The sequence below is a fragment of the Salmo salar genome, chromosome ssa09 (genome assembly GCF_905237065.1).
Source record: "Salmo salar chromosome ssa09, Ssal_v3.1, whole genome shotgun sequence".
Lineage (NCBI taxonomy): Eukaryota > Metazoa > Chordata > Actinopteri > Salmoniformes > Salmonidae > Salmo > Salmo salar.
Window position 1 is genome coordinate 115067606 of NC_059450.1, and position 144179 is coordinate 115211784.

Genomic DNA, 144179 nt, shown 5'->3' on the forward strand with positions numbered 1-144179 from the left:
ATGAGGAAACATATGTGCTAAAGTTCCAAGTGGTGAAAACCTTGCAAAAGCCTCTCCTTTCAGCAGAAACATGTGAAAAGCTTAAGTTGCTAGAGCTCAACCACCAACATGTTGTTCATCATGTCAGCACTAAAGAAAAACAAAAGGTTCCATCAGATTTGAACACCTGAGGCAGTACTGCCAGGTGAGCTCCACCTGGTGGTGGATGAGTCTCTTAGACCAGTTCAATAGCTTCCCCGCTGAATCCCCATTCCACTGAAGGAAATGATACTAAAGCCTGTTGATTCAATGGAGGAACAGGGTGTCATTACGAAGGTCATCAAACCTACTAAGTGGATAAGCAACATGGTTGTGGTGGAACCGCCAGGCAAAATAAGAGTCCGCCTCGATCCAAGTGCCCTGAACAAATGCCTACCATTGAAAACAAACAACAACAAAAAGAATGCCTACCATTGAAGAGGTCCTGCCAAGCCTGGCAAAAGCTAAAATCGTTTTGGTTAGGGATGCAAACAATGGGTACTGGCAGGTACATTTGGATGAAGAGAGTAGTTACCTCACCACATTTTGGACCCCCAATGGCAGATACCGATGGACAAGGTTACCTTTTGGAGTGAAACCAGCTGCAGATTAATATCAGCAAAGGCAACATGATGCACTTCATAGACTGCCAGGAATAAGCGTCATGGCTGATGACATCCTGGTATACGTCTGTGGTGCTACAATGGAAGAAGCAGTGCAGGACCATGACCACAACCTGACTCAGCTCTTACAAAGAGCAAAGGAGATAAATCTTAAGTTGAATAAAGACAAAGTTAAGCTCAGGCTCACAAGTATTACATACATGGGACATCTTTTGACAGCTGAAGGCCTGAAGCCAGACTGAAGAAGGTAGAGGCAGTACAGCAAATGCTGCCACCTACAGACACAAAAGCAGTGCAGCGACTGCTTGGTTTTGTACATTTCTTACCTCATGTATCTGACATATGTGAACCATTGCGTCAGCTGACCAATAAAGATGTGCTGTGGGCATGGCCTCCTCAACATGATGATGCATTGGAGCAAATCAAGAAATTGGCAAGCAACCAACAAATACTGAGGTACTATGACCTCTCTGAAGAAGTGACCCTACAATGTGATGCAGGTTACAAAGGCCTAGGGGCAGGGATCCTGCAGAAGGTGCAGCCCATTGCATTTGCTTCAAGGACATTGACACCCACGGATCAAGGATATGCCCAAACTGAAAAGGAGTGCCTAGCCATAGTGTTCGCCTGTGACCGTTTTGATCAATACCTTCATGGTAGGGACTTTATCACGGTGTTCACTGATCACAAGCCGCTTGAGGTTATCTTCAAAAACCCTCTTCTGTCTTCCATGAATCGACTTCAAAGGATGATGCTAAAGCTTCAGCGTTGTCAACTACAGGTAGTACACAAGAAAGGAACAGAGCTTCACGTTGCAGATTTCTTGTCTAGAGCAGCACTATCAACAACTAGTCACCCGGAATATCGGACAAATGAGACAATATATGCTCTACAGGCTGAGGTTGAAGATGTGAACCATGCTACTGATCAAAACATCTCCCCGCAGACACGGGATGCTATCAAAGCTCATTCAGCAGAGGACAAGACTTCTCAAATGCTTCAGCCTTTTATCCTAAGATGCTGCCCATCTTGTTGAGGGACTACTGGACATACAGAGACAATCTCACAATGCAGGAAGAGTTCGTCTGCAAAGGCGACAGGGTGGTAGTGCCAGAAACTACGACCAAGGATTCTCTCTTGTATCCTTGCAGGGTACTCAGAGATCAAAGCCAGTCTCAGGAAAGCCAGAGACTCAATATTCCTGTGGTTGTGTCCAGCATATGTAATGCTAATCTACCTAAGCAGCAAAAGGAAACGCTGCACCCACATGACGTACTAGCACATGTAACAGTGTAGGTTCCGTCCCTCTCTTCGCCCCAACCCGGGCTCGAACCAGGGACCCTTGCACACATCAACAACTGACACCCCACGAAGCATCGTTACCCATCGCTCCACAAAAGCCGCGGCCCTTGCAACGCAAGGGGAAATCCTACTTCAAGTCTCAGAGCGAGTGACGTCACTGATTGAAACGCTATTAGTGCGCACCACCGCTAACTAACTAGCCCTTTCACATCGGTTACACTCACCCCCCCTTTGACCTCCTCCTTTTCCGCAGCAACCAATGATCCAGGTCACGGCACCAATGTAACAGTGTAGGTTCCGTCCCTCTCTTCGACCCAACCCGGGCTCGAACCAGGGACCCTTGCACACATCAACAACTGACACCCCACGAAGCATCGTTACCCATCGCGCCACAAAAGCCACGGCCCCTGCAACGCAAAGGGAAACCCTACTTCAAGTCTCAGAGCGAGTGCCGTCGCCGATTGAAACGCTATTAGCGCGCACCACCGCTAACTAACTAGCCCTTTCACATCGGTTACACACATCCTTGGTCTAAAGTGGGAATGGATCTGTTCACAGTAAAGTTTATAGTGGACTACTATACAGATTTTTTGGGGGTGGAGAAAGTGATTGACACAACAGCCGCTTGCATCGTCGACTGTTGTAAGCAGCAGTTTAGCAGATATGGCATACCTGACAGTGGTGTAGTACCAGATAATGGGCCCCAGTTCACGAGTCAAGACTTTGCTTTGTTTGCAAAAACCTGGGAGTTCCATCATGTGACCTCCTCACTCTACCAGAGTCAGAGTAATGGTAAGGCGGAGTCAGCAGTGAAAATAGCAAAGACTCTCATCACAAAGGCTATGCAGGAAGACACAGATGTGTGGCAAGCCATTTTGGCATGGAGAAATACTCCCACAGAGGGCTTCAGCAGCAGCCCTGTACAGCGCTTAATGTCTAGACGCACTCGCTCTCTGTTGCCAACAACTTCCAAGCTCCTCGCACCAAAAGTCATTAGGGATGTTCAGGCACACAAACGTGCAAGTCAAAACATTACTATGACCAGCATGCAAAAATCTGCCGGTAATAAAACAAAGCCAAGCTGTCAGAGTGCTCCTGTCATGCCAGTGATGCCACATGGAGTCTTGGCACATGCATAGGGCACATCAGCGCAAGTTCATATGAAGTGGAAGTAAAGGGCCGAAAGTATCGAACGAACCGGAAGGACATACGCTCAGTTCAGGAGAGCATAGAGCACAGGATCGCCCACATAGGTAGACTGTGAATATCCTCTGGATGGTGGTTAGGACACATAATGAGGAGACGGTGAAGACCCCACCAGGGCAGTTATCTCTGCCGACCGTGCCTCCACAATTTCAGGAGGCTGTGGAAGAGGAAGGAGAGGCCCTGAGACTCCCATAGGTGCCCAACATCCCAGAGGTGCCAGGAGAGGACCTGAGGATCCCAGAGGTGCCCAATATGCTACCGGTGCAATAAACTAGGACAAGGGCTAACATAATAACGCCCCTGCAGTACGGGGACCATGTCCCTTAAGAGATGGACAATTCATTTTTGTATCTTATATATATATAAAAAACTGTGATCATGTAAATAGGTATTTTCACTGTGGTATTAAAATGGTATGAAGTGCTCGAAATATAAACAGGTGCATTATGAGTGTCTGAAGAGGATGTAGTGACCGGTAATATGTAATACCTGAGTAAAGGATTATGCTTGCATTTTACCAAACTCTTCGCCATGAGTTATTCACATACACAAAATATCAATTATCGTGAGACAGAACAATATGTCCTTGTGAATAGCATGTATAGCGTGTATCTGCATAGCATGTATGTGCACCTCGGCCCTCACAGCTAACGTCCATTTGGAGAGCGTAAAAAAGTCCGTCCTGCTCCTCTCCTCTCTACCCAACTTCCCCTCACAGTCTCTTCAGCTTCCCTTAAGTCCCGTTAGTTTTGCTGCTCAGCCTACCTAAGTTATTCCCCACCCATTATAGCCCTGCCATTACCGACCAATCAGAGCAGTTGGAAATGTGCATCTGGACACTGCACCCGCCCACTCAGGTCAGAGTGTTATTGCCATCCAAAGGGAGAAGTCGCATGTTTCTGAGGACTTTTTATTGTCGACAGTAACCTGAATGTCTGAATGTGGTGCGTGTATCTAAATAACCACAACAATAAGATTCCAAGTAATTCGGATGACCAAAATCAACTTCAAAGGAAACTGTGTGGTGGTGACTATCAAGGGCACAGTGATGGGCCTCAACATCATCTTCTAACCAGACAGCACTATAGAGGACAGAACCAAACCAATCAGTTATAAGTATACAGCGGACGTCAAGTACAGCCCAGACGTTTAGGCCTCTCCAGTCACAGCCTGGAGCCCCACCTGCAAGAGCCGTGCTATTTCCGGTCCGAGGGTCCTGCAACCTCCAGACCCTGTCTCAGGGGACCTGCCAGAAGTCACCCCTGATGTGTCCCCTGACCTAGTTGTCCATTTCCCTTCTTTCCTGGTAGGGTCAGAGCTCCCTTCCTTCCCAGTAGGGTTTTAAAGCTCTGTTCTTTGTATCTATAGAGCCAGTTATTTTTCCCAATAGTCATTTCCTATAGTCGTTTAGAATGCATAGAACTATATTCACAAGTATGTGATACATTTCACAACTCTTAGTACAAAACTCAAAACAGATCATCAAAAAGGCTGTTTTTTTCCAAAAATGTAATCACAATCTCAAGTACAACACACAAAATCACACAGTAGCTTTTTCACCAAACCTAATCAGTTTCATCTTGAAATACCTTTCATATAAAGTAACTGCCTTTCACAGTGCAATGCTCACAATACTTTTCATGTGATTTTCTTCTCATTTCCTTAAATACATTTGACCATCATTTAATCCAACTGCGCTTAACGGATTTTAAGAACTACAGAAATTAAATGTGTTAAAAGTATAAACATCTAAATGACATGTAAGATACATGATAACCATGTATAATGACTAGTTGTTATTGCTAATTGATTTCAATACGGAAATCAAAGAGCTTGTGGACAAGGGGTCTGTGAGAGAGGTAGGCATGGGCCCCGTCAAAGAGAGAGGCAGAAGTCTGGGCCGTTGTTGTTGACCATGTGGTAAACAACCATGTGGTAAACAACAGCCTTACAATGGCAGAGGCTGCCAGATAAATGTGCACAATTATCTCTTAAGACAGGGTAGGACATTACTTGTATCCTACAACACCACACAAAGAATTTCAGTAGGCCTGTCAAGGGTCACATTGTGTGGGACTCCGTTAATTTCCACCATGGTTTCAGGCCCATCCACAATTTGTGACACAATTACGTTTTTTTTGCGTCGTATATAAATCAGCAAATTCGTATGAACATTAAAGTCCATATATTGGAGCGTTTATAAATTACGCCCGAAAGGTGGAATTGAACCACTCTGCCGCTAAGCAGCTACAGGTTTGAAGCCTGCACCCCGGACCACCGAGGATCATCCGGGCATTTGAAAGAGAGTTCCCAGTGCTTATTTATACCCAACCGTGTACATAAGTGTTTCAGTACCGGTGACAAAATGTTGTGGTAAAAGCAATCGTACTATTTAGTATAAGGAATGTACGTTTTCCTACAATGAAAATCGCAAGCATTTTAGTGACTTTATAATGAAAGAAACACAGAAATTAAACGAAGTTTCTTGTTAAGGGAGGGCTTTTTGAAATAATGCAAAATAGCTAAGATTTGATTGGCTGGTTGATAACAAAAGGGGTGGAGTTTTTATAATGTGCATCCAGGGTCACCATAAAATAATTGCTGGTCTCTGGCTCTGACCCCATTCTCCGAGGGTGTCTGAGGCACAGGAGGCTGCTGAGGGGAGTACAGCTCATAATAATGTATGGAACGGAGTAAATTGAATATTATCAAATACATGGAAACCAGCTCATCGGCCAACAGGCAACCCTCCAAGTGCCTGTACAATGTGGGGGAAACATTTCTGTGTGCGCAGCTATCTCTTAAGATGGTTTGGTAGGACGTAGTCCATTATTTGGATCCTACAGCATTGCACACTTCACTGTGTTTCTCAATGAAATTCAGCAGGCCTGTGAAGGGAAAGGGGTCACCTATGTCATTGTGTAGGACAATGTTAAGTTCCACCATGCAGAGGTGATTCCGGCATGGTTTCGGGCCCATCCCCGATTCGTGACCCTATACCTGCCCCATACTCTCCTTCACTCAACCCTTTTGAGGAATGTTTTTAAGCATGGAGGTGGAAGGTGTACGATCGCCATCCCTATGAGTGTGCCACCCTCCTTCTGGCCATGGATGAAGCATGCGACAACATCAATGCAGACCAATGTCCAGCTTGGATTCGTCATGCCAAAAGGCTTTTCCGACGGTCCATGAACAATGAGGACATTCACTGTGATGTGGATGAGAATTTATGGCCAAATGCTCAAGACAGGCTTGATGCAAATTAATGTGTGCTAAACGTTGTTTGTTTTTTATTTATTCATTAATTTTAGTTTAATTTCTTACATTTGATTACAGATAGTATACCTATTTTGTAGAGGATGTCTTCATTGATCACACCTTTGACTACACATTGGATATATACAGTACTGTATTATGGAAATTATAGATTTTCTGTCAATTTTGTTGGGTAATATAAGTGTAATATAAGCCTAATGTGAAAACTGTACTGTAATTTATAGTACTGTACCATATTACTTTCAGCACTTGATTTGAAACACATATCTTACATTTGCTATTGGATTAACTGGTAGTTAAAACGACTACATTGAAAATATATCATTATGTTGTGTTTTGGAGACTTAGGGATAGCCCCCTTTTTTTCAAATTTTGCCTAAAATGACATACACAAATATAACTGCCTGTAGCTCAGGCCCTGAAGCAAGGATATGCATATTCTTGGTACCATTTGAAAGGAAACACTTAGAAGTTTGTGGAAATGTGAATTGATTGTAGGAGAATATATCACAATACATCACCATCTTTGAAATGCAACAGAAAGGTCCCACATCGAGCCATCATTCTGGTTGTAATTCCGATAGTGTCCAGAAGATGGCAGCAGTGTATGTGCAAAGTTGAAGTATAAGCCATCTACGTACCATTTAGTGTGAAGTCACCCAGGTATATTTGGGCAAATCGTGAAGAAGATATTCACATTCACATTTCTCTGCAAGAATATCGTCAAATCTGTATACTTGGACTTTGATTTAGCTTTCCAGTATTAGTAGCCATATTATAAGTTCAACATTTGCAAAACACCCAGTTTTCATAACTTCATAACTCTCCATATTCTTAGGATTTTTGCCCCAAAAGAAAAGGCTTGCTGTCGCACAAGGTTAGCAGCAAAATTCTGCAACAGATACGGCCGCGTCATCAAGGCGTCGCTCTCTGACCAAATTTGGTGTCCTATAGGATATACTATACCCCTAAAGATATAGTGAATTCTGGTTACGTTCTATGATCTCAGAGGAATATATACAAACATTATTTATATTTGAGTCATTTAGCAGACGCTCTTATCCAGAGCAACTTACAGTAGCGAATGCATACATTTCATACAATTTTCCCCCGTACTGGTCCCCCATGGGAAACGAACCCACAACCCAGGTGTTGCAAACACCATGCTCTACCAACTGAGCCACACGGGACCATGTATTTGACTGGTTGAAACAACATTTAGGGTTAGATTTTCAGATTCCTTTCTTTGCAAATTGAACAAGTGGAAATACAAAATCGATCGTGCATGCTATATGGACCTTTTTAGAATATGAAAAAGGATTTTATCTAACAAAAACGACACTTCATGTTATCTCTGGGACCCTTTGGATGATAAACCAGAGCAAGATTTCAGAATTTAAGTACACATTTCACCTTCAGAGGTGAATTTATCAAACCTATCGCGGTGAAAAAAGTGTTTTGTTGTTAGGAGCTCTCCTCAAACAAAAGCATGGCATTATTTCGCAGTAATAGCTACTGTAAATTGGATAGTGCAGTTATATTAACAAGAATGTAAGCTTTCAGCTGATATAAGACACTTATATGTACCGACATTTGGTGTTTCTAAAATCTGCGATCATGACGCATGATTTACAACTGTCCCGTTAACGGGACGCCTATCTTAAACCAATGTTCTCAATACATTTCCAAAGCGATTAAAAAACCTGTAACACTACTTAAAGTCGTGTGTGTGAAAGAGAGAGCAGAGCATATGTGTGTTTGTCTGCTGTGCGCAAGTGTTAAACTTCAAGAACATTGATAAGAGGGAGTAGACCTACTTAAACATTGGGAGCATTAATAGCTATACGTTAGTGACATTTGTGCTGTTTATGGTGAAAATTCTGTTGTAGATAATGTTGTGTTTCCGTCCCTTACAATCAAAGCATAGTATGCCTGTACCTCAATGCACTGCCTTTTAAATGTAAAAATCTTTATTTTGCAATCAATTCCATTAATTACTGTGATTGTTTGACAGCCCTAAATATTTTACACATTCAATGTACACAAAAAGTGAATGATTAGACATACAACTTTGTCATTAATGTGCAATAATGGCAGTGAAAATACACTACCGTTCAAATGTTCGGGGTCACTTAGAAATGTCCATGTTTTTGAAAGAAAAGCACATTTTTTGTCCATTAAAATAACATCAAATTGATCAGAAATACAGTGTAGACATTGTTAATGTTAGTACCCACAAAACACCAGTCTCAACGACAACATTGAAGAGGTGACTCCGGGATGCTGGTCTTCTAGGCAGAGTTCCTCTGTCCAGTGTCTTTGTTCTTTTGCACATTTTAATATTTTATTTTTATTGGACAGTCTGAGATACGTCTTTTTCTTTGCAACGCTGCCTAGAAGGCCAGCATCCCGGAGTCGCCTCTTCAATGTTGACGTTGTGACTGGTGTTTTGCGGGTATTATTTAATGAAGCTGCCAGTTGAGGACTTGAGGCGTCTGTTTCTCAAACTAGACACTAATGTACTCGTCCTCTTGCTCAGTTGTGCACCGGGGCCTCCCACTCCTCTTTCTATTCTGGTTAGAGCCAGTCTGTGCTGTTCTGTGAAGGAGTAGTACACAGTATTGTATGAGATCTTCAGTTTCTTGGCAATTTCTCGCATGGAATAGCCTTCATTTCTCAGAACAAGAATAGACTGACGAGTTTCAGAAGAAAGTCCTTTGTTTCTGGTCATTTTGAGCTTGTAGTCGAACCCACAAATGCTGATGCTCCAGATACTCAACTAGTCTAAAGGCCAGTTTTATTGCTTCTTTAATCAGAACAACAGTTTCAGCTGTGCTAACCCTTTGCAAAAGGATTTTCTAATGATCAATTAGCCTTTTAAAATAATAAACTTGAATTAGCTAACACAACGTGCCATTGGAACACAGGAGTGATGGTTGCTGATAATGGGCATCTGTACGCCTATGTAGAAATTCCATTAAAAATCAGCCGTTTCCAGCTACAATAGTCATTTACAACATTAACCATGTCTACACTGTATTTCTGATCAATTTGATGTTATTTTAATGGACTTTTTTTTTTTGTGCTTTTCTTTCAAAATCAAGGACATTTCTAAGTGACCCCAAACTTTTGAACGGTAATGTATGTTGAAATGGCATTATTGAATGAACACTTAATTAGGTGAGTGACTTGGCTTACAATCTACTGTTTCTTTGGTATGGCACCGTGTTAATACAATGAAATACAATCCCAACATAACGATGTAGTACATGCATACATACATAATACAATACATACAGTACACATACAGGCCCTTTCTGAGTACCCATAGGAATACTGTTTATTATCCCACCCCATCCCAAAATACACACACACACACGATGACTACTGGGACTTTTACTCTTTACCTGAGCCTAATTCTTACATTAGGCTATCTAGCTCTCTAAAATGACCTCAATGACACGGGGACAGAAGTCTTTAAGAATATTCTGACAATAATAATGTATTCTATTCAATCCCCAAGCTGAATCTTAATTGCCAAAAGTGGTTTGCTCCACTTCAGTCCTCTCACATCAGTTCCATATGAAGGAAAGGATGCAAGGAGCCCACTCTATTGAGATACATCCTAGAGGTCCTTCCCTCAAAGAAAGGTGTTCTCTATGATCAGCGTGTGAGGCTCCTCCTCAGTTTCCCCAACAGGGGGTGCCAGTGGCTCTGCAGACCCTTCCTCCAAAGGAGCACAGCACATCTTCCCAGCACAGCCCTTCCCACAGGCCAGGCTGCAGGCCAGGTGTGAGGGCAGTGGGGGTATCTCCCTATGGATGATGGTGGGGTTGGTGGTGTTGTTATCCAGGTTGCCATTGGCTGTGGGAGTGGAGAGGAGGAACTCTGGTTGTATGGTGCAGCAGCTCACACCTACACTCTGCAGCACCTTGGTGACCCCCGACAACAGATCACCACACCTGTGGGAATAGATGCATATTGAGTATATTTACTGTCCATCCAACACCATTTCCCCATCATCATCAACATGCATTGTATTGTACTATAAAAACAGACACAAACCTGTGTATCTGGAACCCAGCGTGGCAGTGGACATGTACAGATGCCACCAGGCAGCTCTCTGTCAGCTGCCACACGTGGAGGTCGTGCACCGCCTGCACCCCTGGCACACTAGCGATCCGCCGGCCCAGATCAGACACACACACCTGGGGCGGGACGGCCTGGAGCAGCAGCCAACCGTAGCGGCACACCTGGGGCAGAGTGGTGGCCAGCAGCAGCACCACAGCCACCATGGAGAAGCCAGGGTCCAGGTAGACGAAGGGGCCACAGGCCCCAGAGCCATGCAGGCAGTCTGGGCCCAGGAGTAGCAGGGTAAGTCCATTGGTGAGTGCCAGGATGGAGCCTAGCAGTGCCTGAGTGAGGGAGATGACGGATGGGAGATAGGCGGGAAGTTGGACCCTGAGGCTTGTAGGGCTTTCTGACTTTAGGGCTGAGGCTGTGGTGGGGTCTGTCTGATTTTCTGAGGAGGAGACAGGTTAAAAAGAGGGTAAGGTAGGAAGAAATAAACAAAACTGAAATAATGTAATAATTAGTCTGTCTGCCACCCATGAAATGGCTTAACTTGATTAGTATTAACATTGAAAAACACCTCGATTTCACTTAGAGAGATTCTCCGGTACTTTTGTTTACTTTTTACCCAGTAGTTCTGAAAGTAGTGTTAATGAGTCAAAAGTGGTCCCTGAAAATGTGCAGATAAGTGCACCATGTCATTATTCTCTCTGTCGTGCTGCTGTGTGTGTGCATCTTGTTAGCTGTCACTCATATAGCAAGGGGCTGAAGCTCATTGGTTGAAATCGAATTGCTGGGGGGCTGGCCCAGATGGGGGGAAATGGCGCAGTACAGGTTCCAGAAAAACAGTTGCTTTCAAACTAGTGATTTTGTGCCTAATTGAGGTAAGTAATTTTGATCATAGATTATGCATTTATGAAGTAGACATTGACACTTCCAGCCCACTACAAAAAAAGTAGTGGCCAAAGTTCTGGAGCATGTCTTTAAAGTCAAAAGGTTTGACAGCAATGCTGCATAAAATTCAAGTCAGTTCGGAACAGGTATTTGATGTCCAATACCTTGGCATCGGGTCTATGAACTGATATATAAAACAACAATTGACACATCAATCCGCTCGTTTCAATTTAAGCTATTATATAAAATACTTGCTATAAAAAGAATGCTCAATATATAGGGCATTGAACAGTCTGACCGGGTCAGCCATCTTTTCTAGTACTCTCCATCGGTGGCTCACTTCTGTGATGGTTTTGTCATAAAATCAGGGTTCAGATGGACCTGCAAAATATTGTTGGGGGGGATCTGAAAAATCATGATCAGTCAATGGGAAATATCATTATAGTCTTGGGTAAAGTATTTATTTTATAGGGAAATATCGGTAAACATTTTCAAAATAGGGAGGTTCAAGACCCTCGTAAGACATCACAGTAAAATGGGGAGATGCTATTTCCTTTTGCAACACAAAATGGTATCATACTGGGAAAGATGGGTTGATCTGTGGACATCGGAGGGTTGGAGTTAAAATCAGAATGAATGGTGGATTGGCTGCTGTGAGTGAAAATCCAGCATTTGCAGAAAAAGGAAATTAGGGATATACAGGTGTGTATAATTATTTAACTACATGTACATGAGTGAAAATAGCTGTATGTAGCAGTACAAGTATTGTTGTCTGATAGTTTACTCCAATCAGGGGATGGGGTGTAGCCCACCCACCCCAAAAAAGAACTGGATAGTCTTTGACCATGTCTCGACTCCCTAGTCCTCCTTTTGATTTGTTGTTTAAATTCCAGACTAGGACAGATAAGACCATAAAATGCAACATGGTCCCCAAGCATAGTACTGCCAAGGCCAAAGACAGGAAGATACCATTTCTCACCTCTGTGTCCCATGCAGGCACTATACTTAGACACTTCAGAGTGGGGGTCCTTTGGATGACAGACACTGGCCTCTGGATGTGAGAAGCTGTTTGGTGTCTCTGAAGTTCTGCAGTCTGCAGGGAGTGTGTGTGCTCCATGGCAGTGGTCTGAAAGGGGACCCTGAGGGACCATGGTATGGAGTGGGGATGTCTGGGTTGGGTGCTGTGAGTCACTGTCAGGGCTCAGGACACTGGATGTCCCAGGGTTACAGAGTACAAGTGTTCCATCTTGGAAGGCACCATCTAGAGATGTAGGGAGGTTACTGACGTAATTCTCTCCCCCCACTGCCGTGCTGTCTTTGGTCTGGACCTTGGCCTTGACTGTGGTGTGTTGGAGAGAAGGAATGAAAAACAAACAACAGATGTTCATTGTTTATATTCTAGTGAACTTGTACACAATTCCCACCCTCCCACACATACATTAATATTAAAAGCAAAGAATTCACTGTACCTTTTTCATTCCCACCAAGGACAGAGCTCTCCTCCCCCTCCCAGGCAGCTCTAGTCTTGGTCTCTAGCAAGCTGCCCCAGCTGAGCCCCAGCACCAGGAGGTTGTAGAGCAGACTGACAGCCCCCATCACCGTGGCCAAAAGAGGGCGCTGTATAGGGTGGGGCTGCAGGGTGTGGCTGAGGATCTCTAGAGAGACAGAGACACACAAGGCAGACAGCAGGAGAGCTGAGATCAGAGCCCCCAGGGGCTGGACCCTCGCCCCACTGTAGGACAGGCCACACAGGGAGGCCAGAGGGGTGAGGGGTCTGGGGAAAGGGTTGGCTGGAATAGACAGGGTGGAGGTGGGGTGGTTGGAACCAGAGTGGTGAGAGGAGAAACAATGGGTGGTTGTAGGGGTGAGAGGTTTGGAGGGAAACTGGGAAGTGATGGTGGGAACAGGGGTTGAGAGCGGAAGAGAAGGACAGGGAGTTGAGCTGGAGGGGATGGGGGACACACAGGAGGTGGCTGGGGCATATGGGGGAGATTTGACAGGTGACTGAGTGGGGGTGGAGGTGTTGGGGGTGGAGAGAGGGGAGGCAGGTGGGTTTTTTGGGGAACCTCTGCCCAGGGTGGGTTGAGGAAGAGCCATGTGCATGAGGATGAAGAGGGTGTGGAAGACATCCACCATGGTGATGAGGGAGTTACAGAGGCGGCTGACAACGATCTCACACAGTAGGAGCAGGAAGGTCAGGACCAGCATGCATCTGTGCAGGGAACTGCCGTGGGGGAGCCCCAACCTGCTCGCCATCTCACCTGTCAGAGGATACAGGCACACGAAAAAGTCACATTTCATGCTCGATATTGATGGAGCAGCCCATCAGATGCAAGTTAATGTAAAAAATGACAGAATGGTCTGTAAAAGCCAGGACTTTCTATCAATGACCACTGCTGCAAAGGTTATTTGGTTACCCAAAGAACAACATACACTCTTAAAAACAAGGGTTCCAAAAGGGTTCTTCGGCTGTCCCCATAGATCCCTTTTGTGGTTCCAGGTTGAAGCCTTTGGGCCTCCATGTAGAACACTCTGTGAAAAGGGTTCTACATGGAACCCAAAAGCATTCTACCTGGAACCAAAAGGGTTCTACCTGGAACCAAAAGGGTTCTCCAATTCTCCTATGGGGTCAACCCTTTTAGGTTCTAGATAGCACCTTTTTTCTAAGAGTGCACCGATAGAAACAAACAAACCAGGCACATTCTTTAACCTTTAGTATTAGCCTGTCTGCCCAGTGCCATAAATTGACAAATTTGATTTGAAATGTATCAAAGGAGCTTTAGCATGTCTCTTGTTCAGTGGAATGTGTTACCTTGCAATGGTCCCAACCAAACTCACTAATACTCTAGCCTAGCTGATCCTAAAAAGTCACATAGGAATTAATGTTTCACAGCATGAATAACCTGCTTGGCACGCATGCACGCATGCACACACACACACTACCACATGAATTTACCACATGAAATACATGAAAAATCAGTGTCAATGTGCTCTAAATTCAGAGCATTTAAATGTATGCTAGTCTGACGACAAACAAAACTCCTTGGCAAATGGTTTGCCACCATCACTTTTAAATGGTAGGAATTAATATATTATTGTTTTAGAGTTTCTTTACCTTTGATGAACGGTAGATCACAAGCGTCAAATAATCACCCGGTAAATGGTGGTGAGATAATACATGCACATTTGCGCGCCGAATTAAGACATTTCTTGATGTGTTCTGTGCTCCGTTATTCTCTCTCTCTCTCTCTCTCTCTTTCGCTCGCTCTCTCTTTCTCTCTCTCGTTCTCTTTCTCTCTCTCGTTCTCTTTCTCTCCCACGCCCACCAGACTCCCAGGTTATAATCGTTGTCATGTGAGGTGATTCGCTCTCATCATCCTCCTCATTTATCCGCAGTCCGCTGTCCCATTCCGTTGTGGGGGTCAAGAGGAAAGCCCACCCACCCATTTAACCCTTTACTGACCACACCTCAAGAAAAGGTGATGCTGAGTGAAAATCATTTAAACCTGAGCAAAGATTATACTATACTGAACAAAAATATAAACGCAACATGCTAAAATGTTAGCGATTTCATTCAGTTACAGTTCATATAAGGAAATCAGTCAATTTAAATAAATTGATTAGGGCCAAATCTATGGATTTCCCATGACTGGTCAGGGGCGCAGCCATGTGTGGGCCTGGGAGGGCATAGGCACACCCGCTTGGGAGCCAGGCCCACCCACAAAAGGGCTTTATTACAGACAGAAATACTCTTCAGTTTCATCAGCTGTCTGGGTGGCTGGTCTCTGGCAACAGCTCTGGTGGACATTCCTGTAGTCAGCATGCCAATTGCAGCATTGTGTTGTGTGACAAAACTGCACATTTTAGAGTGGCCTTTAATTGTTCCCAGCACAAGTTGCTCCTGTGTAATGGTTATGATGTTTAATCAGCTACTTGATATGCCAAACCTGTCAAGTGGATTGATTGCCTTGGCAAAGAAGAAATGCTCACTAACAGGGATGTGAACAAAGTTGTGCACACAATTTGAGAGAAATAAGCTTTTTGTGCGTATGGGAAATTGCTGGGCTCTTTTATTTCAGCTCATGAAACATGGGACCAACACTTTACATGTTGCGTTTCATATTTTTGTTCAGTACATACACATAGTATCAATAAGAATAAATATGTGTTATAAGGTCAAGGGGAAAGTTCCTAATAATGTCATATTTATCATGAAAACTCATTGTTATACTTAACCATAGTTGAGTGACCACGTCTTGCTCTTCAAGACCCAAATAGAGCCCGAGCAGAGGGATTCCATGTCTTGAAGGTTGTGATGACAGAGAACAAACTATAGACACTTGAGTCCAACTCAAGCTTTATTGACGACTGGTCAGCAAGAGCAGCGTATGAATAGCATACAATCTTCAAAATACATGTACAGAGCATTCGGAAAGTATTCAGACCCCTTTACTTTTACCACCGTTTGTTACGTTAAAGCCTTATTCTAAAATGTATTCAATTGTCCCCCCCCAATCTACACACAATACCCCATAATGACTAAGCAAAGACATTTTTTTTTAAACCTGTTTGCAAATTTATAAAAAGAATATACTGAAATGTCAAATGACATAAGACCCTTTACTCAGTACTTTGTTGAAGCACTTTTGGCAGCGATTACAGCCTCGAGTCTTCTTGTGTATGACGCTACAAGCTTGGCACACCTGTATTTGGGGAGTTTCTCCCATTCTACTCTGCAGATCTTCTCAAGCTCTGTCATGTTGAATGGGGAGCATCGCTGCAAAGCTATTTTCAAGTCTCTCCAGAGATGTTCGGTCAGGTTCAAGTCCAGGCTCTGGCTGGGTCATTCAAGGACATTCAGAGACTTGTCCCGAAGCCACTCCTGCATTCTCTTGGCTGTGTGCTTAGAGTCATTGTCCTGTTGGAAGGTGAACCTTCACCCTAGTCTGAGGTCCTGAGCGCTCTGGAGCATCAAGGATCTCTCTATACTTTGCTCCATTCATCTTTCCCTTGATCCTGACTAGTCTCCCTGCCGCTGAAAAACATCCCCACAGCATGATGCAGCTGTTGGGTGGTCCTTTGCATGTGGTGACGTAAGTTTCCTTCAACAATCAGTCTTCCAGATAGATGACACAGACACAGGAACGTTGGTATAAAACTCTTTCGTAATAAAGATTCACATACAGAGTACCTCAGTAGTCTATAGTAAAGATCTGTGTGGCGAAACAACCCTCATACTAGTTGGTGTGGACAACCTACCGTCAATCATATTGTTGCATTGGATTAGATAAAGTATCTAAGATGAGAAAAACATGTCTAGACTGTGGTTTCTCACTCTGCTATCTCGGCCTTGAGGCTGCGTGACTATCAGCAGGTGCAGACAATTCTCAGCCTGAGAACTAAAGCAGTACATCTCCATTTACCCAGTACTTTTCCATCATTGCAAGCATACAAAGGTTATCCCATATATACAGTAATCATGGCACCAATTGCTCAGTTTGGCTGGGCAGACCAGCTCCAGGAAGAGTCTTGGTAGTTCCTAACTTCCATTTAAGAATGAGGGAAGCCACTGTGTTCTTCATTTTAGCATACATTTTTTGGTACCCTTCCCCAGATCTGTGCCTCAACACAATCCTTTTCCGGAGCTCTATTGACAATTCCTTCGACCTCATGACTTAGTTTTTGCTCTGACAATGCACATGATACACAAATAGAAGGCTTAGCCGGGCCCTGGGAATATTAAGCTATTACATACGAAGGAGTACCTGTAGATCAACTCAGCATCCCATGAGCGAACCATACTGGATACCAAACCATATGAGCACCACATACTGAAACACACAAACCCGTCCCTCTGTAACAGAGTGGAAATTCCAACTCAACCTGGGTGCGAACTCACAACCCTCTACTACCCCTCCATCCACGTGTAGATGCAGAGCCCCATCTCTGACAGCTCCTCCCTGTCTACGTGCAGAAGGTTGGTCAGTCCAGTGGACAGTGAGCCAACAGGCTAGATGAGGGTTGACACCACGGAAAAGTCCCTTTCTCTCTTATACCAACACGCCTGCACATTCCTCAGGCCCTGCTAAGCCCAAGGAAAGGCCCGGCAAGGAAACATTTGATCACGTGCCACTATCCTTTGAAAAAAAAAAGAACACTCCTTTAAAAAGGGTAAATAGCTGGTTCCTACAGATTTTGTGATCCTTTGATGAACGAGAATAAAAGGTATGAGTGACGTCAGCCAGAGTAGGAGATAATCAGTAAAGTTTTTCCTCATATACATTCTCCGGTTACAGCTGCTCTTTCAGCATCACAGGCACACTCAAACCAATCTTTGCAAAATGCAAACCGAATCGCTCTCCAGTGGTTGATTGAGAACTCGCGTAATATTACAAGACATAACATCAACAACAAAATGTGGAGTATTTGTTCATCTATCAGCCTACACAGTATATTACCTCACAAAGAATCAACAGGTGCTGGGAAGTCTACGGGACATTTGTGGATGTGAATAATTTCCCTCTATGAGCATAAGATGTTGAAAAGACATCTTGTGCTCACTGGGTTTGTTATCAGAGTTATGACAGTGATGTTTGGGTATGTTGTCCGGTTGCCAAAGGGAATCACTAGCCAGAACGGACACACTGTCCACTGACTCCCAAATAGTTTAATAGCTAACACTGCTGACCCGTAACTTTCCAAGACATCCACATTGGTTTATTTACTAGACACCAGATTGTTGACCTGTTAATGTTTATGGTACATCTTCTCTTGTCCCACCTCCGGTTTCACTCAGTCTGCTGGAACAGAAAACTACAGCTGAGAAACTTGGGTTTCTGTCTTACAAATGCTACACTATTTCACCAAAACAACAACTGGGGAAAATACAGTAAATAAATGTAATTTGTAAAGCACTTTTCATTACAAACACTCTAACAGAGAAAATAAATATAGATACAATAAAAACAGTGGGCCAGCAATCTAGGCTTTGAAAAAGAGCCTGTAAGAAGTCGGTTTTAAGGCCCTTTTTTTCCCCGGGGACAGAGCAGCTCTCAGATGGTTAAGGAGAATATTCTATAGGTGAGGGGCACGGGAGCATGAAGGCTTTTGTCCCCCATAGTTTGGAGACGTGTATATGAACCCAGCATTAAATAAGAGTCAGGCAAGGTAACAAACATGAAACCAAGAGACACGGGAAATTAGGAAACCCTTTATTTCAACCAAGATTATACACAAAACCCATAAAAACTTTAACACAAATAAACAAAAACAAGAGACACTTTACCTTCATAGATAGTTTAGAAGAGTACATTATGAGACGTAGGCGAAGCTACAAAACACTACAGGTCACAATGTTGCACAGCCATTGCTTATGATTCACCTCAGTAGTCTGCCTGTGCGCTAAAGACAACACTAATGTATTTCAGGTGAGGTGTACTGGGAGCTAAAACCCACTGCATTACTTCTAGGTTTACTGAAATGAAAAGGTAAAACGGGGAAGCTGAGAAAAGCAGACTTAGAACTGAAGGTCACGTTTTAATTAGTTTTCAGTGTTGCTTTCATTGTGGATTTAAGCCAATTCATGGGTGGCAGTTTGGGCTGGGGAAAAGTAGAACAAAGGAAATACTTGCATAGATACACTAGAAAAAGGAAAAACATGAAAGAAAAAGTTCTTAAATGTTAACGTTAGCATGGGGTATTGCGTTTTTCATTCCAGGTCCTGCCCTTAGTCTCTCGATCCAATCAAGTCACACGTGTCTACTGTACAGAAAGAGAATGGTCCTTCATTCCATTTTTGTCCTCTATAGTTCCACTTCTGAAGTTAATGTTTAAGGCTTTCTCTAGCCCCCTCTCCTTTCCCCTCTCTAGCTCATGATCATTCTTCATATAAGCAGCTGGGGGGGAGGGTGGGGATGGATTAGTATTGGCTGGAATTCCTTCAGAACAGAATTAGTAATATAAAGAGAACAGATCCCCCCCACATACACACAATGCCCTCGCCCCATGAGCCTGTCTCAGGGGGGCCGGTGAACCGCCTCACCCCTCAACGTCCCATCTTAACGTTTGGTCACATTCTGGAAAGTTAAGACTGAACCTGCCATCCCCTGAAATCTGATTTAAAAGACAAACCTTTTGAGTCTTGACATAACAGAGAATCAAAATATCCATACCAGAATAGTACTGGATGCTTGGCCAAGATGCCACTTCATACTTCAAGTATGCCATGTCGTTGTAGTATGCAATCGCTGATCCGAGTGGTCTCACTGTTGTTTTTAGAGCCATCTCTATCAGTACAAAAAAAATGAAATTCATTGAGTAAACTGAAATTAGATTGTTTTTTTTTTTAATGGCAAGCAACCAAAACAGCATAGACAGTGACAGTTCTCTCAACACTTCTCTTGAAAGGTGAAAGGTCACATATTACACAGTGGGATCACTAGTCTGACCGAACTATCTCCGTCAGCTCTTGTACTGGGCCTTGGACTGTTCTGAGAATCAGATTTCCACTATTGTTATTGTAGTTCCACATTGTGTAATAATGGCCCCGGAGGGGATGGCTGCCATTTTACGGGCTACTAACCCGTTGTTTTTTTTTCTTCACATTGTTTAACTCATTTGGTACATAATGTTACTGCTACTGTCTCTTATGACCGAAAAGAGCTTCTGGACATCAGAACAGCGATTCCTCACCTCGAACTGGACAAAGATTTTTTTTTTCTTTAGTGAGTCTGACGCGAAGGATATACTGCTTTGTCAAGACAAGGCCCAAATCCACATCATCAGCGTGAAGAAAAGACTGAGGAAAAGGGGGATGGGTGCTTTGTAAGAATTTACCGACGAGTAGGTAAACCACCACTACCCTACTGGTCAACGTGCAATCATTGGAAAACAAACTGGACGATCTACGATTAAGACTATCCTACTAACGGGACATTAGTATGAAGTGCTTTGAAAGGCTGGTCATGGCTCACAACACCATCATGCCGGAAACCCTAGACTCACTCCAACTTGCATAACGCGCAAACAGCTCCACAGATGATGCAATCTCAATCTAACTTCACACTGCCATTTACCACCTGGACAAAAGGAACACCTACGTGAGAATGCTGTTCATTGACTACAGCTCAGCGTTCAACACCATAGTGCCACAAAGCTCATCACTAAGCTAAGGACCCTGGGACTAAACACCTTCCCTGTTCATTTAAGACTGCGTGGCAAAGCACGACTCCAAAACCATCATTAAGTTTGCTGACGACACAAGTGGTAGGCCTGATCACCGACAAGACATCCTATAGGGAGGTGGTCAGAGATCTGGCAGTGTGGTACCAGGACAAAAACCTCTCCCTCATTGTGAGCAAGACAAAGGAGCTGATTGTGGACTATAGGAAAAAGAGGGCCGAACAGGCCCCCATTAACATCGACAGGGCTGAAGTGGAGCGGGTCGTTAGTTTCAAGTTCCTTGGTGTCCACATCACATAAGAACATTCATGGTCCAAACACACCAGGACAGTTGTGAAGAGCATGCCCCATTAAAAAAATGTAGAACCAGGAACAGATATAGCCCTTGGTTCTCTCCAGGCCCGACTGCCCTTGACCAGCACAAAAACATCCTGTGGCGTTCTGCATTAGCATCGAACAGCCCCCGTGATATGCAACTTTTCAGGGAAGTTAGGAACAAATACACACAGGCAGTTAGGAAAGCTAAGGCTAGCTTTTTCAAGCAGAAATTTGAATCCTGTAGCACAAACTCAAAGTTCTGGGACACTGTAAAGTCCATGGAGAATAAGAGCACCTCCTCCCAGCTGCCCACTGCACTGAGGCTAGGAAACACTGTCACCACCGATAAATCCACTAAAATTGAGAATTTCAATAAGCATTTTTCTACGGCTGGCCATGCTTTCTACCTGGCTACCCCTACCCCGATCAACAGCCCTCCACCCCCAAGAGCAACTCGCCCAAACCTCCCCCACTTCTCCTTCACCCAAATCCAGATAGCTGATGTTCTGAAAGAGCGGCAAAATCTGGACCCCTACAAATCAGCCGGGCTAGACAACCTGGACCCTCTTTCTAAAATGATCTGCTGAAATTGTTGCAACCCCTATTACTAGCCTGTTCAACCTCTTTTGTATCGTCTGAGATTCTCATAGATTGAAGAGGGGGATGACCGCGGCAGCTTTCCAAAAGGGGGAGACACTCTAGACCCAAACTGCTACAGAACTATATCTATCTATTCTACCCTGCCTTTCTAAGGTCTTCGAAAGCCAAGTTAACAAACAGATTACCGACCATTTCGAATCCCACCGTACCTTCTCCGCTATACAATCTGGTTTCAGAGCTGGTCATGGGTGCACCTCAGCCACGCTCAAGGTCCTAAACGCCATCGATAAAAGACATTACTGTGCAGCCGTATTCATCGACCTGGCTAAGGCTTTCGACTCTGTCAATCACAACAGTCTTATTGGCAGACTCAACAGCATTTGTTTCTGAAACGATTGCCTCGCCTGGTTCACCAACTACTTCTCTGGTAGAGTTCAGTGTGTCAAATCGGAGGGCCTGTTGTCCAGACCTCTGGTAGTCTCTATGGGGGTGCCACAGGGTTCAATTCTCGAGCTGACTCTCTTCTCTGTATACATCAATGATGTCGCTCTTGCTGCTGGTAATTATTTGATCCACCTCTACACAGACGACACCATTCTGTATACCTCTGGCCCTTCTTTGGAAACTGTTTTAACTAACCTCCAGACGAGCTTCAATGCCATACAACTCTCCTTCCGTGGCCTCCAACTGCTTAAATGCAAGTAAAACTAAATGCATGCTCTTCAACCGATCGCATCACTACTCTGGACGGTTCTGACTTACAATATGTGGACAACTACAAATACCTAGGTGTCTGGTTAGACTGTAAACTCTCCTTCCAGACTCACATTAAACATCTCCAATCCAAAATTAAATCTAGAATCGGCTTCCTATTTCGCAACAAAGCATCCTTCACTCATGCTGCCAAACATACCCTTGTAAAACTGACCATTCTACCGATCCTTGACTTCGGCGATGTCATCTACAAAATAGCCTCAACACTCTACTCAACAAATTGGATGCAGTCTATCACATCCGTTTTGTCACCAAAGCTCCATATACGACCCACCACTGCGACCTGTACGCTTTCGTTGGCTGGCCCTCGCTTCATCCTCGTCGCCAAACCCACAGGCTCCAGGTCATCTACAAGTCTCTGCTAGGTAAAGCCCCACCTTATCTCAGCTCACTGGTCACCATAGCAGCACCCACCCGTAGCACGCGCTCCAGCAGGTATATCTCACTGGTCACCCCCAAAGTAAATTCTTAATTTGGCCGCCTCACTTTCCAGTTCTCTGCTGCCAATGACTGGAACGAACTGCAAAAATCACTAAAGCTGGAGACTCTTACCTCCCTCACTAGCTTTAAGCACCAGCTGTCAGAGCAGCTCACAGATCACTGCACCTGTACATAGCTCATCTGTAAATAGCCCATCCAAAAATACATGTATTTATCTTGCTCCTTTGCACCCCAGTATCTCAACTTGCACATTCATCTTCTGCACATCTACCATTCCAGTGTTTAATTGCCATATTGTAATTACTTCGCCACCATGGCCTATTTATTGCCTTACCTCTCTTATCCTACCTCATTTGCACATGATGTATATAGATTTTTCTACTGTATTATTGACTGTATGTTTTGTTTATTCCATGTGTAACTCTGTGTTGTTGTATGTGTCGAAATGCTTTGCTTTATCTTGGCCAGGTCGCAGTTGCAAATGAGAACTTGTTCTCAACTAGCCTACCTGGTTAAATAAAGGTAACATTTTTTTTTTTTTAAAGGGCAATGACAACACATTTTCCCCCTCAGGAGACTGAAAAGATTTGGCATAGGTCCCCAGATTCTCAAAAAGTTATACAGCTGCACCAGAGAGCATCCTGACCGGTTGCATCACCGCTTGGTATGGTAACTGCTCAGCATCTGACTACGGCCCAGTACATCACTGGTGCCAAGCTTCCTGACATCCAGGACCTTTATACTAGGTACGTCAGAGGAAGGCCCCAAAAATTGTCTGACTCCAGTCACCCAAGTCATAGACTGTTCTCTCTGCTACTGCATGGCAAGCCGTACCGCAGCGCCACGTCTAGTACCTAAAGGCTCCTTAACAGCTTCTACCCCCAAGCCATAAGACTGCTGAACAAACCCCCTCTGTTTTTACACTGCTGCTACTCTGTTTATCATCTATGCATAGTCACTTTACAAATGACCTCAACTAACCTGTATCCCCGCACATTGACTTGGTACCGGTACCACCTGTATACAGCTTTGTTATTGTTATGTCATTTTCTTGTGTTACTTTCAGATTTTTTTTTTTACTATAGTTTATTTAGTAAATATTTTCTTATCCATTTCTTGAACTGCATAGTTGGTTAAGGGCTTGTAAGTAAGCATTTCACAGTAAGGTCCACACCTGTTGTATTCTGCGCATGCGACAAATACAATTTGATTTGATTGTGTCCGTGGTTCTAAGTGAAGTGGATTACTACATGTAACCCTCTTACATTAACCGTCTTAATTCCTTCCATACAAAGCAGTATCACCTTGCCTCATACACCTCAGACCAGGTCACATCCCCTACCTCAAAACATAAGACAGTGCAACACTCATTGAGATGCAGGGTATTCTAATTCTATATCGCCACCTTAGAACATCATACCAACCTGAAACCAACAAAGGTGATTGTCATTTTGCATAGGCATCTCACTCCATCCATCCCTTCCGTCTCTCTCTAGTCTGGTTCTAATGTCTCAAAGCTCCAGAATTTGTACAATGTAGGTTAGAAACAGCTTGGATCAGGCCTAGGAAACACTACCAAAGGCCTCCTACAAATACCAATTTTATTAACTTGAGAGTCTCTATAAAACTGTTGTGCTGTGACATTGTCAGTTAAACCCATCCCATTTCCTTCCTCTTATAGAAAGCCTTTTTAGGTCCATGCCATGTTGACCAATAAATTCCTCTTTTCTACATCGGAATAAATTAGCCATTGGCTAATTTGCTTAAACAAACAAAAAGTATTACCGTTGAGCAACATTATGGAAACACTAGCAGCATTTACTTTGCTTGGTGATTGAATAGTACTTACCAGCGGAATAGCAGTGCAGAACAGATTTTCAGACCTGCAGTACTTTGTACTAAATATGATGGTCCGTCAAATGAAGTACTTTCAGAAAACTCCCAATCACTTCCATGCAGAATATCCAATAAATCAATGCAGTTCCCAAAGAGTATTTTAAGTGAAACACTCCCAGTCACTTCATTAGTCATTACATGCATTTATTTGAGAGAGAGAGAGGAACAAAAAGAGTTGCCATACATATGTGATTACCAGCACATTTCAATTAATTTAACAAATAATTAAAAATGACAAAAGAAATTAAGCATTACAAATAGTGAGGGCTGCACAGCAATGACGATTTGGGTTGAAAAACAACCTGGTTGACCAGGGGAGACGGAACAGAGGGATTGAAACAAGGGGCTCTATTCAACCAAAACCTATATCCAGAGGATCCCGCAGTTGAGAAAAACCTGTATTCTTCTTGCACTGTAAGAAAGCACCTTTTTGCCTTACCCTGGAATCTTTTGGATACCAGTTGAATAGGGCCCTTGGTAGCTGGCCCATAGGTTCACAGTGTTGGGCATTCAGGGCTTACGTGTCCTCAGTGTTGTTGGGAAGTTCACTCAAACTTTCACCCACCTGTTTGTGTTCAAATCAATGTCCTCCTGGCCTACAAGAGTCTTAAGCAGTAGCTGCTGTTGAGTAATACAGTATATCTATATCTAGAAAGGAAAACACCAGCAGCCCCAGGTGGCCATAGCTTAACCGAGCACAGTAGTGTTTAAGATGTGAAGTCTCAAAACAGGGATAGTCTCTCAGTCGATGTGTTATCAGAGTGATGTCAACCACCATTCACACTGCCCCTCCTTAGGAAAATGTCCTTTTCCTTTATTTTCATAACTTCACTCTCCCTCCCTATTGCCATAACCGTTGATCCTTCCACCCAGCAGTCTCATTTACCGCAGACCCCCCCCCGCAAAAAAAAACAACTCTACGGAATAATTGCTCTAATTTGAATCTGAAATATACACCAAAGGGGGGAAATCTTTAAAAGCAAACCCCATGGAAAATAACTAATAAAAAGAGGGAGAGAAGGGGAGAACAATAAATCACAAAGTTAAAGGCTCATATAAAATAAATACAAAACGACTGATTTCTCCAAGCAGCAAAACAAAAGGAGATGAAATTTAAACCTAGTCGAGTCAAAGGCAACATTAATCCTGTGTTGAGATGGCACAGTGTTGTACCAGCAGAAGACTGAAAGAAAGAGGGGAGGACACGAAAGACAAAGTCAGAACTACTTTTTCTTTATACTCCTATTGAGTGTCACACTACATTTAATCACTCTGGTCAGACAAACATGAAAATCCATCTGGAAAATAATGTCTGATAACTGTCCGGTGGAGGAAAAAAAGAAGGGTAGACTTACTCTGTAATGAACAGCATTACTCCATCAAGGCAGATATTTTGTCATCCAACATTTACAGAGGTTTCCAGAAGGCTTTAGATTAGAGTAACTCTGCTATCTGATCCCAAAATAAATTTTGACCGAGACAGCGCGTTTTTGGCAGATGACAGATGGTTTGGGTGTTCCAGAGCGTTGCTGGAGAGACTGGAGGAGAAGATTCCTGAGGGGACCAAAGCGAACGGAGAGGAAGGAACAGAAAAGAAAGCGGTCACTTTGGCAGAGATCCCTTACGAGGTGGGGGGGACAAATAAAACTAACAAGACAAATACCTTCTCCTGTCACGCCCTCCTTGGTTATAAAACCCTCTGTGCCTAACTGTCATTGTCAGAGAATGACACACTAAAAAGCCAGTGGGTCCTCTTGGCTGGGTCCCACACTGTCACACACAGCTGTGCACATTCTCTTTCCTCCAGCAGAGGGCAATAGTAAGGTTTTGTCTCAGTGTGCACGCTCACAACACTTTCAAGAACACAGGTCGGGGTGGAGCAGGGGGTGAGCAGTGTGTGTCCTGTGTCTTGGGTTAGAGCAGTGATTAAGCCCCTCCTTCCCTCTCTACCCCCCCAGCTCCCTGGTACCTGCATGAGTGTGGTTCCTGATTGACGGAATGTAGTGATAGGCAAAAGGTTAGTGTGATTCTCTTCCTTTCTTCTTGTTTTTTTATTACTTTCTTTAAAATATGTGTGTGCGTTTCGAGTGAAGACGTAGTTAATTCCTTATGTGCTGTGATGAAGCTCAATGATTATTGTTTTGTGTCTTTTTTCTATTTTGTTGGTGTTTTACTTAGATGACAACTGGTCCTCTGTTGTCATAGAGGTGGTGGTGGTGAGTTGTGGGATTATGACAATGGAAGAAAAAAAATTGTAGGAGCAACAAGAGTCACCGAGACACAGACGATACGAGTCCTGTGTTCCTCTCTCCTACAGAACCACTGCAGAAAAAACAGAAAGGACCAACATTAGAGAACACATTGGCCAACCTACACTATATCAAATAACGACGTCTCATTTTGTGCGTTATCGCAAATGTGTCGTTGTAGTTAGTGTAGGCGTACCATGACAGGGCTATGGTGCGTCTCTCCCAGTCTCCAGGCTGGCCTCCAGCAACAGCTCCTCCAGGTCCTGACCACAGCTCAGCTCTGCTGTCACACTCACTGCAGAATGACACACACACACACACACACACACACACACACACACACACACACACACTTTGTCAGACTTTGTGTGTGTCTGCAGGTGTACTATGTGTGTGTGTGTACTGTATCATGTGTCGGTCACAACCCTGTTGTCACACTACAGACAGGGTGTTCCCTCAGAGCCTGTGACTCACCGTGCTCCATCACACAGCTGCCAGGCCCAGGCTTGGGGCCTTCGGGGTCCAGCAGGTGAAGGACAAACTCTGGCTTCAGGCCGTTGGGCAGGGCCGAGCCCACCACCTCCTCCACGCTCTCCCCCTCGTCTGTGGAGCTCTCGTCTGGGGACTCCTCTGCCTTGGGAGGGGAGCTACGGTCCTCCACCTCCAGAGAAGTGTCTGTCTCGGCTGGAACAGGTGAGGGCTCGGTGGGAAGGGTGGTCTGTGATTGCCCCTCTGGTTGGAGAGGCTGCTGCTGTAGTTGCTCTAGAACAGGATGTTGTTGTTGCTGCTGTTCCACCTGCACAGGAAGTGCCTGTTGTGCTAGTTGCTGCTGCTCCTCCTCTGACAGATATAGTCCCTGTTCTGCTACACTCTCCGTGGCTCCCTGCTCAGAGGGATTCTCTGTCACCATCTGTCGGTGTGCCTGTGGAAGTGTCTCTGCCGGTTCCTGTTCTGGGGGCAGAAGCTCAGAGTCCGGCTGCACTGTTTCAGGCTGTGACTGGAGTGGTGCTGTTAGAAGCAGACCCCCCAGGGGCTTAGTGTTAGTCTGCATCGCTAGCTGAGGCGCTAACGGTTGCTGAACTGTGTCACTAGCCTGTCCCGAACTCTGTTCCTGCTGTGGAAGCCGTTCTGACTGCATCTCATCTTCCTCCTCTGTGTTGGTTTGAGACTCTGCCTGTTCACAAAGTGTCTCTTCTACTGGGTCCTGACTCTCCTCCTCCTCTCCTTCCAGCACAGCTTCAGTGAACTGCTGCTCAACAGCAGACTGTTCTAGCTGGGGCTCTGTAGTCGTCTCTACCATCTGCTCTGTCTGTTGGGGTGATGCTAGGAATTGAATTGCTACATCTTCTGTAGGAAGGGACGGTGTGTGTGATAGCTGGGCTGCTGTTCTTGGGCTCTGCTCCGCCAGTACAGGTTGCGAACTGTCTAGAACGCCCTCGACTTCCTCCTCTGTGGGTTGGGTTAGGAGGTTGGATGGTAGTTCTAGCGTCTCAGACGGGTCATTAGGAGTCTCTACCACGGCCTCCTCTGAAGAAGGTTCCTCTGGCGCAACAGGACTCTGCTCCGTCTGTTTAGGATCTATTGTCTGTGGTTCATCTAAACTCTGTCTCACCTCCTGTATCAGTGGCGTGGGCGTTGTCTGGGGTTGTGTCTGTTCTGTCAGGCTCTGTCTCACCTCCTGTGTCAGTGGCGTGGCGTTGTCTGGGGTTGTGTCTGTTCTGTCAGGCTCTGTCTCACCTCCTGTGTCAGTGGCGTGGGTCTGGGGTTGTGTCTGTTCTGTCAGGCTCTGTGTCACCTCCTGTGTCAGTGGCGTTGTCTGGGGTTGTGTCTGTTCTGTCAGGCTCTGTCTCACCTCCTGTGTCAGTGGCGTGGTCTGGGGTTGTGTCTGTTCTGTCAGGCTCTGTCTCACCTCCTGTGTCAGTGGCGTGGTCTGGGGTTGTGTCTGTTCTGTCAGGCTCTGTGTCACCTCCTGTGTCAGTGGCGTTGTCTGGGGTTGTGTCTGTTCTGTCAGGCTCTGTGTCACCTCCTGTGTCAGTGGCGTTGTCTGGGGTTGTGTCTGTTCTGTCAGGCTCTGTCTCACCTCCTGTGTCAGTGGCGTGGTCTGGGGTTGTGCCTGTTCTGTTCTCACCTCCTCCTGTGAGGGTTGTGAAGGGGGCTGTGGTCGATGTGTGGTTTGCTTCACTAGTGACACCACTGGCTCCTTTGAGGCCTGGGGGTTGGACAGGCCAATCTTCCCCAGAACCTGCTGCTGGTCAGAGGGGCTCTCTACTCTGGTCACCATGAAGATCTTGTGGCCCCTCCCGGGGCTCGACACAGAGATACAGCGGCCCGGCGAAGGGGGCGTACCGGGGGAGCCCGTGGACTCCGTGACGGTGATCCCTGAAATGAAAGCCCCCGTAGCTGGTGGGGTAGAGGGGGCGGTTGGCATCTGTGAGGCACTGAGGGGGTGCTGGGTTGTCGCTGCCCGGAGTGAAGGGCTAGTGTGTTTGGGGACAGGGGAGACGGAGGGAGCTTTAGAGAGAACCACCTCTTCCTCCTCATCGTCGTCTGTGTCCGAGTCTGACTCCAACAGCAAAGGCAACACTATTCCCTCAGAGCGCACTGCCGATTGGCTGTCAGTCAGGCTCTCAGTGTCTTTTACTCCTTCCTCTCCTCCCTCACACTCACTGTCTTTCCCATCTTTTTCAACATGCTCGCCGGAATCAGCTCCATCCTCCTCTTCCTCTACGGTTCTGTCCTCGGTGGCGATCTCGGCCATGGAGGCCGAATGCATCTGCTGCTCGGTCTCCTCCTTCTCCTTAGCTAGGATGAAGTTCCGCTTGCAGCCGTTCTGGATCTCAGCCAGCAGGGAACGCTGTGTATCGATGAAGCTCTTCACCTGGGAGACAGAAGGAAAAAAGAGAGGGATGAGCACTAGGAGAGATCGGGGGTTTATACGTTGATGTTCCCCCATCTACGTCAACCCTACTCCCCCCCCATTCCTAAAAAATATTTTTCCCTGGACAACACAATTCATCTTGACAATGTATTACAAAAAGGGCAAAATGCATACAGTTCCCCCTCCACTCTGTACTTCTCCCCATCACCCCCCCACCTTCCCCCATCTCTCACAGTCTCTTTCTTGGGCTCTCGGTCCAGATCGAGGCGTAGGAGGGAGGTGTTGACTTTGAGGGCCAGAGAGAGGGCCATGAGACCCCCCGTCTTGATCTCGTTCTCCCTCAGGTCCAGACGCAGCAGCCGGGGACTCTCGGCGATGAACTCTGCCACCGCCACGGCACCTGACATACAGTACAGGGGGAGAGATGGTGGTACAGGGCTCAGCTCAATGCCTTTTCACACGCCAACAGCTCCGTTTACATGCACAATGAGTTTTATTTTCAATCAAAATGATTGTAATAGCTGTAAATAGCAAAATAAGGACATATACCACATGCGCACATGCGCACACACAAACACACACACCCTCGCAGGACAGCTTGGTGGACGCCAGGCCCAGCCGGAGCACCGAGCGGTTGGAGATCAGCCCGTCCTTGAGCTTGTGGACCCCCTCGTTCCCCACAGAGTTATGGCCCAGATTTAGGGTCTCCAAACTCTGGGTACAGGGCTAGAGCGAGAGAGAGGAACAGGGTTTACACATAGCATAGGACAGTGGGCAGAAAATATACTGTGACATACGAAGGAAAGTACAACACAGTACCACCAGATGACTGTATCGATCACTTTGAAGATGTAGGTACAGTTGAAGTCGGAAGTTTACATACACTTAGGTTGGAGTCATTAAAACTCGTTTTTCAACCACTCCACACATTTCTCGTTAACAAACTATAGTTTTGGCAAGTCAGTTAGGACATCTACTTTGTGCATGACACAAGTCATTTTTCCAACAATTGTTTACAGACAGATTATTTCACTTATAATTCACTGTATCACAATTCCAGTGGGTCAGAAGTTTACAAACACAAAGTTCACTGCCTTTAAACAGCTTGGAAAGTACCAGAAAATGATGTCATGGCTTTAGAAGCTTCAGATAGACTAATTGACATCATTTGAGTCAATTGGAGGTGTACCTGTGGATGTATTTCAAGGCCTACCTTCAAACTCAGTGCCTCTTTGCTTGACATCATGGGAAAATCAAAAGAAATCAGCCAAGAACTCAGAAAAAAATTGTAGACCTCCACAAGTCTGGTTTGTCCTTAGGAGCAATTTACAAATGCCTGAAGGTACCACGTTCATCTGTACAAACAATAGTACGCAAGTATAAAAGCCATGGGAACACACAGCCGTCATAGTGCTCAGGAAGGAGACGCGTTCTGTCTCCTAGAAATGAACGTACTTCGGTGCGAAAAGTGCAAATCAATCCCAGAACAGCAAAGCACCTTGTGAAGATGCTGGAGGAAACAGGTACAAAAGTATCTATATCCACAGTAAAACGAGTCCTATAACCTGAAAGGCCGCTCAGCAAGGAAGAAGCCACTGCTCCAAAACCACCATAAAAAAGCCAGACTACGGTTTGCAACTGCACATGGGCACAAAGATCGTACTTCTTGGAGAAAGGTCCTCTGGTCTGATGAAACAAAAATAGAACTGTTTGGCCAAAATGACCATCGTTATGTTTGGAGGAAAAAGGGGGAGGCTTGCAAGCCGAAGAACACCATCCCAACCGTGAAGCACGGGGGTGGCAGCATCATGTGGTGGGGGTGCATTTCTGCAGGAGGGACTGGTGCACTTCACAAAATAGATGGCATCATGAGGGAGGAAAATTATGTGGATATATTGAAGCAACGTCTCAAGACATCAGTCAGGAAGTTAAAGCTTGGTCGCAAATGGGTCTTTCAAATGGACAATGACCCTAAGCATACTTCCAAAGTTGTGGCAAAATGGCTCAAGGACAACAATGTCAAGGTACTGGAGTGGCCATCACAAAGCCCTGACCTCAATCCTATAGAGAATTTGTGGGCAGAACTGAAAAAGCGTGTGTGAGCAAGGAGGCCTACAAACCTGACTCAGTTACACCACCTCTGTCAGGAGGAATGGGCTAAAATTCACCCAACTTATTGTGGGAAGCTTGTGGAAGGCTACCCGAAACATTTGACCCAAGTTACACAATTTAAAGGCAATGCTACCAAATACTAATTGAGTGTATGTAAACTTCTGACCCACTGGGAATGTGACGAAAGAAATAATGGCTGAAATAAATCACTTTATTATTCTGACATTTCACATTCTTAAAATAAAGTGGTGATCCTAACTGACCTAAGACAGGGAATTTTTACTAAGATTAAATGTCAGGAATTGTGAAAAATTGAGTTTAAATGTATTTGGCTAAGGTGTATGTGTATGTAAACTAGAGTCACATAGTTCAAGTAACAGACATCTCAACATCAAACTGTTCAGAGGAGACTGCGTGAATCAGGCATTCATGGCCGAATTTCTGCAAAGAAACCACTACTAAAGGACATAAATAAGAAGAAGAGACTTGCTTGGGCATAGAAACATGAGCAATGGACATTAGACCGATGGAAATCTGTCCTTTGGTCTGATGAGTCCAAATTTGAGATTTTTGGTTCCAACCGGTGTGTCTTTGTGAGAGGAAGAGTAGATGAACGGATGATCTCCGCATGTGTGGTTCCCACCGTGAAGCATGGAAGAGGTGTGATGGTGCTTTGCTGGTGACACTGTCAGTGATTTATTTAGAATTCAAGGCACCCTTAACCTGCATTGGCTACCACAGCATTATGCAGCGATACGCCATCCCATCTGGTTTGTGCTTAGTGGGACTATAATTTATTTTTCAACAGGACAATAACCCAACACACCTCCAGAATGTGTAAGGGCTATTTGACCGACAAGGAGAGTGATGAGTGCTGCATCAGATGACCTGGCTTGCACAAATCACCCGACCTCAACCCAATTGAGATGGGATGAGTTGGACTGCAGGGTGAAAGAAAAGCAGCCAACAAGTGCTCAGCATGTGTGGGAACTCATCCAAGACTGTTGGAAAAGCATTCCAGGTGAAGCTGGTTGAGAGAATGCCAAGAGTGTGCAAAGCCGTCATCAAGACGAGGGTGGCTACTTTGAAGAAGCTAAAATATAAAATATTTTGATTTGTTTAATACTTTTTTGGTTACTACATGATTCCATATGTGTTATTTCATAATTTTGATGTCTTCACTATTATTCTACAATGTAGAAAACAGTAAAAATAAAGAAAATCCCTTGAATGTGTAGGTGGGTCAAAACTGTTGACTGGTACAGTATAGTAAAAACAATGTATTGTACGTGGTGCCTACATGTGCATGTCTCTCTCCCATTATGAGAGTGCAGTGGAGGCAGTCACAGACCTGCCAACTCTGTCCAACTTCTTAGAGTACCAGACGAATCTCCAATTTGGCGCGCGCAACTCGCAAGTCTAGTGCAAAGACATTTTAGAAGCATTGCCTCTATAGCTAATCCCGGACACCCACTCATTCTTCATCGGGCAGTCTTGTAAACCCCTGACTCCATTTAATGCCAAGACGTTTATATTTATTTTGGATTATACTTTTGTAATGCTTTTTGTGACCTGGATCATAATTACAGTACCAGTCTATCAGGTTGCGTGATCCTCGTAACATTACGTGGAAAATATAACTAATGGGACGCAGAATTATATGTATATCATACTCGCACAAATGCGACCAGTTATTTTTCATATTTGCATTTAATTTCTTTCACTAGCAAATGCGAGTGAACTGCTGTCACTTTAGAGCCCACTGAATGTCCATCTTATGTTCGAAAAGGGATTTGTTCATGCGTTTACGTACAGCTGACAGTTGGCAAACTCAGCATCACAACAAACAGGAGGAGGGGCAGACACAGGGTAGCAACGTCAAATAATGATGTATTCATCTCAATGTCCATTGACACAAACTCCGTACATGTCTGTGTGTTGCAGCTCGAGAATCAGGATGTTAGATTTACTCAGTGGATTTATTTTTATTAAAATGTTTAAAAAACTACAAATAAATCAAGCCCTATTCATTTCTGCGTACTTTTAAATTGGATCTCGTACCTGCGTACATGGACAGAGAATTGCATAGTTGGTACGCAAAATGCGTGCATGCTGGCAGGTCTGCAGTCATGGGATCTTTTGCATGAGTGTTAGAGGAATGTCCAGAGCGTGTCTTCTGCACCACTGGACCCAGTCCCTGATGGGAATGCTAGCTGACAGGCCTCTCCGAAGACCCGGAATCTCGTGTCTACGTGCCAACATTCCCAGAAGGCCTCAGTATTCCCAACACCCCCCACACTCCTCAATCTAAAGGGACATCATTCTAGTAGCTGCTGCCTTTCATTTCTATATTTTGATATGGTGAGGTAGGAAGTATCAGTCATACCAAACCTGTCCATCTGGGGGTCCGACTAGGCTTCATGCCAACTGGATGATATACAGTATAAATCACAATGATTTATACTGCTGCACCAATATGACATTTTTGGCCGATACCGATATCCAATATTTTCCTTGCCAAAAAAAACGATAAGCAGTCCAGTTAAATAGTTAACACACACAGACACACACACACACGTCACTACAATCCCTGGTCGAATCCAGGCTGTATCACATCCGGCCGTGATTGGGAGTCCCATAGGGCTGCGCACAATTGGCCCAGCGTCATCTGTAAATGGTAAATAAATACTTGTTCTTAACGGACTTGCCTAGTTAAATAAATGTTACACACACACACACACACACACACTGACAAAAAAGTTATTTTGTTGGCATTTATCTATGTCCCCATTACCAGTAAAACATAATCAAAACCTATTTCTTTCATTTACTTGCTGTTGTGCTGTTTCGATGTTCATTTGTTCAGTCGTTTCATTTTTAACCAGGATTTCTATGGAATGCCATTTGGGTCTTTGCGTATAAATGGAATGCTGTTTGGGTCTTTGCGTGTCAAAAAAGATACATGTCAAATAACACTATTTGACGTGTCAAATAACACAACATAATCTGTTTCAGAGCTAGGTGTCATCTAAAATAACCCTAATTTATAAGACAGTTATTATTTGATTAATGGTGGTCGGACCCATAGCCACAATAAGGATTAGCCACAATAGTGGACTTTGCGGTTAGCCTTCAAAATCAAAGTTTGGCATAATTATACCATTTGTATTAATTTGCTTCACTGTCAATGACATACTTTTATTTTGAAGGCAAAACGCAAATTCCACTATTGTGCATAATCCTAGCTTCACAACACATAACCCGGTCTGGTCGAGCATCACTAGCCAGATGAAGCTAGCTGGCTGCTTATAACGTTAGCTTTGGGAAACAGGGTTAAGTAGCTGGCTAGCTATTTATTTTCCTGAACTGAAGTTCAATTTCAATAGGCAAACAACAAGTGGCTACCTAGCTAATACTTACTCACAAGGATTCCTAAATCATTGCTAATAATAATGAAAATGACTGTAGTTTCTACTGGTCATTGTTTTCAGGCTGGTTGTATTTGTGCTAGCTAGGTACCAAGCTAAAGCTAACGTTAGCTACCCCAAAAGTTGCGGTCAAACAAATTATGCTTCATTACCAATGCGGTATTGTAAACGCATCAGTCGTGACCGGTGTTTGCTTGTTTGCAGACTTTTTTGTACAGCTTTGAAAGTGCTACTGTAGCTTTTTTGACATGCAAAGACCCAAACGGCGTTCCATAGTATGTATGTCGTGAAGCTAATAGCAGTGACGCTATTACTGTGCAACTCTGGTAGGGCAACATTTGAAAAATAGCGCACTTGGTAGTGTGTACCGGTGCTTGACCAGTCGGCGAAAGCCAACATCACCCACGACAGAGAACGGTTGATTGTCAAGGGCAACAAATTCCATTATCTTGGCTTTAATGGATTTCGCCTTTGAGTTGTCTCGCTGAAATGTTCTTACTCTTTCAAATGACTGCTCGACTTGCTGACTGCTCAATCCACACAGCAGATAGTGTGTGGGCTAGGTTAGGAATGCTGTGTTGCACGTGTAGCGCAAAATGTTACGCGGCGTTATTACGTCATGCCCTTACGTTATATAGGTATGCACGGTAGCTTTGACATCGGTTTTTAACGTAGGCGTTAAACTAGACAGACATCGGGCCGATACCGTTGTTGGCATTTTTAGCTAATGTCGGCCGATATATCGTGCATCCCTAATCACAATATCTTCCACCCAGTCTGAAAAACATGCCTGCTAGTCTTCCACACGGTCAAAACATGATCTTTCTCTATGATAAACGGACTGTTGAGAGCAGCACTAGTATGTGCATGAGCCACCATCCCACTGACTGACAGGCCTAGATATAGACATCACTACCATGCCTAATTCAAGGCACAGCCTTTAAAGCTGAGCCCAGTTCTCCTGGCAACCGGATCAGTGATAATGGCCTGTACCCAGCTTCTCTGTCCTGACAGGACAAGCCTGAGACAGGCTGGGCGGGGGAGATAGCAGTGGGAGGGAAAGGGCACACCAAAGAGTTACATTGCACTGCTATTGACATCACTGGAAGCAAAACCTGACTGACCGTCAGTCACATTAGCCATATGGGTGGGATTCTTTACAGTTCATTTAACTGTATAACTTGCCTCGACCGTGTTATGAACTTCATGTACAGAATGGTGTCCAATGTAACTAACGCATGTCTATGGTTCTGCAGGGAACCCATAGGGATTCATAGTGTGTTTTATATGGGGGACATGTGAGGCAGGCTCCAGACCTGTTTAATCAGCAGAGTCCAGGGAGCACATGCAAACCACAGTTTCCTCAACCCTAATGACTGTATTACATTTGTATGTGTGTGCACGCACATGATTGCTGATGCTTCGCACTTCACTGTACTTGTGCATGTGACATTAAAACATCTTATTTTTTGTTGTGTGTGTGTTTACCAGTGCAGCTGCGAGGTAGCCCATGCCGTTGTGCGTTAGCTGGTTGTTCCAGAGCACCAGAGTGACCAGGCCTTTCCTCTGTTCCTTCAGGCCTTCACAGACATAGGCCAGACCTGCACACCACACAGAGGGAGAGGTAGAGAGAGGTTAGGGTTAGACCTGTACACCACACAGAGGTAGAGAGAGGTTAGGGTTAGACCTGTACACCACACAGAGGAGAGAGAGGTTAGGGTTAGACCTGTACACCACACAGAGGTAGAGAGAGGTTAGGGTCATGGGTAAGAATTGAGGTTAGGGTCATAGGTAAGGGTTGAGCATGCGGTTAGTTTGGGATAAAAAAAAATACGTTTGTGGTTAGAGAATGCTGTTCTTCAAAACATGTACAGATTATTTGTTACAAGGAAACGAGAGCCAGAGAGCAACTATTTCTGTATTTTGGACTACGAGACGGAAAACTCAACACTGGGTTATGAGGTTGTCATGTGATAGAAAAGGTGTGTGAGAGAGACAGAGACAAGAAACAGAGAGAGAATGAGAGAGAAAGAGTGAGAAAGAAAGGTTCAGACAGGGAGAGAAAGGGAGCGAGAGATGACTGGACGAGAAACAGAGTGAAGAGGCTGGTGAGATGATAGCAGCGAGCTGTATCCCTACCAGAGTCCAGTATGTGGTTGTTGCGGAGGTCCAGTATCTGGATGTTGCAGTTGAACTTGAGCAGGTTGCCCAGCTGTGCAGAGTCCTGCAGGCCGTTCAGCTTGTTATCAGCCAGGTACAGCTCCCGTAGGTTCATGTTCATCTTTAGAGCCGTGGCTGGAGAGAGAGAGATGAGAGAGGGAGGGAGGGAGACACAAATGATTGAAGGATGAGGAAATGGAGGCAAAAAAACTTCTCGGTTAACACAGTGATGATTTCCTGTCTCCCCTCTTCCTGTCCTGTTACCCAGCAGCATGAGTGGTCGTCCAGAGAGCCCAGCGTTCTCCAGGTGCAGTACAGCAAGACTACCGCTGATGCGGAGAGCCCGTGCCACGAACGGGGCAGAGTGGTCCAGCAGGGGCGTGTTGCGGGCGTCAAGGTACTGCAGTGAGCTCGTCTGGGGACAGACAAAAACACAAATTTCAAAATCACATTTATTTTATTTAGCCCTTTTTACATACGCAGTTGTACAAAGAAAGGAGCCCTGTTTTCTAGATCTCATTACAGACCTCATGAGTCACTGACACATTCTTGTTACAATCAGAGGTAGAAACAACATTTTCTCCTCCGTGTAGACATGCTAACCCATGACAGCAGACAGTTTTGCTTGCGTCTTCGGTAAGCCGGTGATCTATAGCCCACGTACTGTACGCTGGGGCTAATATGGGCGCCGGTAGACTAGCGGTTAGAGCATTGGGCCAGTAACCGAAAGGTCGCTAGGGGAAAAATGCCGATGTGCCCTTAACCATGTGTGCACAAACGCGCTCGTATAGAGGACGTCCTTGAAATATATATTGGATAATCCTCCCAGCATCCCTGGGTGTGGGAACAACGTGCGCAGACAGGCAGGTAGGCGCGCACACACACACACACACACAAACACACACCCCCCTTCGGGTTTAACTGTGACCTGACCTCTTCCATAATCCAGCAACCTCCCGTAATCTGTAATCAGAGCTCTGATAGTGATGACTCACGTCACCGCGCCAGTTAAGAGCATTATCCCCTGGCTGGTACTGGAAGCCAATACCATTATTCTCTAACAAATACGTACAACTCCCATACAGCGATGATAACATTTTCATAACCATGTCCAGACACGCACAGCACCTCTGCAAATGTAAAGGACGTCGCACTGCTTGCTCAGAGTACTGCTTCGCCTGCGATTTGGCTCAGAGGCTCAATCCCAGGACCTCTGCCTTGCAAACACGTGACCTCCCTCCTGAAGCGTCTCTCTATACATCACACTATTGAAAAAGGCCTTCAAATTGCGCACGGGGCGGCGCTTCACGCTGAGGAGTGAGTTTCACAGATCCCCGCCTGCTACACTAACACGTAAGCCAAAAAATGCGCATGCGTGTATGTGCTCTGAACATATGACTACAAAAAACCTTAGGCATGCCCGAGCATCCGATCGCCGCCCCAGGAGGTGCTTAAGCTGGAGACCGCAGGCAAGTCTCATCATCATACATGCCCAGGGGAGATGTCTTTCTAAACCGATGTGGACTAAGTACTAATGACTCACTGTGTTTCATCAACTCAGGGGATAGGACACGTTGCAAACCCCGTTGATTTAAATGCATTCAACACATGCTGCTGGATTCTACCCATTGTGTCATTTAAAGAGCCAATCCCTTACTTTTATGATTGCTAAATACTGTCAAATTTAAAAACACTTGACCCCATTCCCTAAAAGTCAAAATATTGGACTATAAATGGCACCTTCCTGTATTATACAATGTTTATTCTATTCTACTGAGCCATTTACTTCATTCATGTATTCTTAACTTTTCTTATTGGTTGTTGCTTTGTCGAGGAGGAACCTGCAAGTAAACATTTCGTTGGACGGCGTATACCATACATACGACTAATAAAACATTCCGAAAATCATTTAGAAAATCCATAAAAGATAGTTGGTGATAACATCATGCATCACACATCCTCTGTTCTACCATTGATTTCACACCCCCAGAGGTCAAGACCTCTCACCTTCCTCATCATGTGGGCTGCGGCCTGCCAGCCGCGGGTGCCGATGTGCTTGTTGAAGGAAATGTTGAGGTGTGTGGCCGACTCATAGTACTCAATCATGTCAAAGAGAGCTGACGCACCCTGGGAGGAAGAGAGGAGAGACATGATTAGAGAGGATCAAATGTTAGGATATAAGGCCAGTGTAAAGTGTGGCCTAACTACTAAGATCAGAAAAGAGAAATATTCCCTAAACATATTCTAAACAAGTGTCGCCGTATGTTCTAAAAAAAAAAAAAAAATGTAGAGAGAGGTGTTATGGGAGGAAGGGCTGACAGTGTTGTGCACAACCTCTTACTACGGAAACGGCCAGCCGGCTCAAGGGTGGTGGTGGGGGGGGGGGGCCTGCTGGAACATACCACTGGTTGTTGAGTGTGCGTGCGAGTGTGTGGACGAGATGACTGCGGCTAGGGCAGCAATAATACCGTGCCTGTGGAATTATTCATGCAAATCAAATCAAACAGAACATTGTCTTTAATTAAATAAGCTAAGACAATGTTCCACCAGATTCTATCTGACCAGAACCATGACAGAGGACCGTCCAAAAGTAAAGAAACTAAACAAATAAGTACCGATGGATGACCCTGACTGGCTGGTGTAGCTACAACACTTCCTGAACAAGAATGGAGGACAGCCCAGTAAGTCTCATTAACAGTGAGCCTGATGAAGTGAGGCAGCTGGAACACACTACAGAGCGACTGGGCTGGTCCATGGCTCTGCCGCCACCACTGCCTCTCTCATTCACCCACTCTTTCGCTGCCTTTCCCTCTGTCGCCCAGGTTAGGCCTCCCTCCAACCCCGTACCCTTCCACGACCCTCTGCCTCGGGGGGAGACTCTGTGGTAGTGCCACTGAAACGAAGGTAAATGAGCTCACCTAGTCAGTTAAGTAACATTTTCAGGGCAGTCAGTGAGTGTGGTAGTCAAGTGTGGGGATGCGCCTGCATTTATACCGTGACGTATTTCTTCAGTACTGTCGGTGCATCTATGCATGCACACATGAATGTATAAAAGTGTAGGTCTACAGTATAGTCTGTGCAAGCATGGACAACACGTGTGTGCGTTTACTGTACATGAGTGAGTAGCTCATGGAGCCAAGCCTACAAAAGGAAATAAGAACTCAGCAGCGTCGGTTTGTGTCCCTCTGCCCTACAGTAGAGCTGTCTGTCTGTGTCTGATCGTCTGTGTCTCTCATCCGCTCATCGAGCCAAGCCTACAAATATCTGTTTGAGGAAATAAGTGGTCAGACTCAATGGAGCTCTGTCTGTCTGACCGTCTGTCCGTCCGTCTGTCTCTCTCAACCCAACCCTCTCGAATGGTGTTTACACTCAGAGCTCTAGAGTAATCACACAACCCTGGGAAACACTAGACATCCTGTCAGAGGGAGGGAGGGAGGGAAAGGAAAACAGAGAGGGGGGGATGACAGGACGGGGACATAGGAGGGGAAAAAATAATGAGAAGGAGTTGAAGAGAGACGGTAAATGGAAGATAGGAGGGGGAAACCGGGAAGGGAGAAGAGGGGGGGAAAGAGAGTAAAGAGTGTGGACAAACATACATCTTCATCCAGGTTGGTCTGCTCCAGGTCCACCACTTTAAACTGGACCCTCTTGAACACCTCCTCCAGGGACTCACACGCCTTATAGTCCAGCTTCTCACCTGGAGGGACACACAGTTCCACCTAAAGTAAGACCGGTAGTGTGCATGCGTGTCTTTGTATGCGTGTGTCTTAGTATAGGCTTACCTTTAAGGTCCAGGCATTCATTTCGATGAGTTAGGTCTTTCAGCTCCTAAGAAACACAGTGGAACAGAACAACCCTCAGTCAGACACAAACCCAATCATTCAGACGGACGACACAGCAGGAAAATGTCACCACACAGACAGACTTGACTTTGATCACATAAAAATGTGACCAATTTGAACCCATGTAAATGAAAAACTGCTCCTGTGTACATAGACCTAAACCGTTGACACGAAGAACAGATCGGTAAAATACAAATGCTCAATGGGATTAAAGTGTGTGTGTGTGTGTGTGTGTGTGTGTGTGTGTGTACTCTTACATCCGTAGAATACAACATCAAGCCAAGACCTGCCTGAACAGACAGGAAAACTGCAGACAAAGCATTTCTTCTGATATCTGGACTAGTGTCATAGTATGATAGTGTGCCAATAACAATATCCAGTGTCTATCTGTTAAAATGTCTCAGATCTCCACATAGGTACAGAGGGATTCTGCCCGTTCACACACAGTGTGTGTGTGTGTGTGTGTGTGTGTGTTGTAACCAATGTTCCCTCATTTTTCCCGGCACTGAGCAAATTTTGTCTGCTGAGCGCAAACTTGAAAGTTACTTGAACGTTGTGAAAATTCTGTGCAACTTCCAGCAAGCATTTACTGTGAACACTGAGGCTGTACTTGCCTTAAGTTACAGCTTAAACAGTGGCAATATAGGCTACTGTGGCTATTCGATCATAATGTAGGCCTACCATAGTGGCCTACCATCAAAAGCAATGGAAATAGCTGATATATTATTCAGCCTATGGTAGCAGCCAATGTTTGGTCTTCAATGTAGGCCTACATTCCATGAGACAAAAATAAAATAAAAAAATGCAGGGCTTGAAATTAACCTGTTTATCCACTTGTCCTTCAGACTGATGCAAGAAACCACTTAAAATAAAGTGCATTATTCACATACCATTATTACAGAGAATCAGACACATTATGCTACATTCTGCCTACTGGCTACTTAGCTTATTCAAGCCTGTGTCTCGAAATACAACACTGCCCCTTTATGACAAAAAAAAGAAGCTCTTTACCCGACTCGCTTTTCAAAGATGTCTAGAAATGTATACGGTTTGTGTAGGAAGCAATCCCTCCCCTATTGCTGACTACAAATTATCTATAACTAGGCTAATAACTCACTAACTAGCAAAGGATGTGAACAACATGTGCACATGTGGCTACACGCGCTTGTTTTTGAGATCAAAGCGAGAGCTGTATCTACTCACGACCGCTCATGCTGTAAACACAGTCCAGTTCAAAGTAAATGGGACAGACACATATGTGATCCATTTCAGGAAACTAGGCGCATGTCGCGGGTCACTACTTCACAGGAGTGCCGTCTAAATGTAAACTTTATTTTTTTAATCAAAATGCCTTCTCGAACATGTGAACTTTCATGTGCCTGAATAAACTTGTATGCCATCTGTAAATATGAATAAAATTGTTAAATTATGAGCCTAGTTGGTTTAGCCACAGAAAAAGCCCGCAACCTTCCTGCTAGCCATGATTGGCTGAGATAATGAGTGGGCTGGACATGCTGACAGATGAGTTTGGATTGGTGTGCCATATACTGTAGCACACTTCTGTCTAGTTGAGCTGGTCATTATGTCTAGGTAATCCTGCATAAGTGTTGCTCTCCACTTTCTGGAGGACCAAGTTTTGAAATCAATGGAAATTGAGTATGATAGCTAAGGAGATTGAGAAAACACCCGTCTCCGGATTACATTTTCAAACTAAGGGCAACCATGGCATCCAATAGGAGACGTGTCCATCCATGAATGATGTATACGGGTAAGATAGTCTAGCTAGCTACATTTTCAGATATTGGTTAGCTACCTGCAGATCCATGCAGGGTAGTAACGTCATGAGTTGTGATCATGGTTCATTGTTTAGCTAGCTAGCTACATGTCTTAACAAAAAGACTCCACTATGCAAGTAACCATTTCGGGTGCGTTCGTAAATTCAGTCTGGCCATCTACTCCGATTTCAGAGCACTCTCGCCTGAGTGTGACAGAGCGCAGAATAACTGATGAATTTAAGAACGCTCAACACCCGTTGAATATGGCTTGTGTCAGTAAACGTTGGCAAAAAAAACATAATTAAATTGTTGCCAGCAGCACAGTTAGTCACCAACACTCTGTATAACATGAAAACAGCCTAACCAGCTATGCTAGGGTGAGTAAACTGGTCAGTTTGGGCAGGGGCTAAAGCTTAAGAGTGTGTGAATGATGCTGAATGGGTGTAGACAAAGAAGAGCTCTCCAGTAGGTACCAAAATATTCAAAGGCCATTTTCTCAAAAGTGAGGTTACATGTTTAACAACTTTCAAAGCAGAATTACTTTCCCATTGTTCCTCAAATGCAGTGTATGATATACCATTTTGTAACTCTGTCGCTCTGCTTTTATCCAATGCAAAAAACACAATTTCAAATTTTGATACATAAAAGTCAAGGTGGTCGGTCATATCGGTCACAATTGAGATAGATAGATAGATATAGATAGATAGATATATGCTTACTGCAGCTCTGATTGTTTATGCCGCAGCGGTCTGTGTAGAGTATGGGCTGAGTAGCGCGTGTCAATACAATAGAATCCTACTCTGATGCCTACAACAAAATCTCTTCCGTTGTTTTTTCTTCTTTCTGGTATGTTGCATTGAAAGTGGCTACTATTGTGTTGAGTGGATCAAAAGTAAAGGGAAACGTTGGTAGTGTTAACAGGGGAAACTCTAGAACAGTGGTCACCAACAGTTTTTTGAGTCAAGATCACAGTCAAAAAGCAAGCAGAGATCTACCACTCAGATTAATTTTTTTTATAACATGACAAACGTAAGCCTATGCAACATTAACCAATTAAAAACAGTACAATAGCAATGCGGCTTGTACAATAAGCTATAGGACCAATACATTATCACAGCATATTGGCTTTGCTTGAATTGGCCTGCCAATACATTGTTGCATGTATATATATATATATATATATATATATATATATACACTTTATTACTTGTGAAGCACAGCTGAGTGAGCATACACTTAAATAATTTGCTTTTTATTTTTCTGGGCTGATGGTGCCTGCGTCTGATGGTCAGTCTCAGCGGAGGGAGAGAGCAGCAGACTGAGGTTCCACCACTCAACAGCCCTCCGCTCTCCCTTTCCTCCACTGACACTGACCAAAAAGGGTTCACCGTCTTCCAGCTGGCGAATTATTTCTGTCTCATGCACAAACTCATGTTGTTACACTTATGAACAGAAAAAGTGAAATATTCCTTGATATTAAAAAAGACCCAAGCAGCTAACAACAATGCAAGCCTATAGCTACACTTTCCTCCTCATTCATTACTGCTGCAGTGCTGGTTGTAGCGCTGAGTGGAAATAGGAAGAACGCGCATTTTATGGCTTATAAGTGTTGAATACAAAGTGTTGACAGTGCAGGGTAAGAACTTAAACATGAACTCACTCATAAACAGCATGTCTATGCTGCATTTGTTGACAGTAAATAGTCATGGTTTTAAAAGTATTGAAATCTCAAAGTATCAACTTTTGCTGTAGCTTTTTCTGCGCCTGCTACGTTACTGCAGACGCAGTCATCTGAGCCATCTGATTGGCCAGCGGTAGGCCTGGGAAGGCAGAGTTTATACCTTCAGACACATGCAATGGTTCAAAATGGCAACAGTTCCCCTCCCGGGCACAGGGCAGCTGCATCGGGTGCTTCTACCGCCAACAGCCCAAGACAAAAAAAGAAATAAATAGGATCAAGGCTTTATCGTTGTTTTTTTTACAGAAATGTTTGGCAATCGACAAGGAATGCGATCAACCAGTTGGTGACCACTGCTCTAGAAAGTTGAGTGAAGTTCAATCTCGTGCTTCTCTCTGTGGGCTGATATTTCTGTGCGGCAGTCTCGGAGCTACTGCCCAAACACTCAGTTTAGAGGGAACATTGGTTGCGACACTCACCTGGCTGACGCACAGCAGCCATTTTGTGCCAATAAAATGCACACGTTCAAAGGACAAGGGAAATAGTGCATCTGAAATGTAGCAGGTCCATGAAACCTGAGCTGTACACATTGTGATTACAGTGTGTTATTGAGGCCTTTGGCAGATATTGCCCTCAGTCACCTCTCTATACACCCCACAAGACTGTTTACATGACGCGTGTGTCCTCACTCCACAGCAACCAATTCTATTCTGTACGGTTAGTGTCATAATGCTGCTGCATTCAAAGAATTGTATTCCCACTCTAGATGAAAACGACACCCCCGGAGGGGGGGTGGGGGGGGGCTATTCCAATCCACCCTTCCCCAGCCCACCGACAAAACCTGTCACCTTCCCTACTAACCCCCCCAGCAAATCCCACTGCGCTGCACTACACGGCACAGTGAACATGCACTCAATAACCTCACCTCCCACGCCACCGTTCGCCGGCTGCTCATCAGATAGCCAACACTGAGTACATTAACTAAAACAGACCTGTGTCCTCGTATCAAAAGCAAAGTTCACCGGAGCGTATTTCCAGGGAGATGACCTACACAACCAAGACCAACATTAGAGCCATCCGTTCATATGTTAATGTCAATACTTCAAAATGCAGATGATAAAATAAAGCCAGGTCTGTTCAAGTTCAGCAGTGATAGATAGCTGAGAATGGATCATGGCTCTGAAGCTCTGCTAGGATCTGACTGAGTTGAACATAGCCCAGCCAGACAGCCATTAATGTGAGAAACTACAGACGACAGCAGAAAAACAATGACCTTTCTATTTGCTCCCTGTTTGTTTTGGAAAACAGTCCAAGGCAAACTGTCCTTCTCTCAGCACATATCAAAGCTGCAGGCTAAAGTTAAATCTAGACTTGGTTTCCTCTATCGTAATCGCTCCTCTTTCACCCCAGCTGCCAAACTAACCCTGATTCAGATGACCATCCTACCCATGCTAGATTACAGAGACATCATTTACAGATCAGCAGATAAGGGTGCTCTCGAGCGGCTAGATGCTCTTTACCATTCAGCCATCAGATTTGCCACCAACGCTCCTTATAGGACACATCACTGCACTCTATACTCCTCTGTAAACTGGTCATCTCTGTTTACCCGTCGCAAGACCCACTAGTTGATGCTTATTTATAAAACCCTCTTCGGCCTCACACACCCCTATCGGAGATATCTACTGCAGCCTTCATCCTCCACATACAACACCCGTTCTGCCAGTCACATTCTGTTAAAGGTCCCCAAAGCACAGACTTCGCTGGGTCGCTCCTCTTTTCAGTTCACTGCAACGAGCTGCAACAAACACTCAAACTGGACAGTATTATCTCAATCACTTCATTCAAAGAATCATGGACACGCTTACTGACAGTTGTGGCTGCTCTGCGTGATGTTGTTGTTGTCTCTACCTTCTTGCCCTTTGTGCTGTTGTCTGTGCCCAATAATGTTTGGACCATGTTTTGTCCTGCTACCATGTTGTGTTGCTACCATGTTGTTGTTATGTTGTGTTGCTGCCTTGCTATGTTGTCGTCTTAGGTCTCTATGTAGTGTTGTGTCTCGTCGTGATGCGTGTTTTGTCCTATATTTATATAGTATTTTTTTTTATCCCAGGCCCACGTCCCCGCAGGAGGCCTTTTGCCTTTTGGTAGGCCGTCATTGTAAATAAGAATTTGTTCTTAACTGACTTGCCTAGTTAAATAAAAAACGTCTCCCCTGTGAAGTAGTGACCCATGACATACGCCTAGTTTCCTGAAACAGGTCACATTTTACTGTAAACAAATTGACAACAGACTTTCAGCAAGCTTACAGGGAAGGACATTCAACAAGCACGGCACTTACACAAATTACTGACGATTGGCTGAGAGAAATTGATAAAAATATTGTGAGCTGTTTTGTAAGACTTCAGTACGGCTTTTTACATTAAATCGATCATAGTCTTCTGATGGAAAAACATATGGCTTTATACCCTCTGCTATATTGTGGATAAAGAGAAACCCGTCTAACAGAACACAGAGGGTGTTCTTTAATGGAAGCCTCTCCAAAAATAATCAAGTTAAACTGTCATGGTCAAAACATGTTGATACAACAGTAGCTAAGTCTGTCCATAATAAAGCACTGCTCTGCTTTTTTAACAACACTATCAACAAGACAGGTCCTACAGACTCGATTTGTTGAGTCACCTGGACTACTGTTCAGCCGTGTGGTCAGGTGCCATAAAGAGGGTCCTTGGAAAATTACAATTAGCTCAGAACAGGGCAGCATAGCTGGCCCTTAAATGTACATGGGGAGCTAACAAAAATATGCATGTAAATCTCATGGCGCAAAGTGGCGGAGAGATTGACTTCATCACTACTTGTTTTTGTAAGAAGTGTTGTTTAAAACAACTATCACACAAGCTCGGACACCCATGCATACCCCACAAGACATGCCACCAAAGGTCTCTTCACAATCCCCAAAACAAGAACAGACTATGGGAGGCGCACAGTCCTACATAGAGCCATGACTACATGGAACTCTATTCCACATCAGGTAACTGATGCAGCAGTAGAATCAGATTTAAAAAAATGAAAAATACACCTTATGGAACAGCGGGGTCTATGAAGAGACAAAGGCACAGACACATGATAAGACACACACATATGTACACATGGATGTTGTATTGTACATATGTGATAGTGGAGTAGTGGCCTGAGGGAACACACTAAACTTATTGGGTAAAGTGTTAGGAAATGTAATGTCACGTAATATTTTAAATTGTATACAACTCCCTTAATGTTGATGGACCCCAGGAAGAGTAATGGGGATCATTCATGAATACAAACACACCCCTCTGGAGCAAATTAAATAGTAATTGTACCATTACTACAGCTGGTTTAGTCACCTGTCATGAATAATACATAGCCATTAGTGCAATATACTATGTTGCCAGAAGCCTACAGCAGATGCATGTGAATGTGGCTTAGTGTGAGAGGAAAGATGGACCTATTCAGGTCAGTGAGTGTGTGAGCAGCAGACAGTGAAGACATGTGAGACCCACAGGGGTACTGTATAGTGTGAGGCACCTACTCCGGTACAGATATGTTAATCTGACTGAACACTTTTCTGGAGCTGATGGTGTGTGTGTGTCCTGCATTCTGGGTGACCCTCCGTGGCATTCTGGGATTGGCAGGTCCTCCACTACAACCTGGGGTGATTATGCATGCATGCATGCGTGTATGCGTGTATGTATGTGTATGTGTGTGTGTGTGTGTGTCTGAGAGGGGTGAGGGAGGAACTATGGAAAGGGGAACCCGATACGGCACTGCACAGGGCCCCGTCAATAGGAAGCAATAGGACTATGTGGCTGTACGTATGTCTGCACCTGAATAATGAGTATGTGTGTGTAGGCCTATACACTTTAATGAGTCAACAGTATGCCAAAGTGAATATCTGTGTCATATCTGAGTGAGTGTACATGCGGGTATAGATCTATAGCTGTGTGTACACAGTATGGGTGTGTGTACCAAAGAGGGAGAGTCAATGTCCTTGTGCAGAGGGGGAGCAGTAGAGGCAGAAATGTGACACAGGGCTGTCAAGCGTTGGGGCCACTGAGGCTCAGGCATTCCACACACAGCCCCGAATAGGCTAGAGTCCCTTAAACACACAAACGTAATGTAGGTAACCTGTAGGCCCCTGGCCGGACACCACGTGCACAGTACACACTAAATAAAGAGTGCATTTACAGGGAAGGGGGGGGACCCACTAAAAACTCCTCTTTCTGGGAAGCCATTTTGTTTGACGGGTCTGTTTATACAGCCGTTTTTTTTTCGCTCCAAGGATGACTAAGCAGAAAAACTGTGCCATAGTGGATCAGAGCAGACCAGTAGCCAACACACTGACGACAGTGTATTTATTCACTAGCTGTTAACCCCACAGTGGAAAGTTACCCAGGCTTTATTTAAGGCCCGAGCAGAAGGCCAGCTAAGCGCAGTGATGAGTCTTTCCACAAGTGTGCATAATGTCACCCCCTCTCTCGCCAATGACTAAACACAGCCTGAGTGGGGTGATGGGAGATTCCCTGAACCTCCGTCACACACACAAACACACACACAAGCAAGATAGAGCAAAAGAGAGAAAGAAGGCGGATTGAGCAAGTTTTTTTGCGAGGAATGAGTGAGGTAGAGAGAGAGCTGCAGGAGGGATAGACTGGCGACAGTACCAGGGTTGAGAGGGAAGTAAGGGGGAGGCAATTCTTCTACCAGGAACATGTGTGTTTGTACAGTGTGTGTGTCCTGCAGGGCTGGGCGATAAATCAAATGAATTCAATTCATTTGAATGTATGTTTCGGCATGATATTCCAAATGCCTGTATTGCAAATATTTTTTTTATTTTTATTTTGTTTTTATGAGCGTTTATGTCCGCGTGTTCTCATGTTGTCTTTTTGGTCTCGTCTCGTTCGCTCCTTTCTGTGCTGTGTACACCTTCCCATTTACACCAGAGATCTGTATATAATGAAGAGATGCTCATGTCTCCGCCAGAACAACAGGAGTCGTTGTCCCAAAGGCGGGAAAGTAGGCAACAAGCTTAGGTTAAAAATAAGCGCATAGGGATTATTTTGGACAGATTTTGGCAAGTGTGAAACCTCTCGCCTCGCCTCTTTCTCCCAAGCCCCTCCCCCTCCCACAACAAAGATGAGAGATCACGTCTTCCTCTCTGACAAACGGTTTCAACTCGCTATTTGCATTTGAGGTTTGTTCCAACAGAATCGGTCATACAGACACCGAAACACATGGAAACATAATTTTACTGTAATAGAGGAAGTTAAACAGGGTATGGTTAGAAAGGTTGTGTTTCAACTCCTCAAATTTCAAGCAGAGCAGATACTACTGAAACAGATGTACCAATCAACATTGCCTCTGGAAAATGAATACTCAGTCTGTCGCGCGTACATTACAGTACCACGTTTCACTAGCAGCATTTTGGTCAAATAAAGATTGTAATACTAGCTGTTCAGTGTTTGTGCAATAAACACAAAACTATTATATAAAGGAATTGGCAACTCGTTCTCATTCAGAGAAATAAGGCATGCCTCTTGATTTCAACATCTGAACAAAGTGGACAGGCTAGCATGCTGTTCAAACAGTTGGAGACGGACAGAAGGGTATGTTCATTACTAGTCAACGGTTTTGCCTTGTTAGTTGAATTCAGAGCTTGTGAATTCTTATTTTTTATTTAACTTGATCAAGTCAGTTCAGAACAAATTCTTATTTACAATGACGGCTCACCCCGGCCAAACCCGGACGCCGCTGGGCCAATTGTGTGCCGTACTATGGTACTCCCAATCATGGCCGGTTGTGATACAGCCCGGAATCGAACCAGGGTCTGTAGTGTAGCCTCTAGCACAGAGATGCAGTGTCTTAAACCGCTGCGCCACTCCGGATCCCCTAACAAAAAGGTAATTTTTAAAGACATACCTGAAAGCCAGATCAGTGATTATTGCAAAAAAAGCAGGTAGAAGTATTTTGATAAAATAATTACATTTATTAGTGGGTCTTAAGGTTGTGGAAAGCATATATTCAGCCTAGGTATAACTACACGAGCTCTGAATTCAATAGATTGTTTTAAATGCAGTGGATTTGACTTTTAATTATACAACAAAGCTTATTTAGAGAAAACATCACAAAAATCGCGATACATCGCGACTTGAAAAAAGTTTTAAGCCCTAGTGTCCTGTGTGTGGGCAGTGGCAGCGCAAACTGCAAACATCCGACAGTTATAACATGTCCCTGCACTCCACATCCTGCTACCAGCCCGCCTGTCGCTCACCCTCAGTGACTCGTCCATATGAGCTCATCCTCACCCACTGCAGATTCCTACTGCCATCCCACGTGCACACACCCTGAAGCCCATTGTCTTGCTAAGACAAGACACACAACAGAGAAAGACTAACCTGCTCAGGAGGCTTTAGGAAGATACTGTGGGAATTAAAACCCACCTATACTTCTGTATGCAAGCAAGGGTGTATATATATATATATATATACATATATATACATACTGTTCAAGGGTGTGTGTATATATATATACTGTTCAAGGGTGTGTGTTTGAGAATGTGTTTGAATGTCTGTGTGCATGTGTGAGCGTATGCGTGAGTCTGTTAAGGGTGGATGGATGGGTGGCCAGAGTTCTGGGGTGGATCTTGAGGAGTAAGCACTTCCGTAAATACTCACTCAAAACTTTCCAATGACATGGCACAGCAAACAGAGACATGCTGGAGTGCGCGGGTCGCTGAGGAGGTAACCGTGGCAACTTACAGTAGGAGGGTCACACACTCCCCCCTCTTATGCTACTTATGGCTGTGCCTCGGTCTTGCTCTTCATTTCCATCCATCAATCAATACATTACTAATTCCATCTGTTATTGCTCTTTACAAGCAAATATCATGGTATCAATACTGCATTGGTTGACCTCTCACATGAACGGAAAGGAAAAAGACTACTGGACAATAGAATCACAGCGATAAGCCAAGTACAAACAGGCATGGTCCGTGTCATAATCGGTTATCCAGTCATGAGCCCTCCCCCTGTTCTGCCCAGTCACTTAAGGTGAAATAGGCCTTTCACAGGTTTCCCCATTCATTCCTGTTCTGTTGCCAAGACAAAGGAAAGTTTTAAACAGTAGAGGCATTCCCTATCAGATCTCAGGAGCTGCTTATTCTTAGGGATTAGAGCACATGACCTTGCAAACAGAAAAACAAACATCAACAAACAACAAAGACACAGCACATACATCCCCCTGCTGCTGTCAGCAAAGCCCAGCCAGCGACATGACTATCCCCACGGTGGGTGTGAGTGAGCTGCCCCAGCAGGGTGGTTTGAGGTCAGGTGATGTTTGATTGGGTGTCAGGAGTGATGAGGGGTGAGAGGGTTCCACTGGTACCAGATTTCGGTGAGGTGGTGATGGTGTTGGGGATTTAAAGTCCAGATGTAGGCCTAATCCAGCTCCACGACAAGACTCTAGCCTGAATGATGTCTAGTGTTTCAGTGCTGTTATTAGGCTACTGAAGTAGCCTGTGTGCGTTTCAATCAGGTTTACCTGCATCTGTTTGAGCACTTTGGGGATGAGTTTACAGTTGAGTTTCACGCAGGCCTGTCTGTAGGCAGAGAGAATCTCATCCACCGTCACATTCTGGGCTGAAAAACAAGAGTCAGAGCAACAAGGTGAGACACATGATTACACACACTACAAAAACACACACACACACACGCGGCCTGTTGATGACATCAGTTTGCATCACAGACATAGCACAGTACGATTGACAACATGGTGACATAACACTCCCATTTTCTAGGTATGTTCTCACCTCTTTATAAAACATTTGCAGCTAGTGAGTTAAAACAGTCAAAAAATGTGGCGATTTCACACATTAAAAACATCTTCCTTGGTGGGTGAGTGAGTCATACACAAGTGGTATTTTGACACACAGTAAGTATATGGGATTTGCAATCTCCTTAACAAAGGGACAAGGAACAAAGCCAATCGGATCCAGTCTCTATAAAATGGCTGGTGTGAGTGTTCAGACTGCATCTGACTCATCAGTGGAGAGAGGGGCACAACATGGAGACCCCCGCAGAACGAGGGAGAGCGCGGTTTGTTGTTTTGGAAAGTTTTGAAAGTCTATTGAAACGTTTCTTGATAACTATCTACCTTGTGTGTTTGGATCCCGCGATGCGGTTAGCATCAGTAGGTGGGACTGCTACTATCTGTCCAGAGATCCTGCCGACCAAGGCTGGGTCTGAGGAGCTGTTTGGCGTAGCAGCTAGCCTAGCTGCTAACTAGCTAGCAGGGTTTTCTTGAGGGCTTGAACGCAGCCCGCAATGTGGTTAGCGATTGTGGCTGGGACCGCGGATTGTCCCGAGCTTGTGGCTGTCTAGATCCCTGCTGTTTGTTGTTTTTAATCTTCCCTGCAACATGCCCTGTCTGGGACTGCGTAGAGTAAGAGCATAACCAAGTTTGCTACAACGACAAAAACTAAAGCCGGCAGGAGTACCGTTGAGGACAGTGGTGTCGCTCTATCACAAAAAACAAAAAGAGTTCTACAAGCAGTTGTTACAACAACAAAATAACTTCAAGTGTTGTGTCCAAATACTGGTGTAGTCAACTAATAAAATAATGTACGACCTGACCAGAGAGGTCCACGACCTGAAGAACAGTTTGCAGTTCTCCCAGGGTCAGCTCGATGAGTATAAACAGGATAACAGCAAGATGACAGCAATCTGTAAGTCATTGTGATAGGACATCCGTTCTGTATGTGAATCCATGATAACAATGACAGAGAAATCAGAGGGACAATCAAGGCGGAACATGGTTGTGGCCGGAATTGCAGAATCTCCACGAGACCTGGACGGAGTCTAAGGACGAAGTGAGGAAAATGATCTCGAAGAAACAGATGATGGACCACAGGAAGATTGAAGTGGAACGCGCACAGAGAACTGGAAAACACACCACCAGCCCAGGTGACAGGCCCAGGGAGATAGTGGTCAAGTTCCTGAGATTCAAGGACAAGGTAGCTGTTCACAGAGAACTGGAAAACACACCACCAGCCCAGGTGACAGGCCCAGGGAGATAGTGGTCAAGTTCCTGAGATTCAAGGACAAGGTAGCTGTTCCGGAAAGAGCCAAGAACTTGAGAGAAACGTTTATCTTCCTCAGCGAGGACTATCCGGGCGCTGTGCGCCAGAAGAGGAAAGAACTGGGGACATTGCTTACATCCACTATGACAGGCTCATTGTCCACCCTCCCAAAAGCCTGGAAGGAAAGAGAGACAAGCCTATTGGTTCATAGCTTCAACCCCACAGTACACACACACACACACACACACACACACACACACACACACACACACACACACACACACACACACACACACACACACACACACACACACACACACACACACACATATCCCTGTAATGCTTAGAGATATTATGTCAAGTGTTATCGGCACATCTAAAGCCTTTTCTTTTGGGGTGTTCCTATAGGCCACCAAGTGCTAGCAGTCAGTATTTAAATAATGCGTGTGAAATGCTTGATAGTAATATGTAATGTAAATAGAGAGGTCGACTTTTTTGGGGACATGAATATTGACTGGTTTTCATCAAGCTGTTTGCTCAAGAGGAAGCTTCTCACTGTAACTAGTGCCTGTAATCTGGTTCAGATTATTAATCAACCTACCAGGGTGTTTACAAACACTACAGGAACAAGATCATCCACATGTATTAAATCACATTTTTACTAATGCTGTAGAACTTTATTCAAAAGCTGCATCTGTACCCACTGGAAAAAGCGATCACAATATAGTGGCTATATCCAGGAAAGCTGAAGTTCTGAAAACTGGGCATAAAATAGTGTATTAGAGATCATACAAAAGACTTGTGGATAATGTTGAAAATATTTGTTGATCTGATGTGATTAATAAGGAGCATCCAGATGCTGCACTTGATGACTTAATGAAATTGCTTCTTCCAATTATTGATAAACATGCACCTGTTAAGAAACAGATGTATAAATTATGGTAGAATGACAAATTCAACTGCATCTCATCAAATCAGATGGCTTATTCATCACAAAACCATTTGATGTTGCCTCGTTAAAATGATTCCTTCATTGGCAACTTAGACAGGAAGTGCAAACAACGAACAGTGAGCCATCATACTCATGCATAAAAAAAAACTATTAATGAAAAGTATTGCAAGTTTGAATTTTGTAAAGTTAGTGTGGGAGAGGTACAAAAATGATTGTTATCGCTGAATAATGACAAACATCCTGGCATTGAAAACTTAGATGGAAAGCTACTGAGGATGGTAGCTGACTATAGCCACTCCTATCTGTCATATCTTTAAACTGAGCCTAGAGGAAAGTCTTTGTCCTCAGGCCAGAGGGAAGCCAAAGTCCTTCCACTACCCAAGAGTGTTAGAACCAGTAAAGGCTGCTTTAACAGCAGACCAACCAGCTTGCTGCCAGCTCTTAGCAAAGCAATGTTATTTCTCTAAACAAATGAACAGACTTCCAGCATGCTTATAGACAAGTCCTCAACATGTACTGCACTGACACAAATGACTGAGGATTGGTTGAAATCAATTGATAATAAAAGCCTTTGACATTATTGACGATAACCTGCTGTTGAGAAAATGTATGCGTGATGGCTTTTCAACATCTGCCATATCAGAGCTATCTATCTATCTATCTATCTATCTATCTATCTATCTATCTATCTAATAGAACTCAAAGGGTTTTCCTAAATGGAAGCTTCTTTAATGTCAAACATGCAAAGTGTGGTGTACCTCAAGGCAGCTCTCTAGGCCCCCTTTTCTATTTTTTTACCAATGACCTGCCATTGGCATTAAACAAACCATGTGTTTCCATGTAACTGATGATTCAACCATATATGCATCAGCAATCACAGCTAATGAAGTTACTGAAACCCTTAAAGAGTTGCAGTCTGTTTTGGAATGGGTGGCCAGTAATAAACTGGTCCTGAACATCTCTAAAACTAAGAGCATTGTATTTGGTACAAATCATTCCCTACGATCTAGACCTCAGCTGAATCTGGTAATGAATGGTGTGGCTGTTGAACAAGTTGTAAACTGTCATGGTCAAAACATATAGATTCAATTGTTGTAAAGACGGGGAGAGATGCTCTGCTTTTATGACACTGCACTTAAAAAAGCATGTCATGCAGGCTCTAGTTGGGTCTTATCTTGATTATTGTCCAGTCATGTGGTCGAGTGCTGCAAGGAAGGACCTAGTTAAGCTGCAGCTGGCCCCGAACAGAGCGGCATGTCTTCCACTTCATTGTAATCAGAGGGCTTATATAAATACTATGCATGCCAGTCTCTCTTGGCTAAGAGTTGAGGAGAGACTGACTGCATCACTTCTTTTTATAAGAAACAAATGTGAAATGCTAAATTGCATAGTCAACTTACACACAGCTCTGACTGACACACACTTACCCCCCAGATAAGTCACCAGAGGCCTTTTCAGTCACCAAATCCAGAACAAATTCAAGAAAGCGTACAGTATTCGATAGAGCCATTATTGCATGGAATTTCCATCTCATACTGCTCAAATGAATGACAAAACTGGTTAAAAAATAACAGATAAAGCAACACCCCACTTGGCTACCTGGGGCGGCAGGTAGTCTAGTGGTTAGAGCGTTGGACTAGTAACCGAAAGATTGCAAGATTGAATCCCTGAGCTGACAAGGTAAAAATCTGTCCTTCTGCCCCTGAACAAGGCAGTTAACTTGTTATGGATAGGGGGCAGTATTTTCACGGCCAGATAAAAAAAACGTACCCGATTTAATCTGGTTATTACTCCTGCCCAGAAACTAGAATATGCATATAATTAGTAGCTTTGGATAGAAAACACTCCAAAGTTTCTAAAACTGTTTGAATGGTGTCTGTGTATAACAGAACTCAAATGGCAGGCCAAAACCTGAGAAGATTCTGTACAGGAAGTACCCTGTCTGACCATTTCTTGGCCTTCTTTGTCATCTCTATCCAAAACGTGACATTTTCTAAGGCTCCCATAGGCTCTCAGAAGGCGCCAGAACGTTGAATGATGACTTTGCAGTCTCTGGCTGAAAAACAGTAGCGCATTTGGTAAGTGGTCGATCTGAGAACAATGAGACGGGTGCGCGCGTGCACGTGAAGAGTCCATTTTAGATTGAGTCTTTGAACGGAAAGGACGTCTCCCGGTCGGAATATTATCGCTTTTTTACGAGAAAAATCACATAAAAATTGATTTTAAACAGCATTTGACATGCTTCGAAGTACGGTAATGGAATATTTAGATTTTTTTTTTCACAATACGCGTCCGCGCGTCACCCTTCGTCACCCTTCGGATAGTGTCTTGAACGCACAAACAAAACGCCGCTATTTGGATATAACTATGGATTATTTGGAACCAAAACAACATTTGTGGTTGAAGTAGAAGTCCTGGGAGTGCATTCTGACGAAGAACAGCAAAGGTAATCCAATTTTTCTTATAGTAAATCTGAGTTTGGTGAGTACCAAACTTGGTGGGTGTCAAATTAGCTAGCCCGTGATGGCGAGCTATCTACTCAGAATATTGCAAAATGTGCTTTCACCAAAAAGCTATTTTAAAATCGGACACCGCGATTGCATAAAGGAGTTCTGTATCTATAATTCTTAAAATAATTGTTATGTTTTTTGTGAACGTTTTTATCGTGAGTAATTTAGTAAATTCACCAGAAGTGTTCGGTGGGAATGCTAGTTCTGAACGTCACATGCTAATGTAAAAAGCTGGTTTTTGATATAAATATGTACTTGATTGAACAAAACATGCATGTATTGTATAACAATGTCCTAGGAGTGTCATCTGATGAAGATCATCAAAGGTTAGTGCTGCATTTAGCTGTGGTTTTGGTGACATGATATGCTAGCTTGAAAAATGGGTGTCTGATTATTTCTGGCTGGGTACTCTGCTGACATAATCTAATGTTTTGCTTTCGTTGTAAAGCCTTTTTGAAATCGGACAGTGTGGTTAGATAAAGGAGAGTCTTGTCTTTAAAATAGTCATATGTTTGAAAAATGGAAGTTTTCGGATTTTCGAGGAGTTTGTATTTCGCGCCACGCCCAATCATTGGATATTGGAGTGGTGTTCCGCTAGCGGAACGTCTAGATGTAAGAGGTTTGCTCCCTCCCTCAATTTAACCAGGCAAGTCAGTTAAGTACAAATTCTTATTTACACTGTTCCTAGGCAGTTCTTAACTGACTTGCCTCGTTAAATAAAGGGGGGGACGCCTCTCACCTATTTGAAATAGATAGTTTGTGTGCATGTATTGATATGTAGGCTAAGTTAAATTTTTAAATGAATGTAGTTCTGTCCTTTATCAATTAACCTGTTAGGGCTAGGGGGCAGCATTTGCACGTCTGGATAAAAAAAATGTACCCGATTTAATCTGGTTACTAATCCTACCCAGTAACTAGAATATGCATATACTTATTATATATGGATAGAAAACACTCTAAAGTTTCTAAAACTGTTTGAATGGTGTCTGTGAGTATAACAGAACTCATTTGGCAGGCAAAACCCTGAGACATTTTCTGACAGGAAGTGGATACCTGATGTGTTGTATTGACTTTAAACCTATCCCATTGAAAAACACAGGGGCTGAGGAATATTTTGGCACTTCCTATTGCTTCCACTAGATGTCACCAGCCTTTACAAAGTGTTTTGAGTCTTCTGGAGGGAGATCTGACCGAACAAGAGCCATGGAACGATGATGGCCCATTAGACACCTGGCTACGCGAGTTCATGTTGGGTACCCTCGTTCCAATACGTTATAAAAGAGTATGCATTCGTCCACCTTGAATATTATTCATGTTCTGGTTAAAAAAGGCCCTAATGATTTATGCTATACAACGTTTGACATGTTTGAACGAACGGAAATATATTTTTTCCCCTCGTTCATGACGAGAAGTCCGGCTGGCTTAGATCATGTGCTAACAAGACGGAGATTTTTGGACATAAATGAGCTTTTTTGAACAAAACTACATTCGTTATGGACCTGTGATACCTGGAAGTGACATCTGATGAAGAGAATCAAAGGTAATGGATTATTTACATAGTATTTTCGATTTTAGATCTCCCCAACATGACGTCTAGTCTGTATCGCAACGCGTATTTTTCTGGGCGCAGTGCTCAGATTATTGCAAAGTGTGATTTCCCAGTAAGGTTATTTTTAAATCTGGCAAGTTGATTGCGTTCAAGAGATGTAAATCTATAATTCTTTAAATGACAATATAATATTTTAGCAATGTTTTCTAATTTTAATTATTTAATTTGTGACGCTGACTTGACTGCCGGTTATTGGAGGGAAACGATTTCCTCAACATCAATGCCATAGTAAAACGCTGTTTTTGGATATAAATATGAACTTGATAGAACTAAAAATGCATGCATTGTCTAACATAATGTCCTAGGAGTGTCATCTGATGGAGATTGTAAAAGGTTAGTGCATCATTTTAGCTGGTTTTATGGTTTTGGTGACCCTGTCTTTGACTTGACAAAACATTACACACAACTCTTGTAAATGTACTGTCCTAACATACTCTAAATTTATGCTTTCGCCGTAAAACCTTTTTGAAATCGTAAAACGTGGTTAGATTAAGGAGATGTTTATCTTTCAAATGGTGTAAAATAGTTGTATTTTTGAAAAATTTGAATTTTGACATTTATTTGGATTCAAATTTGCCGCTCTTGAAATGCACCTGCTGTTGATGGAGTGCACCACGGGTGGCACGCTAGCGTCCCACCTAGCCCATAGAGGTTAATGTTCTGTATTATGTCACGTTTCATGTTTTGTGTGGACCCCAGAAAGAGTAGCTGCTGCTTTTGCAACAGCTAATGGGGATCCTAATAAAATACCAAATACCCCGCAAGGTGCCTCTGTACTGCAGATTTGTAAAGAGTCCACTGTGTGTGTGAGAGACCGACTGCCACCCAATACCCTCTCGCTCAGAGCCAACTCGTCAGATGACTGGGGTGCAGATTCAGCCCCGTTGTTTCAGCTCAGAGAGACTAATGAGAGAAATGCAGACAACGGGACAGGGGTACACACACACACACACACACACACACACACACACACACACACACACACAATGCATAAAAGGTCTGATATTTTGTGCTGCCATCAGCAGTTTGGCTACTTACGCTAAAGTGAGACAAATTGCCTCCACTCTTCCCCTCTCCTTTCTTCCCTTCCCTCCCCCTCTCCTTTCTTCCCCACCCTTCATTTGACTCCCGCCTTTTGCTTCTAACCCAACCACACTCCTGAGTGACAGGCCAGTCATCCCTAGCCTGGGTGCCAGTCAGTCTCCTGCCAACTCCTAATGGAATTTATGTTCAGCTTGCCAATGAATCACGCAAAAGCACAAACAGACATGGGACCAGGCTAAGGATTGTGTAAGACGGTGAACGTTGAAGATAAAAATGCACACAGACTCTGCGCGGTTTGACTCCATACAGTATGGTTCAACCAGACATTCAGGCGCTGCAGTGGCATTTTCCTAGTGTGGGATCTTAACACACCAAGCTTTTTGATATGAATCCACAACAAAGATAACACTGTGTCCTAGTGGCTTCTAGGAAACCTGAGGCTTTAGTCATTCTAACCTATTCATGGTCAAGTGACAATGTAATAATAGCAATGAGTCGCCAGGGAATATCCCACAATTAGGCTTACCGGGTCTACATGTGTGTGAACATGTTAGTGTGTGTGTGTGTGTGTGTGTGTGTGTGTCCGTCCATGTGCATATGCACAGGGTGTAGGCCTGTGTGTGTGTGTGGGTGTGTCTAACAGATGTTAGTCTGTACAGTGCACAGTGCGAGAATGAGGCGGCAGGTAGCCTAGTGGTTAGAGCGTTGGACTAGTAACCGAAAGGTTGCAAGATCAAATCCCCGAGCTGACAAGGTATCTGTCATTCTGCCCCTGAACAAGGCAGTTAACCCACTGTTCCTAGGCCGTCATTGTAAATAAGAATTTGTTCTTAACTGACTTGCCTAGTTAAATAAAGGTTGAATAAAAGAATAAAAATGAGAGGGTGTGTGTGTGTGGCTCAGTTGGTAGAGCATGGTGTTTGCAACGCCAGGGTTGTGGGTTCGATTCCCACGGGGGGCCAGTACAAAAAAAAAAAATGCATGAAATGTATGCATTCACTACTGTAAGTCGCTCTGGATAAGAGCGTCTGCTAAATGACTAAAATGTAAATGTAAAAATGATCTGCTAGTGGGAGTTACATACTGTGGCTTTGTCTGTCCACAGTAGAGACAAGTATTCAGTGTTCCCCAACACACACAAGGCTGTCTGATCTGCTCCAATCACAGCCCAAATAACTCATGACCAGAGAGCACCACCGGACAACAACACTGTGTGTGTGTGTGTGTGTGTGTGTGTGTGTGTGTGAGACAGAGATATAAACCCACTTTATAGTCCAGGTGTTAGCTTCCCTCTAAAGCATGTAATCAAAACAGATTAAGTCCATTTCCAAAACACCTATAACCCACAGTCCTCCTCTTCCCGTGCCAATTCTAATGACCTGCAACTGCAGGCAGATAGTTCTGCTGCCATGGCCTGCTTCTAAAGCTCTCCTGCAGGCCAGACAGGCCCAGCCAGGGATCAGTATCACAAGGCTCTGCCTGCCTTCAGACCCAGAATGAAAGAAAAGCCTGGCAGGCTGCACTAAAGAGCCCTGGAAAGCACATAAACAGAGCTGCGCTGCTTATGCAACACACCTACCGCTCAATTACACACACTGAGCAAAAGGTTCAGGGCATCAGCTGTTAGGCCCAGGCTGGGCTATATCAGGACTGATGAGGATACGGCAGAGCGGACAACAGAGGAGCAAGGCTTTCAAAAGCGGGTCAAAACAAAATGTGTCTGAAGAGAGGGCGAGTGAGTGCGTGTGCAAGTGCATTGTGTGTGTGTGTGTGTGTGTGTGTGTGTGTGACAGAGCGAGAAAGAAAGACTGTAGGCTACGTGCGTGTGCACCCAGACCTGTTGATCCAGGAGGTGCTGGATTGAATTAGAACCACCTGGCTGGACATCCAGGACAGGAAGCAACTCAATTGCCCGTCTCTAAATACAACACAAAAGTCTCGTGAGATCTCCTCAAACTAACAGAGATTGAGCATCTTCCCTTCCAACCAAATCTCTAGAAGCAGATTGTGAATTGACCTTCACAATCCCTCCCCCTCACATTAAGACCATTCCTTCGCCACCAACGTCACACCCAAAAACATTCAACCTCAACGTAGAACATTTCGCTTGCATTCTACCAAGTGTAGCCTAAGTAAGACTCGCACTGAGCTACATGTCAGCTCGTGTCAACACTCTGTGTGTGTAAAACGTGTCCTTGGAAAAGCATTGGGTCTAGCTTGCAGTGTTGTTGTAGAGCAGGAGTGAGCGTAAACGCTTTCCGGAGGGGGGATAGAGAGACGTGAGGCGCAGGAAGGGAGCATCATTCCCACAGCCCAGAGGTGGAGAAACTCCCCTGGTTCTCACAGCATGCACACACATACAACATTCATGATCACTTTGTTACCTACTGTCAGTACAGTAGAGCGCTAGGCCTCAGCAAGTAAGGAACTAGAGTTGGAGTGGGAGAGTGTTCTGTTGAGAAGCCGGGGGCACACTGTGTACCATATAGCTGCCTGGCCGGCTACAGCTCAAGGTAAACAAAAGCAGGGAAAGACTTGCAATACAAGCTACAGGGCCATAAAGTCTGGGCTGCTCCCCTCCCCCAGTAATCTGTGGGTTTTTACTGCAACAGCACTGATCACTAATTCACCTTTAAGCACCACAAACCCTACTGTATGGAGGGGGGGGCTGTATCGCACAATCCCTGGGTCTAAACAAAACTTCTAAAACCAACCTACAGTTTGAAAGGGAGATGCTGTCTGTCTGAGCTCTGAGGACAAGCCAAACTGTGCCAAACGCACCATTTTATCCCTCCTTAAATGACAAAAATGTGCAGGCAGCAGGCACAAACCAACACGTATTGTCACTAGGATTACCTATAGCCGACATCAATAACCTGTTTGTACGGCACCTGGCTGCACAAAGGCCAGGAAAAAAAACTAACCTGTGGGGTTCGTTAGCACTGTTGTGAAATAAGTTAAGTGTCAAAAGAAATTGGATGACAATCGATTTTCTTTTGCATTCCTTTTCTTTGTTCGGCAGAATTGGGTTTATTTAAATGTATCCCATCAGGAACAATGGAGCCTAAAACCTTCACCACAAATGCAGGTATTTGAGCCATTGAACCATATTTTATGAGCTCAAGCAAACGTTCAACAGACGGTCCCTGATTGGAATACATGTTATAAACAATGACAGAATTCACCTCAGTGGTGAGCTGGTGGCCAGGCGAGGCATGGACAAAATAATATGAGAGAACCTGTAGTCAGTCTCTGGGGCTGCTATGCGATTACAACACTACTGTAGGTATTGGCCAGCCTTCATTAAGCCGCCATGGAATGCACAAGTAGTTATATAAATATTTTGGACATCAACACTAACGGTCTTAAATTATTTATTTTTTAAATCACATATGCCATTGGAAAAATAATCATTTGGTTGTGTTTACTAAGCTCTTAGGTAACATTAGAATACGAAAGAAAATGTATTTCAAAGAACATAATAGCATTTTCATTAGTTTATGTACAGTGCCTTCAGAAAGTATTCACACCCCATTGACTTTTTCCACATTTCACTGTTACTAATGGGATTAAAATGGATTCTTTTTGTATAATTTTTTTAAGATTCATGAAAAATAAAACACTAATATATCTTAATTAGATAAGTAATCAGCCCCCTGAGTCAATACATCAGAACCACATTTGGCTGCAATTACAGCTGTGAGTCTTTCTGGGTAAGTCTAAGAGCTTTGCACATCTGGGGCCTCATTTATCAATAATGCGTAGGCACGAATCTGTGCGTAAACCATGCTTGGAATCATTTCCACTCAAGGTGTGAGATTTATCAATATGAACACGTTTGCTTGAGAGTGAGCGCAAATTTATGCACAGCCATGACCATGAGTACGCAGTGCCAAGTGGTGGAATAAGGGAACTGCTTGTCAAGACATGGAATGGGGAAAATATGTTGGAAATTTGTGAAATTGTGAGAGTAATAAATAATTTTTTGATTTCATTGTGAATTCATGGAACATATAGTGATATCATGACCACATCAGTGCATATAAAGTACAGTAATCTGTTGAATTAGAGTCACGTGTGAAAGTGAAACCATTCTTGAAATACTATAAAATGGAATGAGATGGCCGATCTTGCTCTGCTGGATGATTTGGCACATTATGCATTTAGCAGAGAGCGTGTTTCTAGAGACAGATGGGACTTTATTGCAGAAAGTACAGATTGGTTTCGGGAAACGATATCTGATGAGCCCACCTTAAGATTTTTGCGAGGATGAAAGACTTACATCAGAAGGCAAACATGCCATTCCGGTGCTATCCACTCTTGGGTGTTTGGCAACAGGCACTTTCAGCTGGAACTTGCTAATTGGAATCTCACAGCCACCGATGAGCCAATGTGTTGGAGGCAATCAGCAAAAAGAACATCTCATCCTCTGACAATAGCACCTCTATTTCAGTCGCTGAAATGTTTTATTTGTGTTCCTAAGCTTCTTTGTTTGCGCCGTTGTATCTCACGGTATGGCATTTTATACTTCCCACGGGTTTTAAAGGCATCATTTTGAATTGCAAATAGCCAAGGTCGTGCACGAGCACCGAGGCTGAGAACCATTGGTATTTATCATTGGTTCTCTCCTACAGGTGGATGTATGACTTGTGGGATTGTTTGATAAATCACACTTTTTCTGTGCGTACAAACATACTAAATCACACGTAGTATTTTACAATAGTTTATATACAATATTGATAAATGCTCATTCATTTTTAAACTGTCAAGTTGTTTTTGAATCTGCCAGATTCCAGCCTTGCTGAAGCACCCCCAGATCATCACTGATCTTCCACCAAATTTCACAGTGGTTGTGAGACACTGTGGCTTGTAGGCCTCTCCAGGTCTCACAAGCCATCAAACAAAGCTGAGCTGCTTGACTTTTTGCACCAGGAGTGGCATAAAGTCACCCAACATCAATGTGAAAGACTGGTGGAGAGCATGCCAAGACGCATGAAAGCTGTGATTGAAAATCAGGGTTATTCCACCAAATATTGATTTCTGAACTCTTCCTAAGTTAAAACATTAGTATTGTGTTTAAAAATGAATATGAACTTATTTCTTTGCATTATTCAAGGTCTGACAACACTGGATATTTTTTGTTATTTTGACCAGTTGTCATTTTCTGCAAATAAATGCTCTAAATGACAATATTTTTATTTGGAATTTGGGAGAAATGTTGTCAGTAGTTTATAGAATAAAACTAAAATGTTCATTTTACCCAAACACATACCTATAAATAGTAAAACCAGAGAAACTGATCATTTTGCAGGGGTCACTTAATTTTTCCAGAGCTGTATGAATTATATTTATTCTGAACAGTCTTTTCACTCTGAAAGTTAGGTTAGTATTGTGGAGTAACTATAATGTTAATCCATCCTCAGTTCTCCTTTAAACAACCATTAAACTAACTGTTTTAAAGTCACCATTGGCCTCATGTTAAAATCCCTCAGTGGTTTACTTTACTCCCCGGCAACAGAGTTAGGAAGGATGCCTGTATCTTTGTAGTGACTGTTTGATATACCATCCAAAGTGTAATTAATAACTTCACCATGCTCAAAAGGATATTCAATGTTGGCTTTTTTATTTTTACCCATCTACCAATAGGTTCCCATCTTTGGTAGGCATTGGAAAATCTCCCTGGTCTTTGTGGTAGAATCTGTGTTTGAAACACAATGCTCAACTGAGGCACCTTACAGATAAATTGTATGTGTTGGGTACAGAGATGAGGTAGTCATTCAAAAATCATGTTAAAACACTTATTGTACACAGTGAGTCCATGCAACTTCAGTGACTAGTTAAGCACATTTTTACTCCTGAACGCATTTAGGCTTGCCATAACAAAGGGGTTGAATACTTATTGACTCAAGACATTTTAGCTTGTCATTTTTAATTAATTTGTAACATTTTCTAAAAACATAATTACACTTTGACATTAAGGGGTATTGTGTGTAGGCCAGTGACAAAACAAATCACAATTTAATCCATTTAAAATGCAGGCTATAACACAACAAAATGTGGAAAAAGTCGAATACTTTCTGAAGGCACTGTACACCATCAGAGACAATGTACCATCACTACACTGTCCGTCCGGCAACACACTGTAGGCCTATATGGCAGTGTACAGAGCTGAATGAGCGAAACCGTATAGGCGAACGAGGGAGGATGGGAGTAAGGAAAAACGGTATTGGCCACTGCATTATGGAGAGGACAGGACTAAACGAGAGTGAGGCAGGTGAGTAAGGTAGAAAGAGATGATTGGGAAGGAAGGAACAAAGGATGGGAGTAAAGGTAAAGAAAAAACTTGGATGAGACAGAGCTCTGCTAAACTCTGACAGCACAAAACTCAGCGGAAGAAAAACAGGGGGGGGGAGTGAGCCAAAAGGTGGAAGGAGAACAAAGAGGGTAAGCAGATATGTGGAAGTGAGACAGGGGTGAAGAATGGAGGGAATACAGGCAGGCCACTGAGAAAGAGGGTAGAAGGCAGGCAGTTCTGAGGGTGCGGCATAGAATTAGCCTAGCAAGTGTTAGACACTTGGCCCTGCTCCCTTTGCACTAGCTAGGCAGATTGGTAGAACTAGAATGAAAGCACAGGCCAAAAGGGAGTACAGTCTCATAAGATTTTTTGTAAAAAAAGAGTTCGGGAAAATTTGGCTTGACATATGAAGAGGACTCAAACAATTAGAAGCCATTAAAGTGAGCCCTGGTGAAACAGGCAGAACCTGCTCGCTTCTCCTGGGGCCTGAACGGAGAGGAGCAATCCCTATTGAGTTACTGGTCTGGGTAGGGCAGCAGGGAAGGGGCAGTCTAAATACAATGCTCTGGGCCAGTCTATGTGGGCATTTTATATTGTGCAGTAGTTATCTACTCAGAAACCTACACCGCCTTCAGAAAGAATTCATAACCCTAGACTTATTCTACATTTTTCTGTTACAGCCTGAATTCAAAATGGAATAAACTGATTCTCTTACTCACCGATCTAAACACAATACCTCATAATGACAAAGTGAAAACGTGTATATATATTTTTAAGTATTCACAACCCTGCGTCAATGCGTTAGAATCACCTTTGACAGCGACTACAGCTGTGAGTCTTTCTGGGTAAGTCTCTAAGAGCTTTGTACACCTGAATTGTACAATATTTGTACATTATTCTTTTAAATATTCTTCAAGCTCTGTTAATCTGGTTGTTGATCATTGCTAGACAGCCATTTTCAAGTCTTGCCAAAGATTTAAGCCGATTTAAGTCAAAACTAACTCGGTCACTCAGGAACATTCACTGTCTTCTTGGTAAGCAACTACAGTGTATATTTGGCTTTGTGTTTTAGGTTACTGTCCTACTGAAAGGTTAATTTGTCCCCCAATGTCTGTTGGAAAGCAGACAGAGGTTTTCCTCTAGGATTTGTGCTTAGCTCCATTCAATTTTTTCATAAAAAAAAACTCCCTAGTCCATGCCAATGATAAGCATACCCATAACATGATGCAGCCACCACCATGTTTGACAATATGAAGAGTGGTACTCAGTGTTGTGTTTGCCCCAAACCCAACGCTTCGTATTCAGGACAAAAAGATACTTGCTTTGCCACATTTTTAGCAGTTTTACTTTAGTTTTGGAATATTTGGATTCTGTACAGGCGTCCTTCACACTCTGTTATTTAGGTTAGTGTAGTGGAGTAACTACAATGTTGTTGATCCATCCCCAGTTTTCTCCAATCACAGCCTGGGGTGGCAGGTAGCCTAGTGGTTAGAGCGTTGGACTAGTAACCGAAAGGTTGCAAGATCAAATCTCCGACCTGAGAAGGTAAAAATCTGTTGTTCTGCCCCAGAACAAGGCAGTTAACCCACTGTTCCTAGGCCGTCATTGAAAATAAGAATTTGTTCTTAACTGACTTGCCTAGTTAAATAAAAAGGTTAAAAACATTTTTTTATTAACCTGTTGGGGATAGGGGGCAGTATTTGCACGGCCGGATAAAAAACGTACCCGATTTAATCTGGTTACTACTCCTGCCCAGTAACTAGAATATGCATATAATTGTTTGATTTGGATAGAAAACACCCTAAAGTTTCTAAAACTGTTTGAATGGCGTCTGTGAGTATAACAGAACTCATTTGGCAGGCCAAAACCTGAGAAGATTCCAAACAGGAAGCGCTCTCTCTGACTATTTCTTGGCCTTCTTGATCATCTCTATCCAAAACAGGGGATCTCTGGCATAACGTGACATTTTCTAACGCTCCCATAGGCTCTCAGAAGGCGCCAGAACGTTGAATGGTGACTTTGCAGGCCATGGCTGAAAAACAGTAGCGCATTTGGATAGTGGTCGATCTGAGAACAATGAGACTGGGGCGCGTGCACGAGCCGACACCATGTTTTTATTTTTTCGTCTTTGAACAAAAACAGGGTTTCCCGGTCGGAATATTATCGCTTTTTTATGAGAAAAATCGCATAAAAATTGATTTTAAACAGCGTTTGACATGCTTCGAAGTACGGTAATGGAATATTTTGACGTTTTTGTCACGAAACGCGCCGGGCGTGTCACCCTTCTTTACCCTTCGGATAGTGTCTTAAACGCACGAACAAAACGCCGCTATTTGGATATACCTATGGATTATTTGGAACCAAACCAACATTTGTTATTGAAGTAGAAGTCCTGGGAGTGCATTCTGACGAAGAACAGCAAAGGTAATCCAATTTTTCTAATAGTAATTCTGAGTTTAGTTTGTCCCAAACTTGGTGGGTGTCAAAATAGCTTGCCCGTGATGGCCGGGCTATCTACTCAGAATATTGCAAAATGTGCTTTCACCGAAAAGCTATTTTAAAATGGGACACCGCGATTGCATGAAGGAGTTCTGTATCTATAATTCTTTAAATAATTGTTGTTTTTTGTGAACGTTTATCGTGAGTAATTTAGTAAATTCACCGGAAGTGTTCGGTGGGAATGCTAGTCACATGCTAATGTAAAAAGCTGGTTTTTGATATAAATATGAACTTGATTGAACAAAACATGCATGTATTGTATAACATAATGTCCTAGGAGTGTCATCTGATGAAGATCATCAAAGGTTAGTGCTGCATTTAGCTGTGGTTTGGGTTTATGTGACATTATATGCTAGCTTGAAAAATGGGTGTCTGATTATTTCTGGCTGGGTACTCTGCTGACATAATCTAATGTTTTGCTTTCGTTGCAAAGCCTTTTTGAAATCGGACAGTGTGGTTAGATTAACCTCTCTGGGCTAGGCGGGACGAATTCGTCCCACCTACGTTAACAGCCACTTGAAGCCTGTGGCGCGATTTTCAAAACCTTAAAAATCCTATTACTTCAATTTCTCAAACATATGACTATTTTACAGCTATTTAAAGACAAGACTCTCGTTAATCTAACCACACTGTCCGATTTCAAAAAGGCTTTACAACGAAAGCAAAACATTAGATTATGTCAGCAGAGTACCAAGCCAGAAATAATCAGACACCCATTTTTCAAGCTAGCATATAATGTCACAAAAACCCAGAAGACAGCTAAATGCAGCACTAACCTTTGATGATCTTCATCAGATGACAACCCTAGGACATTATGTTATACAATACATGCATGTTTTGTTCAATCAAGTTCATATTTATATCAAAAACAGCTTTTTACATTAGCATGTGACGTTCAGAACTAGCATACCCCCGCAAACTTCCGGGAATTCGCTAACATTTTACTAAATTACTCACGATAAACGTTCACAAAAAGCATAACAATTATTTTAAGAATTATAGATACAGACCTCTATGCACTCGATATGTCCGATTTTAAAATAGCTTTTTGGTGAAAGCACATTTTGCAATATTCTAAGTACATAGCCCAGGCATCACGGGCTCGCTATTTAGACACCCGGCAAGTTTAGCACTCACCATAATCATATTTACTATTATAAAAGTTTGATTACCTTTTGTTGTCTTCGTCAGAATGCACTCCCAGGACTGCTACTTCAATAACAAATGTTGTTTTGGTCCAAAATAATCCATCGTTATATCCGAATAGCGGCGTTTTGTTCGTGCGTTCCAGACACTATCCGAAATGGTAAAGAAGGGTCGTGCGCATGGCGCAATTCGTGACAAAAAAATTCTAAATATTCCATTACCGTACTTCAAGCATGTCAACCGCTGTTTAAAATCAATTTTTATGCCATTTTTCTCGTGAAAAGCGATAATATTCCGACCGGGAATCTCCTTTTCGGCAAACAGAGGGGAAAAAATCACAAAGACGGGGCGGCCAGGTCACGCGCCTAAGCCCAGAGTCCCTTGATCGGCCACTTGAGAAAGGCGATAATGTGTTTCAGCCTGGGGCTGGGATGACGACATTCAGGTTTTTCCCGGGCTCTGAGCGCCTATGGACGACGTAGGAAGTGTCACGTTAGAGCAGAGATCCTTAGTAAAAGATAGAGATGGCAAAGAAGTTCCAGAAATGGTCAGACAGGCCACTTCCTGTAAAGGAATCTCTCAGGTTTTGACCTGCCATTTGAGTTCTGTTATACTCACAGACACCATTCAAACAGTTTTTGAAACTTTAGGGTGTTTTCTATCCATATGTAATAAGTATATGCATATTCTAGTTACTGGGTAGGAGTGGTAACCAGATTAAAATCGGGTATGTTTTTTATCCAGCCGTGTCAATACTGCCCCCTAGCCCTAACAGGTTAACGAGAGTCTTGTCTTTAAAATGGTGTAAAATAGTCATATGTTTGAGAAATTGAAGTAATAGCATTTCTAAGGTATTTGAATATCGCGCCACGGGATTCCACTGGCTGTTGAGTAGGTGGGACAAAAGCGTCCCACTGGCCCAGAGAGGTTAACCATTGGCGTCATTGGTGAAATCCCTCAGCGGTTTCCTTTCCCTCTGGCAACAGATTTAGGAAGGACGCCTGTATCTTTGTAGTGACTGTCTGTATTGATACACCATCCAAAGTTTATTAATAACTTTACCATTCTCAAAAGGGATATTCAATGTCTGCTTTGTTTTATTTTTTACCCAGCTACCAAAAAGTGCCCATCTTTGCGAGGTGTCGGAAAACCTCCCTGGTCTTTGTGGTTGAGTCTGTGCTTGAAATTCACTGCTCAACTGAGGGACCTTACAGATAATTGTTTGTGTGAGGTACAGAGATGAGGTAGTCAATCAAAAATCATGAGTGAATCCATGCAACTTCTTACGTGACTTGTTAACTTCTTTGGGATAGGGGGCAGTATTTTTGGATAAAAAAACGTACGATTTAATCTGGTTACTACTCCTGCCCAGAAACTAGAATATGCATATAATTAGTAGATTTGGATAGAAAACACTCTAAAGTTTCTAAAACTGTTTGAATGGTGTCTGTGAGTATAACAGAACTCATATGGCAGGCCAAAACCTGATTAGATTCCATACAGGAAGTGCCCTGTCTGACAATTTGTTGTCCTTCTGTTGCATCTCTATCGACATTACAGCATCTGTGCTGTAATGTGACACTTTCTAAGGCTTCCATTGGCTCTCTAAAGCCGCCAGAAAGTGGAATGGGGTGTCTGCTGTCTCTGGGCAAAGTACAACAGCTCTGTTTGTGAGTGGTCAGCCTGGGGACAGTGAGACTGAGATGCGCGTTCACGAGACTTCATGTTTTTCCTTTCTCTCTCTGAATGAATACAACGTTGCCCGGTTGGAATATTATCGCTATTTTATGAGAAAAGTAGCATAAAAATTGATTTTAAACAGCATTTGACATGCTTCTAAGTACGGTAATGGAATATTTTGCATTTTTTTGTGACGAAATGCGCTCGCGCGTCACCGTTTGGATAGTTACCTGAACGCATGAACAAAACGGAGGTATTTGGATATAACTATGGATTATTTGGAACCAAAACAACATTTGTTGTTGAAGTAGAAGTCCTGGGAGTGCATTCTGACGAAGAACAGCAAAGGTAATCCAATTTTTCTAATAGTAATTCTGAGTTTAGTTTGTCCCAAACTTGGTGGGTGTCAAATTAGCAAGCCGTGATGGCCGAGCTATGTACTCAGAATATTGCAAAATGTGCTTTCGCCGAAAAGCTATTTTAAAATCGGACATAGCGATTGCATAAAGGAGTTCTGTATCTATAATTCTTAAAATAATTATGTTTTTTTTAAACGTTTATCGTGAGTAATTTAGTAAATTCACCGGAAGTTAGCGGTGGGTATGCTAGTTCTGAACATCACATGCTAATGTAAAAAGCTGGTTTTTGATATAAATATTAACTTGATTGAACAAAACATGCATGTATTGTATAACATAATGTCCTAGGAGTGTCATCTGATGAAGATCAAAGGTTAGTGCTGCATTTAGCTGTGTTTTGGGTATTTGTGATGCATGCTAGTTGCTTGGAAATGTCTGTTTTTTTGTGTCTATGTACTCTCCTAACATAATCTAATGTTTTGCTTTCGCTGTAAAGCCTTTTGGAAATAGGACAACGTGGTTCAATTCAGGAGAAATTTATCTATAAAATGGTGTAAAATAGTCCTATGTTTAAGAACTTTGAATTATGACATTTTGTGGTTTTAAATTTGGCGCTCTGATTGGTCACTGGCTGTTGAATAGTGTGGGACGATTTCGTCCCACCTCCCCTAGAGAGGTTAAGCTACTTTTACTGCTGAACTTATTTAGGCTTGCCATAACAAAGGGGTTGAATACTTATCAACTCAAGACATTTCAGCTTTTCATTAATTTGTAAAAATTTCTAAAAACATAATTCCACTTTGACATTATGGGGTATTGTATGTAGACCAGTGACAAAATCTCAATTTAATCCATTTAAAATTTAGGCTGTAACAAAATGTGGAAAAAGTCAAGGGGTATGTATACTTTTTGAAGGCACTGTAACGGTCATTTAAATCAGTCTAAACAAATCTGACCTTTAAGCTGACAGGAATGTCTCCTTTTACCTCCAGATACAGTCTACATTGTGCCACTAGAGATTCTGGTTCGAGTCCAGGCTCGGTCGCAGCCAGCCGCGACCGGGAGACACATGGGGCGGCGCGCAATTGGCCCAGCGTCGTCCGGGTTAGGGGTGGGTTTGGCCGGCAGGGATGTCCTTGTCCCATCGCGCACTAAAAACAAATCCATGGCAGGCCGGGCGCAGTGCACGCTGACACGGTCGCCAGGTTTACGGTGTTTCCTCCGACACATTGGTGAGGGTGGCTTCCGGGTTAAGTGGGCATTGTGTCAAGAAGCAGCGCGGCTTGGTTGGGTTGTGTTTCGGAGGACGCACGGCTCTCGACCTTCGCCTCTCCCGACTCCGTACGTGAGTTGCAGCGATGATACAAAACTGTAACTACCAACTGAATACCACGAAATTGGGGCAAAAAAATACAAATACAGCCTACAGTTCCCTATTGAATATTATAAGTAGTATTAGAAGTATGTTTACACTACTACTGCTTTGGAGGGGTTTACTATGCACAGCCAATGCAAAACAAGCTAGATGCAGCCTTCTAAATGAATCCAAGTGCAGTCTGGCAACTTCTCCCTGCGTGTCAATCTCCCTCCCTTCCTCCTCTCTCGGTCTCACTCTCTCGTTGACAAGGAACAAAGTGCAAACACACACTTGCCATCGGTGCCGTGCGTTTTCCCTTCACCACATTGGCTGGGAGGAGCGTAGAGCGGAGACACTTATCAGTGCTAAGGGGGACTGTCTGGGTTAGAGAGGGAAAGCAGTCGGTGCCATAGAATTAGATCGAGTAGATTAAAAGCAAATGTTCTGTGGTAGGGTGGACCGGCTGTGTCCATGTTTTAACGTTTGTTTATCAACACCTATAAGAATTCTGTGCCGAGTCTCAGTTTTTGACCTGTGGAGCAATGCTTTTCTATTGCGTGGACAGTGACATCTCCTGAAGATTTTAGAGCCATGTCCATTCTGCTCATTCTATGCTGGGCACAGTATGTGAAGGGACTGGGACCAGGTGTCCCACCATGTCTGCACTAGCTAGAGCATCCAAGTCATCTGCAGACTGCATGTAGGACTGGGACTTCAGAGGATAGGGTTGTCTTCACTTCAAACGGGAGGGAGAAGAAAGGAGGAGAGGGAGTGGGTGCACAACTGAATGCTGCTTTGAAGATAACAGCATATTACTTCTGACGTTCTGTGGTAAACAATCCCTTCTGAAAGATAACTATGATCTCGGTTGTCAATTAATATTACCGTTCTGCAATGACCGACAAATTAGCATGGAAGAGAAAGCATGAATGTTTGACTGACTTATAGTCAGGGCACAACGGAAAGTGAAAGTCACCTGAGCTAATCATTTGTGGCTCAAGGGTGAACACTGACTGACTCCGGGTGTTGATGACATGGTGAGATTGAGACATGCTGGGCCATGCCAATAGACATGGTGGTCTAACAATCAGGGTTGACAAAGGATGAAAAGGAGACAAGGAGAGAGAGTAAAGCTAGGCACACCCGATGAGGAACTGCACTTGTCACTGAGAAAATCCACGCAACACTGCGGCATGCAACATCACAGGTTTTTTAATAGACACTCATTCTGTGACCTGTATCGATCGGTCCCCACATTGAGGGGACGAGGAGGAATAGAACTGGCAAAGCGGCCATTTTGTAAAGTTGAGAGGTCACCAGGACTGGGCATAGGGTTCAGATGGAATAGACAGGATGACTGGGCCTGGTGAAGCAGTCAGTCAGTCAGCAGTCACAGGCCACTGACTGTGTGGAAAGAGGGGAGCCCTCTGGACGAGCCTCCAGGAGGGAGGGGGCCGGGACTGGAACTGACGCCTACTTAACAACTGAGTGTTAAAAGTCTTAAATAGCGCCCTGCTCCCCCGTCCTCATCCCTGCCATTTCACACCACCATGCTGCACAGGGTTGCAGCAGCGTCATTCACACATGACAGCTGATGCTGGTCACAGGGGGAGAGGAACGCATGAGCCATGCCAGAGAACAGCCTATGCTACAGGTCAGAGCCATACTGACATTTCCCTGGATGGATGCCTGCTAGGTAGGGCTGTCCACGTCAAAATAAAATCTTGGTCGACCTAGTCGTCTGTTCTTTCAACCATTTTTCCCCCCCCTATATAGACACACCCTGTGTTTTTCAGTAAAATCAACTATATGTAGGCTACTGAGCTTGTTTGATGCTTTAAGCACACTGTGATTAATGAATGAAGACAGATGATTCAAGAGAGAGCCAGAGATCAATAAAAAAAAATATATATGTTCATGACCCTCTGCTGCTGATGGCCTTCGCAGATTCTGCCGTTAAGCTCCTGAAGTCTGCTGTGTGGATATATTTTTATATTTCAAAGGAAGATAACAAAAAGGCCACACGCAACGTTTGTGCTGCTATTATTTCCCAAGGGGAGAAAGTGAAATCTTTCAATACCACAAACCTAACTACTCATTTGAAAGTGCATCACCCTCAGACGTTGAGCGACTGCTTAGAACAAAAGCGGAACTAAGCGCACACTTCCAACAACTAAACAAGTTCAAGTCGAGCAGTCATTTGAAAGAGTAAGAACATTTCAGCGAGACAACTCAAAGGCAAAATCCATTAACCCGTTATGGCTAGGGGGCAGTATTTTCACAGCCGGATAAAAAACGCACCCGATTTAATCTGATTATTACTCCTGCCCAGAAACTAGAATATGCATATAATTATTAGCTTTGGATAGAAAACACTCCAAAGTTTCTAAAACTGTTTGAATGGTGTCTGTGTATAACAGAACTCATTTGGCAGGCCAAAACCTGAGAAGATTCCATGCAGGAAGTGGCTTGTCTGACAATTTCTTGCCCTTCTTGATTATCTCTATCCATTACAGAGTATCTCTGCTGTTACGTGACACTTCCTACGGCTCCCATGGGCTCTAAGAAGGCGGCAAAAAGCTGAATCATGGCTTTGCAGGCTCTGGTTGAAAAAAAGTAGCGCGTTTGGGTAGTGGCTGGTTACAGTACTGTGAGACTCAGGCGCGTGCCCGCGTCAACCCCATGCCTTGTTTTCTTTCGTCTGTTTACCTAAACGCAGATTCCCGGCCGGAATATTATTGCTTTTTTACGAGAAAAATGGCATAAAAATTTATTTTAAACAGCGGTTGACATGCTTCGAAGTACGGTAATGGAATATTTAGAAATCTTTTGTCACGAATTGCGCCATGCTCGTGACCCTTATTTACACTTCGGATAGTGTTTTGAACGCACGAACAAAACGCTGCTATTTGGATATAACGATGTTATTTTGAACCAAACCAACATTTGTTATTGAAGTAGCAGTCCTGGGAGTGCATTCTGACGAAGACAACAAAGGTAATCAAACTTTTGTAATAGTAAATGGGAGTTTGGTCAGGGCTAAACTTGGTCGTTGTCTAAATGGCTAGCCGTGATGTGTGGGCTACCTACTGAGAATATTGCAAAATGTGCTTTCACCGAAAAGCTATTTTAAAATCGGACATATCGAGTGCATAGAGGAGTTCTGTATCTATAATTCTTAAAATAATTATGTTTTTTGTGAACGTTTATCGTGAGTAATTTAGTAAATTCACCGGATGTTTGCGGGGGGTATGCTAGTTCTGAACGTCACATGCTAATGTAAAAAAGTTGGTTTTTGATATAAATATGAACTTGATTGAACAAAACATGCATGCATTGTATAACATAATGTCCTAGGGTTGTCATCTGATGAAGATCATCAAAGGTTAGTGCTGCATTTAGCTGTGGTTTTGGTTTTTGTGACATTATATGCTAGCTTGAAAAATGGGTGTCTGATTACTTCTGGCTGGGTACTCTGCTGACATAATCTAATGTTTTGCTTTCGCTGTAAAGCCTTTTTGAAATCGGACAGTGTGGTTAGATTAACGAGAGTCTTGTCTTTAAAATGCTGTAAAATAGTCATATGTTTGAAAAATGGAAGTGTTCGGATTTTAGAGGAGTTTGTATTTTGCGCCACGCCCATCATTGGATATTGGAGCAGGTGTTCCGCTAGCGGAACGTCTAGATGTAAGAGGTTAAAGCCAAGATAATGGAATTTGTTGCCCTTGACAATCAACCGTTCTCTGTCGTGGATGATGTTGGCTTTTGCCGACTGGTCGAGCACCTCGAGCCCCGATACACACTTCCAAGTAGGTGCCATTTTTCAGATGTTGCCCTACCGGAGTTACACAGTATTGTTGAAACGCACATCTATGGGCTACTTGCTATGGGCGTCACTGCTATTAGCTTCACAACTGACATTTGGACCAGCGATGTCAGCCCCATGAGCATGCTGAGTCTGACAGCACAGTGGGTCGACGAGGATTTCCTACTGAGGAAAGCCGTATTGCAAGCTCAAGAATGTTCCTGGTTCTCATACCGCTGCTGCCATTTCAATGGCATTTGAGAACGTGAACACACTCCTTGCTCCATTCGAACAACTGACTGGAGAAATAAGCATCATCAACGGCGTCTGCAGCAGACGTGACACCCTCTGCCATGGCATTGAAACGCCTGCCAACAAAACTGCCAACACAGACCGTGGGGTTAAAACTGGCAAAAGTATTCTACTAGAGGCTGTGAACAAATGATTCGGGGGCATTCTCTCTGAGCCTCTTTACTGTGTCGCCACCATGCTCGATGCTAGGTACAAGGACAGCTACTTCGATGCAGACAAGAAACAGGGTTTACGTGAAATGTTACAGACACAGCTGGACAAGATGGAAATGGACACAGTGACAGTGCGCACCAAGGAAGAGGACCCACAACAGAAGAGGCCACTGACAGAGCTGAAACTTCACTGTTTGACATGTATGATGAAATCCTGGCTGAGAATGAAACGAACAAATGAACAACGAAACAGCCCAGTAAGAAAGTGAAAGAAATAGGTTTTGATTATGTTTTACTGGTAATGGGGACGTACAGAAATGCCAACAAAATTACTTTTTGGTCAGTGTGTGTGTTTCAACTATTTAACTGTACTAGAATGCTTAAAAGGCTGCTCAAATTTTAAATATTGGTTATCGTTATCGGGTTTGTTGGCAAGGAAAATATTGGATATCGGCCAAAAATGTCATATCAGTGCATCCCTATAAATTACCATTAAAATTCTCTGGCAACAGCTCTGGTGGACATTCTTGAAGTCAGCATGCAAATTGCATACTACCTAAAAACTTCAAACATCTGTGGCATTGTGTTGTGACAAAACTTCACAATTTAGAGTGGCCGTTTATTGTCCCCAGAACAAGGTGCACCTGTGTAATGATCATGCTGTTTAATCAGCTTCTGGAAATGCCATACCTGTCAAGTGGATTAATTATCTCGGCAAAGAATAAATGCTCACTAACAGGGATAAACACATTTGTGAGAAATAAAGGTTTTTGTGCATATGCAACATTTCTGAGATCTTTTATTTCAGCTCATGAAACATGGGACCAACACTTCATATGTTACGTTTATATAGTTGGTCAGTGCAGCTGGCTACATTCTTCCTATGATAAACATTAGAAATATGATGGCCATGCATCGTTTTTGCAAAAAATACCTTGCTTTTCGATTGTATGCTAATTTACTCATTGCACTTCTGTTCACATTCTGCCGAATGTGTTGCACTAATGTATTTTCTGTGAAGAAAAACTATAGTTGCACGTCCTTGATCACTTGATTGAAGCAAAAAATTAATAATTGTCTTTCAATATAAAAATGCCCCCCGTCAATAAACAGCTGGACTCACATGCTCCCGCTTTCTCCCGTTGTGCTATTTACAAACAATAGCGTGACTGGGCTCAACTGTTCTGGAGAACTACGGTAAGCTTCATAATGTAAAAATGTGAGATTAAATTAATGTGATCTGCTTTATCTTGTAACGTATTGCACAAGTTAAATGCAGGTATTTACTTAAAAAGTAGCTGCAAATATAAAAAATAGCCTATTAGGAACCCACCTAGCACACACATATGATCATTTTATTTAAGTTATATTAATCCAAACTTGATAATAAGGAAGATCAGTTTGTAACCCCTGCTTTTCCCCCTGGACCACGTCTGGCCCCACTCACTCAGGGACACACTGAGAAACAAGCACACAATGTCCAGGCCAGGCTATCTAGAAGAAACCAACACAACCACAATGGCACCTCAGTCCCCTCTCCAACTTTCTCCCTCCTGAAAAGTCAGCATGTCTGGATTTGGTAACAATATCGATCCAGCAACAGCAGGGAATCAAGTGCTCCAGAACCACATGGAACGTGATTATGAAACAATGCAAATTTAGAGCTAGCCTGCTTGTCAATAATTAACAGAGGGCACGTAGCGGAGAGGCTAACACAGGGGAAATGGACACATTTCTGTTTCTCTCACTGCCCAAGTGGAGCGATTTCACCTTTAGATGCAGGCACGGTTGCATTTTACACCAATTTCATTTGTTAACATGTTATAAGTGAATTAACGTGTCATCATAACAGGTCATAAGAGCCATCTACTCCTGAGGAAGCAAGATAAATCTTTTCTTCCATCTTAGTGACGTGTTAATCTGTAATTAATTGTGGCGGCAGGTAGTAACTGCAAGGTTGCTAGATTGAATCCCCGAGCTGACAAGGTAAAAATCTCTCGTTCCGCCCCTGAATGCAGTTCACCTACTGCCGTCATTGTAAATAAGAATATGTTCTTATCTGCCTTGCCTAGTTAAATAAAAGGTTCAATAAAAAATAAATAAAATACATTTCAATTTCAAGACAGCTTCACTGTAACTGTGATGCCACTGAACAGCAACACAGTAGCTGAGGCATTGTCAGGCAAAGAAGGATTGTAATATCATGGGCTAAAAACAGTATGACTGAACTGGCTCTCCACAGGGCCCTGTCTATTTATAAGTGAGCAGGCATTTTGTGATGAGTGTCGGCCAGCCCTGTTTAAAACAGATAAGAGGGGTGATAGGTGTTTTATGTGGGAAGCTAGCCATCCCTCAGGCAAAAATTGTGCTTCAATTTGTGCTACAGTTTCCAAAAGAGAAAAATAATGAAGGACGGGGGTGGCTGAAGAACAGTTTTTAGTACAAAAACAAGGTTGTCATCCTAAACACCGCAAACTCCTAGAGGTATGTTGTTTTCATAAGTGGAGCAGAGCAGCTCCCCCCCTGTAAACACGCTGGTCAAAATGGTGGCCTCTGACTGCACTGGCTGCAGTCCCAAGGTCCATGACTGAAGTTCAGACAGACACACAGTTAAAGGGCAGGGTTCATGTCATGATCCCAAACTACAGGGGCAGAGCAGGACAGACACAGCACAAACAGTACACAAACGCACTACAAACTGCATCCAAGAAAAAGTGTTAGATTGGCTAAACAACCAAGAGTTAAGCCTCTAAGGTCCAACTTTGGTCCAAAGGTGCATCATTACTGGTGCCAATTTCCAAGTGGGCCTTTGTGTTGACATGAGATCACATGTAGGCTACGCAGGTTTCTACATATTATTTTATTAATGGAAAAATACTTTCACTTAAATTCATAACAAAATGCAGTGTAGCTTAGATAAGAAATTCACCCAAAAATTTGGGGGAGATTTAGCTTACTTGTTTACAAAAGCCAAATATTTACAATTGTCAACTAATCTAATTTGTATATGTCAATAGAAGAACCAACAGCAGCCCACATGCTTCTTGCATAATGTAAGGCAGTGGTTCCCAACCAGGGTTACTAGGAGCCCTGGGGGTACTTGGCCTATCCACAGAGGATAGTTGAGAAGACTAATGAGACTATAGGCTTACTGGTAAAATGCACATGAGGGGGTACATTCGGGGTACTCTGGGGAGAGCAAAATTCAGTTGATGGTACAGTAACCGAAAAAAGGTTGGGAACCGCTGATGTTAAGGAGTCAGCACATGATTTTCCCATGAATGCCCGAGAGAAGGAGAAAGGATGGATGAGAGAGGGAACGGGGAAGAATGAAAGAGGGAAGGAGAGGGAAAGGGAGGGGCGAATAAGGAGGGAGAAGAGGAAGCAAAGCCGCTAAGAGTCATGCTGGGAAGTTCAGGAATCTGAGGAAATGATGCAACATGTGCCCAGCCAGGACTGAAGGGAAGGGACAAGTGCAACAAAACAAAGAGGCTAGGACTCCTTGTACAATCTCACTGCAGGGTGACAAACAAACACCATGTAGGAAGTAGTGTCATCTATCAATTTGTTCAGGCTAAAATTCACCTTTAACGTTATCAAGGCTCTACAATACTGAGTGGATCTGTACTTCAGTGGCAAACTGCATAGTGATCTATCCACATCTTCAATGCTTTGAACTAGCGAAGCACCGCAGAAACTAAACAGACACAATCGTGAGACTGTTATCCTAGGGGCCACGTAAACTGTGACCATTCTGAACATGTCAGCATGTAAGACAACAAGGAGAGGCTATATAATTGCATGACTTGTAGCTAAGATTACAACTAGGCCTAAACCATTATGGAAATAACAGCCTACAGTTTAGTCTAACACTGAGCAGCATCCCATCGCTGGGTCTGGTGGAGAGAGCAGCACCAAGCACTCATTTGAGGCCAGTTTTGTTCCTCTTGATGGCTAAGATGAGGTTTGGGCTGTGAAGAGCTGATCCTAGACCAGCGAGTCAAGGAAGTATCCAGGCCAGATCCATTGTGGCAATGAGTTCAAGTGAACCATGAAGAGGCTTGGGGGCGGGGATGGAGATACATTTCATTTCCTGGGCCTCAGTTCAGTCACTGCCCATCACACCCGCTTAGACACACTTCTCCATGAGTGAACATCACCCTGGGAAAGACTGCTGAATCAGGACACAGAGAGAGAGATCTGGGCTAGGCCTACTCCTTCATGCAATAGCAGTGAAGAGGATGGTTAAGACGAAGACAGACAAGGATACTGGATGGGGATTGAGCACAATGCAGGCTTGTTATGAATATTAGGCCTATGCCTCAAACTTCCTGGGATGTCTAGATCTGGATGTTTCAGATGGTGAAATAATGAACGTGTTGAGGGAGTAAAACATCAGTATACAACATCACTCAATCTTCTGCAGAACCCTTCAACAGCATGACTGATTCACTTACAATAGACGGGTTATCATCATGATTAAAGCCATTTAACATTGGCCTGAGTTTTATCTACCATTTAGGGCTGGGCAGTATACCATATTTGACTATATACTGGTATTGATGCACGAACTGGTTTGAGATTTTACTTTACCTATAACTGCATTTCAAAGTTTGGTTTGTTAAATGTGATATGAAACTCCAGTGTATATAATGTCAGTTTTTATAGTTTACTCTCTCTTCCTTTCCTGAATGCTGATAACCACACCAAGCCCTGCCCCGTCACTCAAGGAGAGAGCGGTTGCTCGACCACGGAGTCACGAGCACGTTCTTGTCGTTCACTCAGCATGGTCAGATGGATGCAGCAATGTTGGTGACATGCTGCTTTCCACAAGCATTCTATACACTTGTAGTTTGTGTATCTTACTCTCTGTAAACTATCTGCTAGTTTGTCTTTTCTTAGCAAGGTGTTGCTAAAATAATTTGAGTTAGCCGCTAATGCTAATCACTAGTTAGTTGGCTAGCTTGCTAAAGGTACCAAGGGTCAGAGCAAACACAGCTAACTAATGCTGCCTGGTGCCGGTGTCGGCCTAGATAAGCATGTTTGTGCAATTCTATCTTATCTTAGAGAGTAATAGGCGAAACATTAATATGTGGCTAGCTAGCTACATGAAGAAAGAAAACATGTAATGTAACATCTAACTTGGGTCACCTGGAAACACTGACCAACACTTTGGTTCCTGTCAATAATTCCTCCCTGGTTTATTAATTCGTTGTCATGTCAAACAATGTGTTCAAGGTGCTGACCACTCTATTCCAACTATAGAATTAAAATAATAATTATATTTCCATGATTCCAACAGTTCACTAATTAACTGGGCCTATATTTCATGCTGTGTGGCAGTGTGGAAATGATAATAAAACTGCAGGAAACACAGAAATTGATGAAAATGCTGACAATGATTTTTGTTTTGAGTTGGATTGAACAGTATAAAAATGGAGAAAGCCCCATTGAAATCACTCAGAATTTATGTGCTGCCACCCTAGAGTCATGAACAACTCAAAGCATATTTAGAACTTCTATTATTAAAAAAAACATAAAATACAATCATAAATGACAACGATATTGTGATATGATCTTTTGTCCTTATCCCCCAGCCCTACTACCATTTAGTCCTTTTTCAGTTGGCAGTGTAACTGACATGACTGATAGTATTGTATTGGTAGAAATATAGGAATGCACTCACTGATCAAGATAACAGTCATATCGCTACCCTAGATGGCAGAACGTTATCTTGAATCATGTGATATCCCTGGCACCCTCCCTCTCCAGCCACTGGACCTTTGAAACTTAAATAAAACTGATAACTTCTTGTCGACCATGGCTCTAACCTCAGGAACCCCATGATGTAACGGGGAGAGACGTCGCCTGCGGCCTGATTAAGTTTAATTTTCACATGCCCATTTGGATGTTTGCATTTACCGTGAATATTAGCCATGAATGAACTCATCGAAAGAATTCCTGTTTAGACGTGAAATCAACATTTCTAGTCATGTTCTCCTATCTAGGAACTAACGTAAAACAAATTGAACTGTGTTGAGTTAGTGACATGGTAAATGTCATTCACTTGACACTCATTGGACATGACTGTCTGAGTAGGTTTGTTTTGGTGTTAAAGTACTATGACTTTATCCATATAATTTCAATTCAATTGAACATGCATGTCAACCGTGCTGCTTTTTGGCAATACCTGAAATCTCCCCACCCGACCCTCCTACATTAAATAAACCTAGTCTGCAAGTGCTTGGGGTGCCTACAGGGAATGTTCAATAAAGAGAAACTGCAGAATCCTTAAAAGAATAAACCCACAGGCATTCAAATACTTGAGACTGGGAGTCCTACATGATTTGTTCTGTATGCAAAACGGAAACAAAACTGAAAAACAAATTGCCCATTCAGAATTAGTGCACCTCTACCCCCAAAGCAGACCTAAGGAATATCACTATAAGCCAGCCACATACAACAACATAGGATAATACGGAGTTGTTTTCACTAAATAAAACACTGCCCACTACTAAAACGGCATACCTTTAAGGAGTGCCTGGTCTGGCTGATGACTAAGACACACAGAGACGTCTAAGGGAACCTACTTAATTTTGCGCTGGTGGAGAAACTCATGTGGAACCATTATCAAATGTATAAGAAAGAAAACAGGGATGACGCCAACTAGTGGGCTTTTTAGTCCCCAAGACATCAGTGACAAAATAAATGACCTGGGTGTTGAACTAGCTTTGGTCCTCACCTTGTATTCTGATGTGTCAAGACATTTGTGTAAGATGATTCAATTCTTCATTTTTACAAGGGGGTCTGACAAATTTATATAGGCCCTAGGTATTGCCTGGGGATGGAATCGATATGAAATGTATAATGTTGTGATCGCATGTTGGGGTCCAATGGTCGCCATGGAAGGCAGAGAAGTAAGACCGAATGAAACAATCCAATAGGATTCACTATTACTATAGCGATACTACGATACCAGATATTTCATGGCAAAAAATATTAGACTAAACTCTATGGCTCTATAAAAACCTACTTTGTCAAATTGTGGGTGCTATAGCTTGCAAAAACAAACATGACTCTAGGTGACAACATAATGCTGTTTCTAACATTACGAGTGTTTTCATCAAGAAATTTAATTCACGACAACCCAACACTAAAAGCGCAAAGTCTGGTGAGTGCAAAAACCCTCTATTAGGGCAGGGACAACAGAAAGGTAGTCCGTGACAGTGTCCCTCTGCCAGTCAAGGAGTTCAAGAGCGCCAGTCTACACTGTGTGGCATCCCCAGCTTGAGGTCTCAGCAAGGCTAAGGACACCATATAAACAAGGCCTAAAAATATATGAAACGGTCACAGATATTGCTTAGAAAATTGAGTGAGAAATTACCATGTCTCCAAGGGTCCTTGGGCTCCACTGCTCCAGAGACAATATCCTCATCTGAAGGAAAAGTCACCCTCTTGCCATTTTTGTGTTTCTCATCCCCCTCATCCTGGGCTGGAGAGAGGGCCTCTCCTGTGGCAATGACAGGAGAGGTTTGGTCCTTGTGCCTGGGGTAGAGTGCTCTCCTGGGAACCCCCTGTTCCGAGGGTTTATCAGGTTCCTTGTCCGTGACAACATCTGGGGTAGATGAATCTGGATTGGTACCACTTGAGAATGTTTCCTCTGCTAGGGATGGTCCCTGGTCCGTAGGTTCTGACTCCAACATGCCACTTTCATCCAGGCTCAAATCCACACTAATGTCCATATCCCCACCATCATCCCCTTCCTCAATAGCAAACATGAGGGCCGATGGTGTTGTATCCTTGAAACTCTCCTCTTGGTCTTGGTCGTCATTAGAAACGGCAAAGTCAGAACTGACTATTGCAGGGGTATCTGGGACGCTGTTGTTCTTATTCCCGTTCACTTCGTCGATTTCAAGTGTCTCTTTTGACCGGTGGTTGTCCTCCCCCCGCGGGTTGTCTGTGAGCCTGGCTAGAGAGGACATGTCGGCGACCTGGGTGCCAATGTCTTGTTTGCACAAGTCTCCATCCATCAGTTCCGAAATCCGGGGTATGATCTCTTCCGAGTTATTGGTAGTATTGTCATCGACATTACTCTTCATTTTGACGTTGCACAAATCTAGAGTTTGCTCCTCGATATTCATATTTTCATTTCCAGGAAGATAGTGCTGGCAATTGATCTAGCAATTAGACGGGATTCGAGAACTCTAAACGTGACACAAGGTTGATTTTTGTCAAGCTTTTGAATGCTGGTCTTTGATCCTAAAATAGCTAACAATTTGTAAAATAAGTACTTTCATCAAGAATGTTTACAACTTTGTTTTGACATGTCAACAACGACAATATAAAGTGCATTCTGAGTGTTAAAAGTAATTGATTGACAAAACAGCTATTTGTGCTCACATGCACAACTATTTCAAGATATAATTTCTTGACTGGTGACTGGTTTGATACGTGATGCGTTCCTGCAGTTCAGAATATTTATAGCCTGAAATTGTAATTCAGAAAACCTTTGATAAATTCACCATATCACATGTCCAGCAACTGTAAATAGTTGTCAAATGATCAAGACCTAAAGGCAACACACCTCGTGTCAAACGACTGTGACAAACAAATCCTAACCGAGAAATAACGTATTCTCCTGCGACAGTAGCTAGTCTCAATCTAGTTTATACTTATTTAGCTAGCTAATTTAATGCTAGGTAACCACGATAGATATCAATGAAGTGCATAGATAGCCGTTTTTAGTTACAGTATTCTGTATTTTGTTCGTCAGCACACTCTAAAAGTGGATGTGGAAGCTAGCTAACGTTATAACTATATTTTGGCTGACCAGCTAACGTTACCTGGCTAACTAGCTACAACTGTGCAATTCGCTCACGGTGCCTCCATTACGTTAGCAAAATACTATGTATTGTGCATTAAGCAAACTAGCTACCTAGCTAAAGTAGTTACCCAACAATGACATCTAGACCAGTTTAGTTTGATGCACCTTTCGGTAAACCCAAATGCTTTGTTTTCGAGTTTATCATTATATATTTTTTTAATGATTTCCTAATGTCGCTCGCGGTCTCACCCGAGCACCTCTCATCACAATCCCCGAATAGGCAAGGAAAAAACAAGCGTCATAGTCCGGAGCATGTTTCGTTCGTGCCCAAAATGATTTAACCGTAGAGCAGTAATCTCCTTTTTGATTGGTACTGTAAAACGAAGACGTGCCGCTTATTGACGTTCCCAGAGAAGCGCTTGAATGTAAATATGCTGTTTTATCTCCTCGTCCTTGTGCTAGCTAACGTTAGCTTACTCAAGTCCAACAACTGTTTGTTGTCTCTACGTCATCGCAAATCCATGGGCATGGGGGGGTTCACTAGTTACCACAGCCACAAAGTCAAAATTGGTCTTAATTTAATATGGTTAGGTATAAAGCATGCAATCAGATTTGAAGGAGAGAAATTGTAGAAATGGGCGTGGTTTATTACTTTGTGGCTGTGGTAACTAGTGACGCCAAGGGGCATGTTCAGTAGACGCAACGTAGCAGAACGCTGCAAAAAGAACGGTCGTAGGTACGCTAATATGTTTGACATGGAACACTTCTAATCCATATCTTCTATTTCTATTTGCAGCGTTTTAAAATGTTGCTGAGAATGATTACGATGCTCCGTGATCATTTGGTGTAAGTACTCTCGCCTAAAACATACAGTCAGTTGAAACATAGATAATTACTGTCGCAATAGATGTTACAAATACGTGTGTGCTGACGCTATGTCTGACAAGAAAGTGTGATGCACGTTCGCAAATCATCGCCCCTTGGCGCTTGTAATTAACCATGTCAAATTGTGACATGTGGACACAACTGGGTTTCCACTAGATAACACAGCCACAAAGTCAAAATTGTCTATATCGTATAAACATTTTAGAAATTGTAGAAATAGGCAGGGTTTATGACTGTGGCAATAGTGACCACCACACAACTGTACAGAATGATGACGACAATAATGTAATTACGATAACTAACTTTGAAAATATCCTAATCTTTGCATCATGTACTACCAAGGGTGGTGATACTTGAACACAGTGAACACATTGATACTTGAACTGATTTGTTTTGAGATAGCAAACATTTTTGTTTACAGTTCCATCGCCTCCAAATCCCAATTCATCTCATTGCATACAGACTCAGATGGCAGTGTTAATGAACTCTGAATAGACCTACCAGTAATTGAATCAATAGAACACTGGAATGGACAGAACAATGGGTCAATTGTTTATCTCCCCCCAAGGAGGGACAGCCCATAGATATCCTATTAAATTACTAGTCTAATTCCTAATTCTCTGGGACAATAATTCATTGATTAGATTGTTGGGTCACACTTACAGTGTCCTTATGACAGTGTTATGTGAACAGAATGAAATGACAGACTTGGAAAAAAAATTACAACTAATGTCAAACCGCCTTCCAGGTGTTCTTTGTGTGAAGAGTTCTTTATGCACTTAATCAGAATACTGAATCAAACATTATTTTTCATGTCTGTAGTGTTTTCTAAAAATATACACTGAGTATACAAAACATTAAGGACACCTGCAAGGGAAGGGGAGGAGATGGGTTAAAGAAGGATTTTAAGCCTTGAGACAATTGAGACATGGATTGTGTATGTGTGCCACTCAGACGGTGAATGGGCAAGACAAAACATGTAAGTGCATTTGAAGGGGGTATGGTAGTAGGTGCCAGGCACACCGGTTTGTGTCAAGAACTGCAACACTGCTGGGTTTTTCACGCTCAACAGTTTCCCTTGTGTATCAAGAATGGTCCACCACCCCCAAAGGACATACAGTCAACTTGACACAACCGTGGGAAGCATTGGGCCAGCATCCTGCGCAACACTTTTGACACCTTGTAGGTGTTCCTCATGTTTGGTATTCTCAATTTATATAATGGTGAGACAAACATGTTTCCTCCTACTGGAACTGAATAGTTTGTGGCGCCTAAATTAATTATTTTCATGAAAATGATATCATATGATCAGTAGAGCTGAATAATACATTATCAATAAGTTGTTCATGGATATTCATTAGCATTTGATACCGATTCCAACACATCTTAAGTGGAGGCAAAAAATAAGTAGCCTAAATATCTGAATGTTGATATATGTAGCCACTGTAAACCCAGCTAACAATTCTATGGAGAGAGAATGTTTTTGTTATGTGACCTGTAATGTTTGAGTGTCCAGTTTTCTGTTAGTTATAGGAACATTCTATGTATGTTAGCAAAAACCTCATGAGAACCTATTAAGCATGTTTTGGCATTAGAGTTAGGAGGACATTCCCTAAATGTCAAACAGAATTTACCCAGAACGTGGTTATCATGTTCTCAGAATAGCCAATATTAATGTTCTAGGCACGTTTCATTGGAAAGTTCTCAGAACACGTCACCTGATGGTCCCAAAGAAACATTCTTCCCCCCAAAAAATGTTTTCATTACACATCACACCTTGTTACTGTTGCCCATCAATGCCCTGATTAGTGAACCACTGATCCATTCACATCGCTTAGTCTGTTGGCAAGGTTAGGGACACAGACAGTGCTTTTAACATAGTGTTTTCAATGTATTTATGTGACTTACATTGTGGGTGGCAGGTAGCCCAGTTCTTAAGTGTTGGGCAGTGACCGAAAGGTTGTTGGTTCAAGTCCCCAAGTTGACTAGGTGAAAAATCTGTCAATGTGGCCTTGAGCAAGGCCTTTAACCCTAGTTGCTCTTGATAAGAGTGTCTGCTGAAAATCTTAATTTATACAGTAATTATAATTCAGTATGTCGTCACCTGGCATTTGAACTCACAACCTCGTAGGTTCCCGACATTCCAATCTTTCTGCTACGCCACCATGTCTGTGTCAGTTAGCAGTTAATCTGACAATTTTCTCATCATTGATTTGATTGACTTATTTCAGCAATTTTAGAGCTTTCTGTATAGTGGTCTAATGTTGGTGGGGCATTTTACCCTGTATTAATGTTACTCCTGAGTACTTGAGTACTTTTAACAGAGCAGAAATTTACTTGAAAGTGCATTCATCCTATTGCTTACACCTATCCAGTTGTTTCAAATCGACACAAGTGTCTAAAGAGAAGGGGTTAGGGTTTGCTTCTGGACAGGCCCTTACTATATTGGCCTGATAAGCAAATGCCCTAGGGATATACCTTATTTTGACAAATGGTTGGGGCATTCATCATCGGTGCTGGTGGCCTGGGTTTGAGATCCGTTAGGGGTCTCACATTCTTAGCAATATATGTTAATGTCATTAATGTCACCCCTAATTGATCAAATTCAAATCAGTTTGTCATTGAAAGATGGGAATCTGTAGGATTACTCCATGATCATGAATTATGACCACATTTCCACTACCACTCATAAATTATCAGTAATTATTAATTATATAAAGCGTCTTTACACTGTCTTCCTGAAATACACACCACATATACCATGTAGAACAAACATGTCTGCGTTTACAAAGGCAGCCCAATTCTGATTTTGTTTTTACAAAAGTATGTGGACAGCCCTTCAAATTAGTGGATTCTGCTATTTCAGCCACACCCGTTGCTGACAGGTGTCTAAAATCGAGCACACAACCATACAATCCATAGACGATCATTGGCAGTAGATAGGCCTTGCTGAAAACCTCAGTGACTTTCAACTTGGCATCGTCAAAGGATGCCACCTTTCCAACATGTCAGTTTGTAAAATGTCTGCAATGCTAGAGCTGCCCCGGTCAACTATAAGAGCTGTTATTGTGAAGTGGAAACGTCAAGGAGCAACAATGGCTCAGCCGCAAAGTGGTAGGCCACACAAGCTCACAGAACAGAACAGCAGAGTGCTGAAGCAGGTAGCACGTAAAAATTAGCTGTCAGTTGCAACACTCACTACCGAGTTCCAAACTGCCTCTGGAAGCAACGTCAGCACAATACCTGTTTTCTTAGGAGCTTCATGAATTAGGTTTCCATGGCCGAGCAGCCGCACACAAGCCTGAGATCATCATGCACAATGCCAAGCGTTGGCTGGAGTGGTGTAAAGCTCGCCACCATTGACCTCTGGAGCAGTAGAAACACGTTCTCTGGAGTGATGAATCACGCTTCACCATCTGTCAGTGTGATGGACAAGTCTTGGTTTGGCAGATGCTAGGAGAACGCTACCTGCCCCCAATGCATAGTGCCAACTGTAAAGTTTGGTGGAAGAGGAATAATGGTCTGGGCTGCTTTTCATGGTTCGGGCTGGGCCCCTTAATTCCAGTGAAGGGAAATCTTAACGCTACAGCGTACAATTACATTCTAGACGATTCTGTGCTTCCAACTTTGTGGCAACAGTTTGGGGAAGGCCCTTTCCTTTTTAGCACAACAATGCCCCCGTGCACAAAGCGAGGTCCATGCAGAAATGGTTTGTCAAGATCGGTGTGGAAGAACTTGACTGGCATGCACAGAGCCCTGTCCTCAACCCCATCAAACACCTTTGGGATGAATTGGAACGCCGACTGCGAGCCAGGCCTAATTGCCGAACAGTGTCCAACCTCACTAATGCTTTTGTGGCTGAATGGAAGCAAGTTCCTGCAGCAATGTTCCAACATCTATTGGAAGGCCTTCACAGAAGAGTGGAAGCTGTTATTACAGCAAAGGGGGTACAAACTCCATAGTGATGCCCATGATTTTGTAATGAGATGTTCGACGAGCAGGTGTCCACATACTTTTGGTCACAAGGTGTCACAATGCTTATGTTTCTAGCTCCAACAGTGCAGTAATAGCTCCAACAGTGCAGTAATACATAATAATACAAAACAATACACACATCCCAAAAGCAAAAATTAAGAAATATCAGAACGAGCAATGTCAGAGTCTGGGAATATAAATATACACTGAACAAAAATATAAACACAACTTGTAAAGTGTTGATCCCATATTTCATGAGCTGAAATAAAATATCCCAGAAATGTTTAATATGCACAAAAAGCTTATTTCTCTCAAATTCTGTGCACAAATTTGATTACATCGCTGTTAGTGAGCATTTCTCATTTGATAAAATAATCCATCCACCTGACAGGTGTGGCATATCAAGAAGTTGATTAAACAGCATGATCATTACACAGGTGCACCTTGTGCTGGGGACAATACAAGCCCACTCTAAAATGTTCAGTTTTGTCACACAACACAATGCCACAGATGTCTCAAGTTTTGAGGGAATGTGCAATTAGCATGCTGACTGCAGGATTGTCCACCAGAGCTGTTGCCAGATAATGTAATGTTAATTTCTCTACCATAAGCCACCTACAATATCGTTTTAGAGAATTTGCCAGTACGTCTAACCGGCCTCACAACCGCAGACAACGTGTATGGTGTCGTGTGGGCAAGCGGTTTGCTAACGTCAGCGTTGTGAACAGAGTGCCCCATGGTGGCGGTGGGGTTATGGTATGGGCAGGCATAAGCTACGGACAATGAACACAATTGCATTTTATTGATGGCAATTTGAATGCACAGAGATATCGTGATGAGATCCTGAGGGCCATTTCTGTGCCATTCATCCAATGCCATCAGCTCATGTTTCAACATGATAATGCACAGCCCCATATCGCAAGTATCTGTACACAATTCCTGGAAGCTGAAAATGTCCCAGTTCTTCCATGGGCTGCATACTCACCAGACTGGTCACCTATTGTGCATGTTTGGGATGTTCTGGATCGATGTGTATGACAGCGTGTTTCAGTTTCCACCAATATCCAGAAACTTCGCACAGCCATTGAAAAGGAGTGGGACAATATTCCACAGGCCACAATCAACAGCCTGATCAACTCTTTGCGAAGGAAATGTGTTGGTATGCATGAGGCAAATGGTGGTCACACCAAAAACGGATTGGTTTTCTGATCCACGAAATTAAAGATTTCTGCGATCAACATTATATCTGTATTCCCAGTCGTGAAATCCATAGATTAGGGCCTAATGAATTTATTTCAATTGATTGACTTAATTTTATCAGCTGTAACTCAGTAATTTTGAAATTGTTGCATGTTGCATTTATATATTTTTTCAGTATATACTGTATTGCCTTCAGAAAGTTTTCTTACCCCTTGACTTATTTCACATTTTGTTGTGTTACAGCCTGAATTTCTTACCCATCTACAAACAATACCCCATAATGACTAAGTGAAAACATGTTTGTAGAAATTGTTGCTAATTTATTGGAAATGAAATACAGAAATATCTAATTTACCTAAGTTTTCACATCCCTTTGCTATGACACTCCAAACAGAGCTCAGGTGCATGCAATTTATTTTGATCATCCTAAGATGTCGCTACAACTTGACTGGAGTCCACCTGTGGCCAATTCAATTGTTTGTTTATGATTTAGAAAGAAATACACCTGTCTATATAAGGTCCCACAGTTGACAGTGCATGTTAGAGCAGAAGGAACTGTATGTAGAGACAAGGAACTGTCTGTAGAGCTCTGAGATAGAATTGTGATGAGCCATATATCTGGGGAAGGTTACAAAACAATTTCTAGAGTGTTGAAAGTTTCCAAGAGCACAATGGTCTCCATTGTTGGGAAATGGACAAAATATGGAACTACCCAGACTCTGCCTAGAGCTGGCCATCTGACCAAATGGAACAACCAGGCAAGAAGGGCCTTGGTCAGGGAGGTGACCAACAACCCAATGACCACTCTGACAGAAATACAGAGTTCCTTGCCTGAGATTGGAGAACAGTCTTTACAGCACTTCACCAATCTGGGCTTTATGGGAGAGTGGCCAGACAGAAGTCACTCCTGCGAAAAAGGCACATGATGGCACGCCTGAAGTTTGTAAAAAGGCACTTAAAAGACTCTGAGGGAATAAGGCAAAAGAGTCTGTGTTATGATGAGAAAACAATTTAAGTCTTTGGACTGAATGCAAAGCCCTATGTCAGGAGAAAACCAGGCACAACCTATCACTGTCTTATACCATTCCCACCGGGAAGCATGATGGTGGCAGCATCATGGCTAACCGGAATACTTTTCAGCGGCAGGGACTGGGAGACTGGTGAAGATTGAGGGAACAATGAATGGAGACAAATACAGGCAAATAATTGAAAATCTGCTTCAGAGTGAAAACAACCTTAGACTGGGGCAAAGATTTACTTTTCGACAGGACAATGACCCCGAGCATACAGCCAAAGCAATGCTGGAATGGCTTTAGAACAAAAATGTGAAAGCCATTGAGTGGCCCAGCCTCGAATCCCATTGAGAAAATCTGGAAGGAAGAATGGGAGAAAATCCCTAAATCCAGATGTGCAAAACTGATACAGACATACCCAAGACAACTCAAAGCTGTAATCACCGCCAAAGGTGCTTCTACAAGGTATTGACTCAGGGGTGCGTATACTTATCTAAGTGAGATTTCATTTTCAATAAATTTGCTAACATTTCTTAAAACATGTTTTCACTTTGTCATTATGGGGTATTGTCTAGATGGGTAGGAAACAAATACAAATGAATACATTTTGAATTCAGGCTGTAATACAACAACATGTGGAATAAGTCGAGGGGTAAGAATACTCTGAAGACAATGTATATGATGCTGTGTATGGACAGTAGTTATATAGGATACAGTACCTCAAAAATTTAGACACCTACTCATTCAAGGTTTAAAAAAAGAATTGTATTACTTTCTACTTTAAAAAAAAAAATGTTTTTATTTTTTATTACTTTCTACATTGTAGATTAATAGTGAAGACATCAAAACTATGAAGCAACACATATGGAATCATGTAGTAACCAAAAAAAGTGTTAAACAAATCCAAATATGTTTGAGATTCTTCAAAGTAGGCTCCCTTTGCCTTGATGACAGCTTTGCACACTCTTGGTATTCTCTCAACCAGCTTTACCTGGAATGCTTTTCCAACAGTCTTGAAAGAGTTCCCACATATGCTGGGCACTTGTTGCCTGCTTTTCCTTGACTCTGCGGTCCAACTCATCCCAAACCATCTCAATTGGGTTGAGGTTGGGTGATTGTGGAGGCCAGGTCATCTGATGCAACACTCCATCACTCTCCTTGGTCAAATAGCCCTTACACAGCCTAGAGGTGTGTTTTGGGTCATTGTCTTGTTGGAAAAGAAATTATAGTTCCACTAAGCGCAAACCAGATGGGATGGCTTATCGCTGCGGAATGCTATGGTAGCCATGCTGGTTAAGTGTGCCTTGAATTCTAAATAAATCACTGACAGTGTCACCAGCAAAGCACCCCCACTCCATCACACCTCTTCCATGCTTCACAGTGGGAACCACACATGCGGAGATCATCCGTTCACCTACTCTTCCTCTCACAAAAAGGAACCAGAAATCTCACATTTGGACTCATCAGACAGATTTACACCAGTCTAATGTCCATTGCTCGTGTTTCTGATTCACACAGTCTCCTCTGAACAGTTGATGTTGAGATTGTTACTTGAATTCTGTGGCAAAGGGTGGCTACTTTGAAGAATCTCAAATATAAATATATTTTGATTTGTTTAACACTTTTTTGGTTACAACATGATTCCATATGTGTTATTTTATAGTTTTGATGTCTTCACTATTATTCTACAATGTAGAAAATAGTACAAATAAAGAAAAACCCTCACAAGAGGCTGAATGTATCTCACCAGAGAAAGCATCTGAGTGAGTGAAACAGTGCCCCTCTGTATGTGTAGGCCATATGACTATGACATTTTTGCCGCCTGTAGCATTTAATGCAAGAGAAGTCAGCATATGACCTCCCTTGATACAATAATGGCCAATTGGCATTGAGCGAAACTGAGTGAGCTCAACTGTGAATGGTCCTGGCGCACAAAAAAGTGTCAAGGGAAACCATTTTGGATTTGTATTCACTCCAATCACATCGAGAGCATACGTCATTGACAGAAACAATCTGAATTGGTGCATCTTGTTGTTGTCCTCCGTTGGCTAGCTAGCTACAATTGTCACTTTCCTAAATTAGCCATTTATAGAGATAGGGATTTGGACTTGTGGTTTTACTTATTTCTCTGTACTGGCCAATGGTTATAACGGCAATTCTGATCCAACCATAAATTCATACATTGTGCCCCTGGCCTGAGAGGATGGAAGTTCAATACGTAGAAGGCTAATGTTAACTAGTTAACATCGTTCATGAAAGGAAGATGGGCTAGCGTAACCTAGGACATCAAAAAAAAGAAGCGTGTACTGTATGAGAGTCATAGACCGTTTCGTCAACATGAAAGAGGATAGCTTTCTCGTTTCTCTATAAGTAGGGTGAGTCAACATGTTGTTTCTACATGCATGAACGGACACACACACACACACACGCACACACACACCAACACACAAAATCAGAACCATGGACAGCCATATCATATTTGGCTTACGTTGATTGGACTAAATTGTTTTTGGCATCTTTTACTTGTCACTGTATTTATTAGACTAAGCATAGGTGATTTGATGTTGAAATGGTGCTGGAATAGTGGAGGCAGCTCCTGTTTTCTTTGCGACTTGCGCTAACTCTCCGTGGTTCTAAATCAATAGTTATTTAGTAGTCCGAAAATGTCAAATATTAACTTGCTTGACCATGCTGTAGGTCATGTAACTGTTTGTTACATGCAATATGCTTTGTGGACTTGACAGATGACAGAGGTTGCTCTTAGGTTTTGTGATGAAATAAAAGTGTGTTTGAATTTATTCTGCCACTGTCTTCTTATTGTCTCGGCCTTAGGCCTATTTAGCATGGTGTCAAGGTACAGTATGTGAACTAACAGGTTATGGAGCAAACTCAATTATCAAAACACAGGTTGTAATATGGCTTTTTTTCTGGCTTGGCTTCCCCAGTGATTTCACCCACGCGCCACTACTACGGGTCAGGTCTCAGGTATTCGGGTTCAGGTGGACCCATGAAGACCTTTAAACCCACTGGGCACAAACTGTTTGAATCAATGTTGTTTTAATGTAATTTGTCAATGTATTGTGAATGTGGACTCTACGTGGAAAATACATTGGATTTCAAACATGGCAACCAAATTTCACCATAGACAAACCTTGTATAAAATATGTTGAATTTGTACCTTTTTTAAACAAATAATGTAACATTAAACCTTAAAATGAGTAACACATCCATGCCACATTTTGAGGTTACTGTAACTAAAAATGTTTTCTTATGTAATCATATAAAGCGTGCAAGTTCAAGATTGCATGGCATGCATAGGTCGTTGCAGGTTTTTGGAGATCTTGACAATTGCTGTAATAATCTACCCAACATCTCGAAAGGCATTGATCACTTGCACCATGTCTTTTTAATGTAATATTTTTACTGCAATCCAGGTAATTTGGTTCTGCTAGCTGAAGCACACAGTGATAACACATTAATCTGTTGTATAAATAAAGAAAATATCTGACATTTGTATTCCCATTTGAATGTTGTTGTGCTTTTAAATGGTTGAAAGCATAGTGATAACATTGGAAATTCAACTAACTTTTAGCAGTTTTTTTTGAGTGGGGTGAATATAGGTATAAATGTTTTTGATCAACGTCTCAACCATATTATGCACATTGAAGTTATGCAGTTATGCACAGTGAAATGACATGGTGTGCCCAGTGGGAAGTGTGGTGGGAAGTGTACTTCATAAAGCAGAAAAAGTAATTTATGACACCTTTATGTTTTCTCAATGACATTCATTGAAAAAGAGACTCAAGTTTAAGTTTGTTCCACCTGAGCGAGTCTGACCCACAACCGCACTATGATGACACACCAAATGTGTTTGATGGATCCTTTTTGTCTTCTTCTAAAAGTAATCCAATTATGTTACTGAGTTTGGGTAATCCTAAAGTTACTTTACTAATTAGAATTTTGGATAGGTAAATAGTAACTAATGGATTACATTTGTAGTAGAAAGTAGCTTACCCAACCCTGATTGGCAGGTGTGCATATTCTTCATCTTAAGATATTTACGCAGTATCAAGGTACACAAACAACTGTATGTGAAACATTTCCTGCATTTTGTGAGAACCTTTTGTCATTAATCCTTAAATACAATACGTTATACCAGTAGTGTGATTTCGACCAACCTGACAGCAGAATGATTATCTGATAACCAACCATAACACTAGAGGGCAGTAAGTCCCAGGGTGCTTTTATATACAGAAAAGAAAGAAACATTTATTGATGGTGAAAGTGGATTTATGTAGACCAATTCAATATAACACTATAAACACATACTCCACTCATGGCTTTATTTACCCTTCTCATGTCGTGTGTAATCACAAATTAGATGCTGCTTTCTTTGTTTGATTAAAACCAGTTCAATGTAATTGAAAATGTAATCTATGTGATCCCCAAAAGTAATTATTTATCATGAGGCCCATAAACAATAACCACTAATGCTGAAGACTCATAAAGGTTCAAATCTCATCTTTCTGGTAAAAATATATATAAATGGCTGAGGTGTACTCACTTTTGAGGCTACAAGCACAAGTAAACAGTACAAATATATGAAATTGTATATTTCCTATTCAACAAAACTATTTGAATAATGTTTGAAATTACTTGTATGCTTTATAAATATAGTATAATAAAATTATAAAATGACTAACTATAAGATTTCACCTTTCTTATAACTGTAAAATACATACAGTGTTTGTATATTTAGTGTTAGAGAAAATGTGCATATTTTGTAAAGGTCTCTCTTGATCAATCAAAGTGTCTGCCCCCATCGCTGTGAACGTCTCACAGAGCTCTATCTTGGCTTCCTGAACTCGTTAGGAACTCACCTTTCATCTCATATTAGTCCATCTATGACAAACAAAGTTTTTTTGTTGTTGTTTAAAATCAAGTATTATTTTTATTAATGGCTGTAAATCGATCTCTGACTGTGCTACAGTGATGAAACCATTCTCATCTGCTGTGCGACGATGTAAGGGTTGCAGGCATGTGCTTTGAGGTAGGGTTCAGCCATGAGTTGATGGACTGTCGGAAGAGTGAATGAAACGGTAGGAGGAACATCCCAGCTTCAAGTGGTTTCAGATTGCACATCTTATGTCACACAGGCTCAAAAAATATACTACTGTGTCTGTGGGAACCAGGGCTATCGCTTAATGCAAGCCATTTCTATCGATTTATAAGTGAAAAACAGGGGACTACATCTGAGTTATTAATAATGGAATGCATTTTCCCAAGCGCCCCCCCCTAGAGCTTTACATATTGATTAACATAATCTGGACCATTAAGCGCTCAACACAACATGGGTAACATAGGTAACTGTAATGGAGAGGTGCAGAGAAATATTGCCTGTCTGTCTGTTACTATGCAGGATATAGAGTATTGAACATCCTCCTGTCTTTTTTGATGGATGCATGCCTCACTATGAAGGAATAGGTCTATTTACATTAATGAGTCTAACACAGAGTTCCAGAGCGATGTTAATATCATCATGGCCTCCCCACATGGTCAGGCTGGTGTATTACCCTACAGCTCACTGGATTTGTCTCCCGATACATAAACACCATCTGACATGTTGTGCGTGACCCCCTGCAAAAGAATGAGGACTGAAAACAGTTACCAGGCCGCTCTAATGTGTCTGGGATTCCAGATTAATGCAACGAACAAGGATTTAGTTGAAATCTGGCGCGCAGAGACAGAGCAGGACGGGAAACGGAGACCTCCCACGGGTGGACAAAAGTAAATATTTTAACATCAAATTGGAAGCACTCTATTTCCTCAGCAATCATTAATGGCTTGCTTTGTCACTGCCAATCTCCTGGTTGCCCAGTTTGAGGAAAACCAACTGTGTCCGCTGTGTGTTTCCCCTTCCCTAAATACTAAAAGAAAAAAAGGTGGAGGAGAGAGAGGGGGGGGGGGGTTGAGTAAAAGTTCAGATTCACTTTAAACATGGCATTGGGCCAATGGCTGCACCACGGGAAGACAAATTAAGCTGGGACCTTCCCAGAGGTTGTCCTTGGACAGATTTTGATCTGATTCTGAAGTGGGAGATAGGAGAGCACTCACTAGCTGTCATAGACAGGCTGCTAGCTACAGATCCGCCTGGTCTTCCTGTTAGGTGAGTGAGTGTGTGTAAGGTGAAGCCAGCCATCACACTGTGCGAAGATCCCAACACAATTTGTTTTCATTCTGCGAAAAATGGATCAACGTATGTGACCGTCTAGGTTTTCATCATGTGGGATGTCATCGTTGGGACAAGCTATTTGTTTTGTCTGTATCTTGTGAGAGTCGTGCTCAGGACAAGGGCGGAAGGCTCTCTGTATTTATTAGTGACAGTAGCTGGTCACAGTGGCCTGTTTGATGAGTGAGGAGAGAAGATGGAAGAGAGACTAGGGAAAGCAGTGAAAGTTTCGGAACTCACATTTGGAAAGTTCAGAAGGTCAGGGGTAACAAGATTACTCATGCAAACCATATTGGAGTAGTCATGAATTTTCCTCCAAGCAGGCCAAATCAGTACTCTATGGATGACTCAGCCATGACTGAGTTGGTCATGGCAGAAATCAAACCCTCTCAAACACCTAATCCTCCTGCTGCCACCCTATTCCACCCTACTCCATCACCCTATAGGATTATTAGTTTATTCGGATCCCCATTAGCTTTTGCCAAAGCAACAGCTATTCTTCTGGAGGTCCACACAAAAACACATGACAAGTAACAAACCACTGATGTACTGATAGACAAGAACAGTCTCACAACTTTAAAATACAACGATATACAAACAATACAACTAATGAATATGTCTGTAGATTGTGTGATAGTGTGTCTGTGTGTGTGCCATTTCACAGTCCCTATTGTGCCATGAGATGTTGTTTTATCCATTTAGATAATTTTGCTGTTTACTTGAGTAATTGGAGATGGAAGGGAGTTCCATGCGATCATGGCGCTGTATAATACTGTGTGTTGCCGTGAATTCGTTTTGGACTTGGGGACTGTTAAGACACCCCTGGTGGCATGTCTTGTGGGGTATGTATGGGTTTCGGAGCTGAATATTATTTGATCATGCAGACAATCTGGAATTTATCACAATAATATTTACATTAAAAACTAAAACAGAAGCAGTTAATCTCTCGTCAACCCTCAACCAGGAAAGACTGGCATGAGTGTTGTTGATGTTAGTTCTGTATGTGCAGTTAAGGGCAAGATGTGCTGCTCTGTTTTGTCTTTCTTTGCTGTACTTGACCATATTACCGGACAGTAATTAAGATAGGACAAGACCAGAGCCTGAACAACTAGTACAGTTAATTTTTGTGTAAAAAAAACAAAACATGACCATCCATTGTTATACCTAGGAGTTTACCTAGGAGTTTAGCTTCCTCAACTTGCTCAATGGTCACACCCATTATGTACAACTCCAGTTGCGGTCTTACAGATTGTTTTGTTTAAAACAATCTGTATTCAAGACCAGTTTATTATTATTATTCACCCTTTCGGGAAAAAAATGTATGAAATGTATGCATTCACTACTGTAAGTTGCTCTGGATAAGAGCGTCTGCTAAATGACTAAAATGTAAATGTAAAATGTTCTGATACTGACTGACTAACTCCTTATTTACAATTTCAGTGAACTGACTGGATTTGGGAGATGACATGAAGACTGTGGAAACTTCTGCATACATAGTCATTCTAGTTTTGTGTAAGAGCAGTTGTAAGTCATTTGTAAAAATAGAGAAGAGTAACGGCCCAAGGCAACTGCCCTGAGAGACACAGCACTGTACATACACTATATATACAAAAGTATGTGGACACCCCTTCAAATGAGTGGATTTGGCTATTTCAAGAAAGTCTGTAAAATTTCTGCCCTGCTTTAGCTACCACGGTCAACTGTAAGTTCTGTTATTGTGAAGAAGAAATGTCTAGGAGCAACAACGGCTCAGCCGCGAAGTGGTAGACCACACAAGCTCACAGAATGGGACCGCCGAGTGCTGAAGCTTGTAGTGCTTTAAAATTGTCCGTCCTCATTTGCAACACTCACTACTGAGTTCTAAACTGCCTCTGGAAGCAACGTCAGAACAAGGACTGTTCGTCGGGAGCTTCATGAAATGGGTTTCCATGGCCGAGCAGCCGCCCACAAGCCTAAGATCACCATGACCAATGCCAAGTGTCTGCTGGAGTGGTGTAAAGCTTGCCGCCATTGAACTCTGGAGCAGTAGAAACACGTTCTCTGGAGTGATGAATCACGCTTCACCTGGAGTGATGAATCACGCTTCACCTGGAGTGATGAATCACGCTTCACTCGTCTGATGGACGAGTCTTGGTTTGGCGGATGCCAGGAGAACGCTACCGGCCCCAATGCGTAGTGCCAGCTATAAAGTTTGGTGGAGGAGGAATAATGGACTGGGGCTGTTTCTCATGGTTCGGCTCGGCCCCTTAGTTCCAGTGAAGGGAAATCTTAACGCAATGACATTCTAGATGATTCTGTGCTTCCAACTTTGTGGCAACAGTTTGGGGAAGGCCCTTTACTGTTTCAGCATGACAATGCCCGCGTGCACAAAGCGAGGTCCATACAGAAATGGTTTGTTGAGATCAGTCTGGAAGAACTTGATTGGCCTGTACAGAGCCCTGACCTAAACCCCATTGAACACCTTTGGGATGAATTGGAACGCTGACTGCGAGCCAGGCCTAATCGCACAACATCTGTACCCGACCTCAGTTTTGCTCTTGTGGCTGAATGGAAGCAATGTTCCAACATCTAGTGGAAAACCTTCACAGAAGAGTGGAGGCTGTTATAACAGCCAAGGAGGGACCAACTTCATATTAATGCCCATGATTTTGGAATGAGATGTTCGACGAGCCGGTGTCCACATACTTTTGGTCATGTAGTGTATCGTATGCTAGAGAAGCTTCCATTGAAGAATACTCTGGGTTCTATTGGATAAATAACCTCTCGTACCATTTGAGATAAAATCTCAATCAAATCACATTTTATTGGTCGCGTACACATATTTTGTAGATGTAATTGCAGGTGCAGCGATATGCTTATGTTTCTATCTCCAACAGTGCAGTAATATATAACAATACAAAACAGTACACACAAATCCCCCAAAATAAAAAGAAAGAAAATAAGAAATATCAGAACAAGCATTCCCTGATACACACAGGAAACTGTTGAGCATGAAAAAACCAGCAGCGTTGCAGTTTTTTTTTTGTCATTTTAGTAGACGCTCTTATCCAGAGCGACTTACAGTAGTGAATGCATACATTTCATACATTTATTTAAATTTTTTCTCCGCACTGGCCCCCCGTGGGAATCGAACCCACAACCCTGGCGTTGCAAACACCATGCTCTACCAACTGAGCTACAGGGAAGGCTTGACACAAACTGGTGCACCCGGCATCTACTACTATATCCCGTTCAAAGGCACTTAAATATTTTGTCTTAACCATTCACCTTCTGAATGGCACACATCCCTTTCATCTACACTGATTGAAGTGGATTGTACAAGTGACATCAATAAGGGATCATAGTTTTCACCTAGGTCAGTCTATGTCATGGAAAGAGCAGGTGTTGCTAATGTTTTGTACACTCAGTGTACATACAGTGCCTTTGGGAAGTATTCAGACCCCTTGATGTTTTCACATTTTGTTACATTACAGCTTTATTCTAAAATTGATTAACAAAAGAAAATCGTCAATATACACACACAATACCCCATAACAACAAAGCAAAAACAGGTTTAGACATTTTTGCTAATATGTACAAAATGTAAAAACTGAATCACATTTACATAAGTATTCAGGCCCTTTACTCAGTACTTTGTTGGAGCACATTTGGCAGCGATTATAGCATTGAGTCTTCTTGGGTATGTATTTGGGGAGTTTCTCCCATTGTTCTCTGCAGATCCATTCAAGCTTTGTCAGGTTGGATTGGAGAGTTGCTGCACAGCTATTTTCAGGTCTTTCCAGAGATGTTCGATCGGGTTCAAGTCCAGGCTCTGGCTGGGTCACTCAAGGATATTCAGAGACTGTCCAGAAGGAAGTCCTGCGTTGGGTCGGTGTCCTGTTGGACATTATTTGCTGTGTGCTTAGCGTCGGTGTCCTGTTGGAAGTGGAACCTTCGCCCCAGTCTAAGGTCCTGAGCACTATGGAGCAGGTTTTCATCAAGGATCTCTCTGTACTTTGCTCCATTCATCTTTCCCTCGATCCTGACAAGTGTCCCAGTCCCTGCCACTGAAAAAAACATCCCCACAGCATGATGCTGCCGCCACCATGCTTCACCGTAGGGATGGTGTCAGGTTTCCTCCAGACGTGACGCTTGGCATTGAGGCAAAAATAGTTCAATCTTGGTTTCATCAATCAGACTATCTTGTTTGTCATGGTCTGACAGTCTTTAGGTCCCTTTTGGCAAACTCCAAGTGGGCTGTCATGTACCTTTTTTACTGAGGAGTGGCTTCCATCTGGCCACTATAACATAAAGGCCTGATTGGTGGAGTGCTGCAGAGATGGTTGTCCTTCTGGAAGGTTCTCCTGTCTCCACAGAGGAACTCTAGAGCTCTGTCAGAGTGACAATCGGGTTGTTGGTCACCTCCCCAACCAAGGCCCTTCTCCCCAGATTGCTCAGTTTGGTCGGGCGGCCAGCTCTAGGAAGAGTTTTGGTGGTTCCAAACTTCTTCCATTTAAGAATGATGGAGGCCACTGTGTTCTTGGGGACCTTCAATGCTGCAGAAATAGTTTGGTACCCTTCCCCAGATCTGTGCCACGACACAATCCTGTCTCAGACCTCTCTGGACAATTCCTACGACCTCATGGCTTGATTTTTGCTCTGACATGCACTGTCAACTGTTGGTCCTTATATAGACAGGTGTGTGCCTTTCCAAATCATGTCCAATCAATTGAATTTACCACAGGTGGACTCCAATCAAATTGTAAAAACATCTCAAGGATGATCAATGCAAACAGGATGCACCTGAACTCAATTTTGAGTCTCATAGCGAATGGTCTGAATACTTATGTAAATAAGGTATTTAATTTGTTATCTTTTATACATTTGCAAAAACTTCTAAAAAAACAGTTTTGTTTTGCCATTATTGTGTGTAGATTGCTGAGGATTTTTATTTTATTTAATCTATTTTAGGCTGTAACGTAACAAAATGTGGAAAAGTCAAGTGGTCTGAATACTTTCCGAAGGCAGGTGCTGTTTATTTACACTGGGTGTACAAAACAATATGCTCTTTCCCTTTCCATGACATAGACTGACCAGGTGAATCAATGCAAAAGCTATGGTCCCTAATTGATGTCACTTGATAAACCCACTTCAATTGGGGGGGCATTCCTCGCCGTATTTTGCTCGGCTCCGCTCATACAGAAGCATTAAAGGACCAGTGCACTAATTTAATAAAACATTTTCCCCCATACATTCTCTTTTTTACATTTTTTTATACATGAATTATTTTTACATTTGTGGTTTATCAGGGTATGCTGCAGCACTATGGAGCAGTGCGAAGGCAATGGCAATTTCATCATCCATGGATCTGTTGGTGTGTAAATAATTGTATATTAATTGTAGTGGGTGTCGGGTAAGGTGGAAGTGATATGATCCTTGACTAGCCTCTGAAAGAACTTCATGATGACAGAAGTGAGTGCAACTGGGCCATATAGTTAATTTAGTTCAGTTACCTTCACTTTTTTGGGTACAGAAACAATAGTGGACATCTTGAAGCAAGCGGGGACAACAGACTGGGATAGGCAGAGATTGAATATGTCTATAAACACTCCAGCCAAGTAGTCTGCACAAGCTCTGAGGATGAGGCTTGGGATGCCGTCTGGGTTGGCAGCCTTGCGAGGGTTAACAAACACACTTAAATGTCTTACTCACATCGGCCACAGCAGGCGATGTAAAGCCATAGCTAGTGAGATTCTTCATTAACATAAAAGGCTGCACTGAAATCTAACAATACAGCTCCAACTACCTTGTTATCCATTTATTTTAACCAATCATCATTCATCTGAGTCAGTGCAGTACAAGTTGAGTGCCCTTCTCTATATGCATGCTGAAAGTCAGTAGTTCTCTCTGAAAAATTGGTCTCTCCATCAGTTTATTAAAAACAGGCAGAAAACTGATGGGCGGCTGTTAGAGCCAGCAAAGGGTGCTTTACTATTTTTAGGCAGTGGAATTACCTTAGCTTCCTTCCACGCCTGTGGACACACACTTATCTAGGCTTTGGTTAAAGATATAGCAAATAGGGGTGGCAATACAGTCCCTAACATTCTCAATAGTTTCCCATCAAGGTTGTCTATATCTGGTGCCTTATCATTATTAATGGATAACAATAATTTTCCAACTCTCCCACATTAACATGATCAAATTCAAAACAGCAATCCTTATCTTTCCTTATTAGATCTTTCATACAAAAATATGATGGTTCACTGTTCAATGTTGTCATTTAACGTCCACATTTTCAGACTTATTATTGGCAATATCGAAAGGTTTGTTTGCCACCTCATTTGCAGCACTTCTTTGAACCATGCAATTTTCCAATTCGTCATCAATTCATTCATCATCAAAAGGAGAGAATGACATTAGTACGTCTGGGTACAACACCTGTCATCACAAACAGCCACCTGCCGGTTTTAAGTGTGTAGCTGTGGCTTAGACAGGTGCTGTGCAGGGAACGGGAGCGTGTTTTGCTTGAGTGCAGATCTTCCATGGATGGGAGTCAGTCAGGGGGCCTCCCCCACTAGTCGGTCATAAATTCTGGAACGTGGCGACTAGGAGATTTGCACTGTTACTTTGACTCATGCCTTTTTCCTCTCCACTGCTTTATGGAGATGTCAGGCGAGGACTGGGGGAGGTCGCCCTGGGTCCCGAGGAAGGAATCAATCTTCTAAATAAACCAAATCCAAGAGTCAATCTCTGATCTGTTTCACACACGCAAGGAAGTGCTGCTGGTGGAATCAAGGGCCTCCACGTTGTAGCTAAAACAGAATAACCCTCTCCGAAAATGACCAAGCCTCTACAAATGTTTGAGTATCGTTGGCAATGTCTTTCTTTATCAACAACCAATTTCATAGATTCACAGACAATGGTGATAATAATGCAGTAACCACAACAACAAAACAGATAGTCTTACTTGCCTGTAATTGGTGGTAATGACCCAATTACAACTACCACAGTTTGGCTGATGTGTCACTAACAACAATACCCATGGATAGTCTTTATGGACACCCACTGTGGAGCCTGTCTCTCTTAAGGTCACTTGGTCCTGCGGGCCCTTCCACTTGTCCCCTTCTCCCACGTCCCCTAAGCGATAATGGACCTCGGCTGTTAATGATTGGTTTACCATGGCTTCTGTCACTGGGTGGAGCTGTCCTCCCTCCCATTGAACATGATAAACAACTAATGTCCCTCATCTTTTACTGTCTTAACCCCATGTATTTCCCCTGTATCGTCTTGTTTTTGGTGTCAATGTACTGTCTGTATGTCTGTTTCTCTGTTGTTTTTTGACTTTTTTTTAAATTGTAAAGTGTGTGGAGACTTTGTATAAATGCACTTTAAATAAATTGTGATTTGATTTGAACTAGGGCCTAACATTCATACCTGATAGCCAGTACTTTCCTGATCGAAATTGTACATGGGTACACCAGATATGAAAAATGAATTGTATCGCTTTGTACCAAGACACCAAAAAAAAAGAGAGAATTAGGGGCAGGCAGAGACGGAGCCAGTTACAGAAATTGTACTTAAAAACTAGCTGACCGGGGGATGCAACTTGATCTATGACCTCTATGTACACAAACACACACAGTAAACTGTCTACTGTAAACTGTCAGTAATAAACTCAGACCATGCATGTGCGCACACTACAGACTAAAATACACACTTGTTTACACACACACACACACGTACGTTGCACATACACCCAAATCTTCACACACAAGAACGCAAACACATAAACACACAAATACATGATATGCACACTACACACACACACAGTTCCAGGCCGTATGATGGGGAGCGACCCTGTTCCCAGGCCTTGATGTAGAGGCCAACTCTGGCCATTTCAGAGGGCTCTACCCACTGGGCACAGACGTCAGTTCAGTGTCTATTCCACAATGTTGATTCAACCAGTGTGTGGGCAGTCTCTCCAATGCACCACAGGGATGTTCAACAGAGCTGGAGAAACACACAGACACTCAAAGAGCATGAATGAAAATGAACTATAGCAGTAGAATGTGAAACGCATAGCTTTCCCTGCTGAAAACCCCCCAGCATTTACCAGCATATGCTGGTGATTAGCCTTTGCTGTGTTTTGGACACTGGGGACAAGCCTTCGCTGTGTTTTTGCTGGTGACCAGCCTTCACTGTGTTTTTGCTGGTGACCAGCCTTCAGTGTTTTTGCTGGTGACCAGCCTTCGCTGTGTTTTGGACACTGGTGACCAGCGTACCAGCTATAAATGGTCGCCGGCAAAACCAGCGTCAAGTCAAATTATGCTGGCTTGCAAAGTGATGTTTATTTCTATTGGAATCCAGTCAGAACGTGGATATCCAACAATTTAAACTTTTATTTCCCCACAATCTGCATTCAGAATTATGCCCAGAATGAAAAAGAATGAGACTACCTCAACCATCTAAACTGGAACATCCATTTCAGTAACGGGTGCAAGTCCAATCAACAGATTGGATTAGTTTAGAAAAATGTATATTATTTATCTTTGTGTTGCTTAAAAGTCAATAATCAATCAATGTACATGCAAAAACACAACAAATAAAAAAACATATTGAAACAAACAATTCTTAAAATCTAACTGCAATCGAGCATGCTGGAAAATATGAAGGATGTGGTTTTGCAGACCAGCTTGACCAGATAGACTACGCTGGACCAGCATTGACCAGTTTGGTCACCAGCATGCTAGTATAAACTGCTCACCAGCATAAACTGGTCACCAGCATACCAGCATAAACTGGTCACCAGTATACCAGCATAAACTGGTCACCAGCATACCAGCATAAACTGGTCACCAGCATACCAGCATAAACTGGTCACCAGCATACCAGCATAAACTGGTCACCAGCATACCAGCATAAACTGGTCACCAGCATACCAGCATAAACTGGTCACCAGCATACCAGCATAAACTGGTCACCAGTATACCAGCATTAACTGGTCACCAGTATACCAGCATAAACTGGTCACCAGTATACCAGCATACCAGCATGACCAGCTAGTCGGCCAGCCAAACCAGCTAGACCACGCTGGTCAGACCAGCTTGACCAGCATGGACCAGCATTGACTAGCTTGAAATTTATGCTGGTCTATGCTGTTTTTTTCCAGCAGGGTTTACATTATTTAAAGGTGTTTCACTACTCTTGTGTCTTGTGTCACTTTGCTGTCTCTGGCAGAGGTTTACTATTGCTGGGGATGCTCTGCTGCTTCCCAAAACTCTGTCTGTCTGTGGTAGTACAGTAGTTCTGAAAGTCATCATGTTTAACTGGAACTACTTTTGTTGGAAGACTTCTGTGTGTTCGTTTAGTATTCCTCCATCCTGAAAATAGGACCAGTCTCATTCTGGGAATGTAATATCTATATGCGTGCTCTGTCTCCAGAGTTGGTATTTCCTGTGCAATGTATTTCTGGATCTCCTCTGTTTTAGGGGAGTCTGGAGAGAGGAAGGCCTAGTCGGGGAGATTAGCGTAGGGGTAGGTACAGGGGCGTTATTGATGGTAGCCTCTCCTCTCCTCAGGTCTTACAGATGCACTATGCAGAAATCGCTCTGACATTTCCTGGTTGCTAAAATTCTAAAAGTTTGCCTAATTTCAGTTTGTGACAAAACAAGCAAGTATAGTGTCGAGAATCCTTGTACATTCTAAACGGCTGTCAGATATATTTTCCAGCTGTTTGAAGCTGGTGTACAAAAGCGAAAGTAAAAGACGCAAAAACGAAATGTAAGAACGGGAAGCATAGAAAAATGCAGATAGAACAGATCTACTGCTTCTTAGACTTGGTTTTAATGAGAATGACAGGTTTATAACTCACATTTCTATGTGAATTTGGTAGGGTCGCCTAAAAAGTTATATATTGCAGCTTTCAGCCAGCTCTAATGGCTACCATATGTCCACCCGGTTTCCCAATCAAAACGCTTTTCTCTTTAAACATTATGAAAATACAAGGCGGGCCCTGAGAGATATAAAATCAAATGAGGATTTGATCTGTCACTGAGCACCTGTGTGTGGGGACTGACAAGGAACAGAGAGGGGCTTCGGCTCCACTGCCACGTCATTAGGAGAAAAAGAGAGGGAAGAAAGAGTGGGCGGTTTTCCAACACTGCAATCCATCCATCCATCCAGCCACCCGTCCATCCCACCTGTGCTAAGCCTCCGTCCGTTCCTGCCTTTTATTCCACCATCTGTTTATTCTCTCTATCCCATCTTCCTCTCTCTATCCATAACTCGCTGGGTCTCTCTTTCACACCCCATGTCTATATCCCTCAATCATTCTTCTTGAGTAGAGATTTCTCTCGTCTCCTGCTTCTCCTGTCCCTCCAACACACACACACACACACACACACACACACACACACACACACACACACACACACACACACACACACACACACAATTTCAAATATTCATTTCCGTCTGACTGGGATATGCTCTGAAGGGTTTCCTGTTCCCAGTGTTCTCGCTTCCCTGAAAACCATGGTATTGTGTCCCTTCCCATCCGATTCCAGTCCCAATCCCATTTTTTCCCGATCCTATTCCCAGCTAGAGAATAGGGTCAGGGAAGTGAGAAAGCGAGAGTCCCCATCCATACAGGTCACTGTTAATTTGGTATTGGTGGCCTTGGGATTCTGTTATGGAATAGCTGTTGTGCTAACCTCTTCCTTCTTACCAACACTATCCTCTCGTCCCCAGGACATCTTCTATGGCTCACCTCTAATATACTAAACATATTAGTCTATTTCACAGCTGGATATTTCCGAGAATTTGTAAGGTATGATTCCTAGGACAGAAATCCAATAAAAGGGTCTAACAAGATTTGAACCAACCACAAACCACCCTTGTGCTGCCAATCATGATCGTTCCAGATGTTTTTCTCCATTAAAACTATTTCTGCATGGCTACAAAAATAATGCCTAAACAATATAAAAACAACGTGTTTTAGATTCATAATAACTTAGGTACATTTTCTATGGTCTCAGATTTGAAATAGATTTACACATTGACACCACAAAGCCACAAACAGACAAGAAAACCAGACATTAAGGCGACCACAAATCTCTGTCGAGGAAGAGCCCAGACTCTCAGAGGTGGTCCAGAACAGACGATGCGCAGATGAAGGGAGAGAGGAGGGAAATGGGGGACATGGACGTCTGTGGAACTGATTTGGTTCTGTGGTCGATCGTTTCCACTCAACCTCCCTGTCTGCCGTCGCATAGGGGAAAGAGAGGTAACGGTACTTCTCATATCGTCTCCCATTTGCTTGTTCTCTTCCTCCTCTCGCCCTCTCCCTTTACATCCTTTCCTCTCCCCTTCCACACTCTCCTCTCCTCTGCCTTCCTTCCCTCCCTCCCTTCCTCCCTCCCTCCCTCCCTCCCTCCCTCCCTCCCTCCCTCCCTCCCTCCCTTACGGGGCTCAGGTCAGTCCCTCCGTGCCTGTCAATGATTATAAAAATAACCTGCAGGAGGATGGAGGTCCCTCTGATGACCGCCCAAGGCCCTTCTCATGCCTGTGTGTGCGTGTGTGTGCGTGCGTGTGTGTGTGTGTGTGCGTGTGTGTGCGTGTGTGTGTGTGTGTGTGCGTGTGTGTGTGTGTGTGTGTGTGTGTGTGTGTGTGTGTGTGTGTGTGTGTGTGTGTGTGTGTGTGGAGAGAGCTTGGAGGTCTGGGAAGGCAGATGCATAGTCTAGAACATTCTCCCAGGCTTGTTTTTCTCATTCTGTGATTGATTTATCTTATTGTGCTATTGCTCAGGCCAAAACAGGAAGGAGGGACAGAGCGATGGAGGAAAACAGGTGTTGATTGCTCAATCGCAGTTTTGCAGGACCTTTCATTTTTGACTGTCGGTCTGGTGTTGGTCTAGAGTAAGGCTGACCTTTTGGATTGTGTCTGGCCCTAGTAGCAGCCAGGAAATTTGTAGTAAATGGACCAGTCATCGCCATGTTGACATTGTCACTTCCTCCTTGGGGGTGGATGTTTTGGTGTTCTCTTGCCATAAGCAACCACAATCTGGCCCAGTTTCCCTATGCAATGAAACACAATACAGTCACATATTAAAAGGAAACCGTGTAATAATGTTTTTCTCGAGCTCTGTGCCAGGTGACTGTGAAATAAGGACAATCTGGTCATGGTGCGCTGTTATAGCTCTCATTGTTATCGGAGGCTTTGTCCGTAGCCAATAAGCGTTTTGGATGAAGTGCAAGCTGAGGTAGTGGGGCTTCCTCTCTTTCTCTTCCTTCCCAAAAAAGCTCGGAGTCTGAATCACCCACATGTGAGAACATGCGGGCTAGTCGACTATACACCTGAACGTGATTTACAGTAAGTTACGGAAAGCAGAGACCATGTGGTTTATGTGTTGACAGAGGATATTTCCCATCTATGTCTCCTATAGTAAAATGTGGTACAAAAAAAAAAAAAAATGTATGAAATGTATGCATTCACTACTGTAAGTCGCTCTGGATAAGAGCATCTGCTAAATGACTAAAATGTAAAAATGTAAACTGTGGTTGAAACAAGGTGGAAACAGAGAGAGATTTGTATTTGACACATGACATGAGTGACATTTGAGTTCGGCTGAGTGACATCTGAGTTTCTGTCACTAGAGAACTTTCCATAGGCATCACCAGATCTTGGGGTGAAACCAGTGGAGGCTGCTGAGGGGAGGACAGCTCATAATAATGACTGGAACGGAGTGAATGGAATGGCATCAAACACATGGACACCATGTGTTTGATGTATTTGATACCATTCCACTAATTCCGCTCCAGCCATTACCATGAGCCCGTCCTCCCCAATTAAAGTGTCAGCAACCTCCTGTGGGTGAAACAATGTTTGACATGTTAGTCATCCCTCTCCTTGTTGTTGAGTCTTCAGTCCGTGGAGGAAGAAGAGAGCAAGAGAGAGAGTGCTACATTTCCAAGTACAGCAGTAGCCAGCAGACTGAGTTTACTGGCCAGTGAGGATACGGTACGCTATATTACCAAGAACTAGTTTGGCGTGGAGATTGGGCCTGGGTTTCCAGGGAGGGGTTTCGGTAGCATGCTTCAGTTAGCTTGCAGCTCCGTTAACAGTGTATTACGTTAGCTGTTAGCACCTGTTAGCTACTCTCCTCCCAGCAAAGTCTCTGCGCGGCGACTCGGCCAGAGTAATTAAGCCCTGGTCGGCCCACCACTGGAGATAAGAGGGTATATACCGTATCAGCCTCCCCATAGCTTTGTCTTCACGCCGTACCAACCCATCCTCCCTTTGGAGTTGCAGCTCAGTGGTGCTGGGAGAGAGGTCGTAATTAAAGGGAAGGGAATGGCGTAGGTCGCGCCAAACCAGGCCCACGCCTTCCCTGGGTTGGGGGGGGATGTTATCCTTTCACACCCTCTCTCACTAGGATGGATTGTCCGGGCGAGGGTGTTTAGCACATCAAGCATTATCATGCCTTAGAAACAGATCACTGGACCTTAATCACTGCCCCTGAGGCAGGTGGGAGTGTTGATGGTGTAACACCACATGGGGGTGAGCCTTGTGAGCTGTATGATAGAATGAGGCACTCAACAAGTCCGGTCCCCTTGATGGGGTGGTGTTTAGTGATGGGTGTGGTATTGAGGAAGAATAATCAATTAAACTGATTATTAGTACTATGCTTGAAGTAGTTAGTTGTACATTATTGGGCTATGCCATGGGTATGGTCTGTATAGTGTCACACAAAGGCTTATATCAGGGGTTCCCAAATGTTTCTGCTCTGTGACCCCATTAGGATATAAAAAAAATTATAGTCTCAACCCCATCATGTCAAAAAGAAGTTATGTCGTCAACGACTAATGTTGACTTTTTTAATTGGAGCTATGACAGTCTGTCAAAAACTGCTTTAGAATGATTTGTAGTAATATTTAATCTGAAGGAAGCATGCTTTGAAATGCATCAGAAAGGTATTGGGAAGTTCAGGAAAACATCAAGGAAGATCATCGGGCAGTAATTGTGAATGATGTTCTGTGTAGAAAAGAACATCATCATTGATGTTCTTTTTTCACCAGTCTTATTTTTTGGCTGGTCCAGTACACTCTGTTCTAGGGTTTCTGAGGGAAACAAACCACACATATATGTTTGTGAGAGTTATCTTTCAGGAATGGGGTCATAAAAGTTTGTAACGTAAACCGTTCAAACGTTAGAGCCAAATTTCTAGGAAGAAAACAGAAACAACCGTATTACAAAAGTACTTAGCGGCTACCGGAGGTTACTCATGTAACCCCGGTTCTATGAACCAAGCACCCTTTTCTTTTCCCAATTTTTTTCCATGACCCATAGGTTGGGAAACGCTGACTTACATGGAGGCACAAGAGACACCAAAGCATCCAACCATTGGGTTGTAGGATCTGTGCTCTGTAGACATTTGTTTTATATAAGTTGTACCAATTTAACATTTGCAGCTTGGGGATGAATGGGTGAAGGAAGTGAAGAGTCACAAAAAGAAACAAATGCACTCACACAGAGAAAAAACAGAACAGACAAACCAGAGGGGATGATGGCGGTGGAGGATGGCGGGAGGGGGAAGAGAATGTGAGATCGGGCCCAGATCTGTCGGGAAGCGGTAGCTTGGGCCGGACAAATTCACAGATGTTTTAAAGTGCTAATCTAATCTCTATGCCAGGCCTTTCCCCCCTCCTCTCTCCCTTCCATCCTTTTTTCTTGATTCTCTTCCTTGTTTCTTAACTCTGGATGGGCTAAAGCCCATGTTAATGTTCCTCAGGAGCACCGTGTACTGCTCAGAGATCGCCCGCAGTTATTCATGCGCCTGTTATCGGCCCTGTTCTCAGGCTTAGACACATGTGCTAATGCAATGAGGGAGATTTGCCTGAAAAAAAGGAGATAAAAATATCCCTACTCACTCAGGCAAAACACAAAGCCACCTTAAAAAATGTGAAGAAGAAGGGAGGGAGGGGCTTGTTTCTTGTTTGGTTATGTCACCCCTGGAGACCATTCATCACATTCGATGAACTCACATTTTTTACTCAAGCAGTTATTCAGCTTATCCATGTCTCCTTTACCCATATTCTGACTATCAAAATGTTACAGTTTTGCTCCCGGTAAAGAACCAAGGGGATCGTAATGCCATCGCATAGTAAAATATTGGATAAGTTTAAGGGCATACTTTGAAATTTGACTACTGAATCCCTCTCTCCTCCCGTCTCTACCTTCCTCCCCCTTTGGTCCTTTCCTCGCCACAATTCTCCCTTTCCTCCTTCCTTCAATCTCTTGCCAGGGAGGAAGAGTAGTCTGTCTAATACAGTAATCACATTGAAATACAGTGACAGCTCCCCCCGACTCAACGGATGTACATGTTCAGGAACTGTACTCTCCTAATGTGACTGCAAACCTCAACCCTGTGGTTTAACCTGTATCACCCCAGACACGCTAGACAAGAAACAGAAGTACTATCAGAAACGTCCACAAATAATATCAATGACGTGAGATTCTCATGAAGTGTTGAGAAGTAAATGGGAATGGAGTCTGCTATGACCCATCATTTGTACAGTACTGGAGACCGATTCAATATACAACACAATGATATCTATCATATGTAGGCATATAAAAACCAAACACATCAGTGAATTAATCAAGGAGAGCAGCTGGACAGGGAATCTCTGTTTGTTGTGTTGCTGGGCTCTGACTGTTTGGAATGTGTTTGCCACAGACCGGGGCCCCGGGGCCTGGTACTCCTACTGTTGACCCTCAGTACCTGACCACGTAGCACATTGAATGTGAAAGTCATAAAATGCGTTCTATGATGATTCTATCCTGGCAACGACCCACAAACACCCCTCTGCCCCTCTACCCCCACCTCTCTCGCTTCTGTCCCCCCACTCCCTTTCCTCTGTGGGATTCAGAACATCTGGAGAAGAGTGACAGCCAAGTAAACAGACCAATAGCTGTCCTCCACCAGCTCCTTTCTCTTTCTCGCTCCCTCTTTCCCTTTCTCTGCCTTGCTATTTCTGTCTGAATCAGTCAGTTAGGAAAGATGAGGAGGGTGTATCTGGGGCTCGTCTGAAGCCCCTCTCTGGGAGTTAGGGTTAGAAGAGCATCAGGTCATTAAGGGGGCTGACCCATAGAGAAACGAGGGTCTGGTCTACACGGTGGGGGGTTGAAGGGATGAGGGGAGTGAGGAGTTTAGGGGTTGAGGTGATGACAGGATTCAAAACACTGCCTTTATTGTCAACAAGTTGCTCATTAAAGCAACACTTAAGGAAGATCACTTCCCTCCTCTCAACTTTGATGATATATTTCCCCTTAACGCCCGCTTCCAGCGTTGACAGCAAAGCAAAAGCCGGCAGAAGGGAGAGTATGGCAGGAGAGACGGCGGGAAGGGAGGGACGAATGCGATTTCCATTCGAGTGCAGACAGCATCCGCATCGTGAGACACCTGTAAAAACATAATTTTTCATCCCGGGACTGAGGGGAGGAGGGAAGGGGAGAAACGGAGGGGGAACGGGAGCATGGCTGGCCGGAGGGTGGGGACTGGGGGTGGGGGTGGGGGGATTCATGCTTTTCTCTCGCCCCTAAGTCGTTATCCAGCCTTACATTTCCATGGCGAGGACTCTGGTACAAGACTTCAACAGGGATTCCAGGAAGAAACGGGATACAGGGATGCAACAAGCACAAACAGAGACCACCAGCTGGTCCTAACTCATCCCCCAAACAAACCTCCATAACCCCCAGTTACCCACACCATCATCCTCCAATTCCACAAACCACCCCCAGCCCACCATACCAATCCCAGACCCTGTGACTCCCACCCCAGCTCTCCCGGAGCTCCGGTCTGCTTCCAGGATGGGGATTCGGGTCAGCCTTCGTAGCTTCATGACAGGCTGGCTTCCACAGCACCTGCCTCGTTCTGTGACCCACTCACCCAGAGGTCCATGTTTTGTCAATCATTCCAGAATGGGTCCATCTTTGAAGCCCATAGGTGAAACCCAAAACCCTGGCTATCTATTTTCTGTGTTCCAGACCAACCACCAACTCAGCAAACTGGATCCAGCTAGCACATAACGTTCTGAGAACCATGCGTTTCTTAGAGCTTGGTGAGAGCGTGGTTATCATATGTTTATCTTGCACACAATCTTTTCACAACTTTCTGGGAATGGCGCAGGATATTTGCTTGGCTTTGGAACGTTCTCAGCACATTTAAGGAACTTAACAAAAAAACATTATTTCTTGGTATTTCATTACTTTAACAGAACGTTTCCTAAAAGTTCAAACATGGTTTCATTTCATTTCAATTTTGGTAGTGTTCTAGGAACGTTCTCCAACTGGTTTGACATTGAGAATGTTCTCAAATAGTTCCGAGAATGTTCTTCTCTGGGAATTTCAATACTTCAGCATAACATTTTCTACAGTTTTCCTCATGGTTCTATTTAAAGTAATGCTCTCCTGACATTAACAAAACGTTCCATAAAAAACACAGGAAAACATTAGTAACGTTCAAAGAACAGAGTGGCTACGGATACTGAGTTTCTGTATCCCAATTTGCCCATGCAAAAAATATTAACGTAATAAAAACGCTCTTCTCCTCTGCTCCTCTCCACTCTCAAAACAACGCATTCTGTGTAGCAGGTAGAACATCACATTGACACGACGCTGATGGCAAAGCGACGTTGTGTAAAGAGAGAAGTGAGGGGGGAGTGTGAGCAGCAGGTATGTTAGAAAAACGAATGCGTGCGTAAAATAACACATGCGCAGGACATGATCCGGATCCTTAGCTTTAAGAAATAGGTTTCCGGAGGGGCGGGGCGTGGGTGAAAAATCTGTATCAGTAGCCATGGTCTATTTCAAAACGTATACATTCTGTTCTCAGCGTCAACAAAACTGTTATCTTTTTTTTTGTTTAATGTGTTCAGGTGTGTTGGCCATGCCTACTAATTGGCCACACCTGATCTCAATGAGTGCTAGTTTCCTTTGAAATGGGGTCTGTTTGAATAAACTAAAATTAACCTCTTTGTAAGTGTAAAAGAAACACGGCATGTTAGCTCCATCCTGGTGGCGCTGTGGACTAATTCCATTAATAAAAAACAGAAGATCATAGGTTTGAATCTTATTGACGCCGTGCCACAATAAAAAATAAATGTGTTTGCGTGAATAATGCCTAAGCAAATTCATTTCCATGTGTCCTATCTCTGCTTGGAGCTCAAAACAGTTAACCTAAGCTAGCAGTGTTATTAAAATTCTGTTCTCAGAATGTTATTTAACTACCTTCAAATCCCCTATCATTTCCGTTCTCAGAACGTTAAAACCTCTCAGGAAAACTTTCTAGGAACCGGAATAAAACGCTATCAGAACCTCCCTGCGACCTAAAAATTCACATTCCCAGGACAGGAAAAAAATTAACTTCCGTTCTCAGAATATAAAAAAAAAGTTCAGTTTTACTGGTCAGGAAACTTATGGCTTCGTTCCCACAACTTCCAAGGAACCAAATATGCTAACTGGGGAGGCTTTGACCACAGCTGCTATGGAGGGTTTTATCTTATGAAACAGAATATCTATCATATATTTTACATGTGGGGTGATCCGTGATTGAAAACCAGGTTTGATATATTACATGGAAACCTTTGTGGCCCCACTGACCTGCTGTTGAGAGTTTTATTGAAATCAGACCTGGAACAAATACATCACTTTGGAGCATGTACTGCTCTTTCCTACATCACTGATGTTATCCTACTACAGAGTTTTAAACTAGTCTGAAGCATATTTTGGACTATTCGAAAGCGAAGTCAAGCCAGGAGCTTTTACTTGATAACGTCAACCTATTATGTAGCCAGACTAGTCAGTCCACTGGTTCTGTCATGGATCCCTCTGGAACTTTCATTGTGCACACCTGGCCCCTATTCCCACTGATTGTGTTTGTATATATGTGCCCTTTGTGCACCATGGTGCTGTTGATTATTGGTCCCATGTCCGTTGGTGCGTGTGAGTACCTGTGCTGTGTGTTTTAGCTTTCGTGCCCTTGTGGATTGCGCAGATGATTACGGGTCTCTTCCTATGTGTTAATCATTGTGCACGTGTTATTTATTCGAGGTACTCCTCGCTCTTTTGTTTTGGGTTTCTACCCTGTGTTTTGTTACGTGTTTGTTTGGTCTTCGTCCCCGTGCCTTTACACGGCACGCCGTAATTTGAGTTTTAAAAAAAACGATTACGCATTCCTGCGCCTGTCTCCCGAATCATTTATACCAGCGTGACAGGTTCTGATGCTAAACCATGCTTTGGGCCTTGTGGTCCTAAATGTGGAAAGTCTAGGGCCAGGATTTAATCCAATCGTGGATTTTTTACAATGCGGTATTTAAAGGTAATTTCAGATTGAGCCCGGCATATGCAGCGTTTACCGTACATGTGGTTTTGACGAACGTGGGAGCATTGCCTTTAAAACATGCGTTGCCGACAAAGTGCGCTCGGATTGAATACCACCGTAGGTTGGCACAGAGCGATTTTCAACATGGTCATTTGTGTGTGCTTGTGCGAGTCTGTGTAGGTGTATGAACAAGTATGTGTGTTGGGGCCAGATGTGGACAGTGGGTGGGCTGTACAGTTGACACACAGTAAGTTGACAGACAGGAGTATAGAGGAACTGACGGCAGTGGGGTTATTTCCCTATGCCAGGGTGAATGGGGGGGGGAGGAGCCTGTCACTTAGTAGGGTACACTAGGGATGGGGCCTGCTCTGGGCTTACCTTGGCCCTGCCTGTGTGGCTGGTTGGATTGGCAGGTTGACGGAGAGCTTGTCAAACCTGGGTTTAACTTAATTTCCATGAACTCCACACTCCAACATGGAGGCACCTCTGGGCCTATCCCTTGGCCCTGTTCACATGAACATTCTACTAATGCTGTAACGCAGTACTGAATGTTCCAATCTAACTTCCATCTGCATGTAACACAGACTTTGAGTTCTGCAGTAAAATCTGTTCTAGAGGCATAGTGTTATAATCACAACTGTATTATCTGAACATTCCATACATTTGTGGCTGGAACTGCACTGGGCCTGTTGAACATGGCTCGGCTCCTGTAAAGCGGTTATCGTAAACTTTTCCCTGAATGCAGCTAAAATCTGTACGTCAGAAAGAGGGCTATGTAATGTGAGAAATGTGTAATCCCCTGCCTGTCTGGGGTCCATCACAGGCACCTGGTTGTAGGTGCAGCCCTGGGGCCCTGTCTCTGTGGGTCGGGTGGGTTTGGAAGCCCCCAGGGCTGAGGGAAGGTGTTCCACAGGGTTGACTGGGTCAAGGCCACTGCTATCCAGGCTCATAGAGCCTACACACCTGACAAGATAAGCTGGCCATATCCTGTCTCCACCCCCCAATCCTGCTCCAAACCCTGAACACAGTCATAATCCACCATCTGGGAGAGGAGGGTGAGGGAGGGGTTACGGAGGGGGGGATGAGAGAAAATGGAAGGAGTGAGGTGGGTGATAAGCAAATGAGCTTTTGGCGAGAGGGGAGGGTGGGATGAGGAATGGGTCAGTGGGTGAGGGATGGGCTGGGTGGTGAGGGAAGATGTGTGAGGGAGGGATGAATTGGGGGAAGGATAGGTTAGAGGGGAGTTCGGGAAGTTAGGGAGGATACAGACCCTCTATGGGGCAAAGGTTATCCTCCTGCCCATGCATGGGTGACTCATGCTGTGTGTATTTCATGAGATGGTTTTCGCTACTTATCTAAACACATCTACATACAAACACATAAATGCTCTCTCGCACGCAGGCAGACAGATACACGCACGCACTTACACACACACGCACGCACTTACACACACACGCACGCACTTTCCACACACACACACACACACACACACACACACACACACACACACACACACACACACACACACACACACACACACAGGAGCCCCAGTGGCAGCGTGCTGCTGTTGACAGCTGTTGAGAGGCGATATGTAAGAAGAATCTGGACAGCTCCAGCTGTAGCCGATGAGCTCTGGACCCCGTCCAGCGTCTGACAGGAGGGGAGGAGGGTCGCCCCTCCCTAGGATAGAGCAACGCGGCTGTGGGTTTCACACTGTTCACCTCCCAATCCTTCACAAGCAGTGAGCCGATCCATCTGGGGGGGTAGTTCCTTTCAACACACAGGAATGCGGGTTCAAGAAAGCTGTTGAGTTGGTTTGACCCCCACATTCACAACGTGAGGAATGACCCGTGGCCGAGTACACTGACTGCTGTAAGCTCAGAGACTCAGAAGCTATCTGGGTAACATCTGGGGATCAGAAACATATGTGGGCTGCATCATAGGCCGGGTGTGAATTGATAAGATGGTGCAGTGGTTTTGCCAGTAAGAGATCTGCCCCATGTATAGCATTCTCCTCATGCCCTTCTATCCCAGGCCTGTATGTGTTAGTGGGACTATATAGGTACTCGAGGCCTATAGCCAAATCTGGTTTGTTCCGGGTTCCCCAAGGGAGCACTGGCTTCCTTCCTCCTTTCTGATCATGGATAATGTTAGCTCGATTGTCAATCTATGAGGCAATTTGTGATTGAAAGAGTATGACCAATGGGAGGATTTGACAGTCTCCCTCTGCTCTCCCTTTGTCCTTGTGCATAGGCTCAGCGCAATATGTCCTCAGAACACTAGCAGAGGAACAACAGCAAGGAAATGTGGTTGATTTGAAAAACTCAATCACGTGACAGAGGTGCTGCTTTGTCTCTGTTTATTACAGGTATCACCACGTCTTCAGACAATGTCAAACATTTTACAGACCGTTGTTTAAACGCTTCCATTTAAATAGAGGGAAAAGCAAATGACTGGAAAAGATGCTCAAAATACTCAAAAACACCTGCAAAGCCCCGAAAAGGCACTGGAAATCAACTGCTTTAACGTTAGCCGTTCTTTTATTTATTTTAAATTTTTTAAACATGCACTCTGCTAGAAAAGACATCTGTGGTGATGATGACATTGTGTTGTTGTTACACGATTCAGTAGATTGCAATACACAGAGCCTTGATATGTGGTATTTCTTGAGCTTATGACTGCTCCATTATGTGTAGTACACCAAAAGCCACCATAACTTGCTGTACCAAAGCTACTATAAGGACTGCAGGCTCCAGTTTTAGACGTATTACGGTACTGTAAATGTGGCTTTGTAGAGCAGATATCTTAAATATTTTCAAGGTTAAATACACAGTATGTGGTTGCTATTTAAATACCTAATGTGACTTTTAAGTTAGATTTAATGGAATTACTTTGATGACAAGTTTTCAGAATTTTCTTCTTAATCTCTGCAAAGGAAATGTACAAAAAATGTATCTTTTAAATAATAATGATAGTAGTACATTTAAACAATAGCATAATAATTCCTCCGTATTATTGTTGTGGTTTTAAATATCTCATGACGGAATGCTTGGCGCGGACAATTTGTCTGTCTGTGTGTCTATCTGAGAAGTCCACATCCATTCAGTCTATGAGGAGTGTCTGTCAATGTCTCTCTTGATGAGAGATCAGTAGCTGTCCATTGGCCCAGATATGTTAGATGAGTTAGTTTAAGGATGGTGTTACTGATGCAAAGGTTATATGTTTCATCCTCCTCATATGGGCCACATGACAGCTTTCTCTGTACTATAGGTTACTCTTGATAACATGTCCACCGTATAGATAGTATACTCTGGCACTGATATCTTCATCTCTTGCCAGTCCCCTTGGTCTTCCACTCCACTGGTCGAGTGCATCTCTTTTACAGATTGATGTTGCAATGAGGATGTGAGCGACACACTGAGCACAGAGAGACACAGACACATTACAGACACGGCTGGCGAGTGAGCATTGAACAAGCCCAGGAGTTCTATAGAAGGAGAAGAGGTGGGGCTAATGGGAGGATTCTCTCCTCTACTCCTGGCTGTCGTTTCTCTCGTCTGTCAGCAGCATCCTCTACCCCTACTGGGATGTGGAAGACTGCTTCGTGTTTCTCTCCGTCTCTTCTCTCTCACTATGTGGTAGTTCTGAAGCACTGCACTGTGTTCTAAGGGGGCTCCTCTGTCTCTGGTTTTCCTCTCTCTCTCTCCCTATCCTCTCTTTATTTCCACTACTGACAGCTGTGGCCCTCCAACACCTATACTTCTTAGAAACTACTTGGTCCTGCTGGATTGGGTTCTACATTCCTGTCTCTTCCCTTCCTCCCTCATCAATCTGTCCCCCCCCCCTGCTACTAGAATTTTCATCCCTCCACCAGAAGGTCCAGGTATTCTTGCCTCACATGGTCCTGCTGGTCTGGGTTCTGTCCTTGTCCTCTTTCCCTAGCTAATCAATCTCTCCTTCCCTTGCTCTCCTCCCTCCCTCTCTTTTGTTTTCCGTTACCGGCATCCACAGCCCTCCACCACCATGTCCTGGTAGTTTTTGAGCACCACGCGGTCCTGCGGGTCCAGGTAGAGCATGGCGATGGGGCTGAGAGCGGTGGGTACGCAGCAGACCCGCGGCACAGCTCCGTTCACCGAGTTCACCAGCGTCTGCACCATGGCGTGGCTGGATGAGTTCATGTGGTGGGTGAGTGGGAAGCGGCACTCCCCCAGGCAGAAGAAGGCGTCGTAGCCACTAGGCGCCACGATCCACTTGTTCCAGCCCACGTCTTTGAAGTCCACGTAGAGCGGGTGGCGGCGGCAGCGGGCGCGGGACAGACGATTCAGTTTCGCTGCCCGGCCACCATTGCGCTTCACCCTTCCACCCTCGTTCCAGCTGCCGCCCCAGCCAGGGCTGGCGCTCCAGTCCCTGTCCTTGTCTCTGTCCCTTTCCCGGTCCCTGCTGTTGCTCCTGCCCCTTTCTCTGGCCCGCTTCCTCCCCCTCATCCTCTGGGCGGTGTCAGAGGTTCTCCGGCCATGGGCGGCTAGTGGCTCCCCGTGCCCGTCATGGCTGTAAGTAACCAGCAGGGGTCTCTCCCGTGCCCAGCTGTGCTCGTCCTGTCCCAGAGACCTGCGCACCCTCAGGTGTCCCTCTCTGCGCCCTTCCTCCCCAGTGGAGAGTGGTAGAGCATCATGGTCAGGGGGGGTGAGGAGGGTGGTGTTACCCAGAGGGGTCACCTCAAGGAGGAAGGCCAGGCTGCCGGTCTGAGCGTGGGCCCCTACGAAGAGTTCAGTGCTGAGGCTGAAGGCCTCCCAGGAGCCAGCTGGCTTAGTGCTGGGGGCCCCTGTGAGGAGCCGTGACTCCAGCAGAGTGGGCTCAGACTCAGAGTCCCCAGTGCCTCCATCGAGGAACAGGCTGACCTTGTGGGCGCCGGGGCCTAGGCTAGCCCCACCACCTCGGAAGAAACGCAGCTCGGCAGAAACCACACACTCATCCTGGGGGATGGAGGACACGTTGAAGGAGATGGGGACCTTGTTGTTGCTCACGGTGGTCAGCCTCTTTTCAAGGGGGAGTTTGGGGCTGGTAGACTCTGAGATAGAGGAGGGAGAGAGAAAGAGAGAGAGGTTAAGATCGGTCAAAGAAGGTGGTTCCTTTTGTAAAACAAAATTGATGTCCTCCACAGTTCCTTGGAGGTCTCTCTTGTAGGATTTTCTAAATCAAACATTGTAATCTCACAATGTCAAATACAATGTAAATTGACCTGTCAACCCTTAACTTAAATGTCAGACACATTCAGTACCATAAACAGTTAGATAAGCTTTTCTTTGCACACACTAGCATCAGAATAGGACCTCCACTTGTTGCTGGTTAGCTTGTGAGTGTTATGGAAACATCCATGTTATCAAATGGAAAATAGATGGTCTGGATTTGGAGCCTACTAACTGCTAAGGTGGAGTCATAACAGAAAGAGACTGGGTATCACAGCCCTGTCGTCATCAATGCCATCTAACCCTGACTGAAACTACAAATGGAATGTGTAGAACAGTGTCCATTAAAAACGTATTGGGGAACTGATACCAAACGGGGGCAGGACAAGGTAGAACAGCTTTGCAAACTATCCACAAACTGGCTCAGATTAGGAGTGCTGATCTAGGATCTGTCCATATGATCTTATTCATTATAATCTAAAAGGCAAAACTAATCCTAGATCAGCACTCTTACTCGGAGGTGCTTTTTGGATATGGGCCTATGTGTATTGTTACCTGTGTGGTGGAAGCTGCGTACGGTGTTGGCCTCCTGGACATGCTGGCTGGGGTAGCTGAAGTGTGGATCCTGGACTAGGTGGTACTGCTGGGAGTGGAAGCGATAGAGGTCCAGTATGTACTGGGGGATGGGCGCACCTGGCCGGGGGTTGGGGTGGGACTGCAGGCCCAGGCGGCTCAGCAACAGGTTCTGGATTGTCTGGGCCAGGCTGGGCTCCAGGGGGGTGGGTGATAACGGTGACAACGACGGCACACTGCCATCGGGCTCGGTGGCAAAGCCCTGGCGACCAGACGAAGCTTGAGGTAGCAGTAGGACCATCAGGACCAAGAGTTTAGCAGGGAACATGGTGGATCTAGATGAGGGGGAGGAGAAGGTGAGGAGAGGAGTTAAGTTAGGGTTTATTTCAGGGAGAGGAGGAAACGGAATGCTTAAGTCTGTCACTTTTTGACGCTTCCAGTGGTGCCCTTTAAAGTCACAAGTGTTCATTGAGATTCATATACCATATGTTTAATGTCTTTCAGTAAATTGGAGTTGGGGGGGGGGGTTTAAATACCACTACTCACAACTTAAACCTTATGAGAGAAACTACTACCACTATATCATCAGCTTGTTTTCTCCTCTCCCAGTCCCCACCATACTAATTCCTCGTCAGCAGAGTATGAATCGTACCGTGACATTCAGACAATAAACATGTATTACCTTTTAATGTGGCTTGAACACAACCAGTCGTGATGTTTATCTGATTGCCAAACAAGTCACTTAAAAAAGTAGGCTACCTGCGCATGTTCATCCTCTCCAGAATAGGTCCAGCATCCAGACAGTGCATCTCCCATTTGATGAATGGAAAGAGACATCTGTTACAAAACATCAAAACGTTTTATGACATTGGGCAATTGCCATTAGTACTAAACTTGTAGCCTGAATGAATAGATGCTGTCACACCCTGATCTGTTTCACCTGTCTTGTGCTTGTCTCCACCCCCCTCCAGGTGTCGCCCATTAGCCACTGTGCATTTATACCTGTGTTTTCTGTTTGTCTGTTGCCAGTTCGTCTTGTCAAGCCTACCAGCGTTTTTCACGTACTCCTGTTTTTCTTTCTAGTCCCTGTTTTCTAGTTTTCCCAGTTTTGACCATTTCCCCTGCCCCGACCCTGAACCTGCCATTCTGTACCTTTCTGACTCTGCCCTGGATTACTGACCTCTGCCTGCCCTTGACCTGTCGTTTGCCTGTCCCCTGTTTTTGTAAAAAAAACTTTTGTTACTTTGAACTGTCTGCATCTGGGTCTTAACCCGAGGTCTAATAGATGAGTCTTGCTGACTAATGTACATGTTTTTGTCAAAAGAAAAGTCGGGACATCTGAAAAAGGGGCTAAAATACGGGATGCAAATACAGCTCTGTCTGTCCCGAGTGCATTGGCACAGGAAACTGTGAGGACCCGGTTGAAACAATTATGTAAGTTCGGCTAGCGGACTGGACCCGGTTGATAATGTTGCAAGGTCGCTAGTGGGCGCGGCCCAGTCGATACGACGCTGCAAGTTTTCTAGCGCAAGCTCAAGGCAGAGAGAGAGGAATTCCGGCTGAGGAGAGAGATGAATGCGATTTAAAAGAACCTGAATCAACTGTCACTGGCCTTAAACCATGAGAGAGAGGTGGGGGTGTTTGTTTAATTTGGAATAAACTTTTTAAATATTTTCATATTTACCACTGTAGCAGTACAAACTTGCATTTTAAACCATTAGGAGAATGGCTCAATTAGAACCCCCCCCAAAGCCCCCCTGTAATTCACACACTGCTCATCAGGCTATTATGATGTAATACTGGTGCGATATCAAGAAATGTACTGCTGGAGTCCATGTGAAGTTGTTTGCTGGATACACATGGCTGTAAAAACAGCACCACTTTGTTTTCCTTAATGTTAATTTATTGCTATGTGTTGCCAAGGCCCCATCTCCTAGGAAACTCAATCACAAGGGGATACGAGTGATTAAGCAGAGACTATATTCAGTGTGTCTGTGTGATTTAGCACAGCTTTAATAGTAGTATTGCTAAGATCATAAATTAGCTAAAGTTAGTTGACTTTAATGGAGAATAATAACTAGTGTAGCTACTGTACTTTATCTCTATTGCTCTAATTTACTCTCCAGAGCATATTTGCTGAATGGACCTATACAGTAACTTCAACCAAATACTTGAGACCATAGTTGCTAACTGGCCTATGTGCTGAGCAGGAAAAGACCCAGTGCTGGAGGTCATAGCATTCATGCCCCAGCCAGCCAGGTTACCACCCCATGTCTCTGTAGTACAGGTGTTAATGATTGAGTGACTAATTAGAAACTATAGGCCTTAATGGCCTTGTGCTCTCTGGAGTCAGGAGGTCAGGGGTCAGGGTAGTGGTGTCTGACCTGTCTATTGTTCAAAGTAGGATGAAGTTGGCCCCGGACACTTAACGAGAAGGTCAGTTTGCCGTTAGCAAGAGGGTAAGCTGACCCTAGATTTGGTTCGAGGCATTCAAAGCTAGTAGGCTCTTGTAGAGACTGAGACCTGGGCTGGGCCATGACTTTTCTTCTCCCAACCTATCTGCTTTACCATCATCCTACTTCCTACAGCTAAAGAAATGAGAAGTGTCATCATTACTCTAAGAAGAAAAGATACGTCTCAGTGAATGTAAACGAAATAGAACTCAACGTCCTGTTTTTCCCTACAGACTAGAGCGAAGCTCTCATTCTTATCTTAACTCTCCCTGCCTATCACATCCCTGTACTGAGCTGAGGATTGATTAAGTCCAACATAGCAGGATAACTGAGGCGTTTATGGCACAACGAACACATAACTGCGCCGTAATCACAGCGAATCATGCCATAGTGTCAGAGTAAAGTTTTACAAGGAGGTCACAGGGTGTGTGTGTGTGTGTGTGCGTGGTGTGTGTGTGTGTGTGTGTGTGTGTGTGTGTGTGTGTGTGCGCGAACAGACACAGCAATACCCTGGGAAAATAAGCTGTGAGCGTGGGACTTTGTTCACTACCCATTAGCTCAGTCAGCTCCACCACCCCAAGTAATGTCTCTCCACCCCATGCTTCTCCACCTGAGGCAACACTACAGGAGAATTAGAGGATGACTGTACACCCTTTCCCATGGCGTCCTGTGGCTCGTCAACTAGATTAAGGATACCCCTCCCTCCCCCCACCCCCTTAATGAAGGTTCAAAGGTTTGTTTCAGAAGTGGGAGGAGGGTGAAGGTGGTGGTTGGGGGGGGGGTCAGAGGACACCCTGCCGTACATCCATCGAGAGGAGTACGTCCACCCATCTCCCTGTGTTTCTCCAGCTAATCTAAGCTGGGAGAAAAGCTCCTAAACTTAATTTGGCCTCTTTATCTGCCCCCCCCTCTCCATTCATCCTGGATGGCGACATCCATGCGATTGCTTTCCTTCCATCCCCCCCCCTCTCTCTCTGCTGAAATGGGACTAATTGAGTGTTCCAGGGGAGGTGAGGGGTGAGGTGGTGCTCTCAGACATATTAGATGGTGTTTGACCCAGAGCAGACAGTAGCGTGACCCCAGGCGCACGCAGACGAGAGATGGGTGGTAATCAGGCTGTTCCTCTGAACTCACAGATCAAAACAGACCAACATAAGTATATCTCTTTCCCTCTCTCTCTTTTAGTCTCTCCTTTTCTTAGTCCCTCTGTCTCCTTAATTTGTCTCTGCATCAATCCCTCCCTTTCTGTTTCTGTTCCTCTCATTCTCTCTTAGTTCCTCTCCATTTCTTTCAAATCTATTCTCTGTATATCTTCTATGGGGGGCAGAGGAAAGATGGATTTAGAAAATAGAGAGAGAGTCAAAGAGAAGGGAAGAAGATATACAGAGATATATCCCCCTTCTCTCTCTTTGACTCTGTCTCTCTATCACCACTTGTCCTTTTCCATATCTCTTCCCCTGCCCCCCCTCTGTGTTCCCTGTCTCCCCGTTCTTCTTTATCTGCATGTCTCTCTCTTTCCCAATCTCTATTTTTCTTTCTCTCCCTATCTTTATTTATCTACCCCTCTCTCTCTTGTGTTGGTCTTTTTCCTAAGCCCTCTAAATGAATGGTGTTTTTGCGGAAGAGTGCTGCTGAGTGTTGCCGGGCGAGAGGGCCCAGTGTCACCGCAGCTGGCTGATTTATCCGCGGCCGCTGTCTTCGTGTTACGCCTGGTCCCTCCACTTTCCCTTCCTGTTGTTCTTCCCGTTTTTCTTTACCCAGATTCCTTCTCTCCCTCCCTCCCTCCCTCCCTTGCTCTCTAACACACACACATAGACTCTCTGCCCATGTCATAATTACTGTATGTCTTGGAAATCTTATACTCACACACACACAGACATGTGCAAGCTCACAAACACACTGCTGCTCATGGCCTGGATCCACAGGCACAACACACTCCTCTTGGACTTAACCAGGAGTTTGACTTGAAAATGTTTTTATAGTTTCAAAATGTCCAAATTATTGTGTTTCTTCCCCCCTGATTGAAGTGATGTCACTAAGTACTGCCACTATATATAGGACCTTCCACCCCCACCTGGGATATGGATGCTTGATGAGGACCTAACGGTCGACACGTTGTTATGAAGCGGCAGCGTAGCCTAGTGGTTAGAGCATTGGACTAGTAACCGAAAGGTTGCAAGTTCAAATCCCGATCTGACAAGGTACAAATCTGTCGTCCTGTCCCTGAACAAGGTAGTTAACCCACTGTTCCTAGGCCGTCATTGAAAATAAGAGTTTGTTCTTAACTGACTTGCCTAGTAAATGAATAAATATTGCATGAGCAGCAGTGTGCAGTGTTTTCCTTTCTCTTTTCCATGAGTTTGTCTACAACTCCAGCACCTTTCAGAAAGTACCTGGATGTGCTTATGTTCTTCAGCTTTTGTACAAGCTCACAAACACACATCCCAAGAATGTTGTTTTTTCAAACTTGCTCAACCCGCATCTCTGTGGACCATTCTCAAAAATCACCTGAAACCTACACCTAATGCATCTGGAATGTTCCTCACACCTCTCTATCCATCGCTAACACGCGGCAGATCTCTCTAACGACTACCGCATTCACTGCTTTATGATTTCATGTATCAGGCTGGAGGTAAGAGTGACATTGTTCGAAGCATGACAGTTGAAATCATTAGAATAATATTCCTGGTTGCCTGCTGTGGGGTTTTATTAAAGTGTATTATAATTTATCCCAGCTGGGGCGATTAAGAGGCTAATGACACGGGCAGCCCAGACTTCAGCCCGCCGCTCGCCTTCCTCAACAAACCTTTATGGTAATTACTGCCCATGATGCACGGCTCCACGCGTACGCACCACGCAGGCAGAGTGCAAACACGTACATGGAAATACAAGCCAGGAGGTACAAATATGTGTGTTGTGTGTGTATGTGAAAGCATATGATGGAAAAAGCCAATCGATAAGAATGTTTTCATGCATAGCGCTGCACATGCATCACACACACACAGACACACACACACACACAATCGCAAAAAATGTAAAATGCTTGGACGCACACACACACACACACACACACACACACACACACAATCGCAAAAATGTCAAATGCTTGGACACACACACGTACAATCGCAAAAAATGTCAGATGCTTGGACACACACACGCACACACACACACACGCACACACACACTCGGAGGAGAATGCAGTGTCTGCTGCCAGGGTTGAGATTACACTTTCCAGCTACTGGGGAATCAACCAACACTCTCACAACATCACTAGAAACTGCAACTGCAAGGCACCCGACCACAAGGCCCTACAGAGGGTGGTGTGTATGGCCCAGTACATCAATGGGTCGAGCTTCCTGCCATCCAGCACCTCTATACCAGGCAGTGTCAGAGGAAGGCCCAGAAAATTGTCAAAGACTCCAGCCACCCTAGTCATAGGCTGTTCTCTCTGCTACCGCATGGCAAGCAGTACCAGTCTGTAACCAACAGGACCCTGAACAGCTTCTACCCCCAACCCATAAGACCTGCTAAAGAAATGGTTACCCGGACTACCTTCATTGACCTTTCTTGCACTAACTCTCGTGCACTGACTATGTTCACACACTGAACTCTGCCCACACACTAACACATACATACACCCCAACACACACCTACATACATACAAGCATTTTGCTACACCAGCAATCACGTCTGCTAAATATGTGTATGTGACCAATAAAATTTTATTTGATTTGACATACACACTACAGACACCCACACGCATATAAAACGAGCACACCTGCATACTGACACCACACACACACACACACACACACACACACACACACACACACACACACACACACACACACACACACTTTCACAGTCACCATATACGCTGCTACTACTGTCTATCTATCCTGTTGCCTAGTCACTTTACATATCTACCTCAATTACCTCGTACCCCTACACATCGAATCAGTACTGGCAACCCACTGCATATACCCATGTTATTTATATTCATTATTCAGTGTGTTTTATTCCTCATCTCACTATTTCTATTCTTTTTAAAATGTATTATATGTTTATCTTTAACTCTGCATTGTTAAAAAAGGAGCCATAAGTAAGCATTTCACTGTTAGTCTACACCTGTTGTCTACGAAGCATGTGACAAAAGACATTTGATTTGATTTGGAACGTTAGCTACCTGTACCCTAGGAAAGACATTTAGCCAGATACACAATGTACAGTATAGTAGTCACCACTGCCAGGACTTTCATTCCCAGGTACATTCTTAAAAGACTCTAACTAGCACATACAGTGCAGGACATCAACAGGTCACCCTTTACCTCCATCTATTTCAACCAGAACTATAAGTCAGTGGAAGCTTTTCAGCTCTTGTATATCTTCATCTATTTCAACTAGGACATTCACAATCGCATGCCTCAGTGTTCACGCCATTTTTCGCTGTGATCCACACGTTTCACTCAGAGCTATGTTCGGATGACTGGAGAGTCAGGGAGTTAAGTGACAGACACCGGGAGGCTGGGTTGTAGTTAACAGGAGGCTTGCGGAGGCAGAAGCATTGGTGGAAACAGTGACATGCACGACACGTGACATCAGACACGTCAAATACTTCACACGTCCTGTCGACACAGACAGAGGTGGAAAAGACAAAAACGGCACTGGTTCACATGAAACCTGTGTTTACCATCAACACTGAGGAATAGTTCATGCCTTTACACCCCTACAGAGAAGTAAGTTAGGTCTTCTGAAAACATAATAGTGACATTATTCTTGGACCCTCGCTTATATGCGTTTGATTGCAAGCAACACAGTATGCCAGCATCTGCGTGTATGTGAGCATGTGTTTGTTCTCCCTAGAGTGGCTAATGGTTTGAGCAGTGAAGTTCCCGTGGCCAGGCAGAGTTGGCTTGGCATACATGTATATGTGTGTGTTTGCGTGTGTTGTGAGAGAGAGTGTGTCTGTACTCACGTCCAGGCGTGGTAGGAGGTGTGCAGAGTCCATGGTTTATCCTTGAGCTCCAGTGTTACGAACCGTCGTCTCTCGCTCCCTCTCCGTTGGACAGAATGGACAAAGTAAACTCTTTACCTCTCTTCCTGTCTCTTTCCTTCTCCTCTTTCTCTTTCTCTCTCTATCTCTGTTTGTCTCTCTTAGGTTAGCCTGTGTCTGTGTCTCCTCTGTGAGTGGGCTGTGGATGAGGATGCTATACTCTCCATGGTTCTCCCCCTGTACTGCTGGGCTTTCCCCTCTCACTCACCCTCTCATCCTGTTGTCAGTTTCAGATAAGCGGCCTCTTAAAAAATATCCACCGGCTTTCCCCTGCCTGCCTGACCTCTTCAAACAGGCAACTCCCTCTCTCTGTCGCCGACACTTCCACCTCTGCTCAGACACAGAGAGATAGATAGACATGCAATATATCTACTGTATGGACCTGCACAAGACAAATAAGTCTGGAGAGTTTTCTGTAACTGGCCAAAAAACAAATGCCCTCTTCTCCTCAGTTTCCTAAATGTGTCTCCCTTCCTCTCTTTAACTGTCTCTCATTCTCTATCTGTCTCTCCTCCCCTTTTTCCTCTCTCTCCCTCTCTCTTATGCTATACCGAGAGTCCAGCTGGTAAACTCAGTTTAACTCTAATTGACTTTCCTGGTCATTTGGATCCTCCCTGATCGTGATGTCACTAAGTCAGACCACCCCCACTACCATCAAAACACACACACACACACACACACACACACACACACACACACACACACACACACAGTTAGAGATAAGGTCAGGGTGGACTGGCAAATTATTTTATTTTCCATTATTACAAACTCACCCACTGATTTTCATTGACACCATTTTCATTATCAGCTAACATGCTGACATGTTCACAGACAATACAATCTCCATTATCAATTCATTCATAACTATGTTACTGAATAAGACCAAACATATTCTCTTACCAGACCAAGGCATGAATGGATGACTCATAGGAGAGGATAAAGTCACTACAATTTGGGGGATGTGATTGGATGGAACGAGCCCAAAAAAAGGTACATTGTAATTCTCCACTGCATTGTTCAAGCAAGGTGCAATCGTCCTTCCAGCGGCGGCCACCGAATTGGTATTCATCGGGCAGGGCTATGAGGAAACGTCTCTTTAGGATGTATCGTCTCACATATTAGATTTCATCTGGAGAATCACTTTATTTCCCGTCCGTCTGCCCCTCCCCCACCCAAACACACACACAACCCCAACTCCCATCAATTCACCCAGTCTGATGAATTACCCTGGGCCAGAGGGACAACACACACGCCTTCCCATCTGTGGGCTCTGACAATTTACAGGACAGTTATCTAATGTTATCTGCGTCATCTGAACAATTACACTGTAATTATTTACAGTATGTTTCACAGCAGTATTTTTCATTGTACCTATGGATTCGTGAGGACATTCTAACCAAATAAGAGGCCACTAGGAAGCAACACATGCTGTTACATGTTTGGTGTGACCATAACATTATCCTGTCCAGTCTGTCAGTGAGTAGGCTACAGGATGGACCCTTCAGTGAGTAGGCTAACGTATGTGTAAAGGACATCACGTTGCTTGCTTAGCGAGTACCACTTCCTCCTGATTCAGCTCTTACCGAGGCTCAAACCCAGTACCTCTGCCTTGCAAACACGTGACCACCGTCCTTAAGTGTCTTACCCAATTACACCACCGAAAAGCTAGCTATTCGGCAGCGTAAGTGGGGATAGTTCAGGCTGAGGAGTGAGTTTCACAGACTCCCATCTGCTACATATGGACCCTTCAGTCAGAGTAGGCTACTGCAAGGACCCTTCATCACAAGAGCAGTGGTAACTCCACTTCTTCCTCCAGGTTTCCCGTCCTCTGGAAAAGACGTCCGCTGTCCCACGTCCCCCTCCACATTCCGACGGGGGTGGAGGAGCTTTTAAAGTAATACCGCTCACCGCTCTCTTAACAAGCCGACCGGAGTCTTCCCCCCCCACCATTTCTCAATCCTTTTCCTGTCCACTACCCTGACTGGAGTCACATCTGGAGGAGAGGGGACAGAGACGAGGGCCCTTAATCCCTCTGTACCCTTCACTTGAAGTTGTTACCTATATCATCATCACGGCGTATTTTAGCATTCAGCACACACACTTAATGTACGAATGCTGTATTGTATGAACATTGTTGCCCCTTGGTGTGTCTGAAATGGGAAAAGTCAACAAAGAAATAGACCTTGCACACAAGGGCCTAATTTTGTTGTGGTTTGATTCATTGAACTTCAACATGGCTGACAACCATCCAGAGACATCGCATCCATGTTACTGCTGAATTAAAGATGATGGATTGTAGAGTCAGGTGGGACTGAAAATAGTGTAGCCTAGGCGTAAAATCAGGCAGTGAGGTGGGGAGAAGAGCAGTACAGCTGTATAGACAATGGCTTGATCCTTGGCCTCAGCAATAACACAAACAGCTGAACTAGTGTTCAGCTTGAGCATAACTGCTTCGCAGGCGATAATGGGAGAGTTTACGAGACACTTTATATCTGCGATAAAGTTCCAAATGAGTGGTCCAAACCGCACTCCTTATCTGTGCACAACTAAACATCTGTTTGCTCAGGTAACCTCCTCATTAAACTCAGTTAGAACTGCACACACGGTGCATGACACACGTTCTTTGACCTCACTATGTAAGTATATAAGATAGCCAATGGTGTGCTATAAAGCCTATTATAAACTGGGTGGTTCGAGCCCTGAATGCTGATTGCCTGAAAGCCGTGGTATATCAGACCGTATACCACAAGTATGACAAAACATGTATTTTTACTGTTCTAATTATGTTTGTAACCAGTTTATAATAGCAATAAGGCACCTAGGGGGTTTGTGGTATATGGCCAATATACCACGGATAAGGGCTGTATCCATCATGCGTCATGCATTAGAACAGCCCTTAGCCTTGGTATATTGGCCATATACCACACCTCCTTGGGCCTTATTGCTTAACTGTGCACTGGTAATTTTGTACCAATATTGGATGAAAAAATTCCATTGAAAATAAAAAACAATTATTTACAGATGTAGGATCTTAATTTGATCACTCTTTTGTTGCTGAGAATTTTCCAAAACAGCAGGAAATGCAAACTTGTAGTGTATTCAAGGTTTAAAAAGGCTTCTAAAGTTTGTAATTTCCACTTTAAAATGTCAGACTTGATTTGCCCGAACAAAAAATGGCCATTCATTATAATTCACATAATAATTCACATTTCATGTTGCTGCAGGATTATTTTCCTGCTGTAGCAAACTGTCTCAAATTAAGATCCTAACTCTGTATATGGGGAAATTTGATTGGCAGCACCACCAGCTTAATACGGTATTCAAAAATATACTGAAGATCAAATTAAAGTATTCATCTTTAATCATTTGAAGGAAAGATAATCCAAAGTGCATGCAGTTGCCATTAGAAGGTTGAGAACAAATTATACTGGGTTTGGCCTCTGAAAGAATGGCACTGCGAGAAAAAAAGTGGAATGGATGATTTGTGAGTGTAGCGTGCTGGGTAGTACAATTTGATCTTGATGTCAGAGAGTGGACTGCAGTGTGAAGGGCGAGGAGGAACACAGAGGAAGACTTTCATTAACAGTTCACATTAAATAATTGGGTTAAGTCATGGACCACAAAACAAACACACACGCACAGACTCTCGTGCACACAAACCACACACCACGTACACACCCACACACACACACACACACACACACACACACACACACACACACACACACACACACACACACACACACACACACACACACACACACACACACACAGAGCTGACGTTTTGAATTCACTGGCAAGGAATTCCAAAGTGCATTTTTGCAGAGATAAGATTCCATTCTCCTGAGCTCACTGTTTCCGAGACAGAGTCAGGGAGAGGGAGATGGTGGCAGGAGGAGGTCAGTCATGCAAACAACCCTCTGGCCTCCCTCCCCCTTGTTCATTCAGACTCCCCCTCCACCACCACCTCATCGGGGGACTATGAGAGCCAACAGGTTTCCTCTCTGTGTCCTATTGACTGAAACTTTTCCTGCAAATGCATGACAATACCTGCAGTACCAACACTTTCCTTTCAGGTTACTTGATGAAACTTTTACTTTCTCCCTAACACACACAAACACACTGACTATCTGACATCCCGCCGCTCCTTCCCCCAGAAACACATTCAATGACATCATCAGAGCAAATACTGAAGACAAGGTCGGTGAGCGGGCAAACGTGGACCAGGGTGTGTGTTGAAGATTGTGTGTGTATGCGTGTGGGGGGAGTGTTCGTCCTTGTTATCAAGACAATGATTTTATAAATGAGCGTGTGTGTGGAGGTTAGAGTCCCATTCAAGCTGTCTAGAGCAGCACAGGGGACTTCCCTACTAGCCCCATTCAAGCTGTCTAGAGCAGCAATGGGGACTTCCCCACAAGCCCCATTCAAGCTGTCTAGAGCAGCAATGGGGACTTCCCTACTAGCCCCATTCAAGCTGTCTAGAGCAGCAATGGGGACTTCCCCACAAGCCCCATTCAAGCTGTCTAGAGCAGCAATGGGGACTTCCCTACTAGCCCCATTCAAGCTGTCTAGAGCAGCACAGGGGACTTCCCCACAAGCCCCATTCAAGCTGTCTAGAGCAGCACAGGGGACTTCGCCACAAGCCCCATTCAAGCTGTCTAGAGTAGCACAGGGGACTTCGCCACAAGCCCCATTCAAGCTGTCTAGAGCAGCACAGGGGACTTCGCCACAAGCCCCATTCAAGCTGTCTAGAGCAGCACAGGGGACTTCCCCACTAGCCCCATTCAAGCTGTCTAGAGCAGGCCAAGCCTTTTCATCATCCATCTGCTCAAACGGTCTATGCAACACACACAAGCACACACACACACAAATGTGTGACTGCAAATGACAGTGACCTCAGAGGAGTAAAGCTTTGTCTTGAACGACTTCTCGAAAACCTGTCCACTCTCGTCCGTAATCGTCAGCAAAATACCTGTTTTTAATTGGCGATCTCACGGAACATTGAAATAACAGACAGCTGCTTCATTCAAGGTTCTACACGGTTCCGTGTTGCCTTAACGACCACCCCGAACCATGACTGTGTCTGGGGTGACAGAGGTGTGGTACTTCACCTTCCTGTGTCTACTGTATATACATACAGCTCTAAACTAAGGCCAACTATTTATGTTTGAGGTATTTCAGACTCCAAGTTGAACAAACTGGATGTGTGAAGCAGTGCCAGAGAGTGGGTGATGAACCATTGATATTGGCTGTATATTTTTGAACGCAGGTGCCAATACCACCATTGAGGCCAGACTGAGTCTGTCTTGGCAAAGCCGAGCACACAGTGAGTAGAATTATGAGCAGTTGTGTGTCCAAGAGTATTTTCAGAGTCAGTCTGACTCATCTCATCCGTAGACCTGTCCATCTGTTTACCCTTGGTACCTCTGTTCCATTCTGATCTTTAGGGGTAATTGTTTCATTATCCTCCACGCGACCCTACAAAACCAACCACACAGTCAACAATTGAACTATATAGGAAGCACTGGCTAAATCAGTGGCAGTGATAATCATTTATTATTGTAATAGTGGTAATGTTTGAATTCTTAATGCCAATTACAGAATTCAAACACATACAGATCCTCTGTAGTTCAGTTGGTAGAGCATGACGCTTGCTACGCCAGGATTATGGGTTTGATTCCCGGGACCATCCATAAGTATGAACACAAAATAAGTCGCTTTGGATAAAAACATCTGCTTAATGGCATATATTCCTGATTACATTTTTATTTTTTTAAATAAAATGTATTTCACCTTTATTTAACCAGGTAAGCTAGTTGAGAACAAGTTCTCATTTACAACTGTGACCTGGCCAAGATAAAGCAAAGCAGTGCGACACAAACAACAACACAGAGTTACACATGGGATAAAAAAGCGTACAGTCAATAACACAATAGAAAAAAATTAAGTCTATATACAGTGTGTGCAAATGGCGTGAGGAGGTAAGGCAAAAAATAGGCCATAGTAGCAAAGTAATTACAGTTTAGCAAATTAACACTGGAGTGATAGATGAGCAGATGATGTGCAAGTAGAAATACTGGTGTGCAAAACAGCAGAAAAGTAAATAAAAGCAATATGGGGATTAGGTAGGTAGATTGGGTGATAATAATAATGACCCAACAATTGTGAGACAAAAAGGTAAAATACATGTCAATTACACAAAATTAGAATGTGCTACTTTTATATTTTGTACATTTGGGTGTGTGTTCTTTTCTTTTTCTCACTCATATCCAGATACACGGTGTGGTCTTTGGCAGACCAGGGCCCACAAAGCGTCTTAGAATAGGAGTGCTGATCTAGGATCTGTCCATAAAATTCACTGTGAATCTTATTCTTGATGATCTAAAAGTCAAAACTGATGCTAGATCAGCACTCCTACTCTGAGCCTATGTAAGCTTCGTCACCCTCCATTTCCACGGTGTCCATGATGTTTGTTTCCCACAGACAACATTCAGCAGTCAGTCATTCAGTCCAACCATCAACGCAATCTCCCCATCTGTTTATCTGTTGTGGGAATGGCAAGGACATAAATCGTAAACATAATTGTCCTTAACAGACAACCAGGGATGAGAAGAGGGATGTTTGCATCTCTGTGTGTTTGTGTTAACGGGCATGTGTATGTCTGTGTGTGTAGCTGTGTGTAAGGTAATGTGTGTTTCTCTGTATGTGTGTGTAAGCACATGTAGAATGCGTGTGTGTGTGTGTGTTTGTGTGTCCGAGTACTTGCGTTTGCACAGCCTATGTTTACAATGTGAGTGCTCATGTCTCGATGTATGTAGTTGTGTGTGCATGTCTTTAAAGTTCACTACCGGTTAAAAGTTTTAGAACATCGACTCATTCAAGGGTTTTTCTTTATTTTACTATTTTCTACATTGTAGAATAATAGTGAAAATGTCAAAACGATGAAATAACACATATGGAATCATGTAGTAACCAAAAAAGTGTTAAACAAATTAAAATATATTTTATATTTGAGATTCTTCAAATAGTCACCCTTTGTCTTGATGACAGCTTTGCACACTCTTGGCATTCTCTCAACCAGCTTCATGAGGTAGTCACCTGGAATGAATTTCAATTAACAGGTGTCCCTTATTAAAAGTTAATTTGTGGAATTTCTTTCCTTCTTAATGCTTTGAGCCAATCAGTTGTGTTGTGACAAGGTAGGAGCGGTATACAGAAGATAGCCCTATTTAGTAAAAGACCAAGTCCATATTATGGCAAGAACAGCTCAAATAAGCAAAGAGAAACGACAGTCCATCATTACTTTAAGACATGAAGGTCAGTCAATACGGAACATTTCAAGAACTTTTCAAGTTTCTTCAAGTGCAATCGCAAATACCCTCAAGCGCCATGATGAAACTGGCTCTCATGAGGACCGCCACAGGAATGGAAGACCCAGAGTTACCTCTGCTGCAGAGGATAAGTTCATTAGTGTTACCAACCTCAGAAATTGCAGCACAAATAAATGCTTCACAGAGTTCAACAGACACGTCTCAACATCAACTGTTCAGAGACTGTGTGAATCAGGCCTTCATGGTCTAATTACTTCAAATAAACCACTACTAAAGGACACCAATAATAAGAAGAGACTTGCTTTGGCCAAGAAACACAGGCAATGGACATTAGACCGGTGGAAATGTGTCATTTGGTCTGGAGTCCAAATTGGAGATTTTTGGTTCCAACCGCCGTGTCTTTGTGAGATGCGGTGTGGGTGAACGGATGACCCTCGCATGTGTATTTCCCACCGGAAAGCATGGTAACACTGTCTGTGATTTATTTAGAATTCAAGGGACACTTAACCAGCATAGCTACCACAGCATTCTGCAGCGATAAGCCATCCAATCTGGTTTGGGCTTATTGGGACTATCATTTGATTTTCAACAGGACAATGACCCAACACCCCACCAGGCTGTGTAAGAGCTGTTTGACCAAGAAAGGGAGTGATGGAGTGCTGCATCAGATGACCTGGCCTCCACAACTCCCTGACCTCAACCAAATTGAGATGGTTTGTGATGAGTCAGACCGCAGAGTGAAGGAAAAGCAGCCAACAAGCGCTCAGCATATGTGGGAACACCTTCAAGACTGTTGGAAAAGCATTCCACGTGAAGCTGGTTGAGAGAATGCCAAGAGTGTTCAAAGCTGTCATCAAGGCAAATGGTGGCTATTTGAAGAATCTCAAATATAACATATATTTTGATTTGTTTGACACTTTTTTGGTTACTACATGATTCCATATGTGTTATTTGATCGTTTTGATGTCTTCACTATTATTCTACAATTTAGAAAAGAGTAAAAATAAAGAAAAATCCTTGAATGAGTAAGTGTTCTAAAACTTTTGAGTAGTAGTATATATGTTTGAGTAGTGTGTGAAGAGGCTGGAGGAAGGGAGGGGGGGGGGGGCTGTAATAACAGGAAGCTGGTCCTCTGTGTTGATATAAACCTGTATGGGTGACGGGCCATCTGAAATAAATAAATAAGAACCCAGAACCCAAACTAGCGGAATGTTCTTTAAAAAAAGAACTTTGAGGGCTCCCTCAAACCAAAACAAGAACACCTGCAACTCACCCCCGAGCCTGGCCCGTTGTCACGACAACCACTTGCATTGTGTGTAAACAGTTTACAGTAGAACAGGGTTGGAAGGGGGGAGAAGAATGTAGCACAGAGGTGGGGGGGATTGGGATGAGAGAAAACAGTGAGAGAGAGAGAGAGAGAGAGAGAGAGAGAGAGAGAGAGAGAGAGAGAGAGAGAGAGAGAGAGAGAGAGAGAGAGAGAGAGAGGCACAGTTCGAACAGTCCTTTGAGTAGGAGTGGTGGTTGGGACTGAATCAGGTGGCCTTGTAGCGGGATATGGGAAACACTATATATAGACAAGAGGAATGCACAAATAAAAGCAACAAGGGTCCCAAAAAAGGCCAAATTAGCATTTGACCTTTAAATGGTACAGAGGGGGAGAGAGGGGAAGAGCTTGCCTGAGTAACGTCATCCCTCCCACTCAGGGTTAGATGAGAATTCAGCAGTGTCATAAAGTACGACCTTCCTCCCACAGAGCCTGTATAGTTAGTAACAGAACCATAGTTGTACAGTACAGCCAGGGATATATATTTTGATTTGGGTGAACTATCCCTTTAACTCTATGGTTAGTTCTATGGTTGTGTAGTAGCCTGGTTGCCAATCTGTTCTTCCTTAGGTTGGAGCAAGACATGTTATTCCTCAGAAATTCTGGTCCCTGGTCACAAATGGGCTCCCGACACCAGAGGCCGTTATTCACAAAGGATTGTTCCATTGGATTTCAATCACTTTTTGACCGCACCCCTTTTAATTTGAACAAAACATACATATTTTCACATGGTAGAAGTGGTCAGAAAGTGACCAAAACATTCAGGAGATAGAGGTGCTCAAAGTTGACCCCTTTTGCATACCCCACAATACCAAGAGACATCCATGTCTTCATCGCTGGGAAATATTAACCATTGAGTTTGATATCTTTTAAAAGGTTACAAACAGGGTTGTCAAACAATTTAATATTTTCTTGCAAAACATTTTTTTTTCAATAAAAAGTATGCATTTTTTTTTTAAACCTTTAGCATCTATTATTATGTTGTAGTTTAAACCCTCATTTACATAATCTGAGATGTATGTGTTGTGCCTGCCATCAGTTGAGACACAGCATGCTCTTGAACACAGGGTGGGTGTCATTTCAATCATAGAAACATAATTCATAGAATGGACCTATCCCTTGAAATATAATTGAAATGTTAACTTCCAATTACTACCACAAAGATGGCTGTCGGTCCACCCACCTTAAATGCGAATATCTATTCTATTATATATATTTCTATGATTTCAATAGGTTTCCTATGGAAGATTGACAGTATTATATAAAACAACTGATACTCCCATTCAAGTCAACATTCTCTGATGGGTGGACCTCCAAGTTGAAATTTCAATTTGATTCAATTGATGGCGGGCACAACACAAACACCTCAGATGATGTAAAATAGGGTCAAAGCTACAACATATGCAGAAATTATGTTTTTAAATGTTTTTAGATATTTGCAGTTAAAGTTTGAAAAATGGCAATAGTTTTGCAATCCCTTTTCTAAGCTTTTAAATGATTTCACTATTTTCCGGTGATGAAGACATGGATGTGTCATGGTATGGCGGGGTAGGCAAAATGGGTCAACTTTGGGCACCTCTATCTCCTGAATGTTTTTTCATTCAAGTTCAAAAAGTCACTTTCTGACCATTTCTACCAATGGGCAAACATATACGGGAAGTTTCGTTCAAATCAAAAAGGGATGCGGTCAAAAGTGATTGAAATCAAATGGAACAACCCCAAAGCTTCTCAGAGTAGGAGTGCTGATCTGGGATCAGGTCTCCACCTGTTCATATAATGGTATTATTTTATACTGAACAAAAATATAATCGCAACATGTAAAGTGTTGGTCCCATGTTTCATGAGCTGAAATTATCTGAAATTTTCCATACACACAAAAAGTTTATTTCTCTCAAATTTTGGGCCCAAATTTGTTTACATCCCTGTTATTGAGCATTTCTCCTTTGCCAAGATAATCCATCCATCTGACAGGCGTGGCATATCAAGAAGCTTATTAAACAGCATTATCATTACATCAGTGCACCTTGTGCAGGGGACAATAATAGGCTACTTTAAAATGTGTCACACAGCACAATGCCACAAATGTCAGAAGTTGAGGGAACATGCAATTGGCATGCTGACTGCAGGAATGTCCACCAGAGCTGTTGCCAGAGAACTGAATGTTAATTTCTCTACCATAAGCCGCCTCCAATGTCGTTTTAGAGAATTTTGCAATACGTCCAACCGGCCTGACAACCATAGACCACGTGTAACCACGCCAACCCATGACCTCCACATCCGCCTTCTTCACCTGCGGGATCATCTGAGACTAGCCACCCGGACAGCTGATGAAACTGTGGGTTTGCACAACAAAATAATTTCTGCGCAAACAGTCAGAAATCATCTTAGAGAAGGTCATCTGCGTGCTCGTTGTCTTCACCAGGGTCTTGACCTGACTGCAGTTTGGCGTCTTAACCAAATTCAGTGGGCAAATGGTCACCTTCGATAGCCACTGGCACGATTGAGAAGTGTGCTCTTCACAGATGAATCCCGGTTTCTTCTGTCCTGGGTAGATGGCAGACAGTGTGTATGGCGTCGTGTGGGCGAGCGGTTTGCTGATGTCAGTGTTGTGAACAAAGTGCCCCATGGCGGTGGTGGGGTTATGGTATGGGTATACACAATTCCTGGAAGCTGAAAATATCCCAGTTCTTCCATGGCCTGCATACTCACCAGACATGTTACGTATTGAGCATGTTTGGGATGCTCTGGATTGACGTGTACGACAGTGTGTTCCAGTTCCCGCCAATATCCAGCATCTTCGCACAGGCATTGAAGAGTAGTGGGACAACATTCCACAGGCCACAATCAACAGCCTGATCAACTCTATGCGAAGGAGACGTGTCGCGCTGCATGAGGCAAATGGTGGTCACACCAGATACTGACTGGTTTTCTGATCCATGCCCCTACTTTTTGTGACCAACAGATGCATATCTGTATTTCCAGTCGTGAAATCCATAGATTAGGACCTAATGCATTTATTTCAATTGATTGATTTCCTTATATGAACTCAGTAAAATCTTGGAAATTGTATTTATATTTTTGTTAAGTGTAGATCTAAAATGCAAAACTGATTCTAATTCAGCACTTCTACTCTGAGAGGCTTCATGGATACGGGCCCTGGTCTCAGACTCTACTACTAATAACTTACTTAACTTGTATAGCGCTTTACATTACAGAAAAT

General features: G+C 43.6%; 3 protein-coding genes, 1 long non-coding RNA gene and 1 other non-coding gene across 7 annotated transcripts; 1 reads left to right on the forward strand and 4 right to left on the reverse strand.

Annotated features, from left to right (window-relative positions):
* Positions 1-5356: 5356 nt before the first annotated feature.
* trnastop-uca (transfer RNA opal suppressor (anticodon UCA)) lies at positions 5357-5443 on the reverse strand. Its single transcript has one exon. It is a non-coding gene; the product is annotated as a tRNA-Sec (tRNA).
* Positions 5444-9739: 4296 nt separating this feature from the next.
* LOC106612386 (probable zinc transporter protein DDB_G0282067) lies at positions 9740-14815 on the reverse strand. Its single transcript, XM_014213470.2, has 5 exons — positions 14506-14815; positions 12860-13651; positions 12370-12729; positions 10491-10947; positions 9740-10387 (listed from the first exon to the last, which is right to left on the reverse strand). The coding sequence occupies exons 2-5, from the start codon at positions 13644-13646 to the stop codon at positions 10066-10068; spliced, it is 1926 nt and encodes a 641-aa protein (XP_014068945.2). The 5' UTR covers positions 13647-13651; positions 14506-14815; the 3' UTR covers positions 9740-10065.
* A 9911-nt stretch (positions 14816-24726) lies between these two features.
* On the reverse strand, positions 24727-86915 carry LOC106612384 (protein phosphatase 1, regulatory subunit 37). Of its 2 annotated transcripts, XR_006771126.1 has the most exons (15): positions 85139-86915; positions 84938-85084; positions 52297-52394; positions 41209-41254; positions 41023-41123; positions 39434-39553; positions 37691-37841; positions 37406-37561; positions 36755-36867; positions 30311-30452; positions 29960-30126; positions 27323-29726; positions 27045-27143; positions 25955-26921; positions 24727-25782 (listed from the first exon to the last, which is right to left on the reverse strand). XR_006771126.1 is itself a non-coding variant. In XM_045724371.1 (14 exons), exons 1-13 carry the CDS (start codon positions 85692-85694, stop codon positions 27055-27057), a joined length of 4290 nt encoding a protein of 1429 aa, XP_045580327.1. In that variant the 5' UTR covers positions 85695-86915; the 3' UTR covers positions 24727-26921; positions 27045-27054. The 2 variants fall into 2 exon arrangements, 1 of the variants encoding a protein (XP_045580327.1); XM_045724371.1 differs by having other exon boundaries at positions 24727-26921.
* On the forward strand, positions 86662-96960 carry LOC123744718 (uncharacterized). Its single transcript, XR_006771127.1, has 3 exons — positions 86662-86802; positions 87174-87223; positions 96396-96960. It is a non-coding gene; the product is annotated as an uncharacterized lncRNA (long non-coding RNA).
* A 24418-nt stretch (positions 96961-121378) lies between these two features.
* LOC123723727 (bone morphogenetic protein 2) lies at positions 121379-132859 on the reverse strand. Of its 2 annotated transcripts, XM_045724373.1 has the most exons (4): positions 132227-132859; positions 125555-125632; positions 124778-125130; positions 121379-124104 (listed from the first exon to the last, which is right to left on the reverse strand). In XM_045724373.1, exons 2-4 carry the CDS (start codon positions 125602-125604, stop codon positions 123032-123034), a joined length of 1476 nt encoding a protein of 491 aa, XP_045580329.1. In that variant the 5' UTR covers positions 125605-125632; positions 132227-132859; the 3' UTR covers positions 121379-123031. The 2 variants fall into 2 exon arrangements, with proteins under 2 accessions (XP_045580329.1, XP_045580330.1); XM_045724374.1 differs by lacking the exon at positions 125555-125632 and having other exon boundaries at positions 132227-132857.
* Positions 132860-144179: the final 11320 nt, after the last annotated feature.

Excerpts from the sequence above, each read along its gene's own strand:
- LOC106612384 (XM_045724371.1), bottom strand. The coding sequence starts at position 85,694 with ATGAATATCGAGGAGCAAACTCTAGATTTGTGCAACGTCAAAATGAAG. Across the intron at positions 85,085-85,138 it reads GGACAAGGAACCTGATAAAC|CCTCTCCTGTCATTGCCACA; the intron begins CCTCGGAACAGG and ends ACAAGGACCAAA. Across the intron at positions 41,124-41,208 it reads TGAATGCCTGGACCTTAAAG|GTGAGAAGCTGGACTATAAG; the intron begins GTAAGCCTATAC and ends GTGTCCCTCCAG.
- LOC106612386 (XM_014213470.2), bottom strand. The coding sequence starts at position 13,646 with ATGGCGAGCAGGTTGGGGCTCCCCCACGGCAGTTCCCTGCACAGATGC. Across the intron at positions 12,730-12,859 it reads CCTTGGTGGGAATGAAAAAG|TCAAGGCCAAGGTCCAGACC; the intron begins GTACAGTGAATT and ends AACACACCACAG. Across the intron at positions 10,948-12,369 it reads TGCCTGCATGGGACACAGAG|AAAATCAGACAGACCCCACC; the intron begins GTGAGAAATGGT and ends TCTCCTCCTCAG.
- LOC123723727 (XM_045724373.1), bottom strand. The coding sequence starts at position 125,604 with ATGCACTGTCTGGATGCTGGACCTATTCTGGAGAGGATGAACATGCGC. Across the intron at positions 125,131-125,554 it reads GAGAGGATGAACATGCGCAG|ATCCACCATGTTCCCTGCTA; the intron begins GTAGCCTACTTT and ends CCCCTCATCTAG. Across the intron at positions 124,105-124,777 it reads ACGCAGCTTCCACCACACAG|AGTCTACCAGCCCCAAACTC; the intron begins GTAACAATACAC and ends CCTCTATCTCAG.